This window comes from Lagenorhynchus albirostris, chromosome 10 (genome assembly GCF_949774975.1).
Source record: "Lagenorhynchus albirostris chromosome 10, mLagAlb1.1, whole genome shotgun sequence".
Classification (NCBI taxonomy): domain Eukaryota; kingdom Metazoa; phylum Chordata; class Mammalia; order Artiodactyla; family Delphinidae; genus Lagenorhynchus; species Lagenorhynchus albirostris.
Window position 1 is genome coordinate 86,171,797 of NC_083104.1, and position 144,179 is coordinate 86,315,975.

A 144,179-nucleotide genomic window follows, 5' to 3' on the forward strand; every position below is an offset into this window, starting at 1 on the left:
CAAGCATATCTTTGTTTGTTTCTTTTGGGAAAAAAAAAAAGCAAACCTCTTTTCCTATATCATTTGCAAATAAATTTACTTGAGACAGGGCAGAAACCAGAGCTGACTCTTAGACTTTTGACCCCGCATGAGAGAATAACATAGTATATTTAGTGAAGAAAATGGGTAGGGGAGCAGCAGTGGTAAAATACAGTGCTGACAGCTTGTCTTGATCAAGAATATTCTCCATGTGTGCCTTGCTGAAACGTTTCAAAGCGATTTTTTTCCTCTATTCTGAAAGGTGTTAAGTATCTCAGAGTGCCAGAAACACATCATTCGCAGCCAATTCTAGTGAATTTTCTGCCAATATTGCATTTCTTCCTTCCTGCCTTTAAGGTATGAGGCTAACTGAGAGTTAAGGAAGTTACACATCTCAAGACGGAAAGCTTGTATTTTATTTTTTTTTTAACGTCGTTTATACGCCTTTAACAATTGCAAGAGTTCCCCATATACCTCTGGTTCTCATTGTTCACTTGTGAAGGCAAGCCGCTATAACTTCGGGAAGTGGTTTGATCACAGACATGCCCGACACCCATTTGGTAGACAATCAGAAGTCAGTGTTTGTGTTCTGTAGCCATTACAATTCCCACGGGTGGTTATTTATAGGAGTACAGTGGAAGAATTTCAGGTGTTCTGTGAACAAATTAGGCATGTGAAATTAGCATTCAGAGGGGATAAAGCAACGCAAGAAGAGAGGCTGTATCTCTCTCACTCCACACCTCTTTCCAAAGCCCCAGAGAGTTCTGGGTTTTGAAAGATGAATAGGAGTTAATTACATTGAGAGGATGGAGTGGGGAAAAGTATAGAGAGGAAGCTAGAGAAGGCAGAATAAGACACAGAAAGGCTCTGAAGCTCCCAGAACAAAGTAAACCTATGTCCTATGTGCAGCAACTTTGCCTAAGGGGAAGGAAAATTATACTATCCATGTTCCCTGTTACAACTGATTACCTTGCTTGACCTGCCTCTTCCTTCCAACTGTGTTTCTTCAACAGTTTTTTGTTTTTGCTTTTGTGTGTGTTTGTTTTAGGAAACGCGTCATGCTATGGCAAATAACACCCATCATGGTCTGCCCAGGTACAACCCTTCAGCCTCATTTGCTATCACCGCGTGTACTCCTCGCTCTCGGAATACTAAGTTACTTATAGCCACTTCCTCCCAACTCCCACACAGGTACACACCATGCTGCTCTGTATGCTCATTCCTTTGCTCATGCTGTCCCCTTGCTGCATCAGCCTCTCTGTCTGGAAAATGCCCTGTTGATTTTTCAAGTTCTCCCCAGAGACCAAGTGCTCAGAGTAGTCTTTGGCAAACCTCAGAGTCTCAGACGTAATCTTTCCTGTTCATTGTGATTTTTACATATGCTTCTATTATTACAAATGCTTGTGAATATTGTGATTATAAATGTTTCCGTATCTTTTCTTGCACATGAGTGTGCCCTTCTGTATGTCAGGGGACCATGTTTGTTCACATGTTTACCTCTAGAGCCCAACATAGTCCTTGGTACAATAAAAATGTGGAACATTTTACCGTCTTAACTTATATTAAGTAGATCTTCAGTGGGATAGATTTTAACTCTTGGGATCATATTTTTATGAAGATTTGGCTTCAACAGATTGTCACTGCACTTAGGATAAAGGGCCAAAGTCTCACTATCGTACAAAGGTCTGCCTGATGGGGACCTTCCTTCTGCTCCGTGGTCCTCACTGTGCTTGTTCTTCATCCGTCTCCTTGGTCTATTAACTTCTATTCTTCCTTTAAAACTCATTAAATCACCACTTCCTCATTGATGCTTCCCCGCCATCCTCAAACAAGCCTATAACTTCTGGTAAATACTTGCAAACACCCAGTAATTTTCCATAAACTATCCTATATAGCTCTTATCATACTTATAATTTAACATTTATTTGCATAATTATTTCATACGTTTATGTTTTCCTGACTATGGTCCATGAAGGTAAAAACTATGTTTTTCTTTCGTTTAAAAAATTATATTTTTTTAGAGCCTAGAACAATGCCTGGTACATAGTAGACACTCAATAAATATTTGTTGAATAAACATGATTGTTCTCATTTCCACATTTAAGTATCTTAAATAGTAAGTCAAGATGTATCCCTTTTTTTCCTCTTTTGGGAAAATAATCTTCTACCCAGTAGAAACTTCAGATATTAGTCAACTCAAAGGCAAGAGAATGAATCAAATGGTCTATCCAATTGTATTATTTATTATTTTATCTGATTATTTTAAATGGGTTGTGGAGGCATATAATATGCAAATAAAAATGGCAGATGATAGAGATACAAAGGGTCAGGAAGGCCTGACTCCCATCTTCATGTTACCACAGTTTTATGAGGAGGCAGAAAACATACTGATTTAATCACAATGCGATGAGGATTAATATGTGGATCGTAAAAGATGTAACAGGGATACAGAGGAAGGGGCAACTCAGGGCACACCAGGCTTAATGGATTAATCTCATCACACTTCTTGTTCCGCTTATAGTGGTCACCAAAAGCAGCTCAGGACTGTAGATCACCCCTCATCCCCTGAAATCTAATCTTAGCCTTTTCTGACCACTTCTATCATTTCCCAAACTGTAAACTCAAGTCACTGAGCTTCTGGAACCCTAAGTCAATCATGAGTAAAAATCCCATGTATCTTTCACCTCTTCTCTGAATATTCATTCCGTCTTCTTGCTCTAACTGATACCTGCCTCTTTACAAAGCTTCTTTCCCTACAACCTTTTCAAAGCTTCTCATGGTTTGTGTCCCATGTCACTCATACCTGTGGGGTCTGCTGTGGGACAGGTGTCTTCCTTGCTGCTTGTTGCCACTTTCAGACCATTTTCATTCTCTCTTCTATGCAGTCACTCATCTTGGACTCTCCTGCCATCAGACAATACCCACCATTCCCCTACTTTGCAGACATATACTCCCTCTCAAGTTACTATACTTCAATTCTTGAAAAGTTGAGCTCCTTTCTCATTATCTTTATGTCCCACGTCTTGCCATCATACTTGGTGGGTTAAATATCCACAAAGGTGACTCTTTTAGGCTGGCCTTTCATTCTTTGACTTCCAGATATCTGTCCTTCACCCACTCCCATCCATGCAGTCTCATGATCTTGCCTTGATTTTATCATGAATAATTGCAACTCCTTGTAATCTCAACCATGAACATCCCACTCAGTACACATGTGGTGACAAACTGGTGACGAAGAAAGGAACAGGACTCTGTGTTCCCGTAAGAAGGGTCCTAGACCTCTATGACCTGTCAGGGAGGTTCACCCCAAGAACAGTCCGTTTGAGCTGAAGGCTAAAGAATGTGTACATGTTTATTAAGTAGAGAAGGAAAAAAATCTATGTAGGGAAGTAAGGGAGAGGGGTTGCAGAGGGAACTCCCCAAGTAGAAGGAAGACTATGTGTCAAAGCCCTGGGGGTAAGAGAAAGCATATCTAAAGAGCAGCAAATAAAACAACAATAAACAAAGAGTCGTGCAGTGTGCAGAGCTGAGACGCAAAGCCCTTGAGGGAAGGACTTTCACATCTAAGTTGCTCCTGGCAATGAATGCCTAATATTCCATTACTACCATCTTTTCTATCGGTATCAGGACCTCTGGCCTATTCCTGGATATAGCGACCATGAACTTGACCCAAGTCTCTGCTAGCTTATACAGTCATAAGATGCCCCTTTCCTCAAATAAAACATTTTTAAGTTAGTATATTATGGATCACCCTCAACAGCTCTGTGCTGGGGTCACTTTCAACCTTGGGGATAGCCACCGTAAGTTCTCACAAATGATCTTACCTGCTCATCTTACCTGATATCTTACCTTGGATATCAGGGCAGACAAACGATGGGTGGTGGGATGCTTCTGGCTCTACTCTCCCACTGTCCAGTGGAGATTGGGCTTTGGAGAGCGGCAGACAGATGCCAACAGGGAGCACTGTGTGGCAGCACAGGGCACAGCCATGCCCCGGCAAGCACTAGTATGTCTGAGCATCCTCTCCCATGTGTGTGCAGCACCATGAGTGCCAGCGTGGGTTTATGCAGAAGCAGCTTCTCCCCTTCCCTTCCAGGACTTGGTTGGGAGGCTCAGAATCCCCACGCCACACCAGTCAGTCTATGTCTACAAGGCGGATGGCGCGCGCTCTCGTGCAGTAGACGCGGGGAACACCCGTTTGTTGTGGCCTGGACTTGACTCTGGTCTCTGTCTTCATTCTCTGCTTTCTGTACTGAAGCTCCCTTCGTTTTGGCTCTTTGATAACTGCTGCCTTGATTTCGTGTCTGTTAGCTCTTTAATTCACTTTCGATCACTCTCCTTCCAACTCTAGACGTTTTTAACACCACCACCCGGCTAACTGACCCAAACCACAGTCTTTTGATCAGTCCTTCTCTTTGGGTGCCTGGCACACTAGGCTGAGTCATCTGTTTGACCAGAGAACCGATCAAGCAAATACATATTCATTTTTATGCCAATGTGAATAGCTTTGATTTTATCCTTCTTTGAAGCTGATGGTTAATATGATGTTCGAAGACATTTAGTTTGGTGTATAAGAAGTACTGTGACACTGTATTTTGATCAGTGTTCTTCAAACTCTTTTTTACTTCCTAGATATACATGTATGCAGTACACGAGTAAATTCCCAATGCCAGTTGCTGAAAATCATAAACTGCATTTTATGATTCCTTGAAAATGAAAAATGCATGGGTGTGTGAATGCTAACCCATACTTCATCATTTTCAACAGTAAAGCTTTTGCTGCAGAAGTTTTTCCTAGGCATATCGGTTGAGTTTTAACTTTCTATTCAAGAATATTGATTTAACAGAGGGGCAGAGAGTTTGGCATCTTTTGTCAGCTCTTTCCACTTGAAGACTGATCACTTATGGGCAGTGATCCCCCTGAGCCCAGCATGTCTGGACTTATTTATATAAGCGAACCCACTGTCAGAGGGTTGCAGCAGTAAATACAGTCTATTGTTTTGTTAATACAATTACTCTTGCCATCTCTACACAATCAAATTGAGCAGCAAGTTTAGATAATAACTGAAGTTTAAGAATATATCATTAAAAAGAATATATATATATGTGTATAACTGAATCACTTTGCTGTACGCATGAAGCTAACACAACATTGTAAATCAACTATACTTCAATAAAAAAAAGAAGAAAAAAAGGATCTATCCTTACAAAGGACTTTTACCTAAATTATATACGATAGTATCATTGATCAACTTCATCTAAATGTTTGTCAAGCTGTACTTCACCTATTCTGATTTAAACTAAATGTGCTTTTAACAATATTTACCAGTCAGAGGTTCTAAAAAGAAAATTGACAGTCAGCATGAGAAAATGATTGTACTAAGATGTAAATCATACTATTTGATAATTTATGTTGTTTTGGTTTTCAGAATAGAAATAATTTTAATGAAATATTCATAAAGATTTCCCAGTTGATTCTTTGGGAAATGATTTGTTTCCAGAGTATTTTTTTTCTAGAGTTAAACCTATATACAATAAAGATTCAGGAAAACAAACTAATATAATACACAATATGGAAAGGGACAAGTGTCTTAAAAATCCATTTGAATGGCTGAGTGATTCTGATAAGGCATACAAAGGGCTGCCGAATTTTTTTCTGTGTTCAGATTAAAAACAAGTTGGGAATGAACAGTGGCTCACCATTTACCATGAAGTGTATCAAAACAATAAGAAACTCAGACAAGTAATGAAACATAATACTGCTTAATGTCACTTTCAGAAAAAAGATAAGCCACATTGGGAATTTTGCTCCTTGCTTGTGTATATCATGTTATATCACACAGTAAGAAATCTGCTGTGAATGCAATAACAGAGAAAGGCCACTTAAACCTATCTATTGTTGTAGGCATGTAACAAATGAACCTTTATTGTATCCTCCCTTCAAGCTGGTCCGGGAATAACAGTATATAGGAAGAGTGTGTCGATACTGATGGCACGTCATTTTTCTCCACTCAGAGTGGTAGGAGGGAAAATCTATTTCATAAATGTCTTTTAACAATATAGTAATTTTATATCATAAGCCTCTTAGGCCAGATTGTCCTAGCGTGACACAAATAGGAATTAGTTGGCAAGTATCCTGTGAATTTTGATTTCACAAAAAGCTGATCTGGATGAATCAAGACCAAAAGTGAATTTGCCCTAAGAGAACTGAAGTCTAGGTACATTTATGAAGAGACTTATCTTCTCATTCTTTTGCTTCAGGCCAGGCTGTCCTTTGTGGAAGGAAGACGGCTTTCAGCATGGCTGGGACTGGTTATCTGTGTGGCCTTCGGTGAGTCATTTACTTCTTTGAGACTCAGTTTCCTCATGAATGAGGAAATAACTATCTTAAAAGATTGTTTTGAAGCTCAGACATAACTTGTGATATTAATTTATGTTAATATACTAAAGGCACAAAATATTTAGATCTAGTAGCAAGTAAACATGAGAGAGATGAAACAGATATAGATGATAGATGAATACATAAAGGAATAGAATCCAGAGGCTGTAGCATTTTTGTTACTGAAATTTTAAATATTTGATACAGTTTGGAGTTTCAACCACAACTTACATACACGACTCAAGTGTATGATTTTATTAATATACACACGTACAGTTTTCTGCTTCAGATTACCTACTTTTTCAACCCAGGTTTGCACATGTGAGATATCCTTCCTGGAAAGCACACCTATACTTCAGGAAAGATAAGAGGTGTTAAAGGCAGCCCTCCCTATGTGTCAATGAAAGGATAATTTTTAGCTAGTCATAACTCTGTTCGAAACCTGAGGATTAACGGGCAAAGCTGTCCAGTGCGAGGTATGGCTTACAGTTTGCAGGCATTTGTGCAGTTAACTCCTCAAGATATTTTTTTTTTTCTTACGACTTTATATTGATAGGGACTGGCTGAATGTCAGTAAGTTATGTGGCATCTACTGAGGCTGTGTAAACAGCCAAATTATCCATATTCATTATTTACACTTTAAACACCTTGAAAACTGACATTTGCATCGGTGTTTTTTCTCTGTCTTCCTTTCCCTTTATTTCTTTAACCTTCCTTGCTCCCCAATATCTCAAAAACTAAAACATGGTAATGCTGTCCCTTATTACTTCTCCAAGGGACATCCAGTCAACACATTTGAGCAGCAGGAACTCAGCCCAAATTCATTCAGTACGTGGAATTTACCAACCAATGTGACCTTTGAAACCTGAAACCAAGTTACTGCCATACTCAACACAATCAAATGGTTTCTTGAGCAAGAGTTGACTGTATTTGCATCTCACCACTGCATGTTCAGTCCAGTGGAAGGGCATAACTCCAAGGTCTTGCCCTTTGAGATTGTACAGGCCCATGCACATGGACCAGACCTTACTTAGGTAATAAACGTCTAACATGCTAAAGACGTGGGACTTCCCAACACAAAATGGTGAGTGCAGTGGACAAAACCAAAGTCCACACAGGGTTTCTTTAACTATACCCTGAATTTACTGCAAGGGAGGAAAGTAATGAGTAATTTGCAATGAAAAAAAGGACATCCAGAATTTATCTTGGCCCATCACTAATTTTTACTACTGTTCAATACATCTTTTCTGAAAACAACGTGGGTTTTTGTTTAGCTGGTGGGGGATACATTAGGAAATGCAAGCCCTCCCTCTCAAGAAACATAGGATGCTTCTGAGTACAGACTTTACTCTGGAGCTTATGCAGATGCTAAATCTTAAATAACTACTTTAAGGCACTTTTATTTTATCAATCTGTCTTAGATTTAAATGCCAAGACATTTTCATTCTATGTTAACAAAAACGAAATGAAATTATATGAACACAAGTTTGCTATGTTTTTCTATGCTCCTGATAGCCTATGCCCCCAAATATTTTCCACATGAAAGAAACACTGGCATCCTTCTTTCCCTGAGAACATGCCATTGGATGAATTTGTGGAATTACTGAAAGTGTACTGTTCACCAAATTTTACTGTTTGTTCTAGAATTTAAACTTTACAAATAGAAATGTAAATCTTGTACAAAAATTACCATCCAGGATACAGATATGTGACTTTTGCCTCAACTCTGTAATTGCCCCTATTTCTTAGACTGTACATCAATATCACTTTAAACATTAGTTTTTGGATGTCCTTCATAAAGAGCATCACACATTTAAAATATGATCTGCATCTTACGTACACACTGAATATAGGTCAATAACGAGTTAAGGAGAATAGGAGAAATGTACACTATGTAGTACCTGTAAATAGTTTTAGAAATGTCAACTCCTCTGGAGGTCATAAAAGAGAATAACGTAGTCTAAGCCATTGGGCATAACTATATCTTTCTTTGGATATGGAGGGAAAAAAGCCCTGATCATGAATCTATTTGATTTTATAGAACACTCAAAAATTGTCTTGACTGCTATAGAATTTTCAAAGGAAACTGACAATGGGTCTGCATTTGGATTTAAGAATGCTGGGATAGGTACTATCCTAGAATGCTAAAGAATGGTACCATCTAGGATGTTCTGACGTGGACTATAGATAGATTACTTACTACTCAGTATGACATTCTATCTTACTTGTTAAAGCCAGGTTTAATAAATTACTCATAGAACCATCCATGCTTTAATATTTGGTTAAACCCTCTCTGTTTAGAGAATCAGGAACATAAAGTTTGCTAAGCAATTTAATGAATGGCCCTCAATCATAGAAGGTCCAAATGTCACATCATCTCATGTGACTTGACATGTCAGTCAACTGAAATGCAACTGGGAAGGCATTAAAGCTTTTTCAAAGATACTTAAGAGCATTTTAATCTGTGTGGTAGTCTGGATGGGACTCCTGGGGGATCACCAGTGAAACAAACAAGAAAACCACAATGTAAAAGTGGATCAGCTATTTTTATCTCCACCAGAAATATTTCTTTATAGTGCTCTTTCCATGAATCAAGTTACTGATCATTCGCTCACACAAAGATGACCACTGGTAGTGCTGCCTAGCACAGTAATTGAACACAGATGTTCACTTTTCCTTTCCTCTTGGTTTGTGTGTGTGTGTGTGTGGCTCCATAATTAATTCTGTGAGACTCTTGACCTTTTGCTTCATGTATAAAAAAATTCACAACACATTTAATAGGATAGAAGTTTTTCACTTTTACAGCAGTGTTACTTGTTTGGAGTCTCCCATACCCTCCTTGCCCACAGTATCATCTTTCTTTCCAATGCATTTTAAAGTCAGTAAATAAAAGGGAACTCAATGTTCACAAAAGGGTCATTTTCAGGACGTATATAAATTTCCTCTTTCACTTCGGGTATGTCATTTAGCAAGTGACTTGAGATTGGAGGATCCAGCTAAAATGCAACTCAGCTGTCCTAGTTTTGACACAAAGAAAGTACTGCAAAAGGGAAATCTATCTTATCTAAAGTTGAGGAGGCAAAGAAAAGTCTCTAATTTATAAATAATGGAATTCAATTCTCTGTGTGTGTATGCACCATTTTGACTCTGTAGTAGGTAGAAGAATGCACTTTCCCCCCCTACAAAAGATGCTTATGTCCTATTCCCCAGAATCTACAGAAGACTTTTAAGGTTTCAAGTAGAATTAAGATTTCCAATCACTGACCTTGAGATGGGAGATAATCCTACATTATCCAGGTGGGCCCAAGATAATGACAAGAGTACTTAACAGTGGAAGAGAGAGGCAGAAGAAGAGGTCAGAGTAATATGATGTGAGAAGAACCCAGCCCATCATTACTGGCATTGAAGGGGGCCAGAAGCCAAGGACTATGGGCAGCCTCCAGAAGGTAGAAGAAGCCAGGAAATGGATTCTTCTCTAGAACCTCCAGAAGGGAATGCAGCCTTGACGATACCTCGATTTTAACCCCATGAGACTGATTTCAGACTTCTGACTTCCAGAACTATAAGATAATAAATTCATATTGCTTTAAGCCACTAAGGTTGTGATCCCTCACAGCAGCAGTAGGAAAATAATACAGATTTCCAGTCATTCCATACTGTCACGTTTTTGTATAATTGTATCGTACTTTATTGGAACAGGGGGTCTCAAACACATTGTGGAGTGATATTGGGGTAACAGTGGACAGAGAGGAAACAAAATCCTAAGTTAGCCCAGAAAATTTTCACGTCATTAAAGAACTGTCTCCCTAAACTCTAATTCAAACAAATATACACACCCCAATGTTCATTGCAGCCAAGACATGGAAGCAACCTAAACATCCATTGACAGAAGAATGGATAAAGAAGGTGTGTGTGTGTGTGTGTGTGTGTGTGTGTGTGTGTGTGTGTGTGTATAATGGAATATTACTCAGCCATTAAAAAAAGAATGAAATAATGACATTTGCAGCAACATGGATGGACCTAGAGATTATCTAAGTGAAGTAAGCCAGACAAAGACAAATAACATTTGATATGGCTTATATGTGTAATCTGAAAGAAAAGATGACATATATCAATTCACAGTACTATATATATAAAATAGGTAATCAACAAGGACCTACTGTACAGCACCAGAAACTATATGCAATATTTTATAATAACCTATAAGGGAAAAGAATCTAGAAAAGAATGTGTATACATATATATATATATATATATATAAAACTGAATCACTGTGCTGTACATCTGAAACTAACACAACACTGTAAATCAACTATACTTCAAATAAATAAATGTTTTTTAAAAAAGAAGAGACACAAGTGAGATCTCTTGCTCTCTGTTGCCCATGTGAGGATACAGCAAGAAGGCGGCTGTCTATAAACCAAGAAGAAGGCCCTCACCAGAACGTTCCATGCGGTTCCCTGATCACAAACTTCCCAGTCTCCAAAACTGTAGAAATAAATTTCTGTTGTTTAAGCCAAAAAAAAAAAAAAAAAAAAAGAACTGCCTCCTTGAAATTTTTCTACTTCTATGCCCTTTGCAATGTTAGCTATTGCAACAGATTGGTATCATATAAAATATGATCTAACTTTAGTACAATCTAAAAAAAAAATTGAGTCTCATTTCAAAGGTCTTATTTTAATGTGATTTTCTTTTTGCAAAATAATGTACTTCAATATCCCATCTAACTAAAATAGGATTAAAAGCCATCCCAAACTCTTTGTTACAAATCCATCTACTGAATGTGCGTGTGTGTGTGTATCATACAAATCTGCATTTATATGCCATAAGTCATTTTCCTGTTAACTCTCTCACACATAAATTTCTTTCCATTTTTATTTTAACCAATTTCTGAAACAGTAGAGATCACTCTGTTTCTATTTTCAAGTTAAACGACTTTGTACTGGATTCTGCATATGATTTACTGCTTTTAGTTTAAATATGTGAAGTCATAAGAGAGATGGTTTAGCCTCAAGATTTTGCATTTTAAGTCAATGATAATCTAAATTCTAGGAACGGAAGGGAATTCAGAATTCACTACCTTTATGTAGACATCTACATTGATGTTCTAGACTGATAGTGTCTTTTTTTCCCTTTTGCCTTTTCCAATTCTTCTGGGAAGACATTTTCATAGCACATTAAAATAACATGAAATTATGTTTCAAATACATTACACTGTATTTTGTTATGTCTAACCTAAGTCTGTCCCTCCTGATTCTTTTCAAATTCGCTTCCTATTCTGGTCTTAATAGTAATATGTCACCTCTCTACATCTTCTGAATCATCTTCCTTTACATACTTGAAATTTTTTTTGGTAATCACCATCCTCCAACAATAGTTTTGCCCTCTTCAGGCTTAACAGAGGTTAAAATGCTTTCCTGAAAGATAAGGGAAAAAAATCAACAATTAATCACATTCATTTTTCTACCTTGGTTGTACTCCATAGGTCAATCTTGGAACCAAAACAAGGTACTATGCATTAATTCAATTGTGATCATTAATGAATTGAATGATATTAAGACATTCCAGTTAATGTCAAATTTCTTACATATCACTATATTAAACACTCATTGTCAAATTTCTTATAATGACACCACGTTAAATTTATCTTAATTCATGGCCTCCAAAGCCTGGTGTTTTAATCACAATTAAAATCAGAGTTTATTTCTACCCCCAAATGCTGTAGTTTATTTGCCTTCTATTAAAGAAGTAGTATCGTTATAGTCCAAAGACTACTAGACAGGGAAGAAGGAAACAAATTCTACACAAGACCCTTATCTTAGCTGGGCCTTAGTTTCTTCTGTAAAATTTAAAAATTTGAACTACACAGATTTATTGTCCCATGTTCCTCCAGCTCCTACCCCTTAGATATTTTTAGCTTAATTGATGTGCATTCATGGGACTCATAGAACAAAAATATCCCATGGCTTGCTGTGAAGTGCTACTTGATTTTTTTCTCACACAGGAAATTCCTCTTGTCAGTTAAAACTAATGAAATTAGTGAACGAATCCAAAAATCAATTGTTCTCTAAGCTATCATCTTCTAATGATTTGACAGAATTTTCCAATATGTTTTTAGGGGTGGTAGTTGAGGTAGCAAGCCCCTAATTTCCAAAGCTATTGTTTGGGTAACTTAGAGATTTTATTTTTTTTTAATTTTTGTCTTATATTGGAGTATAGTTGTACAACAATGTTGTGTTAGTTTCAGGTGTACAGCAAAGTGATTCAGTTATACATATATGTGTATCTATTCTTTTTCACAGTAAACTCTGCTCAATACTCTATAATAAACTAAATGGGAAAATAATTTGAGAGAGATAGATTTTAGATGTGTTAGTTCTTATATGGGGATATTTATCTGAAGTTCCAGAAGTTGCTCAAGAAGATATGGAATGCATATGTACAAATGTCCTAATTGCCAAATTATCTATACTTACGAAAAAAAAATGGAAATCAACCTACTGTCAGATAAAGTGAAATACTAGGCAGGTACTCCTTAAAATAATTTTCAGCAACTCTTAGGAATCAAAAAATATATTTAAGATACAATCTTAAAATGAACTAAAGTAAGATGGAAGTATCATTTTAACTGCGAATTTATAAACATATTAAATACATTTGCTGAATATGTAAAAAAAAAATCTAATGATTAAAGGGAAAAAATAATACTTTTCTAATTGCAAATTTGTCTTTACTCATGCTATATATTTGAAATTATTGTAGTTTATATCCTGGAGATACCTAAACAAATTTCTGAAGAACTATAATGAGAATATATTGCATAATATGAAAATAAGAAATCTCAGAAAATGTAGCTAAGCATACACAGCTTCTTCCTCTTCAGAATGCCCTCTTAGCTGTATTTTCTAAGTTTGGGGTTAATGAATATGTCATGAAATAATTTAAGTTCTATCCCTTTAATGTTTTTGATTATAATTTTTTCTTCCTTTTATATTCCTTTTATGTATATTTTGCAGTCTTTAGAGATGGGGATAGAATGGTAGTTTTCAAACAGTAGCTAATACAGTCTCCCAGTTATAACCCAGAACACAATTCCCTTCAAGGAAAGTTGTCTCTCTTGGCAACTGCACTCTCTTTCAAAGAGAAAACCCTGAAGGCTGAATAGGTGTAATTGAAGAGGAATGAAATGTTTTTAACTATTAAAATTTATTTCTGGCTTACAAGATTTAATTAAATGTTTTTGCACCTCTTCAATAATTTGTTCCCAACGTTCAGGTTGTCAGCATTTATTCTACTAGCAATTGGCAGCCCAACTGTCCCAAGGTGGGCAAACTGAAAACTTGTATATTCTTCTAGGTATTGGAGAATCGAAATATAAAGAGAACACACACACACACCTTCCTTTGACCAATGGTGGCTGTATATCCTTTGTTCTCTTCTAATGCCTGATATATTAAGAGCTTCTTTTTTTGGGTGTGTTCTCAAATGCATTTGTCACAGAAAATTGGCCAATAAAATATATTAACATCCCTGTGATGAAGCAGCTACTGACAAATTCAGAAGACTTTCTTCCAGGAAATATAGTTGAGTAATTGAAAGATGTGATAATCTTTTCTCACTCCCAGTTTGCATGAAAATTGTTCCAGGAAAGATGGGTTCAGGTGCAATCATGCCTGTCAGAGTCTTCCCATGGGAAGTGCGGATTCTTAGTGACATTCTGATACGTGGGGGGACATGGAGATGGATCGCAGTCAGACCTTGAACTTCAAATTAGTGGACAATGGCTCTGTGGAGATACCAACTAATTTTCTCCCTACAGGAACATTGTGCAGGCTGACAGGCCAAAAGCATCCATTATTTTTAATTGGAGAGAAAAATGACACAGTTAGAGTGACATACCACATATCCACGGCGTAACTTTGTGATGGAGAGGAAACGTGCTAGCTAAGTGGACTTTCGTTTTGTATTCAGTTCCTTTTCACACCAGTGGGAAGAGGTGAGGGGAGAAATGTGTAAATGTCAGACAGTAAGTGAGAAGGAGACTGCTGTTTCTCCGCGGAGGTAATTAGGTGGACCTTTCTCAACTCTGGACCAGGGAGTGAAGGAAGGTGCCTTCCAGGTAACAGTGCCCTTTGTTCTGTTTTCAAGAGTTACAGACCAATGTATGTTCTCAAAAAAGGAACTTCCCCCTCTGTGATTAAATATTTATCACAGCAAGAAGCTAGTAGTCAGACCAAGAACTTCCAATTAGCCACTACAGAGGGTTATAAGTGACTACAGAACAAGTATCAATATTGTAAAAGGGAGGAGCAGGTCAGAGCAGTGAGGCCGCAACTCTTTATTTCTCTCCATAAACCCATTACAGAGGATATTGTTTGTTGGTAAACATCAACACTCACTAATCTTCTGAACTATTAACAAGCTTTTGGTGGTGTGTGTCAATTAAAATATAACATGTATAAACTCTCTTGGTTTCCAGGTGGTCTTATGAGTAAAGTGCAAAAAAAAAAAAAAAGAAGAAAGCCTTCTAAGATGATGAGACCCATCAATTTCCATGCTACAATATTTAGAGTTGTTCCTCACTAAGGAAGAAGTTGGCTTAATTTCCAGGCAAAGATAAGCTCCTTGAAGGTAGGTGTTATACTTTTTTATGGATTCCAGCAAGTACTCAGTGCCTAGATGACTGAGTCAAAGAAAAGGCAATATTCATTTTCATGAAAACACCATCTTTACATTCTTCAAGGATACAAAAATAATAACAGGACAAAATGACCAGATAGTGCCCAGGAAAGAAAAGTACCGCAGAACCCCCCCCCCCCCCAGAAAATAACAGAGTTAGAGTACAACTGCATTTACATGATGGAAAGTCACATTTTAAGGGAGAAATCCAGATATTTCACACCCCACCTGTCAAAAGTTTTAGAATTTAATTTTACAGTATAATTGCTTGGTACATGTAAGTAGGTCTATCTAGCATAAGTCACAGTGTATCGTTATCCGTAAACATGAGAATAATATACCCTACCTGACAGAGATAGTCTAAATAATAAAGATTATATGTGGTCACACTAGTACTGTGTCTGAAACATAGGCATTCAGTGAAGGTTCGTTTACTCTCCATTCTCCTTCCCATAGCACAGATCTTCTTGCTTGGATGTTTCATTTTACAAAACTATTTTTCTATAAAAATGAGTTACATTAATGATCTATTGATACTAGCCTGCCCGCTAATTGCCAAAAATCTGCCATGTCATCTTACACTGATTTGATAACTCAGCAAGTATTTTCTCAATTTTCTGGACTTTTCTATATAAAAGTCACATGTTAATAATAAAGTGATGATAATATCTAATTCATCTAGGTTCAGGCCCCAGTTCCAAATAATGGCTGACACTAGAATTGTGTTCTTCATTCTATTTCCCCATGTTGTAGTTCAGGGTTAATTTTTGTTAAGTCTTGGGAAACAGTGATACGTCACACAGAAAAAACATGAAGTCTTAAAGGAAGTTTATTCTATTTATTTTCATTTTAGTATGCTTCTCACAAGTTAGATGGTAACTCCTGCCTATGTTGTCAAACTATGCCCCCACATGAAAAATTTCAACTTGGAACTATTATGTCTATCTGGTTATTTGTGTTAAAATAATCAAGTGTTATTTTATATACGTTACTAATGTGTAACTATCAGAATATATTAAATATATGTATTAAACATATTGCTAATTAACGCTAATCTATGCCAGTCAGTTATTATTCTTAGCTGCTGGTGTTGTGTCTAAGGAATAGCCATTCCCTCAAGGTGAAGTCCCTGCACCAAGGGCAAAGTCTTCTCCAAAGTACAGACCAGTTTATATGACTCTTCTGTACCTGTTTACTAATAAATGTTACTACATTTGGTAAAATTTATAATAAGAGCTCCTTCCTTTAATAAGGCACTGCCCCTCCTTTTAACTCTGGAGTTTACCAACATCTACCAAAAACATCAGATAAAATAAATTGATAATTGACTTAGGTTAGTGTACAACAGAGACGAAGATATATTTCCTACTTCAACATTTTTTCCTGTTTATTTTGTGTAAAGAGCAGCACACATATTACAGGGATGAGAGGATAAGTTAGCATTTTTCCTGTTTAAATGGCAACACAATGGTTAACACAGTTCCAACAAGCACCCCTGTTAATGTGCAGTTGGCAGTTTTGTTCATCAGCCAGTAAGTCAGTGAGTCAAGGAGGGGGCAGTGGAGCTTAACTGCCGCATTTGGTAAACAATTGGAGGAACAGTACATGTATTGTAGAATCTGAAATGTCTCTTGTTACCAGTCCTGTGTTCATGTGATTCTTGCCCTCCGCGCATGGAACTTCACCTTGAACAGTAGATGAGGCTGAAGATGAGATGCCTTTCAAGAAAGAATGTACAATTTAAATATAAAAAGTCTTGAAGTCACAATGCATTCCACTTAACTAACAAGTCACTATTGATCCCCCCCCCAAATTTATATACATAGTGTTTCATGGAGTGTATGAATTGAAACTGAACTGGACATATTTATCATTACGAAATGCTGCAGGTTGGAATAAAGCTCTAATATTTCACCCGTTTCCTGGTTATTTGAAAATGTGAAGGATTTGTATGAGTTACAAGATGATCACTTAGGAACGAACCACAGTGACTGTCAGAAGATCATTTATACGGCCCCCCTCTCCTTCTGTTACTGCACTTGTCTGTTCTTTAGGGTAGCATTGCTTGAATTTAGGGACATCGTCAAAGTTATATGAACAAAAGAATAGCTGGAAGACCCTGATAGAATGTAAAATGTGGAATTTGTTGTGTGTGTATGTTCTCTGAGTGGGTGGCCCCATAATAAGCCATGCAAGACCTGTGTTAAGCCGGCTCCCAGAGATCAATGCCATGACTGCAGTCATCCATCATCTCTAACTCAGGCAGGATGCAATCAATGGTAATCCATCTCTTTCCCATTGGATAATTGATTTTTTTAAAAATTTGTGGGATTGATCTTTTTTCATTTTAAGACACTGTCATTGCATAATACAGTAATTTTAAGGATTGAGGGGAAAAGGGTTTACTTGTTTCTAATGGCACTAGGTTTAATCATACTCTTATTCATGATTAGCCCTGGGAAAAATTATGAAGCTTGCATCTTGGGTATTTTCCTGTGTTCCCATTTTGGCTACTTCTCCCTCTTATGAAACCATGCATAACCCCCTTTAGATGCTTACTAAGTGTTCCATTTGTATCAATTAATTCACATTAAGTTATTTGCTATTAAAGATGTTCCCAATCCTGGCGACTCTCAATTTCCAGACCTGAAGCCTCTGATTTCTCTTTGCAAACTAATCTAGTCCTCAGCCAAAGACCCAAAGGGTACCTCCACAGAGACTGCCCTGCTCCCCACTTCTCCATTTTCTTTGCTACCATACTCCACAAATTCAATGGCCCTCCACAGTCCTGACCTCAGATTTCTGCCCGCTTAACTTAGGTAGACTTAGCTTAGGTACCTTAGTGAGACTCCTGATTTCTGTGTGGGCCCCATCTTCTTGTGCCATGGTCGAGAAAGTTCCCCAAGACAGAAAGTCCTATATTAGTTAACTGTGTTTTTGAAAAAAGATTTATAGCCATAGTAGCTGCCATGAGGTATAAAACTTTCTGCAAGGACAATGGGCTTTGATTTCCTTTAGCAGGAGGTTTTAAGGGAAAATCTTGTTACCATTTTGGGGATGGAGATATATATATATATATCTCAGATACATATGAATAGATAGATTATATATCTCAGATCTCTATCTATCTATAAATATCTCAGATATCTAAATTGCAATATTCTAAGTAATTAGTAAAGTAAGGATAATGCAAGTATATCGGTTAGGATATCTTAAATTATCTCAAAGGTATCTCCTTCCTTAGCATAAAACAAAAATCCTAATGGTTATATTGATATAATCAAGCTAAACTGTGTTGGCTAGGGATATCAGATTACCCACAAATGATTTGGACAAACCTCTGGGGCTGAAGGGGGGCCCACTTCCTCTGTATGTACTCCCTGAATGAGAAATGACATCCGAAGGAGAGTTGAGGTACTGGACGTTGGCTTGGCAATGATGTTTAGTACAGAGAAGTGTGTACATCTTCACGCTGAAGAACTGTAGGAAGTGTTTTCCTGATCTAGAGATAAAGGAGCAAGCATATTACTGTTAGCTTATGTATTAAAAAAATAAGCATACTGGTACTTAACAGTAATGTCATGTCATTAAATTGAATGCTTGAGTTGACATATGTAAACACTCATTTACTACTACTATGAATCACAGAAGAGAAAGTAATTGTTAATTAAGATGACATTGTTATTTATAGGTGTTACTGAATTCTTGCAAACACGTTTAATGCTTATATTATTATATAGACAATGGCATTTATGCCCTTCTTGTTAGGAAATCCATATTTTTTCTTCTTCAAGAAATTACTGCCCAAAATTGTGAATTCTATTTCTGTTTTAAACCTAGAAGTAGAACACAGATATTAGGTTGCAGAACAAGAGATAGACATAGAGTACTGAGGCAAGATGATAAGACTTGCAACATCAAGAAAAGAGACGTCGAACTTATTCCTAAGGCATGAAGCAAAGCTGGCAGCCAACAAATTACAGACCATTCTAAAGAGAAAACATAACTTTCTGAGAGATGCAAAGGTGACACATAAGTAAACTTTGAACGTACTCATTATCAGAGTTTGATGTAAATAGAGGAAGGATTGTGACCTGGAAAATTACAGGCCCCAAGGATAAGCACAAACTTGGATAAAACAGTCATGGTCTTGGGACCCCACTGTTGTTTGAACAAATGATTTCATTCTCAATGTGCTACTCTGAATTGAATTAATTGAACTGAATTAAAACTGAATTGACTTTGTACAGTTTTCTAAGGTACGTTTGGCACGATCGTTCATAGATATGGACATATGTAAATGTACTCAGTGGCGAAAGTCATCCATAAAGAAGTTATTGAGCACCTATGAGCACACATCTCATGAGTACACTCAGTGGAGCTAATTAGTCCACCCTAGAGGAATACCACCACTGCTAATATCTTACAAATACCTACTAGATTCATTTAGGTTGACAGTCGCCCAGAAGGGTATGGATATTAAGGGTATGGATATTATTTCATAAGACAAATTATTCCAAAGTAATTATATTTTTAACGTTCCATTTCTGCCTTATTCTGAATACATTCAAGTACCTGCAGGATGCTGGAGAGCTGTAAGACACTCTCTAGTATACTGAGGAACAGAGCAAGATGGTGTTGATAGGCTCAGAAGCCATTTTATTAATGCCGGATCTACTCCTCCTCTAGCTTTCAACCCCCCTCTTCCGAAGTATTTGTGGTCTTCCTGTGAGAGTATCATAGTGCCTTTGTTTAGAAAACATTGTGTGTCATTTATTTCAATATTTAGATCTGCTTAGCTCTGCGGAAAATTCTCTAGGCACTCTCTAACTCCCTTCATAAATATTTAACATTAATTTTACCTCTATTCTCAAAAACTCTATGTTAGAATTCAGCAAAACCTAGCCTAAATTCTCCAGCTGCTGCCCTATACAGCTGCTTTTACCTCCATAGTTGTGTGATCATTTGAAATACAATCCTTGGGCTTCTGTTTAATTTAGAAAGCAAAAATAATTTTACTAATTCTCTTATAAGGCTGTTGTACAGTTCAAAGAAGTTAATGCATAGAGAATTCAGAATATTACCAGTCATGTAATAAGCGCTCAACAGGGATTAACAAAGCAGTTATATTATTTATCATCCAAATGGAAATAACTTTGAGATTAAAGGGGTACAGTTCATAACATAGAGGGACAACAGGTAAACTGTAACCACGCAGAGCAAATGTGGATATATGGTCATCCTTTTTATTTGCTATACTTAATCATGTCCTTCAATGTAGCATTTATGATTCAGCACTCCCAATTCAACTTGTTTGAATCTATCTAATACCTATTTTCTTTCCCAGTATGAATGCCCATGAATGGTAGTCCTTCTAACTTGCTTGCCAATAAATAGTCACCTACTACAGTGGGAGACTTCAGACAGGAGGTTTGAAGTAGCCATGGAAGAGATTGGGCATAGTCTGGGCCTCCAAGCCTGGATTTGAACATATTGAAATCCAGAATTTGAATTTATTGAAGGAAAAAAGAATTTGAATATATTGAAGGAAAAAAGAGGGCATTTCTAAGGAAACAATGCCTTGGAGTATGTACTGATAACAGTGCACATTGTATAATTACAGAGTAGACTGATAAAAGTAAGTTCTATGTTAGCAGGGGGATATGTTTTTCCAGGGGGGATATGTTTTTGCAGGTAAGGTGAAGTTTGATTACAAAGGGACTTAGTAATGAAACAGAAAGTTTGGGATTTAGTGCAACAAAGAACATATATTTTAGGTGTTTTGATCTGGAGAACTGCATCATGACTGTGTTCTAGAAAGTTGCAACACTCTGCAAGAAGACAATGATTGAAACAAGAAGTCTGTTTCTTATTAAAAAGGCATTTTGTTACCTCAAATCTGGAATCAAGGGCACTGGAAATTATTCTTCTTTTGTGCATTTTCTCATCATCTACTTTCAATTAGTTTTTGCCCAATTATTTTGGGGTTATCCTTACTGCTTATTTTCACGTGTCCTGTTAACTGATACAGCACAAACTTTGTCCTTAGATTCTCAGCTCTGCACATTCATGTCAGGGAAGAGTGCTAGAAAACAAAGACGTTAATTTTATAAGTTCAGTGTAGCTATTTCTTCAATATTCAATTTAGGGAGAGAATTTTACACGAAAGTACTGTTTGAATATCCATCTGGTAAGTCTTTAGCATTATCTAATTTCTTTCCACTGTGCATGGCGCTGCTGAGACACCTCAGGGACTGTTTGTATAACATCGTTGCTACAGGCCATGGAAAATTCTGTGCACTGCTTTCCATACATGTTTGGTTACAGCTGGTTCTGGTTTGTGTGTTTTGGGGTTTTCCAATGCAATTACTGCCAACTTCATATATACCAATGGATCTGCCTCTTTCTGTTTCAACTAAAGGCTTTTAAACCATAGTTTTAAATGTGAATACACTGACGAAAAAAAAAACAAATGCCCAGATAGACTCAGAAAGACATAGGGAACCTCAGAGTAATGTTTTCCTAAGCAGAAACTACCAATAATAATAATAAGGAAAAGAAAAAAAAAAATTCTTTTCCAAGTTCAGGGTTCTATTAGACTGTTTTTTGAGTATGTGTACTTTCGTCTCAAGTGTTTCATTGGAGGGAATAATTATTTCCCTTTTCTGCGGAAAGAACTCTCCCACCAGGAGCATGATGTATTCTGCTCCGACCTGACAGATCTATCCGGTTCTGACTAGATCAGTATGGGCCTCCGTCTTGCAGTCACTGTGGCTTTCTTTCGATCTCAGTAATTCTCAGATTGACTCCCCATAAGTGCAGTGGGGAAGAACCAGTTATCCCACACGGCCACTGGCTTGTGATTACGTATACAATTATTACGAGAGGTGTGCAGCATAGTATACAATTATTACGAGAGGTGTGCAGCATAACCCCAGGGATGGCACTGAAAGAAGTGGCTTTTTTCATCATTATAGTCTTAATGGAATCAGATAGGACTCCATCAACTGGCTTTTGAAATGAAGGTTTATATCACTTTATGGAAAAGATGTGCAAAATGCATGGGCACTGACAGAGAAAGTCTATGCTTTCCATGTATGCTAGCATGATATTCCATACATGACTCTATTCTTCCCTAGGTTGAAGAGACTGCTGACAGCAAGTGCAATGCTACTCAAATGTATTGGCCCTTTCAATGCTTTAGAAAGAACACCTGCAGGCATAATGACAGATTTGTGCTTGGGACACATTCTGTACTGTTTTTCTTACATGCATGCATGTAGCACAAGCAAATGCTAAACAGTGACACATTACCAATCCAGTTAGTATGCCAATGATACTGTCTCTCTCTAGCAGGCATTAAACCTGTTCACCTCCAGATTTCCAAATAAATATACCAACTGACTATAAAAATGGAAAGAAAAAAAACTTTGAAAAGAAAAAAGAGAAATCCAAATGCCAAGAAATTTAAAACATTTCTGCGGGATCCACTTTGTTCAAGACAGTGTTGAACTGAGAAGTGGGCTGTGGCTCTTCTTATGGGAAAAATCTGTGTAGCAGGGAAGCGAGAGGAGGAAAACTCAGGAGAAGGAGAATGCTACTGATATTTTTGAACAATGATTTTTGAAGGCTTGAAGTGTAAGCGCGTGTGTGTGTGTGAGAGAGAGAAAGAGAGAGCAATGTCAGGAGAAGCTGTGTCCTGGGGACACAAGGAGGCGACTGTTCTGAGGAAGAATATCTGGGTCCCATCAGGGACTCTGGAAACTAATTCTGGTTCTAGATACATCAGGCCTGGAGGCTACGGAGGCACTTATCGCATGTTTACACCTGCCATGGCTCTTTATTCCAGGCAAACATAATGATTTTAGCAGGGCTGGCTGTGGATGAAGGAGGCCATGCCAGGGTAAGAAAGAAAAGAAAAAAAAGACATGGCGCCAGTCCAGAGAAGAAACGTTTCCGCACAAGAAATAAAAATTGACAGCATGTGCTTTTCATTAGGCTCTCCCTTCCTCCCTTCCTCCCTTCCTCCCTGGCTCTCCACTTGCTGGATCACTGACCAGGTACAGGAAATACTGTGTTAATTCTAAACCTCACACTTCTCACATCATTTGGGACTGATTTAGGTTTTATGTAAAACCTAGCTCAAACCTTCCTAACAAAACAAAATAATTATTTTTGAAGTTGACTAAATACCTAATTCTGTGCATCTAAAAGCTTCTGAAGTTAACAAATATTAAGCTACTTGGAATCAGCTGATAATTTTTTTAAAAGTTACATTTCACTTACATACAAAAAATAAATTCCATACGTGTTAAGACATTAAATACAGAAAAAAACAATAAAACAGCAGGGGAAAATGGAGATTGATACTTAATTTGGGGGAGGAAAAAATCCTTTGTAATATGAAAGTGAAAGGGTAGACCAATTGGCAAATATTGGTAGATAATAACTACATAATTGTAAATATCATAAATCATCTCAATATCTTTCTCCAAACTAGGAAATATTTGCTCGTATCTGAAGAAAAAAATAATCGATCCCTTCAATATATAAAGAACTGGTCCAAGGTGAAAAACAGGAAATGCATGAGAAGAAATACTAATGGCCTCTAAACACACACACACACACACATTCTCCTAACATGTAATTAAAGAAACAAACTAGAAGTAAAAAGTATATCATTTCTTAAAGTGGCAAAGATATTTCCTAAATTTCAGTAGGGTTGGGCAGAGTGGTAAAGGAACACTTCTGATGGGTACCATTGGTATTATTCTATGGAAAACAATTTGATCCTATCATGGAGGTCATTACAAATGTGTACATTTACTCAGGTATGAGCACAAAATTTTTTGTAGCAGGACTTCACCAAGGCATTGTTTATATATAGAAAATTTATACCAGATGCTGATGGTCAGAGATTTTCTATTAAACATTGGTCAGAAATCCATATGGAATATTTAATTATTAAGATCATTTCTTAACACAGGTTTTGATGGAATAAAATCATGCTCAAATTCTGAAATTAAAAAATCAGAATAAAAACATAATTTTACACCAATTTTTTAAAAGAAGAAAAATATGAAAAATAAAATTGCACAAACCTTGCAGGGAAATAGAATAGTACTGTGTGTTAGTAATGATGACATTATAGATTACTCCTTTGATGTTAGACATACTTATTGGTTTATCCCTTCCTTATTTACATACACACTTGGGTTTTTTGTCACTCAGAGTCTTTGGCACCATGATGTCCAGTGCACCAATGTGTCCAGGAGCCACAGGTGGTCACTGAGCATTGTAACGGTGACTAGTCAGAAGGAGATGTGCTGTGACTTAAAAATATATGCCAATTCCAAAGACAAAGCATAAAAAATGCAAAGTATCTCTTTCATAAAAGTAAATATTGACAATATTAAAATAACATTTTTCTTTACATGGCAGGTTAAATAAAATATATGATTACAATGAACTTCATCCACTTCTTATTTCTTCTTTCCATCTAGCCAGCTGAAAATGTACAGTGACTGGTGTGGCTTGCATTATAATTCTAGTTGACAGCACTGTTAGAGAATTTGATGATGTTTTCTGCTCACCTGCCACCTCTATCCTATACCATCTCCAACATGTTGGCATTCAAAGTAGCTTTCGCCTAAGGGCAGGCTCTGCAGCTAAGTAGATAGACACAGGGTGTTGGACAGGCAAGGGTTTTAAAATTACTTTTGAGAAGTTGTCCCCCCCCCACCTCAGTATTAGGAAACGTCATTTCATGGAGTTGCTCAAGTAGAAAATCCTGGAACAGAAGCATCACTCTGAATTTACCTCCACAGCGATTCATGACTTTATGAATTTTTACTTTTTAATATCTAACTTGTCTGATGCTGGGCAAGTCATATGCCTCTGGAACTCAGAGTTTTGGGGTTTTTTTTTCCTATCTCTAAAAAGAATTTTAAAAACTCTTCATTTGTAAAACAAAACAATGAAATTCACATAGTTGCTGTGAAAACTAAATGAGCAAATGAATGTGGATGCTTAAAAAAAGAGTGATTAGCATACAGTTAAAAAAATTATCTTGTGCTACCTCTTAAATTAAATTAAATATACTGATATACGTTGGGAACAGACTGAACATATTAAATAAACTGATCAAAAATTAAGAGTAGGGCTTCCCTGGTGGCACAGTAGTTGAGAGTCCACCTGCCAATGCAGGGGACGCGGGTTTGTGCCCCGGTCTGGGAAGATTCCACATGCTGCAGAGCGGCTGGGCCCGTGAGCCATGGCCGCTGAGCCTGCGTGTCCGGAGCCCGTGCTCTGCAATGGGAGAGACCACTATAGTTGAGAGGCCCACGTAACGAGAAAAAAAAAAAAAAGTTGAGTATATTTGTGGTATCAGAGAGATAGCCTAAGAGACTTTAACAGTTGCAGGCCAAGGAATTGGACTGCCTGGTTCCGAAACCAACTCTGGATCTTAACAACTTTCATCTTGAGCAAGGTATGTGAAGTCTATGTTTCCTCTTCTGTGCGATGGGGTAATGCAACTCACAGGGGAGGTGGAAAAATGAAAACAATAAATGCACTTCAAATACTTAGGACAGTTCCTTGGACAGTTACATAGTTTAACAATTGTTAACTATTATCACCATGATGGGGAAAGTTGCCAACAAATTCCGATACCTTCAGATAAAACAAACAAAAAAATCACAAAATATTTGCAAATATCATATACTCTGTGCCAAAAGTAAAATTCTTCTTGGGGATTAATGATCCTCATAGTGTTTCTGAAGGCAGGAAGTCAGTAGCCTAGAGCAGTATTTCTCATGGGTTACATTGTGCAGATAAATGCTCGGGGACCTTGTTAGAATGCAGACTCTGATTCAGTAAGTCTGGGTGGAGTCTGATTGAGATTCTGCATATTTAAATCAGCTCCCATGTGATGCTGAGGCTGCCTGTTTTCCCACTGCATTCAGAGTACCAGGGGCTAAAGCAATATTATCTGCTTTGACAGCAAGAGTAATTGAGGTGCAAGATCACAGAACCAATATCAACATAAGTGTATGAAAAAACAATCCTTTTTGTTTTTTACATAGACTATGAGCATAGGCATAGATTAGTTTCTTTCTCCTTTAATTGAATTCATCTCATTAAGTTTGACAGGGGTCAGGCAACATCCCCTTTATAGAGATTATGATTCTGAGCACAGACAATTTATGACAATTGCTCTGCGTTTCGTGACAAATATAAAGAATAAACAGGCCTTTCAAAATGTCCTAACACAATATTTTGAATGGTTCCTTCTGTATTGAGGTTTTAATAGATACTAGTTATTTGGTTAAGAAAATTCCTTTTTTTTTAAATACATCTTTATTGGAGTATAATTTCTTCACAATACTGTGAGCTTCTGTTGCACAGCAAAGCGAATCAGCCATATGCATACACGTCTCCATATCCCCTCCCTCTTGAGCCTCCCTCCCATCCTCCTCATTCCATCCCTTTAGGTGATCGCAAAACACTGAGCCCATCTCCTAAGCTGCTGCTTCCCATCAGCCAACTATTTTACATTCAGTAGTGTATACAGGTCGATGCTACTCTCATTTCGCTCCAGCTTCCCCCTTTCACCCCATGTCCTCAAGTCCATTTTCTATGTCTACCTCTTTATTCCTGCCCTGCAACTAGGTTCATCAGTACCATTTTTTTTTTTAGATTCCATATATATGTGTTAGTATACAGTATTTGTCTTTCTCTGACTTACTTCACTCTGTATGACACACTCTAGGTCCATCCACCTCACTACAAATAACTCAATTTCGTTTCTTTTTATGGCTGAGTAATATTCCATTGTATATATGTGCCACATCTTCTTTATCCATTCATCTGTCAATGGACATTTAGGTTGGTTGATGTCCTGGCTATTGTAAATAGAGCTGCAGTGAACACTGTGGTGTTAGTGTGCAAGTAATTCAAATTAAAAATAAGTATTAGATAATATCAGAGGCTCTTTAAGCATCTCCTTTAATCTTTTAATATGGAGAGTATAGATTTTTCTAATGCTTAGCCTCCCTAGAATTCTTTGGAAAAACTCAACTTGTTCACAACACACATACTGCTGAATTCACCTTGCCAGTATTTTGTGTGACCGACAAAGTACTTTTTTAGTTTTGATATCAAGGTTATAAAGACCTTATAAAATTATTTGGAGGTATTTTTCTCTCTCTGGATGAATCTGTACAGGATTACTCTACTGACTGTCATCTTTCTTGTCCTTTTCCCTTCATAGGAATTTCTTCAGTGTCCTAGAATACTCCGAAGTTCACAGACTTTTGTTAAATTCTCTACTTTCAGAAAATTTGCATTCCTAATAAATTTCAGTTACTAGTATGTGTCAGGTACAGTGAAACTTCATACCAAGGGTTGGCATGATCTCATGTCAGTGAACACATATGAATGAACTTTTAGATGAATATACATTTTGTAAAGTAGTAAATTATAATCATAGAGTTTTATTTCTCATTATTGCATTGATTTTAATACCTGCATGATTGATCTCTGCCCTTGTGGATGTTACATGTCAGATCGCTTAAATATACCAGAGAAACCCTCACAGACACAGAATTGTCATATCTCAAAAGGAAAAGGGGAGATAGCGGAGGGGAAGATGGCAGAAGAGTAAGACGCGATCACCGTCCTCCCCACAGATACACAAGAAATACATCTACACGTGGAACAACTCCTACAGAACTACTGAATGCTTGCAGAACACCTCAGACCTCCCAAAAGAGCCGTGTGGATGAAAGGCTCTTGGTGCTCCAGCCAGGAGTCAGTGCTGTGCCTCTGAGGTGGGAGAGCCAACTTCAGGACACTGGTCCACAAGAGACCTCCCAGCTCCACATAATATCAAATGGCGAAAGTCTCCCAGAGATCTCCATCTCAACACCAGCACCCAGCTTCACTCAACGACCAGCAAGCTACAGTGCTGGACATCCTATGCCAAACAACTAGCAAGACAGGAACACAACCCCACCCATTAGCAGAGAGGCTGCCTAAAGTCATAACAAGTCCACAGACAACCCAAAACACACCACCAGATATGGACCTGCCCACCAGAAAGACAAGATCCAGCCTCATCCACCAGAACACAGGCACTAGTCCCCTCCACCAGGAAGCCTACACAACCCACTGAACCAACCTTAGCCACTGGGGACAGACATCAAAAACAATGGGAACTACGAACCTGCAGCCTGCAAAAAGGAAACCCCAAACACAGTAAGATAAGCAAAATGAGAAGACAGAAAAACACACAGCAGATGAAGGAGCAAGATAAAAACCCACCAGACCTAATAAATGAAGAGGAAATAGGTAGTCTACCTAAAAAAGATTTCAGAATAATGACAGTAAAGATGATCCAAAATCTTGGAAATAGAATACACAAAATGCAAGAAACATTTAACAAGGTCCTAGAAGAACTAAAGATGAAACAAACAATGATGAACAACACAATAAATGAAATTAAAAGTACTCTAGATGGGATCAATAGCAGAATAACTGAGGCAGAAGAACGGATAAGTGACCTGGAGGATAAAATAGTGGAAATAACTACTGCAGAGCAGAATAAAGAAAAAAGAATGAAAAGAACTGAGGACAGTCTCAGAGACCTCTGGGACAACATTAAACGCACCAACATTTGAATTTTAGGGGTTCCAGAAGAAGAAGAGAAAAAGAAAGGGACTGAGAAAATATTTGAAGAGGTTATAGTTGAAAACTTCCCTAATATGGGAAAGGAAATAGTTAATCAAGTCCAGGAAGCACAGAGAGTCCCATATAGGATAAATCCAAGGAGAAACACGCCAAGACACATATTAAACTATCAAAAATTAAATACAAAGAAAGCATATTAAAAGCAGCAAGGGAAAAACAACAAATAACACACAAGGGAATCCCCATAAGGTTAACAGCTGATCTCTCAGCAGAAACTCTGCAAGCCAGAAGGGAGTGGCACGACATATTTAAAGTGATGAAGGAGAAAAACCTGCAACCAAGATTACTCTACCCAGCAAGGATCTCATTCAGATTTGATGGAGAAATTAAAACCTTTACAGACAAGCAAAAGCTGAGAGAGTTCAGCACCACCAAACCAGCTTTACAACAAATGCTAAAGGAACTTCTCTAGGCAAGAAACACAAGAGAAGGAAAAGACCTACAATAACGAACCCAAAACAATTAAGAAAATGGGAATAGGAACATACGTATCGATAATTACCTTAAATGTAAATGGACTAAATGCTCCCACCAAAAGACGCAGATGGCTGAATGGATACAAAAACAAGACCCATATATTTGCTGTCTACAAGAGACCCACTTCAGACCTAGAGACACATACAGACTGAAAGTGAGGGGATGGAAAAAGATATTCCATGCAAATGGAAACCAAAAGAAAGCTGGAGTAGCAATTCTCATATCAGACAAAATAGACTTTAAAATAAAGACTATCAGAAGAGACAAAGAAGGACACTACATAATGATCAAGGGATCGATCCAAGAAGAAGATAGAACAATTGTAAATATGTATGCACCCAACATAGGTGCATCTCAATACATAAGGCAAATACTAACAGCCATAAAAGGGGAAATCGACAGTAACACATACATAGTAGGGGACTCTAACACCCCACTTTCACCAATGGACAGATCATCCAAAATGAAAATAAATAAGGAAACACAAGCTTTAAATGATATTTTAAACAAGATGGACTTAATTGATATTTATAGGCCACTCCATCCAAAAACAACAGAATACACATTTTTCTCAAGTGCTCATGGAACATTCGCCAGGAGAGATCATATCTTGGGTCACAAATCAAGTCTTGGTAAATTTAAGAAAATTTAAATTGTATCAAGTATCTTTTCCGACCATATGCCATGAGACTAGATATCAATTACAGGAAAAGATCTGTAAAATATACAAACACATGGAGGCTAAACAATACACTACTTAATAATGAAGTGATCACTGAAGAAATCAAAGAGGAAATCAAAAAATACCTAGAAACAAATGACAATGGAGACACGAAGACCCAAAACCTATGGGATGCAGCAAAAGCAGTTCTAAGAGGGAAGTTTACAGCAATACAATCCTAACTCAAGAAACAAGAAAAATCTCAAATAAATGATCTAACTTTACACCTAAAGGAACTAGAGAAAGAAGAACAAACAAAACTCAAAGTAAGCAGAAGGAAATAAATAATAAAGATCAGAGCAGAAATAAATGAAACAGAAGCAAAGAAAACAATAGCAAAGATCAATAAAACTAAAAGCTGGTTCTTTGAGAAGATAAATTGATAAACCATTAGCCAGACTCATCAAGAAAAAAAGGGAGAAGACTCAAATCAATAGAATTAGAAATGAAAAAGGAGAAGTAACAACTGACACTGCAGAAATACAAAAGATCATGAGAGATTACTACAAGCAACTCTATGCCAATAAAATGGACAATCTGGAAGAAATGGACAAATTCTTAGAAATGCACAACCTGCCAAGACTGAATCAGGAAGAAATAGAAAAGAAAATATAAACAAACCAATCACAAGCACTGAAATTGAAACTGTGATTAAAAATCTTCCAACAAACAAAAGCCCAGGACCAGATGGCTTCACAGGCGAATTCTATCAAACATTTAGAGAAGAGTTAACACCTATCCTTCTCAAGCTCTTCCAAAATATAGCAGAGGGAGGAACACTCCCAAACTCATTCTACGAGGCCACCATCCCATTGATACCAAAACCAGACAAGGATGTCACAAAGAAATAAAACTAGATGCAAAAATCCTCAACAAAATACTAGCAAACAGAATCCAACAGCACATTAAATGGATCACACACCATGATCAAGTGGGGTTTATCCCAGGAATGCAAGGATTCTTCAATATACGCAAATCTATCAATGTGATAAACCATATTAACAAACTGAAGGAGAAAAACCACATGATCATCTCAATAGATGCAGAGAAAGCTTTCGACAAAATTCAACACCCATTTATGATAAAAACCCTGCAGAAAGTAGGCACAGAGGGAACTTTCCTCAACATAATAAAGGCCATATATGACAAACCCACAGCCAACATCATCCTCAGTAGTGAAAAACTGAATCCATTTCCACTAAGATCAGGAACAAGACAAGGTTGCCCACTCTCACCACTCTTATTCAATATAGTTTTGGAAGTTTTAGCCACAGCAATCAGAGAAGAAAAGGAAATAAAAGGAATCCAAATCGGAAAAGAAGAAGTAAAGCTGTCACTGTTTGCAGATGACATGATACTATACATAGAGAATGCTAAAGATGCTACCAGAAAACTACTAGAGCTAATCAATGAATTTGGTAAAGTGGCAGGATACAAAATTAATGCCCAGAAATCTCTGGCATTCGTATACACTAATGATGAAAAATCTGAAAGTGAAATCAAGAAAACACTCCCATTTACCATTGCAACAAAAAGAATAAAATATCTAGGAATAAACCTACCTAAGGAGACAAAAGACCTGCATGCAGAAAATTATAAGACACTGATGAAAGAAATTAAAGATGATACAAATAGATGGAGAGATATACCATGTTCTTGGACTGGAAGAATCAACATTGGGAAAATGACTCTACTACCGAAAGCCATCTACAGATTCAATGTAATCATTATCCAACTACCACTGGCATTTTTCACAGAACTAGAACAAAAAATTTCACAATTTGTATGGAAACACAAAAGACCCCGAATAGCCAAAGCAATCTTGAGAACGAAAAATGGAGCTGGAGGAATCTGGCTCCCTGACTTCAAACTATACTACAAAGCTACAGTAATCAAGACAGTATGGTACTGGCACAAAAACAGAAAGATCAGTGGAACAGGATAGAAAGCCCAGAGATAAACCCACACACATATGGTCACCTTATCTTTGATAAAGGAGGCAGGAATGTACACTGGAGAAAGGACAGCCTCTTCAATAAGTGATGCTGGGAAAACTGGACAGCTACATGTAAAAAGTATGAGATTAGATCACTCCCTAACACCATACACAAAAATAAGCTCAAAATGGATTAAAGACCTAAATGTAAGGCCAGAAACTATCAAACTCTTAGAGGAAAACGTAGGCAGAACACTCTATGACATAAACCACAGCAAGATCCTTTTTGACCCACCTCCTAGAGAAATGGAAATAAAAACAAAAATAAACAATGAAACTTCAAAGCTTTTGCTGCTTTTGCACAGCAAAGGAAACCATAAACAAGATCAAAGGACAACCCTCAGAATGGGAGTAAATACTTGCAAATGAAGCAACTGACAAAGGATTAATCTCCAAAATTTCCAAGCAGCTCATGCAGCTCAATAACAAAAAAGCAAACAACCCAATCCAAAACTGGGCAGAAGACCTAAATAAACATTTCTCCAAAGAAGATATACAGACTGCCAACAAACACATGAAAGAATGCTCAACATCATTAATCATTAGGGAAATGCAAATCAAAACTACAATGAGATATCATCTCACACCAGTCAGAATGGCCATCATCAAAAAATCTACGAACAATAAATGCTGGAGAGGGTGTGGAGAAAAGGGAACAGTCCTGCACTGCTGGTGGGAATGTGAATTGGTTCAGCCAGTATGGAGAACAGTATGGAGGTTCCTTAAAAAACTACAAACAGAACTACCATATGACCCAGCAATCCCACTACTGGGCATATACCCTGAGAAAACCATAATTCAAAAAGAGTCATGTACCAAAATGTTCACTGCAGCTCTATTTACAATAGCCTGGAGATGGAAACAACCTAAGTGCCCATCATCGGATGAATGGATAAAGAAGATGTGGCACAAATATACAATGGAATATTACTCAGCCATAAAAAGAAACGAAATTGAGCTATCTGTAATGAGGTGGATAGACCTAGAGTCTGTCATACAGAGTGAAGTAAGTCAGAAAGAGTAAGACACATACTGTATGCTAACACATATATATGGAATTTAGGGGAAAAAAAATGTCATGAAGAACCTAGGGGTAAGACAGGAATAAAGACACAGACCTACTGGAGAACGGACTAGAGGATATGGGGAGGGGGAAGGGTGAGCTGTGACAAAGCGAGAGAGGCATGAACATATATACACTACCAAACGTAAGTTAGATAGCTAGCAGGAAGCAGCCGCATAGCACAGGGATATCAGCTCGGTGCTTTGTGACCGCCTGGAGGGGTGGGATAGGGAGGGTGGGAGGGAGGGAGACACAAGAGGGAAGAGATATGGTAATATATGTATAACTGATTCACTTTGTTATAAAGCAGAAACTAACACACCATTGTAAAGCAATTATACCCCAATAAAGATGTTTTTAAAAAAATACTTATTGTGGTGGTGATCATTTATAGTATCTACAAATATCTAATTATGTTGTACACCTGAAAGTATAATGCTCTGTCAATTATACCTCAATAATAAATAAATACTTTAAAAATTAAACAATTCAGAAAAACATACCACTTTCAAAGGAAAATGGTGAAGAATGGCATTGGCCTGGTTGCTGAAAACAATAGAGACGCCTTCAAAAAAAAAAAGATATGGGAAGTCAGCTGCTGAAGGGAGAAATATCCCAGGATTCTCGGCTCCTGGACCTTTTATAACACTTATATTTGCCATTATTTATGAAATTGGCCATGTTCTACAGACTTGATGCTCATTAACAATCTTATTTAATCCTCACAATAACCCTGAAAGAAATGATTGTCATTCTCATCCTACAACCTGAACTTCTGAACAGTAATTTCCTAGGATCAGGTAATGTACGAATGAAGGAGTCAGGTTTCCACCTCAGGTCTGGCTGACACCAAAATTCAGATACATTGCAAGGTGGCATTCTTGCCCTTATAATTTTAGTTTCCAATTCAGTGCAGACAGCAGTTCAGGATTCTCCCAGAAGCCCAGGAATCTCTATCTTGTCCCAGATTCTGGAGAAAAGGATCATAAACTAGAATTTTTCATCAAGTCTCTTAATTCTTCATATCCATCTGCGCAGCCTCACAGTTCATCTTATAATCATTGTTTCTTGATCACTTTAAACCCACAAACAAACAAGTGAATAGATTGCTTAAAATCAGGTCAGTTTGCTCATTCACTAATTCAAGTTCATGTTTGTTCATTTCGCACACATTTCTATCTAACAAATTCTCCATGTTTAAATCCTACAGTCTTCCCTCCTTTATCATACTTAAAATGTTGAAAGCTGAAAAACACATTTCTCTGAAATGAATAACAGCTACATATGAAATGACAAAAGAAGTCGCGTTAGAGAACTAAAATAATTTCAACATGTAAAACTCATTTAGAATATATGCTTGATCAAAATGAAAAAAGGTATTGGTTCTACCAAGAAAAATGGCTTTAAACACCACAAATATTTAACCTGCCTTCTCAGTATTGTGTTTTCTAATTTCAAAAGCCACTGCATTTGTATTCCAGCTAATTTCCATACTATAAATGTCAGTCAACATAGGCAGATTATGCCTAAGAATGATTTAAAAAGAATCTTAAGAGTAAAAGTCATGTCCATATTTTCATTATGCATCTGAGCCTCTGGATTGTAAATATTCCCTCTGAGCTAATATTTTAGAATTCAAGGTCATATACAGAAGATTTTTTTCCTTGCTAATTAGAAAATAGATTACTCCACTTGAAATTGTGTAGGTGGAAATTCTTCCCTGAGGAATTTATCTCTTTCAGATGTGTTTGATCATGTTCAATATTTTTTTAACTATATTATATTTGCTTTTCCCCTCTCACCTACCAAATACGATGCATAGAATGTTTAAGGATTTGACTTATTATTCTGACATTAGTAATAAAGTTATAGTAAAAAGAATGTACTAGAAGTCTTTCACCTGCATACAATTTTGCTTATTAGATTTGCTTGTTATTTCACTTGTCAAATTTCACAACATCTAATGTTCCCTCTGTATATTTATAAAATACTTTACTGCAGATGAGCCTAATCGCTATGTAAATTAGGTAATTATTTGGTGAATATTAACGTTCTTTTCCATACAAAATAATACATATATTTTGAATCTTCTTTCCTTGCTTTTGGGAGGATATAGCAATTAAAATAGTTATTGAACCCTTATTTGCATGCAAATGAGGCAAGCACAGTAGCATATCAGGATGTGCAAAAGTATATTTAATTTTCAATTTCAAACGTATCTCTTATTATTTAGACTACATCGTTGTCAATGCAGTTTTCTTCTGGTATGTTAGAATCATGTATCATAAAAAGCTTTTCTGGTAACTACTTGCTAGCATACATGGGCCTTTAATCTTTCTGGATTCTCCTATGGCAAGACAAAATAAATCTCCTTTAAAAGAGAGGAAAAAATCAACATGTTGCTGAATTATATGAACAATAGATGGCATACAATAGATATTTAATATTATATTGAATGGATGGTTTGAAAGGTAACTTAAAGTAATAATAAAGTAAGTATAAAGTAATTATAAAGAAATATGCTGATGTTTCTCCTACAAAATAATCATAAAAATATTGTTGAACATAGAACTGTATCTGAAAGAAAATAATAGCTATGTTCCTGGGTAAATTGTGAGACCATCAAATAAGCTAAGACTTTTCTGGTAAAAATGAAAACTGATGTTACTGATATGTCTAAAAAATATACATGATATAGAGACAATAAATAACTGTTTAGATTCCAAATGTTATAACTGCATAGGAATGAAGGTAACTCTTGATAGTTAAAGAAAACAGTTATGACAGGAAATAAAAGTAGTACAATAGTAAATGAGTGATGATTTGAGAAATGTTATACCCCAAGGTATAGTGAATATAAATATATTCAAGATGGGTATAATTTTTAGATCTAACTTTCCATAATTAGCTACTAAGGGAAAGTTTCGGGTGTGTCCTTCAGTCTTTAAGGCTGATGGCGTGAACACACCCACACACATTCTGTAGCCGTAAATCAAACATCAAAATCTGGCTATTGAAGTTCATTGTCTGGATTTAGTGCAATATTCTTTAGATTCTTAGACTGAGACAAGAGAGTAAGTGTTAATAAAAAATAAAAATATGTTTCAAACTATAATTTTTTTTGGAAATTGGGTGTGTGTTATGATTAACTCTCAATTGTAATGACAATTACTAAAAAGGATAAGAAATTATTTCCAATAATCAGTCATAGACGTGTCCTCTGTTTTGTGTCAAACTAAACATCTTATTCATTCATTCATTCTTTTACCTCTTACATCATTCTCTGGTCCTCTTCTGTGAATGGAATGCTTTTCTCTGACTTAGCTACTCTGGTCCTCCATATAACCTTATTTCAGCACCCTTTCTTAATTTCTGTGGCCAATCAAAGCCTGATTGATACCCCGCCTGTTCAACTTAAATGTGTCTGTCTTTCCACCAGCTTCTGGAAGGCAGGGTTAAATCCAAGCTCTGACTCTTTTTGCTCACTTTTTTGTAACCAGAGCCTGGCATACAGTCAGTGTTGATTGAATTAACTGCTGAATTTCAGTTTAAATCAATTGAAATCAGTTATGTTTAAGTTTGGTTCAAGAGATTAATAGTTGTGTGATCCTAGCTAAGTCATATAACTACTTAATGTCTGTTTATTGCTTTGCAAATGATTATGAGGGGCAACAAAAATGCACAACTGAGAATAATATGGAGATGTTATTTTAATCCCGCAGTAGTAATGCACAATGTAAAGGTTGTTATGAAAGTTATCAAATGCAACTTACTTATTTTCGGTTGGTCTGTTTGTTACATATTTTCCTTCTTTTTGCTGCAGTGAATTTGAAATAGAGCCAATACTGTGCTTTTAGCTCTGCATAACTGCAGAATGTTCGAAATGGTCGTTAACATCAATGCAACCATACTTATTTCTTTCATGTATATAAGACTGTTTCACAGAAAAGATTCAACAAATTGATACTACTAGTGTGCTGGTACAAACAAAAAGTTTCATCTCCTAGAAGGGATATTCCCAACAGCTCACTCTATAAAACCACAGTTGATGGTCTAATTATTGTGGAAGGACCATGGGCTTGTTAGACAAGTGCAAGGACAGCAGGGGATGCCTTGAAGCAGGATTCCCAAATTGAGAACCTGGAGAAGGACTGGTCTGTGCAAGAAAATAAAGTCTACGAAAGTTGGAGGTAATGAAAATCTTCAAGACTGTTGTTGGGTCTATCCCCAAAACTTCAGTTTTTCAGTTATAAAATATGTTTGGAAAGTTTAGAGACAAGAAAGAAAGAGCTAACCTGGGGCAAACTGAAAGAATAGGGATGAAAAAGGAATGTTCTCTGAAACAACAAATGATAGCAGAAAATACCATATAGGAATGGAAATGATTTGGCCTGAATTGTGTCCCCTTCAAAATCCATATGTTGAAGCCCTAACCCCCAGTGTGACTGCACTTGGAGATAAGACCTTTAATGACATAATTCAGGTTAAATGAGATCATAAGGATGGAGCTCTAATCCAATAGGATTGATATCCTTATAAGAAAAGGAAGAGACAGCAGGACTATGACACACAGATGAAAGGCCATGTGAGGACACAGCAAGAAGGCAGCCGTCTAAAAGCCAGGAAGAGAGGCTTCACCAGAAACCAACCCTGCCAACATCTTGATCTTGAACTTGTATCCTCCAGAACTTTGAGAAAATATATTTCTCTTGTTTAAACCACCCAGTCCCTGGTATTTTGTTATGGCAGCTGAAACAGACTAATATAGAAAAATACAATTTAAATTTTCTAAGTTTAAAAATGAAGAATTCGTGTTTCTGGATAATGCACTAAGAATAACAACTTATTGTCGGGTGAAGGTAAGTAAATGAGGTAATACATTTCAAACCATTTTATATAACAGTAGAAAGAAAGAAAATATTGGCATGCAAGAGGTTTATCAATTTTTTTTCTCAAAATATTGAGCAGAGATTTTTTTGCTGTTTTTCTATAGTCTTCCCTGATCTAACATACAGCTCAGTCTTTTCACAAAGTTTTTAGAGCCCCAGGATGCACTAAGTTGGTAATCAACAGATCTCACGTCCCGTTTAGGCTTATGACAGAGTCAGAGAGATCGCGGTCATATCATTTACCTTCTTGGGTCTCAGTTTCCTCATTTTGAAAGAAGTGGGATTAGATTAACATTACTAACGTGTGAATGAATTTTATATCCACCCGACAACAAAAATAATCTATAATATAGTATATTTGAGGGAGGGTGGGCCATGCAACGTTGAATAGAATTCTCTATTGCAGAACTTCTCAAAGTATTTAAACGCTAATGTAGTTTACAAACCTCTAAGAAGAGGATACAGGATGCAGTATTGCTCAGTGTTCTTTTCTCAGACAACACTGGAAAGTGCTAAGATCTGTCCCAGGTCTCAGATTGTAAGGTCCTTTGACCATGGTTAGGTTCACATAAAAAGCCTCCTCGCGGTTCTTTAGCTGCTCACTCTCTAAGAAAGAGGAAAAATGAAGGATCTTTTAGGAGGCTGACACCCCAGAAAATATATTTTAAGAGGATACAAGTATGCTGTACACCCCAGGGAATGTGTGATTTAAGGAAGAGTTGGTGGAGGATTTGAGATGTAGCCCCTAACTCCAGACGCTACTCTTTCCAATATCAAGAACTTTTCTGTGAGCCACGAGAAACGTCCCTATTTCAATTTATTAATTTTAACATTTCTTCTTTATAAGTATATAATGTGCTATTTCTTTTTATTCTGCTATTGTTGTTCTTTAGCATGGAATAATATATTCAGATAGACAATGAAACGGACTCCAAAATTATTTGGAAGGAAATGCAAGAAACAGTGGGCAAGTGACAGTTTATGAATAGGACTTCATCAGACAGCTGTGGTACAGCCACAGTCCCCAAGCACCATGAACAATGTTCTACTGGAGGAATGATTACTGGCTTGCATCACTATTCTCATCCTGGAGGTATAATGTACAACAGTCAAGTGCTTCCTTAGGATTGATGCTGAGCAATATAATATAGCTCACTTCATTTAATCTACATTAAACGGTGCACAATTTACTAGGTTTTCTTATACTTTCTTTTCTTAGCCTTAGTAGAAATCACCTCAGATGGACTCATTGACCGTCGATCATAAATCAGCCCTTTATTGGTGAAGAGGTGAGGTGGGTTAACAATGGATTTACTTGTAAATTGAGAAGAGATAAATCTTTGCTCCCTCAAGGGTAGCAGTGTATTTATAGGTTGGAAGGCAGTACCACTTTCCAAAAAGCGCTTTATTGGAAGGTAAAGTCTTCAAGACCTTCGTTGTTTATGATCTCTGAAGCTTGTGTATCTGCAGAATTGTGGTAAAATACACTAATAAAGTAAAGTAGGATGTTGCTTTATATTTGCGTGTGTTACCACTTGAAGTACTTGTACAGGTAGAATAGAGGCTCCATAAAATAAACTCATAAGCTGAAACTTAATTCTTTGGGGAAATCTGCCACTTTTATTTACAGGTCTATAAGCCTAGCAGATAAAAATAACTAAGAGAAAATATTGCAAATATACTTCATATCACTCTGCAATCAAAGTCCCTGTATGATCTGTAAGCATTTCCATCCCATAAACTGTCTGGCAATCATTGCTGACTTGAATGAGTGAAATTACCTCTTTGTTGCAATAATCTAAATCTACTTAGAGGATAAGAGAAACATGGGATAGGCTGAGTCTTTAAGCTGGTTTATGATTATATTATGACACACTGAAATGTTCTTTTTGACCACAAAATGACAGAATTATTTTAGAAATTTGCAATATAGAAAGCAAATAAATTTGGGATATCAAATAATGATAGATATTTCAGAGCAATATTAAAGTCCACATTACATTAAAAAAAATAACATGGAGAGTTTCTTCTAACAAGAATCAAGCACTTTATACATTTTGAAAGAACTGACTAAATCAGTTTTGGACATTCTGATCTATTTCCATTACATCTAAGTTAGCTTTTTGGATATCCTAAGGTATTTCTATTCTACCATAATGCATACAAACAAAAACAACTTTGGTAGAATATCAAGAATTTGAATATTAACTGATCATTAAATATGTAATATGTTCTGCACAAATACACTACACTGAGTCATTTATTCACATACTAATGAGATGAGCTGTGATATCAGGTGGAAGATTGACAACATGCTCCATGCTGGCAACTCTCTAGAGGGTCTACTTGACATCTCAAACTTATCATTTAGAGCTGACTTCCTGATGTACATACACTCTTGGTTACCTACTCCACCCACAGACTTCCCATCTCAGCTGATGGCAGTTCCATCTTTCTAGTTGTTCAGGCCAAATACCTTGAAGTTACTCTTGACTTTGCTTTTTCCCTCACACACATATTCGATGTGTGTCAGCAAATTCTGTTTCACTTTTAAAACAGGATCATAATGTGCTGCCCCCTTGGTTCAGCCACTGTCATCTCTTACCTTAACTAGCATGGCTTTCTTCTTGGACTCTTTGCCCTCCTCCCTCACCCACAGATAGAGTAACGCTTTCAACGCAACAGATGAAGTGATCTTTATAAAGCCTAAGTCAGCTCGTGTCTCTCCTCTGCTTAAGTTACCCTGGTGACCCCCCATGTCACTCAGAAGAAGCAGCCAGTGAACTATCACTTCTTTATCCCTCCAACCTCATCACCTACTACTCTTCCCTGATCCCTCTGATCCAGTCACTCTGGTGTTCTTGTTCTAGGTCATGTACTTTCTGGCATTTTGCACTAGGTTTTCCCTTTTCCCTCAAATATCTAAATCCCTCAATCTTTGCTCAACTGTTACCTTCTTAATGTGGTCCATGCTGATAATCATATTTTAATTACTGTTTATCTTCATGCCAGGTTTCTCATTTATTGCTCTTTTAATCTTTGCATAATAATTACCACTTTCAAACATGTTATCCTCATTTATTTATCATTTACTTATTATGTTTACTGTTCATTAGCTTTTTCTTCTTATTAGAACGTAAGCCTCTTGAAGGCTCAGATTTCTTTTCCCCCCTCCGCAGGTTGGAGGAGCTTCACTTAAGTATTTAAAACTGCCCTTTGCATATGGTAGGGGTTCAACATATTCTTATTGAAAGATAAAATGAATACTGAAACTATTTAAATCTAAGAGCTGTGCTCCAAAAACAATTGATTTTTTTTTTGACCACTATCTTGCTATAACCAGGTTCAATCCAAAAAATGCCATATACCTCTAGAAGAAAAGTCAGAAGTTTGGATTTCTGAAGATGTTCACAAACATAGGCTCATAAAAATATTATAAAGGATCAAAAATTGATATAGTCTCATAAAGACAATGAAATCCCCAAAGGTGTACACAGATCCATGTAATGTAAAGGTGCAACCAGAAGAGAGTTCATGTCTTCTGACTCCTGGTTCTTCTGACGATTCCATCACACTGGTGAGGTAGCGTTCACAATGTGGTTGTCCGGATCTGTGTTTCTGGGAGTTTTTGTGCAGGTCTGAACCTCACAAAAAGTTGAGATTAGTTTCTAATCTACACATCTTCCTAGAGCTCGATAATAACAAATAGCATTAAACTCCACCCAAACCTTTTCAAGCCAGAAGTCCAGCTAATCCTGTTTTCTTCTTTTATCCATGTATGCTCTCCCCCCCAACCAGGAAAACATTTAAATGGTAAAAAAGTCCTATTAGTATTTTCTAAATTTTTCTTGATTGCACTCACCAATTCCACTCTCTTTGCTAGTTCTCTAATTCAGAAAAGAGGCATCTCTCTCCTAGCTTTCTGGAAAGAATACACATCCTTTTTTTCTTCCTTCCTGTTACAATAAAGGGGCCCGTGTATTTTTCCAATCCAAGGTGACTTCCTCTGTGGACAATATGGATTCCTCTCTTCCCTTCCTCTCAAGTACATTTTGCTGTGGTATATCCCTTCCTCTCTTTGGTATCCTCTTCCTTTCAACTGATCTTCCCCACTGGCTTTGAAACAGGTGTCAATCCCTTTTTTACTACAAACTAAAATAAAGTCAAATAGCCACCTTTTTCTAAACTACTTCCTTTTCCATTTACTACCGTATCTCCTTTCTGGAAAAAGTTGTTATGCACCATCTGTGTCTTCATTTTATCACTTTTTGCTCTTTTCTCAACCATCTCCAATCAGGCTTTTACCCTCATCACTTCTCCATATGGCTCCTGCTATATCATTACACAATTTATATGTCAAAAATCAAACAGATATTCTCCATTTTTTAACTTACTGGATTTTTCTTTAAAATTTTGTTAAATATTGAATAAAAAATATGTATTAATATGTATGAAAAATATTTAATAGCAATATACCCAACACAGAGTATATGAAAAACAATTCTACCATGATATTTGAGGTCCCCATTGCTTCTCTCCTTAGATGCATTATCAAAAAAAAAATTAAAGCAGATAACCTAATTTTTTTTTTTTATAAAGGCTTACTTTCACTGGTCAATTGTAAGGAATTTCTGATTTCTGGTGATTATGTTTTTCTACTAAGCAATCTTACAGTGTTCTTATTTTTAAGGTACTTGTATCAATAATATATTCATCCTGCTTTTTTTGAATTTAATAATACTTCATGTTGCAAAAGCCTCAAAATATATTTTTTTATTGACTGCTATTATGTGACTAGTATTTAAAAAAATTCATCTAGTTAACTTGCTTCAGCTGAGCTGAATGAACCTGTCCTCAGACTAGATGACAAATAAGCAGCTTCTTAATAAATGAAGGAGGTGCTGCCCTCAGGAAGACAATTCTATTCCTCCTATCTTAAAATACAGTTTTCTCTGATGAGACTAACATTCTAGCTTAATTTCATTTCAAAACCATTAACATTCTATTCTGTCTGTATGTTGCCAAACATCTGGGGTGAAAATTGGGGGAAAAAAAACTCATTCATATTTTCCCCTTGAATCCAGAAAGAAGATTAGCACTTTAAAAATAAAATTGCCAAATAAAATTCACAACATTCAACCATATATTTGGCAGGGTTTGTAGACACTGCTGCCATTGAAACAAATAGCAAGACAATGCACAAAAAATATATGTAATTCCCTGTATTAGTCAGCTTTTACTAGGTTATTCTATAGTAAAAAAATGTTATTTCTGTGGTAATAAAGACCCTGAAAATTCAATGCCGTACAACAACAATAGTTTATTTCTTGACCACAATATATATTCACCATGGGTTAGCTGAGATTCTGCTCCCAAAATTCTTCATTCTGAATACATAAGGCTCGGCCTCTACCAAGTTATGTTGGCTTCACGGAAAAAAGAAAAGAAAAAAGAAGCAGCACACAATTGCTCTTAAGACTTTTGGTAGAAAGTGATATATGTCAGGTTCATTCACATTTCACTGGCCAAAGCCAGTCTGACATCCATGTCTCAGGGAGATATATACTTCTCTCACAAGAAGGGAAAGAACGTAATGGGGAACAATAACAAAATCTGACACACATCACCCAGTGTAGAAGATTATGATTATTACTTCATGGACACAAAAAAATTTGAAGTCAGTTTTTTCCCTGGAGGCTGAATCAAAAAAGTGGGTTCAACTAGCAGTGCTGCTGGTAGTACTTAGCTCATTTTTAGCAAGTAATGTTTGTTTACTCTGTGCTGGGCACAGTGCTAGTGCATTCCATTTAGTATCAGTCCTGGTAGAATGATATTCCTATTTTTTGGTGAGGACACTGAGACTTTAAGACTTAATTTCCAAGTCAGTTGTCTATCATTTATTTTCTGTATTTTCTTAAGAGTCTGAGATTATACCGAGGCAGCCTATTTTTCTTAACCCCTCTGAAACTTAGCAGGTCATAAAGACAAAAAAATAAAGGAATTGAACAAGGTGATTTCTAAGTTATCTTTGGTTCTAAAAATCTATATTGCTGTCACACTGATAGCTTTTCAAATGAATGAATTTGGAATTTACAAGGTAAATATATCTTTGACTAATTATAAAAACACAAGCTATCTCTTCTGAATCTGCTCTGATGCCCAGAAATAAACTCAGTAGGCCCGGTGAGAAAACAGCAGTGATTTACCAAGTCTAGAGCATCTTTCATACATTTCACTCATGGGCACATTTCTAGGCAAAAAAGTGGAACTAAATAAATCTTTACGGAATAGAGTGAGAATATGAATTAATAAATGAATTCATGATGGAATGTATCCCTTTCATGTCCCAGATCTATTTCTTTAATTCAGTAGTTATTGGTAAAATAATCACTGTTTAACAACTTCATTGTTTTTTCTGGTTTTAGGAGTCTTTATTATATTCAGCCTCCTAGGCCAAACTAATACTATTCAACACCAAAATATGTTCAGAGAAGAAATGAATTATCAGATATGGGAGGTTTGCCAAATACATATATAATTACTCTTTCCTTATATCCAAATACATATATACCAATGTGCTATATATTAGTACCATAAAACACCAAAATATATTGAAGGATTAATAGCCATTAATAGCAATATCACCAAAGTAGTTATTCTTTATCATTTTCTAGCAAATAACTGAGCACTAACAGGCTGAGAAATAGGTCTGAAAAAGAGAATCTTTCAGAAAAGTTATGCCCAAATAGCTGTAATTATTGGAAAACCAAGAGTCAGGTGACAGAAATGTATAAAAGTAAATTAAAAGCTTTATCTATAAGGAAGTTCGATATAAAACATATATAAAATTTAAAGAAATATCAATATTTCTTTAATATTTCATATAAATTATATTTTATATAAATGATATATATTTACCTAATTTTTATATTTTATGTATCAAATCTGTATTACCTATATTGTATTATACATAGAAAAATATAAAATATACATAATAGGAAGAAACAAATGGAAAATGTAGTTAAAGAAATTATATTTATTTACAATAGCATCCAAGGATAACAAACATCTAGGAATCTAACAATTGTTTTGAAATGCTTCTACAGGGGCTTCCCTGGTGGCGCAGTGGTTGAGAGTCCACCTGCCGATGCAGGGGACACGGGTTCGTGCCCCGGTCTGGGAGGATCCCACATGCCGCGGAGTGGCTGGGCACATGGGCCATGGCCGCTGAGCCTGCGCGTCCGGAGCCTGTGCTCCGCAACGGGAGAGGCCACAGCAGTGAGAGGCCCAAGTAACGCAAAAAAAAAAAAAAGAAAGAAAGAAAGAAAGAAATGCTTCTACAAATAAAATAAAATATATGAAGATATATAGAGAGATAAATAATATTTAAGAAGAGGACAATATGTTTAATAGTTTGGTCCTTCTGAAAGTCAATGAAATGCAAATCAAGACCAAAATGCAATGCCATTTTATGCCAGGCCAACTGGTAAAAATTAAAAGTGTGACAATACAACCCTCAGTTAACGTAATACTCAACTGTGAAAGCTGAAAGCTTTTCTGAAGAACTGAATAGACATTTTTCCAAAGAAGACATACAGATAGCCAAAAGGCACACGAAAAGATGTTCAGTATCGCTCATCATCAGAGAAATGCAAGTCATAATCACAATGAGATACCGCATCACACCTGTCAGAATGGCTGTCATCAGAAAGTCTACAAATAACTAATGTTGGTGAGGGTGTGGGGAAAAGGGAACCTTCGTACACTGTTGGCACTAAAGTAAATTGGTGCAGCCACTGTGGAAAACAGTATGCAGGTTCCCCAAAAGACTAAAAATAGAACTATAATATGATCCAGCAATTCCACTCATGGCAACATATCCAAAGAAAACAAAAAAAACTAATTCAAAAAGGTACATGCACCCCGATGTTCAAAGCGGCACCATTTACGATAACCAAGATGTGGAAGCAACCTAAGTGTCCATTGACAAATGAATGGACAAAGAAGATGAAAAACAATGAATTTCATCCACTTATATATGCCACTGTGGTACATCTATCATATAGAATACCATTCACTAGTAAAAATGAATGGACTATTGATTGACACACACAACATCCTGGATGAATATCCAAATAATTATTTTGCATTAGAAGAGTCAATCTCAAAAAGTAATGGACAGTTTATGTACATATAATCTTTTTTTAAAAAACATTTTGTTGGAGTGTAATTGCTTTACAATGTTGTGCCAGTTTCTGCTGTATAACAAAGTGAAAAATATGTACACATATATCCCCATATCCCCTCCCTCTTGCATCTCCCTCCCACCTTCCCTATCCCACCCCTCTAGGTGGTCACAAAGCACCAAACTGATCTCCCTGTGCGAAGCTGCTGCTTCCCACTAGCTAGCTATTTTACATTTGGTAGTGTATATATGTCAGTGCTACTCTCTCACTTTGCCCTGCTTACCCTTCCCCCTCCCCGTCTCCTCAAGTCCATTCTCAACATCTGTGTCTTTATTCCTGACCTGTCCCTAGGTTCATCAGAACCTTTTTTTTTTTTTTAGATTCCATATATATGTGTTAGCATATGGTATTTGTTTTTCTATTTCTGACATCACTCTGTATGACAGACTCTACGCCCATCCACCTCACTACAGATAACTCAATTTCATTTCTTTTTATGGTGGAGTAATATTCCATTTTATATATGTGCCACATCTTTATCTATTCATCTGTCGATGGACACTTAGGTGGCTTCCATGTCCTGGCTATTGTAAATAGTGCTGCAATGAGCACTGTGGTACATGTCTCTTTTGGAATTATGGTTTTCTCGGGGTATATGCCCAGTAGTGGGATTGCTGGGTCATATGGTAGTTCTATTTGTAGTTTTTAAGGAAACTCCATACTGTTCTCCATAGTGGCTGTTTCAATTTACATTCCCACCAACAGTGCAACAGGGTTCCCTTTTCCCCATACCCTCTCCAGCATTTATTGTTTGTAGATTTATTCTGACCAGTGTGAGGTAATACCTCATGGTAGTTTTGATTTGCATTTCTCTAATGATTAGTGATGTTGAGCATCCTTTCATGTGTTTGTTGGAAATCTGTATATCTTCTTCGGAGAAATGTCTATTTAGATCTTCTGCCCATTTTTGGATTGGATTGTTTCTTTTTTGATATTGAACTGCATGAGCTGCTTGTATATTTTGGGGATTAATCCTCTGTCAGTTGCTTCATTTGCAAATACTTTCTCCCATCCTGAGGGCTGTCTTTTCGTCTTGTTTATGGTTTCCTTTGCTGTGCAAAAGCTCTTAAGTTTCATTAGGTCCCATTTGTTTATTTTTGTTTTTATTTCCATTTCTCTAGGAAGTGGGTCAAAAAGGATCTTGCTGTGATTTATGTCAAGGAGTGTTCTTCCTATGTTTTCCTCTACGAGTTTTATAGTGTCTGGCCTTACATTTAGGTCTTTAATCCATTCTGAGTTTATTTTTGTGTATGGTGTTAGGAAGTGTTCTGATTTCATTCTATGTACATATAACCTTGAAATGAAAAATATTACAGAAAGAGAAAAGATTAGTGGGTTCCAGTGGTTAAAGAAGAGGCAGATGAGAAATGGCTGTGGCTGTAAAAGGGCAAAATGAGGCTTCCTTGTACTGACGGAAATGTTCTGTATCTTAAGTATGTTAATATCTGTATCTTGGCTGTAATCGTGTGTTATAATTTTACAAAGTGTTACTGTTGAAGGAAATTAGGTAAAGGGTATAGAATATCTCTCTGTTATTTCTTATAAGTGCATGTAAACCTACAACTATCTCAAAAATTTTAATTTAAAACAACTGTATTCAAATTAAATAAAAAGTAAATGGTATAATTATCCAAATTAAAAGGAAGATATTGTTAGCTTAGATAATATAGTGAGACTCAACACATGGTACCTATAAGAAACCCAGTTTAAATATAAAGACAGAAATGAGTTAATGTTTTGTTTTTTTTTTTTGTGGTACGCGGGCCTCTCACTGTTGTGGCCTCTCCCGTTGCGGAGCACAGGCTCCAGACGCACAGGCTCCGGACGCGCAGGCTCAGAGGCCATGGCTCATGGGCCTAGCCGCTCCACGGCATGTGGGATATTCCCAGACTGGGGCACGAACCCGTGTCCCCTGCATCAGCAGGCGGTCTCTCAACCACTGCGCCACCAGGGAAGCCCTGAGTTTATGTTTTAAAATGGAAAAATGTATGTCATCCTAACTCTAATCAAAGAAAGCTGAAGGTGTTACATTAACATCAGACAAAGTAGACTTCAGAAAGAAGAATATTATCAGAAATAAATTCATTTCATAATGATCAAGAAGTCAGTTCATCAAGAAGACATAAAAGTTATCAATGCTTATGTAACTAATAACAGACCTTCAAATATATAAAGCAAAAGCCGATAGAAATGCAAGGAGAAATAGAAAAATCCATAAATACAATAACATTACAATACACTTCTTTCAATAGGTGATTGAGCAAGTTGATAGAAAACCAGTAAGGATGTAGAAACTTGAATGATACTCTCAACCCAATTTACTTAATTATTAACTTTAGAATATTCTACTTGATGATAGAGAAATACACATTATTTTCAAGTGAACAGTGAATATTTATCAAAAAGAACTTATCTTGGACCATAAAACATGTCTTAAAATATCTCACATGATTCGAATTATACAAAGTATTTTCGTTAACCACAGTGGGACCATATTAGAAATCAATAAGAGAAGGAGAGTGAAGTGCTTCCTACATAATTAGAAACTAAACAATACAGTTCTAAATAACTCATATGTCAAAGAAGAAATGAAAAGGGAAAGTAGAAAGTATTTTGAATTCAATGAAAATAAAGATACAATACATCAAAATATGATATGCCACTAAGGCAATGCTTAAGGGAAAATTTTATGGTACAAAACGCCTATACTAGGAAAAAAGAGGTGTCAAAACAATTATTTCAGTTTCCACCTTAAGCAAGTAGAATAGAAGCAAACTGAACCTAAAGTTAGCAGGAGTGATGAAAAATACAGATCAGAACAAAAATCAATAAAAACAAACAAACAAAAACCTCTTGAGAAAATGGATAAACTTCTAGCCAGATTGATAAGGGAAAAAATTAAAAATTACCAATATTAGGAATGAGAAAAGTGCCACTACTAAGATTCTACAGATAATAAAAGAATAATAAGGGAATAGTATGAACAATTTAATGCAAATAAACTTGACAATTTAGAAAAATGGACAAATTTTTGAAAAATGTAAACCATCAAAGCACATTCAAGAAGAAAGAGGTAACCTGAACAGCCCTGTATCTATCAAAGAAATTGGAGATGTAGCTAAACCTTCCCACAGAAAATTCCAGGCCCATATGGACCCAACAGTTGTTTTATCAAATATTTAAAGAAAAATATAACATTAGCAAAACCAGAGATATTACAAGAAAACTACAATTTTTATTTTTAGCAAAATTATTAGCAAGATTTTTGCAAATGGAATCACAGAGAAAGAGGGAGAGAGAGAAAGAGAATAATATACCAATATCAAGTGGAATTTACCCCAGGAATGCAGGGTTGATTTAACATTTGAAAATTAATCAATATAATTCTCATATTAATAGACTCAAAAAGAAAACCCATCTGACTATCTCAATAGAGAAAGGAAAACCATTTCACAAAATCTAACATCCATTTCTGATTAAAAAAAACAAACTCTCAGAAAACTAGGAGTATAAGGAATTTCTTCAACCTGAAAAAGGATATCTAAGAAAAACCCATAGCTAACATCATACTTAATGGAGAAATATTAAATGCCTTCTCCCTAAGATCAAGGAACACTAATAAAAAAATCAGAACTTGAATTTTTAAGAAACACCATTTAAAATAGCAAAAACTATTAAATACTTAGGAATAAGTCTGGAAACAAAGCACATATCTGAAAAGAGGTTAACATCCAAAGTGTATAAAGAATTCATACAACTCAATAGCAAAAAACAAAAAAAAACCCAAAAACCCAAAACAAAAACCAAATAATCTGGTTACAAATAGGCAAAGGACCTGAATAGACATTTTTCCAAAAAAGATATTCAAATGGCCAAGAGACACATGAAAGAGTTTTTCAACATCACTGATCATCAGGGAAATGCAAAACCACAAAGTGATTCCACCTCGCACTTGTTAGAATGACTATTATCAAAAAGATAAGAGATAACAAGTGCTGGTGAGGATGCAGAGAAAGGAGAACTCTTGTACACTGTTGGTAGGGATGTCAGTTGGTGCAGTCACTATGGAAAAAAGTATAGAGGGTCCTCAAAAAATTAATAGTAGAACTACCATATGATCCAATAATTCCACTTCTGGCTATACATCCAAAGAAATAAAGTCACTGTCTTAAAGAGATATCTGCTCCCTCATGTTTACTGCAGCATTATATACAATAGCCAAGTGTCTGTCAATGGATGAATAGATAAAGCAAATATGGTATACACATATAATGAAATATTATCCAGCCATCAAAAGAAGGAAATCCTGCCATTTGTGACAGCATGAATGAATCTTGAGAATATTATGCTAGGTAAAATAAATTAGACAATAAAAGATAAATACTATATGATCTCACACGTGGAATCTAAAAAAACCAAACTTACAGAAACAGAGAACAGATTGATGGCTGCAAGAAGTTGGGTGTGGGGAGTACTGGGTGATGGTGGTCAAAAGATACCAATATCTAGTTATAAGATAAATAAATTCTGGGGATGTAATGCACAGCTTGGTGACTATAGATAACACTGTATTGTGCATTTGAAAGGTGCTAAGAGAGTAGTAGGTCTTAAAGTTCTCATCACAAGAAAAAAATTGTGATTATTTGAGGCAATGGATATTAAGTAAACCTACTATGGTAATCATTTTACAACATATACATATTAAATCATTATTTTGTATACATTAAAGTTATACAATGTTATAGGTCAATTGCATCTAAATAAACCTTGGGGGGGGGAATGTGCAGTTTACTTTATGTCAATTACATCTCAATAAAACTGTGAAAAAAATGAAAGTAAGAAAAGGTAAATATATATTTGGGAGGATGCTTACCCCAGCAGAGAGAGTTAGATGTATGCATTGTGAGAAGACCTTAAGATTAACTGCATTTTATTGGTAAGATCCTAGTTTTTGTGTTAAGTGGTGTGTTCATGGGTGCTTCTTATATTATTAATAATATAATGATTAGAAAATACCAGGACAGAATGATTCAATGATGAAATTACATTTTAAAACAATGGTTGTAATGTTTAATCTGATTCTCTCCATGTCCCCCTAAAAGATAATAATAATAATGATTATTATTATTTCCAGAGTCTATTCAAATGTTGTTAAAACTTCACAGTAAATTAAAGCAAGAAATTAAGTTCCGCATTATCTTGGAGTAGAAGACTATTTTTAATTCTATTTTAAGTTTTGATCTAGAGGGAAATAATAATCCACTCAGTTTCCTCAAGGATATGCTTTTAAGTATTTTGGCAGTTATACTCTGGGATATTTTTGTGTTTAAAAATGGTCAAGTCTGGTACAAGGAGAATGTCACATGAAAAATCACTTTTTAAAATGGGTTGCAGGATGCTGTATCTCACCTATGACCTATGCCATTTCTTTGTGCATTCAGACATGAAACTTAACAATCTAGACTGCAAAGAGTAGCTTTAATGCCCTGACTTTTGGGAAAGGTGGAAAGATATTAGCCTTGTATTGCCTTATTTTTTCTTGTGGTGAAGGGTGGAGTGATGTGTAGATGTGTGATGTTTTTCCGAGGTTTCTGGCAAGTGTCACACCTCTGACCATGATCTCAACTGGGGAGCTTGAGCCAAATATTCCCCCATTGGTTTTTCTCCTCTAATATATGGGCTTGTAGCAGACCTTAAATCATGGTTTGGTAATGTATTTAAAGTTATGACTTTAATAGTCCTGAAATGCTCAGTTTTTGCTAGAAAGATAATGAAATAAACTAATAGCTATGAATTCTTCAAAACAGATGTTGGTGGAGGGCTTTTCTCATTGCACAAATCCAGGCAGAAATTCACCTAGATTACAATCTGGAAGATGGCCCTGGAGTTGTATAACCATTCAGCCTTTAATGGTTAGAGAAAAGCTTAAGATATATCAGAAGTCAGTATGTAACCTTTTATGCTGATTACTAAATTTTACTCTCCAGGAGTAAAATTAATTGGTAGTTATTCAAGAGATCATTACATGAGTTTTCTGATTTTATGAATCTTTATATTTGGCATTTTTAGTAAAATGATTTGGTAAAATTATTTCCTAACAAGTTTTGAACACATAAAAGTAACCTACTGTTCATAATTTTGAAAATACTCAAAATCTTGCACAAGAAATCTTGGAAATAAATTGCCATTTTGTATCTATCAGTGTTGCCACTTCTTTCCACCATTTTTCAAATAACAATTGACAACCTATGTTTCCAAAACAAACAAATAAAACAAAACAAAACAAAACAAAAAAATCCCAGCAGCTGAGAACAGAGCTATGAAATGGGGCACAAGAGGTTTTCAACACTCTCCAAACTTGCCTGCTCTCTCCTTGTACCATGTATATCCATTTATCAGATGGCCTTCTGGGGGGAAGAGTGCCTTGATCTTTACAAAAGTCACAGAAAAATATTAGTGGAGCAGATACAGTCTCCTCTGACACAACTGGCCCTGTGCCATATTTGACATTCCTCTGTATGTCTAATGCCTCATCACATTTTTAATTATTTCATTGGGATAAGCAAGGAAATGCTTACTTCTAGAGGCAGAATTACTATATATAATCAAATTTATAATTTTTATGGCATTAGCTTTATGTTGCCCAATTGCCCATCAGAAAAGTTATACTTCATTGATGGTAAGTGAAAACTCAGTTGTCTTTAACTCTAACCAGCACCAAGCCTTGTCATTTTTGCCACTTCTATTTGATTTCTATAAAATAAAACCCAGAGATGTAGGTTATTAGGTAGCTTGGTCATGTGTCTTCCACTACAACTTTCACGAAAAACTCTCTAATTGACTAGCATTTGAATATGAAGTTCAGTATTATGTATCAAAGTGTAATGGAAATATTTACCCAGAGTGTTCTAACACTAAGCAGAAATTCTGACTCTAGGAGATCAAGAATTCAGCTCCTGGGCTTCCCTGGTGGCGCAGTGGTTGAGAGTCCGCCTGCCGATGCAGGGGACATGGGTTCGTGCCCCGGTCCGGGAAGATACCACGTGCCGCGGAGCGGCTGGGCCCGTGAGCCATGGCCCCTGAGCCTGCGCGTCCGGAGCCTGTGCTCCGCAATGGGAGAGGCCACAACAGTGAGAGGCCCGCGTACCGCAAAAAAAAAAAAAAGAATTCAGCTCCTTTCTTTCTTTGTCAGCTTGAATTCTCTTATTCTGTAACATGATAACTTCTACTTTCCTTAAGAAATAATTTTCAGTATTGACTGATATGGCATAAGTGAATCTGCATTACTTATAGGAAATCTGATAGTATGTGCTCCACCTACTAATCTGATAGCAACACACAGTGCCCCGCAGTGACGGAAACTCATCAGCATATTGCAGAGAAACTGGTGTTAAAATTCAGCAAGTCTAATAAAAATTCATTAGACTAAATAATAAAAATGAAAATAATATTCAGTAAGAAACTAAACCTTAGTCTTTAAACTTCTCAGCAAGATTGATAAGTTAGAATGACACGAGTAGGGAAGAAGCCACAGAAAGAATGACATTAGATTCCCTTTCCACTAGAATTTTCACTTAAAAAATATTCAGTGAAAAATTTATGCACATGTACACAGGCATATCTGCCTGTGTACACACACACATACTTTCTCAAAACTCCAAATACTGTCCGCATAAGTTTTTTATCTTTTGTTTGACAAAACATATATCCATCTTTTTTCAGTGCAGTCCTAAGTCTTGGGTAGCTTATATACTTGATAAGCATTTTAGATAGGGATGGCTTAAATATTTATATATGTCCATACCATTTATTCTCCCATGTATTTAACATAAATCTTATTTTTGAAATTAATTCCTTTTGCTCCAGCTACCCTTTTTTTTTTCCTGTGACGTCTAGTTTTTTCAATGACTAGTTTTACTAATCAATTCTGCAAATTCTATTATCAGTTAAATTGCTAAGTAAGGTGCTATGGATGATTGGCTCAAAAGTATGAGAAATATCACTATGATCAGAAAGTATGGCTCTAATTATATTCTTGACAGTCCAACCTTTATGTAAGAAAGGCTGTACCATATCTTCTATGATACAGGACCTTGCAGTATTTACCAAACAATTTAGGTGGATGGATGAGAAGGAGTTTAATTCAGAAATATCCATAAACAGGCAAATTTTCCCTCTTCATTTCTCATATTTCTAAAGGGTTCATCATTATTAGAATTAAAGCAAGGATACACCTTGCAATTTCTCTGGTTCCTTGGGTATTTATACATGGCTATAGCATTCGTATTGCCCCAGAGGGACTTTGTTTCTCAGCTTCCATTTATTGATAGAAATTTGGGAAAAAGATAACTAGGCAACTACACTCATTTAGAGAATTAGGTAATCGGCCACCAAAGTTCCAATATTCTTGGATTGTTCGCATTTCTTGTGTTTTAAGAAATAATGATCAGTGTTCCATTTCTGGTACAACCAAGAACTCTTCTACAGGATCTAATCCTACTGCAGATAAGAATTACAAACTCTGGGCAATTTTTTAAAATAAATAATGATGCTAAAAGTGAACAACAGCAGACAAATTCCGGAGTAAAATTTTGGAAAAAAGGGGTAGCTCATATGATTTTTATTTCTAAGGCTTTTTGTCAACGTTAGCTGCATACATAGCAGCTAAAATTTTGATAGAAAACCTAGGAATTTTGTGCCTTGAAGAGCCAGAGAACAGAATTTGAGGCAACTAACAGCTATTTAAAAGTGAGAGGGCACAGATGTAGAGAACAAATATATGGACACCAAGTGGGGAAAGTGGCAGGGGGGTGGGTGGTGGTGGGATGAATTGAGAGATTGGGATTGACATATATACACTCATAGGTATAAAACAGATCACTAAGAAGAACTTGCTGTATAAAACTAAATTAAATTAAATTAAAAAAATAAAAGTGAAAGGGATTCAATAAAGTTGAGAACTAGAGAAATAAATCCCTATATTTTGTGTGTAAACTCTGCCTAAATTAGTTTCACTCCTGAACTACACATGCTTCTGATAGCCCTCAGATAAGGATAAAGAGACAAAACTAAACTGAGATTTGAGATACAAAATTTGGAATTGAATTCCTAGAAGTAAATCACCTGCTAAAATAACAAAATTTTAAATGTTTTCAAGTGAATAAAACAGAGTCCTCTGCCTTCACAGCATATCAGTGCTCAAAATGCAATCCAAAATTACTCTGCATATGAAGAACCAAAAAGATTTGACCCATTTTGAATAGAAAAGAATCCTGAGATAATCCATGTTACAATTAGCAGACAAGTATTTTTAATAGCAATTATAAAAATATTCAAGGATATAACTGAAAGTATGCTCACAGTGAAATAGAAGAGAAATAGAAACTGTAAAAGGAAACAGATGGGCATTATTTACATGAAAAATACAATATCTGAAAATTTTAAAAAAGAAACCCAATAATATGGATGAGAGAAAGTCAGTGAACTTGGAGAGAAAAAAAACAGAGAAAAATTGAAAAAAAACAAAGCCTCAAGAGTATGTGGAACTAAATCAAAAGATCTAACATATATGTAATTGGAGTCCCAGCAGAAGACAAGAGAGAGAATTGAGCAGACAACGTATTTGCAGAAATAATATGCATTATTGCGTTCATTTGGTGAAATATATAAATTTAAAGAGGAATGAAGTTTTGCAAACATCAAGCAAGATAATTATGAAGAAAACCATGCCCAAGGCACATCATAGTCAAAACACTAAATGCTAAATATAGACAAAATCTTGAAAGGAGACAAAGAAAAACAACACGTTACCTACAGAGGAATAATAACATGGATTTCTCCTCAGAAAATATACAGGTGAGGAAGCAGTGAACCAACATCTTGAAAGTTATTAAAGAAAAAAATGAATTCTATATGCCAAAAAATTATCCTTTAAGAATAAATGTGAAATGAAACCATTTTTAAATAAAGAAGAAAAATTAAGATAATTTATATCCAGCAGCCCAGCATTACAAGAAATGCTAAAGGAATTCTTCAGAACAGTTTAAAGAAAACATTACTACATTATCCTGTGGGGCTTATATTTTCATGTGTATGTGATATATATGACAACTATAGCATAAAAGATGGCTGCACAATTTCTCCATTTTACATAAAATGGTATAGTAACATTAAGTAGAATGAAAAATAAAGAATGTTTACTGTAATATTTACAGCAACCACTAAAAATAATGTAAAAAGTCAAGCCAAAAAAGCTGATACATTAAAATTAAATTCTAATGATTCTTAAATAATCCAAAAAAATGCAGGAAAGGAAGAACAAAAAAATAGAAGTAACAGAAAACAAATAGCCAAGGATATATATAAATCACAACTATGTCAATAATTACATTAACTATTAATGGACTAAGCACTCTAATTAAAAGTCAATGATTATCAGAATGGATAAAGAAACAAGATTCAACTATCTGTTATCTACACGAGTTTCCCTTTAAATATAAAGACATAGATAAGTTGAAAGCAAATGGATGGGAAAAGGTTATGCCATGCTTACAGTATGCCTAAGAAGGTCAGAGTGGCTATGTTATTATCAGATGATCTAATTTTTAAGAGAAAAGTATTTCTAGAGGTAAACAGGGAAATTCTTATAGATAACAGATAATTGTTCATGTGCTTAATAACAGAACTTCAAAACATATGGAGAAATTAACAGAATTAAAGAGACAATTTCACACTTACCATTAGAGATTTTAACACCATTCTCTCAGGAATTAATAGAACACCTAAACAAAAACAAAAATCAATAGGTTGTTTTAGTAACAGTGTCACCCACCTTGCCCTAACTGGTATTTATAGAACACTGCATCCAACAACTAGAGAAACATATTATTTTCACGAGCACTTAGTATGTTCACCAAGACAGAAATTATGCAAGAAAATAAAGCAAATCCCAATTAATTTAATTAAATCATGCAGAGTATGTTCTCTGGCCACAAGGGGTGTAATTATAAATCAAAAACCATAAAATATCTAGGAGAACCACAAATCTTTTCAAATTAAACAAGACACTTCTAAATAACCCATGGGTCAGAAAAGAAAGCAAAAATTAAATTTAGTAGTATTTCAAACTGAATGATAATGACTAAGCATATCAAAATTTGTGGTATACAGCTTAATCAGTGCTAAAGGAAGTTACAGTTTAAAATGCTTATATTAGAGAGGAAATAATAATCACTCTATATCAGAGATAAAGGAGAACTCCAACAGAATGAGATGAATTTTAAAACTAGTATTTGATTGAAGTAAGAAATCTAGAAAGACCAGATTCCACATGGTGGAAATCAAGACAGCATCTGAACCCTATGGCCAAAATTCAAACAAGGGTATAAAATTGATCCAGGCCTCCTTTACCTGCAGCATACTTGCCACGGTCATAAGAGATATATCTGTATATATCATACTTGCCATGGTCATAAGAGATATATCAGATATATCATAGGATACTAAAAGGATTTTAGTATTCTCTTTATCTTTTTCATTTTTTTCTCCTTTGGAGGTCAGTGTTAGTGACCCTGGGAACTACTGCAAGAAAAGGCTGTAACCAAAGAAACAAAATCTCAAGAAGAATAAATCAGAAACTGCTTTTAGACTTGATTTTTCTGACTTGGAAATCTTATTTCTGTAATATTTATTTGCTCAAGTAATATGTGTTGACAATTTTGTAAATTTTATTACCGGATGGTCTTTTCATAAATGAGTATTTTTTGTATTCCTCATTTGCTTATATTCTAAGAAATTAGCATGTAAAAAAATAAAATGGGGCTAACTGGGAGAGGGTAAAGTGGATCATAGTTAACAGTTCCTTTAACAGTAGGCTTATTTTATATTTGCTCTAAATGTTTTACATGTATTAGTTAATCATTACACACACACACACACACACACACACACACACACACACAGAGAAAGCCTGTAATACTATAAAGTTAGGTAATATAAGCCTCCTAATTTTACACATGAGGAAACTGAGGAAGAGATTTAAAAGTGACTTGCCCAAGAATACATAAATATTAGACAGTACCATTGAAATTTGCTCTCGGACAGTTTAGTTCAGAGACCATATTTTAAACACTATAATATTATATTAAAGGGATGACTGTCCTAAGTTTTGACGTTCTGTGAAGAGCAAGACAGTAACATTCAACTATTGGTCTCAATAAACCGAACCAATAAACCAGATCTCAAATTCCTCTGTTTAGAAAATCTCTGTTTTAAGTCTTGGGATGAGTGACCCCACCCTCTACATTGATTTCTTTCCCACCAAAAAGAATTGAGTTATTTCAGTAAATGGTTATTAAATACCTGAGTGCATAAAATTCTATCATTCTCAAAACAATAATCAGTATATCATTTATCTAGATTTTTCATTTGATTGCTTAACTATTTTGCATTTCTGATTTTGCATTCATACACAGAAGAGTGAACCATGGTAATATAAATATAAAGAGTCTTCTTGTAATGGACTCACAAAAATTTTGTGGGAAAGGAAGCTGAAGATATTAGACACAAATTATGGTTTAAAAATCATTGGTTAATTTATTCTGTTAATCCTATAGTTCTAAATAAAAGTTTCAATATATAAAGCACAATGATAATAATGCAAATGGAAATACAAGAAGCATTTCTAACAGTGACATTGAACAATATGCATTATTGTATTCATGACCAGCATGAATCTTTTTAGTGCTTATTTCATACTGATTCTTACTGTGAACAGAGAAAAGTCTGCCAGAAGCAGATGAAGACAAATTACAGAAGCACATATATTTAAATGCCAAAGCCTACTGCAAAGTTATTTTCCCGAAGTGAAAATCTATAACACCTTCACAATGTATGCAGTTTTAAACTGTCTTTGTTTTAATATGACATAGTGGATTATTTTTACCCATGTGTTTCATTACATCCAATTGCCTTTGATATTCAGATTGCAAGATTTCACTTAGGACTATTTGACCTTATACTCTTTTATGTTCTCAAATATACTTATACATACTGAATCATGGTAAACTATATAATTTGATATTAAAAAATGTTTTTTTCTGTCATAACCCCCTCCAGAATCTTATTAACCATAGCAGACCTTCTTTGCTTTTTTGTATATAATTGTTCATATGCTCTTGAAGCAACTTCTTCTGCTACATAGCATTCAAAAGCATGCGGCCAAGTAAGTGATAGGCAAATATTTTGGAAATTGCTTGTTAAGGTTGGGGGAAGTCCCTGATTAACAAAAGAACTTTCGAAGACATTCCAGTAGCCAAGTTCAATTTCAAGTAAAGTGATTGAAGTGCCCAAAATACCAAAACATTTCTTTGCTGATACTGTCTGTTCTGTCTTAGAGTGGGATTTACCTGCTACTTTTTCTGTTATCAGTATCCAGCCATCTTCCCTCCCATTTCCTCTCTGGGCAGTTTGCTGGCCCAGCTCAATTAAAGGACAAATCCATTGCAGTCTGCAGTGTAGGAATTATAATGAAGTCAGCTGTCAAACTCCTATCTCGCAGCTGCCCCTCTGTGGGTAATCTGATGGCCACTTGTCAGCTGTTTCACCCAGTCAAACACAGACAAAGGGTCTCTGATGGCCTGCTTTATTCTAATCAATCTACACAGAGGCAGATGTTGAAATCCCAGCAGGAAAAGGTGTAATTTGATTTAGCATTCAGAACTGCCTTCTCCTATTGATAGATCCCATCTCTCTGAACTCGATATCCTTTTGCAACTATGGGGCAGCTAATTTTGTGTTTATTTATTTTCCTCATTCTGTCATTAAAAATAATGCTTTAGAATGTTATTTCAGAGTGTAGGACATCGCCCAATGAAACACAACAGAATACCATAAATTAACTGGTCTCTCAAGGTGGAAGGAATCTAAGTGACTTAGGTTTTGAAGGAGATGTCTCTAATTTTCTCAACTTTCTAAAGTGAGCCAGAAGAACCAGTGAGCTATTCATTCACTTTTGCATGGTTCTCTATTCTCTGTCAACCAGAGTTGATATTAGAAATAAAAAATAGACTTTTTTCTTAGAATAATTAGGCAGGAAACATAAAGCAAGGCTGTATTAAGAGAAATAAAAATAATACCAATTATAATCTGATTAATACCAATTATCTGTTTTCCATTCTCCAACCACAAAGATTGTAGTGAAGTTACCTGTTTTCTTAATGAAGGATTTCTTTTTTAAACAGTAACTTAAATCAACATACACACTATTAATTGTACCCAAACTTTAAAAAACATGTGATTTTGATTATGCAATTACTACCTCTGCCACCCTCTGTCTACAGCCATTGTATTTCCTGACTTCTCGAATAAGATACACATATCTAGGAAAATCTAGCTTCACACAAAATGGTTTGTCTTTTTAGTACTGAATATCTACAATTTCCATTTTTTTTTTAAACTTTTTATTTTATATTGGAGTATAGCTGATTAACAATGTTGTGATAGTTTCAGGTGCACAGCAAAGCGACTCAGCCATACACGTGCATGTAACCATTCTTCCCCAGACTCCCTACAATTTCCATTTCTAATGCCTTTCTTAAGGTGGTGAATTCTTCTTAATCTTACTAAAATACTGACTGCATGGAAGTAATTATTTATTAAAGACATGATCATAAAATAGACTGGGGAAGCCAGGCCATTTATCTTAATATCTGCTTTAAAATGGGAATAGGAATATTTGTGATTTCATATTTGTGTTCTTTTATATTGAGAATGAATGCCTTCCCTAACCCAAGCCCTGCTATTAATTTATTAAATCAACTTCACTTCAAGCATTTTGTTTACATTAATTTTTTTTTATTTTTTATTTTTTTGCGGTACGTGGGCCTCTCACTGTTGTGGCCTATCCCGTTGCAGAGCACAAGCTCCGGACGCGCAGGCTCAGCAGCCATGGCTCACGGGCCCAGCCGCTCCACGACATGTGGGATCTTCCCGGATCGGGGCACGAACCGGTGTCCCCTGCATAGGCAGGCGGACTCTCAACCACTGCACCACCAGGGAAGCCCTAGATTAATTTTGACTCAAGTTGTCAAAATGTAAACTTTATTTTTATTAGGTCTTTAAAAGTCAACATACTATTGAAATTCTGATGTACAAAAGGAGTATGTATTTTTCCCATATATCAAGTTGCTGAAAGACATTTTTCAGTGACTTGGTATTAACTGTGCAGTGGTTTTTATAATTGTTTAGAACATCAATATCTAAGAACAGAATAATATTCTAGAATGAAGCTCACCCCCAAGTATTTCAATTGCTGATACTGAAAGAAATACACAGAGATACTGTAAAATTGTAAGAAAATAGGGCCAAATCTTTGGTGACAAAACATTCAATGACATTTAATAAGAAAAATCACAGCTAATACTAGACAAAATGAGCTATTACAGAAAGCAGTGTGATTTACAAATTTGGAATTCAATACTACAGGTCTTCTCATATTAAAATAGTTTCAACTAATGCTTTACTATGTTTGAAGATCAAGATGGTGTGTATGTGTGTGTGTTTACATCAAACTTTAAGAATGACAAAAGTTTGATGTCAAAAGAGAAAATGAGAATGTAAGCATTCTGCCATTCCTGGTAAAATAACTATCTGTCTGGCCCTGAGCACAGTTCTGAGGTTGCTTTGTTCTAAGAGAAGAGTAGGCTGTCATAAAGTAAGAATGAAAACTTATGACTGCCTTTGGGTTTGTGTATGAAAATGGTGGTGGCAGGATGAGGGAAGGGGGTCTGGTCCCATAATTTTTGTGTATTATCCTAACCTTGGGGAAAAAAAGGAGATTCTTTGAGATAACTGCCCCCTGAAACACACAAAATTATATAACGCCTTTGCTTTGGAAAATTTATATATTTAAAAAATATCTAGGCAGCTCAGCTTTCTTCTATGTGCATGGTTCTCAAGGTTTGTTTGGGACTCCTGGGAATTCTCAAGATCCTTTTAGGGTGCCTGTGAGGTCAAGCTATTTTCATAGCAACACTAAAGTGCTATTAGTCCTTGTCACTCTAATTTCCCATGAGTAATAGGAGGAGTTTTCTAGATAGCTAATGAAATGTACACTGTGTATTGTTTTTAAAATTCTTCAGTTTTAATTTCGAATATAGTAAATACCAGTGGATATAACCCAAACAAACAAAAGCTGTTTGGTATTCTCGATAATGTTGAAGAGTACTGCTAGGGACTGAATTGTGTCCCCCCCTCATAATTCATATGTTGCAGCTTAACCCCCAATGTGACTGTATTTGGAGATAAAGCTTTTTAGAGAGTAATTAAGGTTAAGTGAGCTCCTAAGGGTAGGGTCCTAATCTAATGAGAGCTTTCTTTCTACACACACACACACACACACACACACACACACACACACACACACACACACACACACACACACACACACACACACACACACACACACACACACCAAGGAAAGGCCATGTGAGAGCTTTCTTTCTACACACACACACACACACACACACACACACACACACACACACACACACACACACACACACACACACACACACACACACCAAGGAAAGGCCATGTGAGGTCACATGGAGAAAAAGCCCATCTACAAACCAAAAGAAAGCCCTCACCAGAACCTACCCATGCTGCCACCCTGACCTCGGACTTCCAGTCTACAGAAATGTGAGAAAATACATTGCTGTTGTTTAAGCCACCAAGTCTGAGGTATTTTGTTACGACATCCTGAGCAGACTAAGTGTGAAGTGGTCTTGAAACCCAAAATCCTGAGAACTGCTGATCTATATTAATAAAGGTATGATATTGGAGCCCCCTCTAGGCTCAAAGGAGAAAACCCAAATCCATGACTTTCGTTGCAATTATGTCTTTGAACAAAATGGGTAACATGTTGTGCTGACAAGTGTTTTAAAATGCTGGAGTCCTTTTGCCATAACAACGTTATTATGAGAGAAATACTTAATAGTTCCCCACTACTCTAAAATTCTTGACTCTGTATTCAAAGCCCTATGCTTTGGGCCCTCTATCTACTCAGTCAACAGTATTTTCTACTTTCCCTCAGCATTAAACCTCTTCTTTTTAGAAAGTAAATCTCAAATTCCCTTGGGTACACATTGCTCATACTAGTCTCTGTCCTTGTCTCATACAATATTCTCACTGTCTGTGTCAGATCTTATCTTTTCAATTTGAAGAACTTTCTTCACTACCATCCATTATGTGGATAATCACAAGTTTTATTCTGAGGAACTCAGGAGTCACAGCACTAAGCATGGAAAGGAGATATCATCTTCCATATTTCAAGAGGATCATATAGACACTATTTTGGGCAAAAAAGAATCTGAGAAGGTGCATCTTTTTCACCAGTTTACTATGTATCATACATAGCTTTAAAGTACTACTCCTTGAAATCTAAAACATGTTCTCTCAAAAGTACACAGGCACAATTGGGAAAGTTTTTTAAAATATATGCTTTTCCCTTTTGCATATATGTCAATTTTCTCCACAATAAAGCTTACACCATCCCTCTGCTTGCAGTGGTGAGAATAAGGCTATGCAAAGTAAGGTATTCAAATTTGCAGTAAAATAATGAAATTGAATCCCAGAATTCATAAAGGTCAAAAAAAGACTGTCCAAATTGTTTTATTTCCTCTGTGTTATTACACTGTGAGGATAATTTTGTTGCACCGTTGTTACATAACCTAGGTTCTCCCATGATTTCGTTCACAGTATATCACTGGACTTACTTGAGGATTCAGTGAAGAAAGCCTGACCATGGCTTACCATAATGATGAATTTGATACTGGTAAACACTCATTTTAAAAAAGCATTCAGTTAATAAATGCAAAGTTTAGAACAGCTCACTTCACTTCATTTTTTCTAGATTTTAATTCCTTGTCTATTATGTGTTGCAGACATCTCTGAGACAAAGGCCCAAGGTTGAAGTTAAAAGCAAATTTTTACTTTGTCATGATTATGGGGGTGGAAATAGAGGGGATACCAAGAAATTTGTTTTATCTGGATAATAAGGTCTTTCACTAGAGGATGTGACATCACATACACACACACATATACATACACCATTAAAGGTGAATTTTGCTGCTGTTTAAATGGTATCATGCAAATGAATCAACTAAATATATTCATTTCAATTTAATTTATCCAGAAATAAAGTAATCCTGAAAAAATTGAGTAGATCATTTCTCCCATCAGAATGGACACCTACACAAGGTTGGATAAAATAATAACTAACATTTATGATATGCTTTCTAATGCAAGAATCTCAAGAAGTTTTCATCATTTCCCTTATTTAATCCTAACAAGAATCTGATGCTTTACGAGGCTAAGCCCAAGGACTGGGTTCAAATCTCAGCTCTTCTACTTACTGGGCCAGTAATCTTAGACAAGAGTATTTAACTTCTCAATGCCTCAATTTTATTTTCTATAAAGTAGGATAATAATGATAATAACCCTGACTTCATTGTGTAGTTGAGAATATTAAATAAATTACTATATCTAAAGAGCTTAAAGCACTACCTAGCTCACAGTAACCTCGATAAGAACATTAGCTCTTATTTTCTCATTTTACTAATAAGAATTTGAGCCTTGAAGGGGTTAATTAACTTATCAAAGTCTGCAACTGGTAAATAAAAAAATCCTGGAGATCTAATACACAATACAGACAACAAAACTCTTTTATAAACATTAAACTTACTAAGAGACTGGATCCTAATTGTGCCTACCACTAGAAGAAATGATAATTATTGATGCAATAGAGGTGTTAGCTAATGCTATAATGGTAATCAGATTGCAATATAAAAGTATCAAATCAATATGTTGTACACCTTAAACCTGTACAATGTTACATGCCAATGTTACATGCCAATACCTCAATAAAAATACTAAACTCATGTGCTTGAATTGGAATTCAAATCCAGACAGTCTAATTCCACAATTCATGTTTATTCTCTGACACCTCTATTCTAAAGAGCCTTCCCCAGAAGTGAAACAGAAAGAGGGGAAAAGTCAGAAAAGCGCTCTTACTTAAGGAGTCATCAGAAAGAGTCAAAAACAAAATTCAGCCACAGGTGTGTGACATTTCACTCTCTCAAGAATTCAGTGAGTCTAAGCAAGTATTATTCTTCTCATCTCACAGATCATGAAACTGAAACTAAAAATTATTCACAACTTGCTGAATGTCAAATGTTAATGGATAAATCTCACCTAAAACCTGATGGGAAATTCAGGACTATAAATACGTCAATAAACTTTTTTCTGTGAAGGACCAGGAAACAAACATTTTAGAATTCCCAAGCCAGGACAGATAGTCTCTGTTGCAACTACCCAACTCTGAGTTTATAGCACCAAAAACAGCCATACATAATATATAAAATAAATAGGCATGGGTGTATTCCAATAAAGTTCTATTTACAAAAACAGGCAGCATGCAAGATTTGACCTTCAGGTTGCAGTGTGCTGACGTCTTATCTAGAAAATGATTGATGTTAATTCCTTACCAACCGTGACATATAATAAGTCCTCATTCAATACATGTGAATGGACATATTAAGGTTACGTAAAATGTGATGAGAATAGCCTTACTGTATACTTGGTGAATATTTATTGAACACCTACTACGTGACAGGCACTTTTCTAGGTGGTGAGAAAAAAATGGTAAAAAGATGACAAGGTTCCTGTTCTGGTGGAATTCATAATATGAATGCTCCTATTAGATCAATAAGTAAATTAAACACACGCAGGCTAATTACAAAGCAGAATAAATGAGTGCTATGGAGGAAGTAAACATAATGATGTATTAGAGAATAATCGAGTGGGTGGGGGAGTTTTGCAGATGGGGTATTTTGGGTATTGTAGTGAGGGAAATACTCTGTAAGGAGGTCAACTGTGAGCTGAGACAAGAAGACCAAGTACCACAGGAAGAACCTTCTAGGCAACACAGTCCTTGACAGAAAAAACCCTTGGTATGCTCAAGTTACAGAAAGAAAGTCTGTGTGAGTGGAGAGCAGGAAAAGTGGTGAGAGCAATACAAGATACATGGGAAAAGGAATATTCCGAAGTGCCATGTTGGAACTTTGTGTTTTATTCTACGGACATGAGAAGTCATCAAAGAGATTTAAGTCGGAGACCAGTATGTTCTGAATTTTGTTAAAAGCTCACTGTGGTTTTGTAAGAATAATGGCTGGAGGGAAGGTCATGGTCAGATATGGATGACCAATAGTAGGATTTGCAGAAGCTTAGGTGAGACAGGAGGATGGCATGGACTGGAGAATAAGAGTGGACAAACCTGAGACTTATTTAGGAGGTAAATTTCACTCTTTCTAAAGGGATTCAAGGGAAATCTTTTGGATAGAGAAAGTCAGCAAACGGTGGTGTTATTTACTGAAGTGAGGCAGGAAATACTTGGGGAGGTTATAGATGCAAGAGTTTAGTTTGGTAAATGGTAGTTTGTGATGATTATTGGACATCCAAATAGAGTTGCCCAATAAACAGTTGGGAAATTGAGTCTGAAACTCAGGGAAGAGGTCAGAGCTGGAAAGAGAGATTTAGAAGTAAGAAGTCTTTTCAGATAATATTCAAAGCCACGAGGCAGGAGGGAATATAGAATAAAGAGGATCTATTCCAGAGCCCTGGGGACAGTACAACAATTAAGTAATATTTGCGGGGGGGGGGGGGCTCTGGTTCAAAATGGCGATATAGGAGGGTCCTGGGTTCACTCCTTCCACAGATGTACCAAATCTGCAGCTACATTTGCAACAACTTCCTCTGAAAATAAAATCTAAAAACAGTCTGAGCAATTTCTACGCAACAGGCAAACGAGAGAAGGCCCACCTCCAGGATGATAAGAGAGTTGGGGACACGATCTCGCCATAAACCCCATCCCTCCACAGACACTCACAATCCGGAGGAAACTCAAAACCTGCAGCTTCTCCCTAAGGAGTGAAGGGTTTGAACCCCACACTGGGCATCCCAACTTTTAAGACCCGAACCTGAGATACAAACCCTCAAAACATCTAGCTTTGGAAACCAATGAGGCTTGTGTCCACGAGACTATAGCAAACTGAGAAATGACTTGTTTGTGGCTTCACCCATCCCAGGACCCAGCACAGAGGCAGCTGCTCCAGAGGTGTCCAGACTTGGTGTGAATAAGGCTCACGTGCTAATCTTAAACCATCGGCAGAGGGCAGGCATCTAATTTAGCCCATGTCTGGGACCTGCTGGCTGGTGGGCACCATCTTCATGGCCTCCCTCTGCCGTGCTTCAAGGCACCATTATTTCCCAGAGGGGAGCTTTTACAAGTGTCTGGTGCACAGGTTTTCTGAGGCTACCACTCAGGGGACGCCCTTGATGACCTGGCTCTGTAGGCAGGAGTGTGGGGCGGAGGGCTTGCAATCCTGAGGTCCACAAACTGTAACAGTCAGAGAAACAGGTCTTGGCCTACTACCACCTCCAGGGCACTGCACAGAGAGCAGAGTGAAACACACCCCCAGTCTTTCTGTGAAAGAGGCCTCTTTGCATGGCACATGTCTAGGGATCTACAGAAGTGCTCTCAGGGAGCAGAGGCTGGGAGATGCAGCCTCTGAGCTCTCCCCCACTTTGCTCCATTTAGCCAGTATCTCCCAGAAAGGAGCTTACATCCTTGTCCGGCTCCTCAATGTTTGCAGCTACTACCAGGGAATAGCCCCATACTGTCTCGCTCTGGTGGCCAGTGGGCTTTGCACTCATGGGTCCCACAGGACCGTAACCAATGGAGAAAGGGTTCTTAAATGGCTACCCTCCAGGGCCCAGCAAGAAGCGACAGACCCAAGAACTCAGTCTTTCTGTGAAAATAGCCCAGTAGCTTACCAGAGCTGCAGCCTGAGGGGCAGGCTTCTAATTAAACACAAGTTGCAGGGCTGACTGTAGTCCTTTCCAGAGATCTCAGGGCAGGAACTATCTTTGTTCTCTCCCCCAGACACACTCCAGAGCACCAGTATCTCCTGGAGGGGAGCTTTTTCATGCATCCGGTAGCCCAGGTTTTGTGGCCACCACCCAGGGGACACCTCCAGATCATCAGGCTCTGGTGGCCAGCACGGCTCACGCTTGCAGTCCCACAAGACTGTTTATATTTGCATACTTTACGAGTTGCTGCCTGAGGGTCCGGCAGCTTCCAGAGACAACCAGGGCAAGGTTGGACCACCAGGTTCATCTCCTACAGGAGGCCATTCCTCCAAGACTGGGAGACATGCTTATTTTGTCTAATACATAAAATCCAACACAGAGAGTCAAGAAAAATGAGGAACCAGAGGAATATGTTCCAGAAGAAAGATCGAGATAAAGCCTCAGGAAAAAAAAAAAAAAACATAATGAAACAGGAATGAGTAATCTAAGAAATATTTTGAGAAAAGGCATTACCTAAGGAGATGGAGAAGGAGATGCTGGAGAGGTAAGAGGGAAGCCAAGAAAGAATGCTTTCATGAAAGACAAAGACAGAAGTGTGTCATGAAAAAGGAATCAGCCCCTATGGCAAAAGCTGCTGAGAGACCGTGCCCAATAAGCATAATGAAATATATAGTTCAATTACGAACCTTAATGGTCTTTGATATCCTTGAGAAGAACACTGGTATAGTGGCCGTTGGAAAGTATGGGAGAGAGAATGGAAGATAAGGAAGTGAATTCAGAAATTCTCTGTAAATAGGGAATTGGCATTTGAAAGGAGGATGCTACAGTCAAGGTTGGTTTGTTTACTTTATGATGGGAAACACTGGAGCATGTGTGTATGATGATGAGAATGATCCAGTAGAGAAAGGAACATTAATGACACAGATGAGTGGATCCCGGGGCAGAGACTATATAGAAATAATGGTACGACATATAGAATAAGCTACATTTAGAACACAGCATACAAGTTTCTTTTTTTTTTTTAAAGCTATTTTGAAGTTTATATTTCAAAATTTGGGATGAGTGAGAGAAACAGAAGAAAAAAGGTTGATTTGTACAATATTTTAAAATAAATACTATTAAGGTTCAAACCGTGGGCTAATGGAGTTCTAACCGAGAGAGTAACAGCCTTACATGCTTGAATGAGAAAATAAAAATAATTTGTTACTAATGTAACACATACTGCCACATTATATTACCTGCCAAGTAATTTTTCAAGGTACTATAAAATCAATTTGTTTCCTAAGTAAGCTAGACATCATCTTCCTTCACAAACACAAATGGTGTTCATACGTTTATATATTTTTTTATATCATGGCATAGACAAACACAGGTCACATCTATATTTGAATTAGGACAGATCTGTGGAAAATATTCAGAGCCACTTAAATGCTTCATAAGGAGAACATTATGCCAATATAAATTACAATTATGGAGATGATCAATATTTATGTTGCCTCTGCCAATCGCCTGACTACATTCTGTGGCATTCGGGCTTATTTATAAGAATTGCTGTCTGCAGCAGGCTACTGAGTGAATCACAATCATAATATCATGACATTAATGCAGGCTGAGTGATGATCGGTTTTCACTTCAGTGATGATAGAGCTGTGGATGGCCCAGTTTCAACAAGCAGGGGAAACTCATTATCTTTATTTATCAGATGTCGTATGTTGTTGTCACCTTTCTATGTGAAAACTCTGCTTTCCAGGTGAATTGGATAAGAAGACAATTGAAAATTTGACAGGTAAGGTCTTTTTTGTTGTTGCTATTGCTGTTGTTTTATTTCTAACTAACTAGATAAGATACTGTTTGAGTTTTTATTTGTTCAAAAACCTATTTCAACTTGTTTGGTATAAAATCAGACCAGATATATTTTTAATATTGCTGACATCTGCCCTAAGAATGTGAAGGTGAGAAAGATCCAGAACCCAAGGTGGCGCCACCCTGTCGCCCTGGAGATGACACAGAAGTAGGGTCTAAAGAAGAAATCAGGTAGGGACTTGCACTAAGCCTAAATGGATGAAATCAGGCTTTCAGAGCCTCAGGGCAAACCAACCACAACCATATTTACTTGTTAAAGTTATGGAGTTAGGAGTGCTGATCAGGAAATCACTGAGAACATTTTTTCCCTCAGGCTCTTCCCTCACACCTAGGTTGAAAATCCATCTATTGCTGGTAGCTGAAAGGACAGTGTATCCCATGCATACAGACATAATGTAGTGGAGAAAAAGCACAGGATTTAGCATAACACATAGATTTGAAAATCAGCTGCAGCTTTATTAGATGTTTGACATTGTATGTTGGATGTGGTCGCTCAATTTCTTCATGATTAAGAATCTCGGTTTCCTCATAATTAAGATGGGTGTCATCATTATGCATTAGCATAAAGGTATACACCTAAGAGATAATGAGGGTTCAGGTCCCAGACCACCACAATAAAGCAAATATCGTAATAGTCACGCCAATATTTTGGTCTCCCAGGCATATTAAAATTATGCTTACACTGTAGTGTAGTGTACATACCTTAATTAAAAATGCTAACCATCATCTGAGTGCATCATCATTTTTTTGCAAAGGTAATATCAAAGGTCAGTGATCATCATAACAAATATGATAATAATGAAAAAGTTTGACATATGAATATTAGCAACATGTGACACGTGACACGAAGTGAACAAATGCTGCTGGGAAAATGGCACCATTAGACTTGCTTGGCTCAGAGTTACCACAAACCTTCAGTTTGTAAAAAAAAAAAAAACACCTGTCTGTGAAGCCCGATAAAGTGAAGTGCAATAAAACGAGCTATGCCTGTACTTGCTATAACCGTTTAGGTTATAGATACACGCATTCTGCTTTCAAGTTTCAGCCCTGTCACAGACATGCTGCCTCACCTTGGGAGAGTCTCTTGATATCAAGTCTCTGAATTTCAGGCTGTTCAGTGTAAAAAGAGGATGAATATCACCTTGCTCACAGAGCTGCTGTTGTTGCAAAGGGCATAAAGAAAATAATGGATGCAAATTGCTGAGCTTTATATCTTCTAGATACTTAAATTCTCAATAAATGTTCAGCATTCATTTGCCCCCAATTCTACACATTTCTACCAGTCTAGAAGCTACCAATATAACCAGTATTTTTTCAAGCTTCTGAAGTGAACTCAATGAGATACTATAAAGTACTTTGATTAGAATATGAGGGAAGTGGGTATAGCTCCCACATACACAGAATGAGCTGGTACAAACAGTGTATGTGTTTTAAAAATAAATAAAATTTTCATGGCCATCAGCAGATGAATGGATAAAGATATGGTATATACACATACAACGGAATATTACTCAGCCTCATTAAGAATAAAATCTTGCCATTTGCAAGGACATGGGTGGAGGGTATTATATATAGTGAAATAAATCAGACAAAAACAAATACTGGATGTCTTCACTTATTTGTGGGATCTAAAAAACAAAACAAATGAACAAATATAACAAACAGAAACAGACTCACACATACAGAGAAAAACTAGTGATTACCAGAAGGGAGAGGGTCGGGGGGAGGGGCAAAATAGGTGAAGGAGATTATGAGGTACAAACTACCAGGTATAAAATGTAATAAATAAGTTATAAGAACAGTATGGAGGTTCCTTAAAAAACTACAAATAGAACTACCATATGACCCAGCAATCCCACTACTGGGCATATACCCTGAGAAAACCAAAATTCAAGAAGAGTCATGTACCAAAATGTTCATTACAGCTCCATTTACAATAGCCCGGAGATGGAAACAACCTAAGTGCCCATCATCGGATGAATGGATAAAGAAGATGTGGCACATATATACAATGGAATATTACTCAGACATAAAAAGAAACAAAATTGAGTTATTTGTTGTGAGGTGGATGGACCTAGAGTCTGTCATACAGAGTGAGGTAAGTCAGAAAGAAAAAGACAAATACCGTATGCTAACACATATATATGGAATTTAGGAAAAAAAAATGTCATGAAGAACCTAGGGGTAATACAGGAATAAAGACACAGACCTACTAGAGAACGAACTTGAGGTTACGGGGAGGGGGAAGGGTGAGCTGTGACAGGGCGAGAGAGAGTCATGGACATATACACACTAACAAACGTAGTAAGGTAGATAGCTAGTGGGAAGCAGCCGCATGGCACAGGGATATCAGCTCGGTGCTTTGTGACAGCCTGGAGGGGTGGGATGGCGAAGGTGGGAGGGAGGGAGACGCAAGAGGGAAGCCATATGGGAACATATGTATATGTATAACTGATTCACTTTGTTATAAAGCAGAAACTAACACACCATTGTAAAGCAATTATACCCCAATAAAGATGTTAAAAAAAAATAAGTTATAAGGATGTGATGTACAGCACAGGGACTATGTCAATATTTTATAATAACTTTGGGGTATAATCTGTAAAAATATCAAATTACTATATTGTACACTTTTAAAATGAATATTGTAAGCTAACTATACTTCAATAAAAAATAATAAATACAGTTTTAAAAGGAATAAATTATATTTTTCTTACTTTTTAAATAATACATATTCGCTGTTGAAAAGCTTTGTTTTATCCATTTGGGTTTTGTTGTTTTGCATTATCTCTACTAATTTTCTGAGCTTAGCATTTTTATTCCCCCATTATTGAGTTTTTTCCCAACATTTGCCATTACAGTAACTATTATTGAGCCTAAATTTCTATATATATATAGATAGATTATACATATACATCTATATATATACACCTGTTAAGGATGAATTCCTACAATGGACATATTAGATCAAATATATAAATACTTTGAACATCATCAATCTGCCTTTTAGAGAAATGCCAGTATTGCTCCCCTACTAACCTCAGTGTATCTTTCAAGTTCAGACACAGACCTCCAGGGTCAGCTGTAGTCTAAATGTCCAGAACAAAGGGGAGAAAAAGTGGAATAGATGTATGTTAAATCACCTTTCCCTTTACTATCAGTTCAGATTAATTTTAGCCATATTTTGTATACATAGATAAGGGTTTTCTTCCATGTGATCCTGTTCACTTAAGTTTTGCTTGTCCGTTAGGGGATCATTGTTTCAGAAGAGTTTTTAGAAGTGTTGGTGAGAGATACTATCACATCTCTGCACCAGCCATAACTACTCCAACTTAAGGTCTTAATCAAGAGTCTCTGGGAAGCCTTCCCTAGATAGTGGGCCAGTTGCCCCTCCTCAGTGCTCTCATGGAACCCTGGTTTACCCTACCATTTATACTGTTCTACAATGGTTTTCAGGGTTGGATTTTTCTATCAGTAGGTAAGCTTTGAGAAAGCAGACACTATGCCTTTCTTGTTCACTGTTTTATCTCCAGGGTCTGTAGAATGACTGTAGAATGAAGGACAGAATAAATGAGTATCTGCATTCATGCAGAATGAATACTTGAGATTATATTTAAACACTTTTCGTGTTTGGAAATGTGGAACTGCAGATGTTAATAACTTGAAAGTCATACAGATAGTTAAGTGGTGATAGTCATTTGACAAGAGTGAATATATAATTACTTTTCATTGGAAAAATAAAATTATTTGACATATAATTTCGATTCAACTTTGAGAGGAAAGAAGTCCCTTTCTATAAAAAAAGAAAAAATAAATAAAATCTAGTTATATCTGATGCTTTCTTCAGCTATCTGGTTCATACTTCCTAAAATCTTCTTGGAAAAATATTAAATACCTGAATGCTGCTAGCTTCAACTTAGGTTCCTTAAAGAAATACCAAAATTTGTATTCTTTACATCAATTCCTACATCTCTATTATTAATTATTATGGAGTGCAACCTAAATGCCCATCGACAGATGAATGGATAAAGATGGGGTACATATATACAATGGAATATTACGCAGCCATATAAAGGAATGAAATGGATCATTTGTAGAGATGTGGATGGGCCTAGAGACTGTCATACAGAGTGAAGTAACTCAGAAAGAGAAGAACAAATATCATATATTAACGCATATATGTGGAACCCAGAAAAATGGTACAGATGAACCAGTTTGCAGGGCAGAAATAGAGACACAGATGTAGAGAACAAACATATGAACACCAAGGGGGAAAAGTGGGTGGGTTGGTGTGGGGGGGGGATGGGATGAAGTTGGAATTGACATGTATACACTAATATGTACAAAATAGATAACTAATAAGAACTTGCTGTATAAAAAATACATAAAATAAAATTTTTAAAAATTGTTATGGAAGACTCAAATCAGTAGAATTAGAAATGAAAAAGGAGAGGTAACAACTGACACTGCAGAAATAAAAGAGATCATGAGAGATTACTACAAGCAACTCTATGCCAATAAAATGGACAACCTGGAAGAAATGGACAAATTCTTAGAAATGCACAACCTGCCAAGACTGAATCAGGAAGAAATAGAAAATATGAACAGACCAATCACAAGCACTGAAATTGAAACCGTGATTAAAAATCTTCCAACAAACAAAAGCCCAGGACCAGATGGCTTCACAGGCGAATTCTATCAAACATTTAAAGAAGAGCTAACACCTATCCTTCTCAAGCTCTTCCAAAATATAGCAGAGGGAGGAACACTCCCAAACTCCTTCTACGAGGCCACCATCACCTTGATACCAAAACCAGACAAGGATGTCACAAAGAAAGAAAACTACAGGCCAATATCACTGATGACCATAGATGCAAAAATCCTAAACAAAATACTAGCAAACAGAATCCAACAGCACATTAAAAGGATCATACACCATCATCAAGTGGGGTTTATTCCAGGAATGCAAGGATTCTTCAATATACGCAAATCTATCAATGTGATAAACCATATTAACAAATTGAAGGAGAAAAAACACATGATCATCTCAATAGATGCAGAGAAAGCTTTTGACAAAATTCAACACCCATTTATGATAAAAACCCTGCAGAAAGTAGGCATAGAGGGAACTTTCCTCAACATAATAAAGGCCATATATGACAAGCCCACAGCCAACATCATCCTCAGTGGTGAAAAACTGAAAGCATTTCCACTAAGATCAGGAACAAGACAAGGTTGCCCACTCTCACCACTCTTATTTAACATAGTTTTGGAAGTTTTAGCCACAGCAATCAGAGAAGAAAAGGAAATAAAAGGAATCCAAATCGGAAAAGAAGAAGTAAAGCTGTCACTGTTTGCAGATGACATGATCCTATACATAGAGAATCCTAAAGATGATACCAGAAAACTACTAGAGCTAATCAATGCATTTGGTAAAGTGGCAGGATACAAAATTAATGCACAGAAATCTCTGGCATTCCTATATACTAACGATGAAAAATCTGAAAGTGAAATCAAGAAAACACTCCCATTTACCACTGCAACAAAAAGAATAAAATATCTAGGAATAAACCTACCTAAGGAGACAAAAGACCTGTATGCAGAAAATTATAAGACACTGATGAAAGAAATTAAAGATGATACAAATAGATGGAGAGAGATACCATGTTCTTGGATTGGAAGAATCAACATTGTGAAAATGACTCTACTACCCAAAGCAATCTATAGATTCAATGCAATCCCTATCAAACTACCACTGGCATTTTTCACAGAACTAGAACAAAAAAGTTTGCAATTTGTATGGAAACACAAAAGACTCCGAATAGCCAAAGCAATCTTGAGAACGAAAAAAGGAACTGGAGGAATCAGGCTCCCTGACTTCAGACTATACTACAAAGCTACAGTTATCAAGACGGTATGGTACTGGCACAAAAACAGAAAGATAGATCAATGGAACAGGATAGAAAGCTCAGAGATAAACCCATGCACATATGGTCACCTTATCTTTGATAAAGGTGGCAGGAATGTACAGTGGAGACAGGACAGCCTCTTCAATAAGTGGTGTTGGGAAAACTGGACAGGTACATGTAAAAGTATGAGATTAGATCACTCCCTAACACCATACACAAAAATAAGCTCAAAATGGATTAAAGACCTAAATGTAAGGCCAGAAACTATCAAACTCTTAGAGGAAAACATAGGCAGAACACTCTATTACATAAATCACAGCAAGATCCTTTCTGACCCACCTCCTAGAGTAATGGAAATAAAACAAATGGGACCTAATGAAACTTCAAAGCTTTTGCACAGCAAAGGAAACCATAAACAAGACCAAAAGACAACCCTCAGAATGGGAGAAAATATTTGCAAATGAAGCAACCGACAAAGGATTAATCTCCAAAATTTACAAGCAGCTCATGCAGCTCAATAACAAAAAAACAAACAACCCAATCCAAAAATGGGCAGAAGACCTAAATAGACATTTCTCCAAAGAAGATATACAGACTGCCAACAAACACATGAAAGAATGCTCAACATCATTAATCATTAGAGAAATGCAAATCAAAACTACAATGAGATATCATCTCACACCAATCTGAATGGCCATCATCAAAAAATCTAGAAACAATAAATGGTAGAGCGGGTGTGGAGAAAAGGGAACCCTCTTGCACTGCTGGTGGGAATGTGAATTGGTTCAGCCACTATGGAGAACAGTATGGAGGTTCCTTAAAAAACTAAAAATAGAACTACCATATGACCCAGCAATCCCACTACTGGGCATACACCCTGAGAAAACCAAAATTCAAAGAGAGTCATGTACCAAAATGTTCATTGCGGCTCTATTTACAATAGCCCGGAGATGGAAACAACCTAAGTGCCCATCATCGGATGAACGGATAAAGAAGATGTGGCACATATATACAATGGAATATTAGCCATAAAAAGAAACGAAATTGAGCTATTTGTAATGAGATGGATAGACCTAGAGTCTGTCATACAGAGTGAAGTAAGTGAGAAAGAAAAAGACAAATACCGTATGCTAACACATATATATGGAATTTAAGAAAAAAAATGTCATGAAGAACCTAGGGGTAAGGCAGGAATAAAGTCGCAGACCTCCTAGAGAACGGATTTGAGGTTATGGGGAGGGGGAAGGGTGATTTGTGATAGGGCGAGAGAGAGTCATGGACATATACACACTAACGTAGTAAGGTAGATAGCTAGTGGGAAGCAGCCGAATGGCACAGGGATATTGGCTCGGTGCTTTGTGACAGCCTGGAGGGGTGGGATAGGGAGGGTGGGAGGGAGGGAGACGCAAGAGGGAAGACATATGGGAACATATGTTTATGTATGACTGATTCACTTTGTTATAACGCAGAAACTAACACACCATTGTAAAGCAATTATACCCCAATAAAGATGTTAAAAAAAAAATTGTTATGGAAGAGCCTGACTTCTCTAAATGGTTTGTATTTGTATGTATCATGGACTTTTATTTTTGTTTAGTTTGGTGATTTCAAAAAGGGAAATAATGATTTTTTTTTTGAATTTTATGTTATTTATTTCTTTATACAGCAAGTTCTTATTAGTCAATCATTTTATACACGTAAGTGTATACATGTCAATCCCAATCTCCCAAATCATCACACCACCACCACCCCCCGCCACTTCCCCCCTTGGCGTCCATACGTTTGTTCTCTACATCTGTGTCTCAATTACTGCCCTGCAAACCAGTTCATCTGTACCATTTTTCTAGGTTCCACATATATGTGTTAATATACAACATTTGTTTTTCTTTTTCTGACTTACTTCGCTCTGTGTGACAGTCTCTAGATCCATCCACGTCTCTACAAATAACCCAATTTCGTTCCTTTATATGGCTGAGTAATATTCCATTGTATGTATGTACCACATTTTCTTTTTTTTTTTACCACATCTTCTTTATCCATTTATCTGTCGATGGGCATTTAGGTTGCTTCCATGACCTGGCTATTGTAAATACTGCTGCAATGAACATTGGGGTGCATGTGTCTTTCTGAATTATGGTTTTCTCTGGGTATATGCCCAGGAGTGGGATTGCTATGTCATATGGTAATTCTATTTTTAGTTTTTTAAGGACCTCCATACTGTTCTCCAGAGTGGCTGTATCAATTTACATTCTCACCAACAGTGCAAGAGGGTTTCCTTTTCTCCACACCCTCTCCAGCATTTCTTGTTTGTACATTTTCTGATGATGCCCATTCTAACTGGTGTGAGGTGATACCTCATTGTAGTTTTGATTTGCATTTCTCTAATGATTAGTGATGTTGAGCAGACTTTCTTGTGCTTCTTGGCCATCTGTATGCCTTCTTTGGAGAAATGTCTATTAAGGTCTTCTGCCACTTTTGGATTGGGTTGTTTGTTTTTTTTTCATACTGAGCTGCATGAGCTGTTTATATATTTTGGAGAGTAACCCTTTCTCCATTAATATATTTGCAAATATTTTCTCCCATTCTGAGGGCTGTCTTTTCACCTTGTTTATGGTTTCCTTTGCTGTGCAAAAGCTTTGAAGTTTCATTAGGTCCCATTTGTTTATTTTTGTTTTTATTTCCATTACTCTAGGAGGTGGATCAAAAAAGATCTTGCTGTGATTTATGTCAAAGAGTGTTCTTCCTATGTTTTCCTCTAAGAGTTTTATAGTGTCCAGTCTTACATTTAGGTCTCTAATCCATTTTGAGTTTATTTTTGTGTATGGTGTTAGGGAGTGTTCTTTCATTCTTTTACATGTAGCTGTCCAGTTTTCCAGGCACCACTTATTGAAGAGACTGTCTTTTCTCCACTGTATATCCTTGCCTCCTTTGTCATAGATTAGTTGACCATGGGTGCATGCGTTTCTCTCTGGGCTTTCTATCTTGTTCCATTGATCTATATTTCTGTTTTTGTGCCAGTACCATATTGTCTTGATTACTGTAGCTTTGTAGTATAGTCTGAAGTCAGGGAGTATGATTCCTCCAGCTCCATTTTTTTCCCTCAAGACTGCTTTGGCTATTCAGGGTCTTTTGTGTCTCCATACAAATTTTAAGATTGTTTTTTCTAGTTCTGTAAAAAATGCCACTGGTAATTTGATAGGGATTGCATTGAATCTGTAGATTGCTTTGGGTAGTATAGTCATTTTCACAATATTGATTCTTCCAATCCAAGAACATGGTATATCTCTCCATTTGTTGATATCATCTTTAATTTCTTTCATCAGTGTCTTATAGTTTTCTGCATACAGGTCTTTTGTCCCCCTAGGTAGGTTTATTCCTAGGTATTTTATTCTTTTTGTTGCAGTGGTAAATGGGAGTGTTTCCTTAATTTCCCTTTCTGATTTTTCATCATTAGTGTATAGGAATGCAAGAGATTTCTGTGCATTAATTTTGTATCCTGCAACTTTACCAAATTCATTGATTAACTCTAGTAGTTTTCTGGTGGCATCTTTAGGATTCTCTACGGATAGTATCGTGTCATCTGCAAACAGTGACAGTTTTACTTCTTCTTTTCCAATTTGTATTCCTTTTATTTCTTTTTCTTCTCTAATTGCCATGGCTAGGACTTCCAAAACTATGCTGAATAATAGTGGTGAGAGCGGACGTCCTTGTCTTGTTCCTGATCTTAGAGGAAATGCTCTCAGGTTTTCCACCATTGAGGATGATGTTTGCTGTGGGTTTGTCATATATGGCTTTATTATGTTGAGGTAGGTTCCCTCTATGCCCACTTTCTGGAGAGTTTTTATCATAAATGGGTGCTAAATTTTGTCAAAAACGTTTTCTGCATCTATTGAGATGATCATATAGTTTTTATTCTTCAATTTGTTAATATGGTGTATCACATTGATTGATTTGCATATACTGAAGAATTCTTGCATCCCGGGGATAAATCCCACTTGATCGTGGTGTATGATCCTTTTAATGTGTTGTTGGATTCTGTTTGCTAGTATTTTGTTGATATTCTTAAAGTGACTCAGAAATCATGATTTTCTAAGCTCTCTATAATTACTTTATACATTTAAAGTTTATTTTCTTCTGAGAATGACTGGAAAAATAAAAACAAACTAAAGCTATAAAAGAGACTCCAGATTCAATCTGTACTTTGATTCTTTAAAAGAGCAAGAAGGGAAATGTTTCTAAGCTCAAGGACTGTGAGTTTGTTAAAAGAAATTGTTTTGTTGGTTGAGCAATTAAAGTAAATACAGACACTCTTAACGAAAAGATGTAAAACTGATAAATATCTGACAAAACAAAAAAGCTAAGCAAAATAAACTTCTGTGTTTAGCAAAGCACTGAGTGGAACTGGCTTACTCTTGTAGTTATTGTAGAAGATTGGACATTGACATTTCACAGCATGGAAGAACAATGAGGAAATTACTGAACTCAGGTTTGATTTGCCCTTGTAGTCTAACCTGAGATTCTTTGCCGTGGTTGGGCCAGATAATGCTGAAAACTTTTGACTCAATACCTCTTATTAGAAATCCAAATATAACTGTGAAACGAACTTCCTTATTTTCAAGGTCATTAGTGGAGTCGGATTGCTTCCTTTCACCTCATAATGTTAACAACAGTCAATAAGAAGTGTGAAAAGTATTCAATGATTAAAACTGCCAAAAGTTTACTGCTAAATTTATGATCATTCCAAGGCTCTCCTTTGTAGATGATGAAGTTATTGTAAGGATAACATGGATAATTTAGGAAAAGTTAAAATATGAGTATTTAGAAAAAGAACATGATAAGTGAAAACTTTTTCTGTGATTATAATGGTGAATTTTAAAAATCCACATTGCCTTTTTCACCTTTTTATTTCAGCCGTGATGGCAGTAGGGAAAACCAAGACCCAGGTAACCCAAGACAGTTCCAGTCAAACATAAAATAGAGCAGGATCAAGAACAGAGACAGCCACAAAGGAAGAGAGATTCTGAAAACAGGAAAAACAGTGTAGAAATGGAATTCAAGATTTAATTTACAGGTCAACAGGAGGCTTGATCTGTACTTTAGATTCTCTAAAATATTGAATCAACTACTTTAACGGGGGGGGGGGCGGGGAGGGATGCATTTGTTATGTACTTTTTAATTACACAAACAACCCATAGTGACAAAAAAACTAGAACATACAGATAAGCATAAATCAGAAAACTGGTATCACCTGTTTCACATTTTGCAGTATAGACTTCTTTTATATAAAATGTATTTGAATATTTTTGCACAAAAGTGAGATAGTACTCTGGATATTGTTTTTTAACTTTCTTTTCCTTGTAATTAAAATACTTCTTTCTCTACTTCTTTCTGAGTCAGTACATGTACTTCTATAATAATATTCCTAACAGCTTTATAGAATTAAATTATGCTTTCATGTTGTCATTTAAATTCAATTATTTACTGTTGTTTCTAATGTTTTGCTGCTACAAACAAAGCTGTGATGAAGATTTGTGTACTTGGGGTCTGTACAATCCTATTTTAGGAAAAAATTCTTCCATGTAGAATTGTTAGGTAAAAAGTTCTAATTTTTTTTTTTTTTTTTTTTACTGCTTTTGATACTGTATTCCAAGTTGTTTTGCAGAAAGGTGGAGGTAATCTACACTCCTGCAAAAACATGTATTAGCACAGTTATCTTCACTCCCATCTCCAAAACCTAAGCACACTGGGCATGCAGCATTTTTTTAATTTCCAATTTGATATACGTGTGATCTTTCAGGGATTTAACCTGCAATGTTTGACTTCTAGTGAATTTGAACATGTAAATATTTTTTAAATACACATTCATAACATATTCATTTGTATGCTACCTCCTCCTAAGACTGGTGATCAGCCCAGTCATATTGTTATCATGGTAATAACTGAGGTACAAGAAAGCAAGAAAAACACTCAAGACTTCCTGAGGTCTAGGCTGAGCATTAGCAAACCATCAAGTCTGTGTCATTCTATTTGGGAGGGCATGTCACATGCCTAAAATCAAAGCCTACTCACAAAGGGAGGTCATCAAGACATTTCTGGGCAGAAGACACGTACTGGGAGAGAAGAATTAGAGCTAACAATCTCATCTACCTCATTAATTGTACTGGTTATGTGTTTCATGGAGTTCGGTGCTCTTATCACTATCCTTTTGAACAGATCCCGCACATAAATTGGAGGTAGGAAATCCACATATCACCAGGGGCCAAAAGTGGCAGAAGCTATGAAGCACTTTGGAAGCAGTAGTGCCCACAGTCAGCTGAAATGTCAGGTCTGTCTAAGGGCAAATTGAACTTAATTTTTTTTTTGAATGTTATTTATTTAAATTTATAATAGCTTAAATATATTCTTTTTTTAAAAAACATCTTTATTGGAGTATAATTACTTTACAATGGTGTGTTAGTTTCTGCTTTATAACAAAGTGAATCAGCTATACGTATACATATACCCCCATATCTCCTCCACAAACCCTATGCTGCCCAAATTAAACATCTCTGTGGGTGGATTTGATTTGGTCCCTAGTTTGAGACCCTGATCAAACTAAATACCTTATTTTACTATACCCAAATATGCCTACAGTGGTGTTTCTTGGCAGACACAACGGTAGAATTCACTTTTTACCCAAAATTCAGTGACTTTTCTTAAGTACTTTATTAAAATGTAGCAAAATTTACTGTATGCCTTTTGCAAATACAGTGAAAATTGAGACTAATACAAGAGTCATCACCTCTTGGATTCCAATATATTTTAACATGTTCTTTGATAAGAATCCAGCACACAATGTAATTTTTTTAAAAAATCACTGAAACTTGTAGTGTCTCCTCTTAGCGACTTGGAAGCAAGTATAAGTAAAACTCCCCATCTGGGATCAGATTAGATTCAAGGGGCAAGTGGTGCTGATTCCCATCAAAGATCCCCATAGACCTTTCATTCTTCTCTCAATCTCCCTAGGGCTTATGTGTGGAGAGTTTCCTTTTCTCCTTATTTGTTTGCTGCCATTATTTTTTGGCCCACATTTGTGACTTTCCAGCTGACTCTCATCCCTGGGATATATTGTAGAACAGTTAGGATTTTTCAGTCCAGCCAATTGGATGAAATCTCAGCTTTCATCTACTTAATGCTCTCCTAGGACCTTTCCAAAACAGGAGGGGATCTAAAGCTTATTTTTAACTTTTGCTAGTTCATTAAACACCAGGAAAAGAAAAAGTCAAGATAAAACCAAATATATAAACCAAAAAATGTATAGAATTATAGGGATAAGTTAAAAAATATTCTGTCAGTTATCCATAGGTCTTGCTGACAAGCTTGATAAAGACATGGGAAACAAGACTATAAACAACCTTAACTCTTTTTGTTTATTGTCTTCTTTCTTAACAACTTTATTAAGATACAACTTACGTACCATAAAATTCAACTATTTCATCAAGGAAGAAATGATAGAAAAATTTAAATACTTGGACATTGTTATACAGTTTGAAATGGCAAAGGTTAGAAATCACCTACCTACCTGTCAATAAGGGACTGGTTGTCTAATTATGGAATATAAAACAAAATGTGATACTAGAAACAGCTCTCTATGTAAGTAATGTTCTAATTATAAATCTGGTGGCAGGTTTTTAGGTAGATTTAAAGGTATTAACTTAATTCCTTGGAAAGAAATGGAATCCAAAACTGTTAACTTGATCTGCGTGACCATGCTTTATAGTTTAAATGACTTTTATCTAACTGAAGAGAGATTATACTTTACAGATTTTTCTGGCAAATTTTAAACAGAGATTTCCAAACTAAGAAATAAAAATAATTTTGACAACTGATTTAATACAGAATTGCAATTAAAACATTTTTTTGATTACTCAAAGATGAGAGCTAAATAATATCTCTATGTAGAACTATATAACTAACTGGAATACTTATCCTACTGTATTAGCCATCAAGGTAACTATCATATAAAAGACCTTTCATGCTTATTGAATAAATCATAAGAACTCATTAGAATTAGGTTATTAGAACACTAAAATCCTGACAGCATGATCCACAGATACAAAAGCACTTCAAGTCAGTTGTTTTTTTTTAAGAGAGGATTTACATTTTATAACAGTGAAGAGCTTCCTCTGCTTATATGTGGAGATTTATTGGCATATATAAGCAATCCCAGTACCCCTGGCTTAAAACAGGATTTACATATACAGAGACCTTGTGTCCCATATCTCTGTCTCACTTTGGGATCACTGTAGGACTGTGTATGATTTCACAGTAATTATGAAAAGTGAGCATAAATATTCAATGCTGCATTCTTTATACATATGTGTGTGTGTGTGTGTGTGTGTGTGTGTGTGTATATATATATATATTTTATCTCAGAGAAGGCAGAAATTCCTAAAAAACATTCTTATGTTTAATTAGCTTCTAAATTACTTTATGTTCCATACTCTTTTGGACTGCAAGCCTACTGACCCAGAAACTATTAGGAAAAGTGTACAGTTATCACTGGGGGTGAAATAATATGCTCTGAGTGTGTCTAATTTGTCAATGGCTGGCTTTCTTTCATACCTATCAACATGTACAACCATCATGCAAACCAAACAGCTGCTCACTACTTACTTACTTATCGCTTTTGCCCCTTTAAGAGCAGATTGTGAAATCTAGCAAAATTTAAGGTATCAATTCAGTTTAGTAGAACATTTATGTAACTGTAGAATATCTGTGTAAGTATCAGTACTGTTTAAGGTTATTTTAAACAAGAGTAAGACACAGAATAGACTTCTAATACAATGGCTTTATAAATGTAGCAGCAGAAAGAGAGTCTACACCACCACACAATATAATCTTGATTATGCTATATTCAAGCAAAGCAGATTTCCTTAATCACCTGCCATTTCAGGGAAGCCAGAAGGAGCAGGGTAGCTTTTGAAAGCTGACAAAACCATGAGGTCCAAAGACTGGACAGTGAAAAACAGACAGCATTTGATTGGTCTGTTTTCATCAAATAATGATGTATTGATGAAGGTTATCAAAGATAACTACATAGCTGAAAGAAGAGTGCTGTGGTTTGAAGCCACTTATTTGAAAAGATTAAGACACCACAATATATATTAGGAGACTTATAGCCATTGAACTTCATGGAAATAATCTATAAATGGAAAATTGTGGCTTGCTATGAATATGTTAATGCAAAAAGAATGATAGCACATAAAACCAGAAGCAGGAGAGTCAACATTGCAGCCTGGAAATAGTGACTAAGAATTTATCCAAATTTCTCCATGTGGCAGTGAGTCGAATATTACATCTCAGTGAGTTAATAGGTGTTTTCTATCTTGGGGTATGGCCATTTCTAGTATTTCATGCATTCCCACTGGCTATAATGTGTTAACTCAGATATGTATTTTTTTCTTTCTTTCCTTTCCTCCTTTTTTTGTTTGCCTTTTTTTTTTTTCCTTTTTGGAAGGTAAATTGATTTACTTCTTAGGCACCACTTTCTCCTTCCCCAAATTTGTACACACAATTAAAAAGAAAGAATTTGTTAGTTAGAAGGTGACTGTCTACATAAAATGTGACTATCAATCATAAATTCCTATATGTGTATTAGCCATGCTGTGCTAAGATTTTGCATGTTTAAAAAATCTAAGAATTGACCCCTCTATATGAATATACCAGATCCCTACCCCTCCAATATTGCCTAGCCTAAGAATCCATTCAGAAGTCAAATAAGGATTTTTTAAAAAGCATAATACATGCAGTGCCTGATTATATTCTTCAGGATAGATGAAAGAATAAATATGCTATTTTATAAGCTCCTTGAGGAACAATACCATGTCTAATATCCCTTTAAGAGCAGACTGTGATATTTAGAAAGTTTAAGGTTATCAGTTCAATTAAGTGGATCATCTATGTAACTGGGGAACATTTAGCACTGTTTAACGCACTATCTAACCCCTGTTAAACATTAGCACTGTTTATCGGTTAAAAAACATTCTAGTTCACAGCTGCATTTTACATACCCAGTATAGTGTCAGACATTAAGTAGGCTCATGATAAATATCAATAAATTTATCAATCATTAATTTGTTTCTGACAACAGAAAATGATAATATGCTAAAATTAATTGGGATTATGTTTTAAAATACTAGATATTTAAATTTTCCCTTAAATGATATACCTTTGCTTATGTCAGACAAGTATAAAGTAAAATATGTGTGAGTGAAAAAAGAAAGAGATGGAAAGACAAAGTAAATATTGATGATGTGCTAAATATACATGAGGTTCATGAAATAATATGCATGAAGTCTTAAATCAGAACCCATTGGTGATACTCATACTGACCTTAAGTGTCCTCTTTTTGAGACACCCAAGTAAAAAGCCATGGCAGCTCAGCAGGTCATTGGCAAACTACAGCTATGGGCTATGACTAGATGTATCTGCTCGTGAGGTCTGTCTCTGATAGGTCAAGTTTTTGTGTTGGCCCCCCAAATAATAACCATTTCTTTTTTGTGGTGAGAATATTTAAGCAACTTTCAACATCTTAGCTACTTTAAAGCATATAATGTAGATTCGCTATCTATAATGGCAATGCTGTGCATTAGATCTTTATAACTTATTCATCTTCTAACTGGAAGTTTGTACTCTGACACACATCTCCCCATTTCCCCCATCTCCCAGGCCCTGGTAACCACCATTCTAACTCCCTGCTTCTACAAGTTTGGCTTTTTTAGATTCCACATATAAGTGCTATCATGTAATATTTCACTTTCTTTGTCTGACTTTCACTTAGCATAATGACCTTATACATAGAAAATCCTAAAGACTCAACCAAAAACTCTTAAAACTAGTAAAGTAATTCAGTAAAATTGCAGGATAGAAAAGTCAACATATAGAAATCAGCTGTGTTTCTCTATTTGAATAACAAAATATCTGAAAAGGAAATAAAGAAAACAGGCCATTCACATTAGCATCAAAAACAACAAAGTTCTCGAGAATACATTTAACCAAGTTGGTAAAGGATCTCAAGAATACATTTAACCAAGTAGATAAAGGATAGATTCTATACCATCCCTATCAAAATTCTAGCGGCATTTTTAACAAAAATAGAAAAGAAAATCTTAAAATTTGTGTGAAATCACAAAAAACCCCAAATAGTTAAAGCAATTTCGAGAAAGAAGCAAAAAGCTGGAAACATTATACTTTTTGATTCCAAAGCTCTAGCAATCAAAACAGTATGGTACTGACATAAAAAAACAGACATATAGACCAATGGAACAGAACCGAGAGCCCAGAAATAAATCCCCACGTATACAGTCAACTAATATTTGACAAAGGAACCAAGAATACTCAATAGGTAAAGGATAGTCTCTTCAATAAACAGTGTTAGAAAACTGAATAACCACATGAAGAAAAATGAAATTGGACCCCTATCTTATACCACTCACAAAAATTAACTTGAAATGGATTAAAGACTTAAGTGTAACATCTGAAACTACAAAACTCCTAGAAGAAACATAGAGAAAATGTTCACTAAAGAATATGCCATAGATGGGCTTAAGAAGAAAAGGGTATATGACACATCAATCTGTGTGGTCATGTGTGAGCTGACATGGTAAATTCGAACCCAGGTGAGTCCTAGACACTCCCAGTGCCGGAATCAGTAGATCATAAAGAGGACCAGGGAAAGAAGGCTGAAAGAAAGCCTTCGAGGTACTTAGAACTTTCAGCTAAGGAGGTTGCTGAGACATACACACTCCCTGGCAATACCAGCTTCACAGATTATAGGGTGACCACAGCTGAACTCAAAAAGCCAAGGATGTCTCAGAAGAGCCAAAGGAGACTACTCTTAACACAGCAGGTGGAGCTAGAGAGCAAAGAAAACTCTTCAGTTGTCCAAAATGGTGGTAGCAGGTTGCAAAGCAGAAGGGATACCCCACAGTTGAGGAAGAAAAGGACTCATCTTTGGAACAACACAGGCAGCTCTCCATAATTTCAGTGAGGCCTAAACCCTAAGCCAAGCCTACTCTTAAAACATTTGAATCCAGTGTTGAACCAAATTAAACTGGCATTTTAATAAAGCCCAGACCTCAACAACCAAGTGTATTGACTCAGTTTCTACTCTAGCAAACTGACAGAGAAGTGGTGTGTTCTTTCTGGAGATAGATATTATTTACCATATCTTTATAAAAACATTCAGCAAATAATTAAAATCAAAAACAAATAAGAAAGAAATAAAAAATCAAAAGATACACAAGAAAAGAAATTGTCAATGGGAAGAGCATAAGGAAAGGCATAGCTCTTAGAACTATCAGACTTTTAAATTGACTGTTAAAGTGGAAAATGAACAATAGTATAAAGGGATGATAATTAGCAAAGACATGGAAACTATGAAAAAGAATCCAAAGAAATGAAAAGTGAAGTATGAGAAATAAAAAATTCAGTTTATTAGTTTAAGAGAAGACTGTACATGGCAAAGGATAGGGAAACATGAAGAAAGATAAAAAGGAAATACCCAGCCTGAAACAAAAAGAGAAAAAGATTTAAGAAGATGAAGATGAAGAAGAAGGAGAAGAAGAGTAACCAAGTTCTGGAAAAATATCAGTTTTTCATATGCATAGTTGGAGTCCCAGAAGGAAACAGCAAGAAGAAGGGGCCAGAAATAGTTAAAGAGATAATGACTGAGAACATTCCAAATATTAAGCCATATATCAAGAAGTTCAGTAAACACCATAGGAGATAAAAGAATCAGATCAAATTGCTGAAAACCAAATATAAAAAAAAAAAATCTTAAAAGCAGCCAAAGTAAAAGATTCAAGACAGAGAAACAACAATATGAATGCTTGCTGACTACTCCAGGAAAAAATGGAGGTCAGAAAGACAACTGATTAACATTTTTAAAGTACTGAAAGTGGGAAAAAAAAAAAAAATCTTAGAGATTTATATTGATCAAAAATATTGTTCTGGGCTTCCCTGGTGGCACAGTGGTTGAGAGTCCGCCTGCCGATGCGGGGGACACGGGTTCGTGCCCCGGTCCGGGAAGATCCCACATGCCGCGGAGCGGCTGGGCCCGTGAGCCATGGCCGCTGAGCCTGTGCGTCCGGAGCCTGTGCTCCGCAAAGGGAGAGGCCACAACAGTGAGAGGCCCCCGTACCGCAAAAAAAAAAAAAAAAAAAAAAAAAAAAAATCTTTAATGACAGTGAAATAAATGCTTTCTTAAGCAGCCAAAGCTGAGAAAATGATGTCCAACAGACCTATATGACGATTTATGACAAAAGCAGCTCTTTGGGCTGGAGGAAAATTAATACAGGGGGGACCCTAGCCCTTCAGGAATAAATGGTGGACACCAGAAAGGATAAATATCTGATAAAACAGAAGTGGTCTGTTTTCACTACACATGTTAAATACCATTGTGTATGTGAGTAGAAATATAATTTCTTTAAAAGACTATTGACTATTTATGGTAAAAATCATCATAATGTACTGCGTGTGGTTTTTAGCATATGCGCATGTACTCCTTACATATTTGTGATATTCCCGAATGATTTAAGACCTTATGTGTATAATCACGTAGCCAAATTTCACATTCATGCAATAAATTTTGATGTTGCTTTCTGCTAGGTGATGAGCAGTGTGCATCTTGTAGAAACAGTAATACATCAGCAGTGGACACATATTCCTCTACGTGACACCAGTGTCCTTCAACAAAGTGATCCTCCACCAGAAAACACCAAAAAATTCCCTTTGCATTAAATTAGGTGTTTCCCAACAAAAATGGACATAGCCTCTAAGTTGTTGCTTCTAGCTTCTTATCCTTGCTCGAGATTTCATTTACTTGACATATTCTAGAGCTTTTATAGATCCAGGGACAAATGAAAGATCATTCAATGATTCCACTTGTCACTTGGGAGACTGTGACATGAATTCACCTTTGAAAAGGCCAGAGGCCTTAGGCCCACCTTTATTATGTGCTCCATAGATCTACACTTTGGTTTTGACTTGGAAATCATCTTTGTGAAATCCTGGTCTGGGGTTTAATGTCTAGAAGAGAAAGTAACCACTAACCCCCCCGCCCCTTTTTTAGTTTATTAAAAATAATATTTATTTCTGACTGATGCTAGCAAGTGCAAATTGCTCAAGTAAAATATAATTCCTCTATATAAGGAAAAGAACAGATAAGATTACCCTAAAACAAAAGTCAGTCCAAAAAAAAAATCGTATAAAATTAGATTAACTACTGAAGTAAATGCTACCAAAACAAAAATTAGATAATAGGTGTTTTGAAAGTATGTTGTAGATAAAACTAAAATGCTTCCTAAATCGTGGGATGGGCCAAGGTTGCCTCCTTGAATGGATCATGTCAACATAAAATGTAGCTAATAAAAAACAATATAAAGGACATTATACATAATGAGTACATGTTTATGATAGAGGAAAACAGTGTCTGATGAGGAGGATAGAAAAAGAGGATTGTGTACACAGAATTTCTCAGTATCCTTTCAAAACTGTCCCGAGATGCTGTTCAGAGATTTTAGCCTCAGTGATATGTTTGCTTATTTAGATTGAAACACAGTTGAAGACACTAACTTGACAAATAATGTTAGCTTCATCCAGATAGTCTCTTAAAAATACTCAAAATTTATGCACATTTTGGGCTCTTCAAATAACCAGAAATTATTATTCCATCACATTTAGTTCCCAGGATAAAATTTTAAAATTCTGGTTTATATGATCCAGTCTGGAATTAAATGTGATTAGTTCATATGAATTTCTTTCCAAAATCCTATGATATATTGGCAAAATAATGTTCCTAAATCTATAAAATTAAAGAAGAAGTCCTACATTTGCATTGACTCTGCCAAGAAGCCTGTAAGGTGAACTTGAAACGAACTCTGCGTGTGTGTGTGGCAGGTGTGTGGGGTGTATGAGTGTGTATCTGCCTCTCTGTGTCTTTCCCTGTCTCATTTTCCCAATCTGCCAAATACCCGACTGGTAATTACAGTGGTGATGATGAAGTTGTAATGAATCACAATTGAGCGTATAACTTTGAATAGACAGACTACTTCATTTTGTGTAACAACAATCTCTACTTTTAGAAGAATGTACTTAAAGGGCTATAGTAAACCTAATGTCTTGTTTTGGATGTAACTGATGAGAGGACCAGTCAAATGTTACAATCAGTTTGAAAGAGAATCCAATGGACCACAATTATAAAGATCTAACAGGAATGCTGAAATGAACTTACAAATAGATACAAAGGTTTTTCTGTAAGGAGGAGGGAAATCAATTGTCCCTGCTCTGGACAGAATTCATTTGCAAATGGAAAGTAATTATTTGCATTGCTAAGAGTTATCTGCAGCTTAGAGAGGTGGAAAACAGTTCAAACACAGTGAAAAGTGCAAACCCCTCAACACATAGTTTTCTGCTGAAGATACCCAGTAATCATTTTGATCCATTTCAGAGTTCCTCACATTTTTTTCTGATACTCTCAAAGATCAATCATCTCCTTAACTTCTCCATATTGGTTATATAAGATGATAATAGACATCAGTGGAGACAAGAACAGGGAAAACATACAAAGAGGGAAGATGAAGCCTGATGAGACCATCAGTGTTGGTGGAATGAGTGAAGGGAGTGGGCAAAAGAAGCCTTCTAAGTTCCAATCAGTATATTTCTCTTTCCCAATCCATATATCCATCTTTCTCTCTCCGTACCAGTAACTCAGTATAGCTCTCACAAAACAAAGATAAATGAATAGGGAAAATTCGTAGAGACTAAAAAAGGCTATAATTCTGCTTTTCCAAAATGACTGCAGTTCAGGAAATGGCATCAAGACAGGAAAAAAAAAGACTAATTAGGTAATTAAACAACATGGCAAATAATTTTGAAGCATAAAAACAGTAGGATATCTCACCAATCACAGAATGCCAACACATGCCTAATGCAGTTTTCCAGACTGACAATGAAACAGATTCTTTCTGGCAGCGATTCTTCATGTCAAGATGGCGCAATGACACTGGAGGAAAAAGAACCCTGACATATTTCTCAAGCCCCTTTCTTCCTCTCCCTACATTCCCAGACTAAGCAATTCCTAGGTATTTTTCTTTCTTTTTTTTTGTAGCCTGATTAATCGGAATAAGGGAAGAGGAGGGACATAATACGCACAAGTATTAATAAATATCTTAGATGTCAACCCCAGGCCACTTACATATCTGGTAATAATGTGACGAAATTACCTAAGTGGAACTTTCAATCCCTAAGATTTTGAATTTTCCACATTCTCTCTCACGAGGTAAGGTCAGACACTGAAATGTACACTATTCTGAAAATTAGAAGACTGTTTTCTAATCCAGACTGTGCCACAAAGCCACATGGCATGGCTGACCCTGTTTCTTATTCTTTAAAATAAGCCAGTTGGATTTTATTATTTATAAAGTCTCTTCCATCTTTCAAATCTAGTTATAGAAGGACATTCTATTTCACATTGTCCTGAGAATGTCACCAAAGTTTTTTTTAAGTGAATATATCAAGGATAAGTCTAAGAAAAATAAATTATAAGCAATATGAAGAAATAGCTTATTTGAGAATTCTAGAAATAAATAGAAGTTGCTTTTTCTAATTGAATGCATCTAAATTCATGGAATATTATATTTGTGTGTATGTATGTTTGTATTGTGTGTTTATGAGGTGGATTTTATTTGATCAATTTAGCCTCTTTGTATGATATAGTTTCAATGAATGTATGTTTCAATTTTATGTATTACAAACATAAAATTATATCATTACTATTGAGATGGCAGAAATCTCCAGTGCCATAATCAGTGAGGGCATATTTAAAACAAAGCAGTAAACGCTGCCATCAGTACAATAAAAGCAGTATCAAATGAGTTTGAAGACTATAAGATTAACATAATTTGCATAAAATGTGAACGTGTGAATTATTCCTATATAGATACCATACTCAGCAGCCAAAAACAAAAAGTATTTATTACCAAAATATATCTTCTCATAATCTGTGGCACTCTATATTAACAGAAGGGTTAGATTAGACTAAACTAGCCAGAAATACAAGGTACTTTAATATTAGTTCTCAATGAAAAAATTTCTCAAAAGGGTAGACGTATTTTCTGATAATCCTCTTCTATCACTAAATTGTTTTATGCTGCCCTTTTTTTTTTTTTTTTTGGTACGCGGTCCTCTCACTGTTGTGCCCTCTCCCGTTGCGGAGCACAGGCTCCGGACGCGCAGGCTCAGGGGCCATGGCTCACGGGCCCAGCCGCTCCGCGGCATGTGGGATCCTCCCGGACCGGGGCACGAACCCGTGTCCCCTGCATCGGCAGGCGGACTCTCAACCACTGCGCCACCAGGGAAGCCCTATGCTGCTTTTTAAAACTTTTTTATTTTGAAATGATTACAGACTCACAGGAGTTGCAAAAATTTCACAGAGAAGCCCCTCGTGCCCATCACCCAGCTTCCCCCAATGATGACATAGAAAACTAAAATGCATAATCAATTCAGGAAATTGATTGGCACAGCAAAATTAACTGGTCTCCAGCAGTTACTCAGATTGTACCCGTTTTTGCATGCCCTCAAATTTTGTGTATCTTTTTGCATTAATTTTTACTTTCAGACATGGTCCACCAACTTTTCCTTTTACTCTGTGCTAATCTGAAATCCTAATGGTTAAAAATTTATTTTCATTTCCACACTGTGAATAATCAGTGTGCTTTATGGACTTAAAATGAACACCTAGGCATAGAGTCAGCTATCTGGGAAGGAATGGCTAATATTTAGCTTACCAAAGTAGATTCCTGAGATATTATAACTATCTGTGCTATATCTGGTGAGGGACTCAAGCGTTAAATTAAATCCCATTTCACATTAGAGACCATTAAGATATTCATTGATTTAGGGGATGTTTATTGAACAGCTTATTCTGAGGAAACACAATAGACAATATAAGGCATGAAAATATGCATAAAAGCGGTTCCCCAGCCATCCAGGAACTTGTATTATGTGGCAGGGAAACATGATTGTGGGGGGGAAAAAACCCAGCAGAGATTGAGAAATAGCCCAGGTGAGAGAGAGGTATGAAGGAATGGCCTTATGTTTGCAGAGAGTTTGACAATCTTCCCCAGCCAAGACCAAGAAGTTTGGAATTATAAATCTAGCTTAATATCTCGACCCAAGTACTCTCTGGTCATCCACTCTTGACTTGCAATCCCATCTACATTAATTTTATTATAGCGATTTAAAAACCTACTCCAACGTTTAGTTTTATTGGTTAGTGTTCCCTTCAAGAACACTAAAGATCAGAACAAGGATAAATGCTGCAATGAAACTTTTTTGTTGTTTTCTTCTTTGGTTGGTTGGTTCATTTCTCCCAAAATGCACACAGCCATGCAACAGCAGAGCTGATACTTCATGGGGAGCACTAACTTTGCATCTACCTTTGTGTACCCCAAGTTCCAACCTTTAGTTGGTATGACTGAATATGCTCCCAAATTTAAAGCCAGCAGAAACAATAAGCACAGGCTCTACAGAAACAAAGGAAAATTCACATTTTTCTTAAACTACTAGCTGCTGCTTAAAGTTTTACTTGGCTCAAAGAGCTTGCTTACACTAAAGAATATAGTAGTGACTATTCTGCACAGTATCATTATTAACTTAGTTTTAACCAGAAGTGTAACTAATGGCACATCTAAGAAGAAAGGAATGAGTTAAATTCCAGCTTAGCATAGTAGATAAATGTTTGGGCTCTGGAATCAGATCTCCTGGCTTAAAATCTTGGTTCTTTAAAAGGTCCTAGGCAAGTTACGTAACCTCACTGAGCCTCAGTAAAAATGGGAGAAATAGTAATGCATATTTTATGGTAGGCTTGGTGCCCTAATGAGTAAATCTCAACTGTCAGTGGCTTAACCAATTAAAACAGTGTATCTTGTTCCCTGTACGGTCTAATGAATATCCCCAGCTGGAAGGCTCTTCTGCAAATGGGCTCCTTTTATTTTGTGGTGTTATCTTCTTTAGTATGTAGAGCCCAAAGATGCCACCCTGTGCATTTGCATGTGTGCACATGCACATGTGTATGTTGAGGAAAGGGGAGGGAGCATCACCATTTCGGCCAGCCAGAAATAGAAAAGAGCATGGAGGACTGTGCATGGAAGGTGTACATGGTTCTAGACCGGAAATAGCACATTTCACAGCTGTTCACGTTACATTGGTCTAAAGTCAGCCACAAAGCCATAAGTAACTACAAGATAGAGTACAAAATGTAGTCAGAAAACAAGAAATCAGGCTCTGGTGAATATCTAGTAGCTCTGCCAGAATTCTGTACCTCAAGTGTTCTTGCGACATTTAACGTAGAGTAAAACTTGTAAAATCCGTGGAACTTTGCCTTGCAATGCAATAATTATGAACCAGTTTTTGCATTAATACTACTTTTTCATTATCTCTAGTGTTAACGTTCACAATTAATTCTAAAACATGAGGCTTCTACGAACAAGCTGGCCAATCAGTTACTACTCAGGAGAACAAGAAGCCTGCATCCTTGGAAATTCAATTATCAAGGTATTCATTCAGTGGCTTAGCTCTTAGTGTTTTAGGGAGAGCTATACACCCAGATCAATTCAAAGAAGATACCACATATTTAAATATTTATACGAAAAAATAGCCAGAGTAATGTGAACCTTTCAACTCAACAGAATGGAGTCTCCATTGCTCTTGTTATCTCTGCTCTCAGATCCTAAATTATTTCCCTTAATTGATAGCACGTAAATTAGATATGATATGTCATTCATTGGCATTTCATCAGAACTGCTTTGTGATTTGGGGGATATCTTTATTGCCTCTTCAATGTTTTATTAATTTTTATAAAGTTATTTGAGGCTTTGTTTTTCTGTCATATCTCTATTTTGAGTCTAGCATTTTGAGGGCAGCAACTATCTAGTTTTTCACATCTATGAGAAGAGACACTAGGTTTTGGTAGGTGCCTAGTATCTCTGGGAGAATTTTGAGGGCAGGATTTTATTTTATTTTTATTCTATTCTATTCTATTTTATATCTAACACATTGCATTAAATGTTGCAGGTGCCTTCTAAGTGCTTGCTTATTTGATTCTTTGTAGCCCTGCTGCATCATGGTCAAGGACAGACTTCTAGTCTGACTACCATATGGTAACCTGTGGAACACTGGGCAAGTTACCTACATTTTCTAAGGCTCAATGTCTTCCACTATGAGTGGAGGAAATAGTGGTACCTACCTGTGAATTTGAGGGTAAGTATAAAGTGAGATAAAAACTGAGCAGGTGGTAACTGCTCTTAATATTACTTCTTCTTCTCTCCTTCTTCTCCTTATTATTATTATTATTATTATTATTATTTTAGTAGTAGTAGTAGTAAATGGCTGAGGGTTCTTGGAAAAAGTAGGATGATGAATAAAAACAGACAGGAGGAAAAGAGTTGACACCAGAATTAAATATCTCAAGAATACCTGAATCACCAGAGCTGATAAAATAAGTCCAGCAGCAGATAAGGCAAACCATCACTTTTTATCTTTCCAGAATCCTTTCACTTCCAAGATGCTAGATCACTGTTAAAGCACACTGGAAAACTGTTAGTGGGCAGGCTAACAACCAGATTTTAGAAGAGTTAGGATGATTAATTACCCTTCCCCTAGAGAGAGATACAGAGCACAGAGGGAAGAAGCACTTCTTTTCTTAACCTGGTTTTAAATAAGCCCATGGAAAAAACGGGCAACACCTCTATTTGTGCTATTGTTTTGGTAGAGGTGATGATTATTTATCAGTATTATCTCAGGATGTGAAATAGATCTTATATAAGTAACCTGACTGAATCACACAGTCCTTTGACATCCTAACTTGTTCTTGTTGACAACCTGCAGGGTGAGTGGCCATTAGAAGTCTGAGTATTACTGAATTAGTAAAAAGCATTAAAACCAGCAGAAGAGTCCTTAGCCCACTTGGGATAGCTGAGAAGATGAGTGAAGTTTTCACTCTAAGCGTCAAGACTCCTTAAACTTCAACATTAAAGGCAGCCCTGAAAGGAATAATGCTTTCCTTCCTCCTGCTTCCCTCAAACTATTTTCCCCCATGGCATAATTTTTGACCTTGTAAAATTCGGCAAAAGCGCTGTGAGCAAGGCTATAGCTTGTTCTGGAGTAGAAGTAAAGAGATGTGAAAGCTGGTCATGGTCTGTTTGACAGGGCAGGTCTAGGATGGGGGGCTGTTCCTTTTCATAACTTGTTTCTTAGGCATCTTCTGAGGCTCACTTTTCACACTGACTTGAAAATCCACAAAGAAGCTTTTTTTGACTAATTTATGTTAAAAAAAAATTAAGACACAAATATGTTGAATAAAAGGTAAAGAAGAAAAACATGAGAACAGTGTTGCTTCCTTATGTATTTGGACCTTCCTGAATGTCATGCTTCTCTTGAAATACCAAAGCCTAGTTTCTACCTCATTCCTACAGCCCAGGTATAGGTTCTCTATAAGCTTACCTTAGGAATCAGAGGCCTGCTTTTTTGTTATAATTGCTTATAGAGCATGAGAGGAGATGAGCAATATTTGCCCCTGTTGGCCTCATGAACAGAGAAAGGGAACTGGCTCCCACCGAGCCTAATCACGCAGGTTTAAAGGGTTTGGCTCAGGCGGTGCCAAGGTGAAGGAGGGACAGGCCAGTTAAATGCTGGCCATTTTCCATTGTCTTCAGGGGAATGGTCCCAGTGCCAGTCTCTGCAAAGGCTGGAAGACCCTGAGACAGATCTGCCCTGAAATCCAGCCAAAAAGAAAGCAAGATATGGTATCTATCCCTTTCTGAATCTGTTTTATATCTGTGTTTCAGCCATCCCGGTACGCCTGGCTAATAATGCCCCCATTTGTATATCACCTGTATCTGTCCCTGTTTCTCCAGCGCCCATCCAAATAGCCTCAGGGCATTCCGAAAGCACCAGATCCTGCTAAGACGTAAATAATTAATATCTCTTCACAGATTTCCATTTTAATTGATTTTCTTTACTGAAAAAATGCCCAAGGAGTGGTAAACAAAATGGGGAGGTTAAAGGACATCACATGGGGTGGCTCTGGGGACGCTGCTGAACAAAGGACCCTTCTCAGTAATACCAATACTTCTGTACCTTTTTCATCCCAGCAAGCAGATAATGAAAACCCACATATTCACTAAGAGAAAAAAAGAAAAAAGAAAAGAAACAAGTTCTTATCTCTTCCTCAAGTGGAATTTTCCCTACAGGAAATGTCTGATTGTCTGATCTCATGGATGACATTTAAATAGGTGACACTTTGAGAATCCAAGGACAGCAACTATAATCAAGTCCAAACCCTACAAATTACAGAGAAGAAAACTGAGACCCTAGGAGGCAAGACCCAAAGTCAAGGGCAGTGAAAGAACTATAAATAAGCTCCGGATCACCAGACTCACAGATGCACGTTCTTCCCATCACACCATGCTTCCGTACAGGCTGGATTTCATTCTGTAAGAGGCAGAGGATCACCGTTGGAAAAACCAAGGTGTGAAATCCAGGTCAGCCATTGTGCAAGCTGCTTCATCTTGAAAGCCTCGCTTCCTTAAAAGAAGTTCAGAGACCAGCAGTACTACTAGCATCACCTGAGGGCTTGTTAGAGCTCTAGGATTCAGGCGCTCACCGCAAACCAACCTACTGGGAAACCTCATTTTAGCCAGACCCCCAGGAGATTGGCATGCACAACAAAGTTTGAAAAATATGACTTAAAATCAGTGATTCTCATTAGAATCACCTGGGAACTTTTTTTTTTTAATACTGATTCCTGGGCTTCACCCCAGAGGTTCTCAGTGATGATGCTTGGGCATCAGCTATAACTCATTTTACAGGGTTATCAGGTGAATTCAATTATATAACTAGTATGGAGGCATCCACGTGCACTAGCTACCAGCCCTTCCCACCCATAGGTTCTGTTAAAGATTACAAGGGCCAACGTTTACAAAGCACTTGATATATACCCAGCATAAACTATGTGCTCAAAAAGTGTTATTTCTTTTTTCTTTTTCTCCTCCTCTTCCCCTTCTTTTCTTTCTCCTTCTTTATAGCATCATGTATAAGTTAGAGCAAGCATTCCACCTTGGAAATGTCAAAAATTTTGCTACTTGTTTACTCAGTCATTTTTTTGAATAAATAAAATTTAATGAGTTCATGGGATGTTCCTGGCGCTGTTCTATGCACTGGCCAAACAACCAAAAACCCTCATACACCATAAGCTCTATGAAAACAGAAACTTTGTTACTTTGTTTCTGTTTCCACTACACACCCAGCCCTGTGTTGCTCAGTCCAATGCCTGCTTTATTACAGGAAGCAGAACAAATAAATGTTGAAATACATATCCCAGAAAAGCAGTAAGTACTGCAGTCAACTATTTGGGGAGAGGGGGGGACAAAATCTTTTTCTTTGAATATCTACAATAAAGGAAGGGTTAAATGATTTCTTCTTAGTTCAATTTTTTAAATTTTGAAAATCTATTATGTTCCTCTTGAAATCAATGATAGATGACATTGTCAAATTATCATCTCCCCCCCACCCCCCCCAAAAAACAGTATTCAGAGTATTTAAGTAAGAAATCATAACTGGAGTCTAAGCAGTCTCTGGTCAGACACACTACTGATTGAATCGTCCCCCATCTCTAGCCTGTGGATGAGAAGAACAGAACAGTAAAGATACAGGAAGGACTGCTTCAGGGAGATTACAATCAAGGATTTATATTTTAATATCTCCACACTTTGTCTGATCAGAAGACTATTATTCATTGTTTCTAACTGCTCCATTTCTGGATCTGTTCGTAAATACACATCACAGGAACATTTTCCAAAGCTCTGTCACAGGATTATCTCCATTTTTTGTGCTTTTCCATGTAAAAGCCCCCAAAGGAATTGTCAGCAACTCAAAATAATGATTATGTAAATGAAAAAAAAAATCCTGCTTTTAAACCAAAGAAGGGCAAAGCTATTTAGAGCAAGAACCTCCGCCGCGCACCAGGCAGGGCTTAGCAGCCCTCCTTTCCTCCCCGCTCCTCTCTCTTCTAAAATCCAGGGGACATTCTCTCCAGGGCACACCCACTGCACCCTGTAGTAGATTAAGGGCCAACTGCCAATCAGTACATTCACCCTTTATCATAAAATTCAAACTCTTCTCCATTTTCTGGCACTTGTGTCAGGCCACTGAACGTTTGTTTCATCTTTTGTGGCTGAATACACATTTTGGTTGGAAGACAAAAAAGCCCTCCAGATAGTACAATAAACACACACACACACACACACACACACACACACACAGGCAGAAAAAAAATTTTCTATCTCCATTGAGCTTAACAATCAGCAGGGCCCAAATTACCTCTTATTAACATTTATTTTACAAAAGAGGCAGGGTATAATTTGGTGATAGATTCAGATTTGGAGAGGAGCTATAATCAGCCTCCTGAAGGGCTCTGCCTGAAGTACACGGTTGCTATTTTTTGTAATTATATTTCTCTGCCCTCCCCCCACCCCCTCCCCAGTCTGGAGAGTCTTTCACTCCCATCTCCGGTGCTTGGATTTCTCCCTCCCCCACAATCCCCTTCTTTCTCTCCTCAGCAGCCCCCCTTCTCTTTCCCTTTCTCTCTTTAGGCCTTTTGGAATAATGCAGGCTCTTTCCATAGCCCAGGCAGGCTTGAAGATTAGGAAGCCTGTTTGTGGAGATGGGGGCTGGCTGAATGGGAGCAAGAGGCCCCACTCCCCTGGCAAACAAGGCCCTGGGAACCAGTCCAACTGTGGAGAGCATGTGCTGGGGGGGCTGAATAGGCAAGCAGCAGGCTGGCCCATATGTCAGCCTGTGCCACAAAGACGCCCCTGCATATCTAGCGTGGCAAGCAGGGTTCCCGAAGACAACTGATGTGGCACGCTTTACCACAATCAAGCACTGACCCCCGACCTCTCCCCTCGGTCTGCGGCAGATGCCACGCTCCAATTCAATAGACCTTGAGTGTTCCCTTTTTCACTTCTGAAAAGAATCCAAGGCCTGAATAAGCCTGGCATGGACTAATTGCAACCACTGTGTGATGGTGACGGTCCTAATCAAAGAGGACGAGTCTACCTTTTCTCCCACTTTTAATGGACACGCTGGCCAGAGCTCCCTGTCTTAGGCAGAATGCAAAAGAAACGTACCGATTTTACTTTTCTTCTTTTCCTCTGCTGCCTGCAGCTCAATGGGGCTGGGAGAAAGGGACAGAGAAGCAGGTAGCTGCTCTTCTGTTGCTTATTGCCTGATGTTTGGGAGTTCATTCTAGTGGGAGAAGGCCCGCCAGTGGCTGAAGATCAGAATGGTCTTCATGAATTTGTTCATCCTTCCCTGGTACTTTATGGGAGAGATACTAATACAGCAAAAGAGTCACGGGGCTTCCAGAATCACAAAATCTCAAATCTTGACTCCATCTAGTCCATTCTGTTATTTAATCCAATTTATCTAAATTTCCACATCTGCACTCTTTTTTGACCCTGGTAAGAGAAACCCCGAATTTGTTTCTGTTAAGGATATTCACAAAATTGCTTAGATCAATTTATAAATGAGAGCCCTTTGTAGGAAGAAAATATTTGTTATTCTACTTGAAGCTTTTAAGGTTTGAGAGACCAATGAAAGAAAGGAAGCCTTTGGCCATATCTTCTCCTACTGGTAAGGGGCTGTGGGAGAATATGGAGGTCAATTAAGCATAGATGACATTTAAACATTTCTCTGTTCCCCACAATTCTTTACCCAGAAATCGGCGCAAATCCTCTAAGTATGCAGAAGCAGGAAACAGGTTAACTCAAATGAGTTGGTTTGACCTTGGTGACCTGTTGGTTACACACCTGAATACTTTCTCAGTTTTGATTCCACACGTTTTTCTCTAGTAATAAATGAGAAACTACTGCATGATGTAATGCAGCTTTTCTTAAAGCCGCATGCTCAGACTACTTGTGTCATGATCACCTAGAAAATCCATTAAAAACACAGATTGTTTGACTTCATGGTGAGACAGGAGGGAAGGGGGCAGGTCACAACCTTTAAAAGAATGACACAGGGCTTCCCTGGTGGCGCAGTGGTTTTGAGTCCGCCTGCCGGTGCAAGGGAAGCGGGTTCGTGCCCCGGTCCGGGAAGATCCCACCACATGCCGCGGAGCGGCTGGGCCCGTGAGCCATGGCCGCTGAGCCTGCGCGTGTGGAGCCTGTGCTCCGCAGCGGGAGAGGCCACAACAGTGAGAGGCCCGCGTACCGAAAAAAAAAAAAAAAAAAAGAATGACACAGCCATTAAGCATACAACAAAAATGGGTTAGAACCAGTTAGGCCCAAGATGTCAGAAAATTTGACTTCCAGTAGACCTTGAGCCTTATTATACACTCATTGTAATACATTAGCTAAATGACACACCCACCAAAGCCATGAAAGTTCCAAGGCTGACTATAAAAGGCCAAAAAGTGCGCGTTGGCTTAATTCCTGGAAATCCCCACCCCTTCCCCTACATAGTTCATATGAAATTACCCGGCCCATAACAGCTAACCACCCCCCGCAGCCGGGGGTGGCGTGGCGCTGAACCGCCTCCGTCCTACGGGGTGTGTATCCCTCTAAATAAACTCGCTTTCACCGTTGGGTGCTCTTGAATTCCTTCCTGAGTGAAGCCAAGGACTCTCGCTAGGTAACCCGTCCCAGGGACTCACCCAACACCTGGGGTGTGACGGTTCTCTCGCTCCTCCTTTTAATGCAACTCTGGGACTCTCGGCTTGAGCCCATGTCTGCCTTTTCACCACATTCCCTAGATGACTTTTGTGCACACAAACGTGAAGTAAAAATCAGAATAGAGGCTGGGACCCACCTTCCTCTGATGAAACAGCCGACATCCAGCTCAGCAAAACTGCGTAAGGACGTTTCCCGGAAAGTATCCACTTAAATGGCAGGAGCTTGAGCTTTCGTTTCTTCTCGTAGTGACTCAGCACATTGTAGCCAATCAGCCACGGCCATAATCCGCTGACCCTAACCAATGAGAATTAAGCTCTTTGAATGTCCCCTTTTAGGCTTGTAAACTTTACTGTTACCTTTCTGAGATGAGCTCCTTACCGCTCTGTTTTGAAGGCGTCTGTTTGCAAGCACGTTGATTCTTACTCTATAAAATATTCATATCAGATAAGATCTCTGAATTTTCAGTTGGCACTAATATCTGAGAATTGATGTCGGAGAAAAAGATAAGAAGGTCAGCTAGTCTCTTGGTTCTAGGTATATTTGAAGCTAAACTAGCTCAGTCATCATGGTTGAGTCATTCTCTGTACTTCAGTTTCTTCATCCATAATGAGGGTATTGGATCAAGATTTCCCCTGCCCAATCTAGCTTTGAAACACGTTGTTTCTCTTAATCTGATTTTCTATGAGTTCCTCCTGGATCTGCCTGTCTTCCTAGCTCCCTTTCAGTCATATAATTTAGATGCTGTGCAAGATCGCTAAGAAGGTACTAGAGCTACAGGCTGTATGATTTCGGGCACAGTTGCTGTGTGATTTTCTTTCTGGGCTAGTCAGTAAAATTGAGTGGAAATGATTAAAGCTTAACTATCAAGAGAAGACAGATTGTTGTTAAACAATATTTGAATAAAATCAGAGCACCAGGAAGTAGTGCTTGTATTAACTCAACTTGAAGAAACTGAAGATGAAGAACATTTTTCTAAAAGGTATGGGAGTCCAGGTATAAAAGTGGGCAGGGAATTGTTGTCACCTCAGGTCCATCTGAGTTTTCCTAAATCCTTGCCCAGTATAGGTGCCTGACTCTTGGGCATTAAACCTTGAAAAGTACTGGGGCTCTACCCTCAAGGAATTTCTCTGCTGATGTCATTTCAACCGAGGCTGGTGGGAGATTACTACTATCTGTATGCATGTTCACTGTAGGATTACATAGCCCCCTTGCACTGACGTTCATTTTTCTTGAGCACAGAATTCTCCCTTAAAAAATATGAAAATCTGTTTCACTGCATTTATATTGGAAAATATTTGCAAGTAAGTTATTAATTAGTTTAGGGACTTGCAAGGTCGAAGATCAGTAAGATTGTCTCCAACTAATGTTAAGCATCTAGTATATATAAGACCCCTAACATACAGAAAAGCATTTCTAGAAAAATGATGCATAAGTGAGGTAAAAGAAGAACATAAAAAAATATATTTATTTTAGAAGGCAAAAGTGATTTTTTTTTCTATAAGTCTTCAGAAAGAAATAATATATATGTTTGTTTTTTGTCTTGTGACAAGAGGCATAAAACTAGAAAGAAAGATAGATACATCAATAGATAGATAATTTCAGACTGAAGAGAAGATTTGAGTGTAACCATTAAGCACAGGGTTCTTAGTCAATAAAAATTTGGTCAGTAAGCACTTAACTAGACAGTTCTGGCCTGTAGAAAATAGTTCTAAAACTATTTTCCATTCCTGACTTTCCAGCTTTACTAAACAATTCTGGTATTTGGATGATATAAAGAGACCCAAATCACCCAGACCTAAGTGTATACACATGGATGGAGGTGGTCATGTGCTAGTTATTAAAATGATCCTGGGCAAAGCTAATTTTGCTGGACTGAGTGACTGAGATAAAACGAAGTCCCGCCCTCACTTTGTCGAGAGAAGTTAGGGATGGGATTTCAGGCTGGCAGAGCTCCAGATGGAAGGAATCACTGTATGGTGTCCGTGATTGCTACAGGGTTCTTGTCCTGGGGTAAACAATAGCTTAATGCCGATAAAGCAAGAGGAGATTGTCCTTGATAAGCCAGCTGCTCCAGGCTCAGCTTACTGGGGTCAGGCGCACAGTATCTCTTTCATACAACCTCTCAGTTTGGAGACAAATTCAGATGCTGGCGCTATTCCCTCGTTTACAAATCTAGGATCCTGTCCATGCTGTGTTTCATTTCTCATGAGTGTTTCAGCAGAAAATGCACCTGAGTATAAACCTAAAGCCCTTGCAACATCTGGAAAACCTTGGAGTAACCCACTACCACTTGAGAGATGGAAAATATCCCTACCCGCACCCCCTTTATCTTCCCTCTTTAGAATCTTTAAAGGGCAAGCCCCACACCCCTACCCCATGAATGTGGAGATAAACTGCTGCTTAGATAATTCACTGTCAAAAATACTGAGCACACTTTAGTGGGATGGCAGTCGTAATGGTCTTTTCAAGTGCTGCAGCACGAAAGCTGAGCCTATCAAGACTTTTTGGCAGGCTTTTCGTTTAACTTGTCATGTTATATATTGCAGAAGTGCAATTCGGGATCAGTATAAATCAGCTTAGAGGACTCAGGGAAGCTGTGGGAAAGAGTTGCATCAGCAACACTTGGGCTAAACAGGAGGTGGCAGCATTTTAACATCATCAGGCACATGCACGTCCAGCACACACACACTTGCCATGATCCTTGGGTTCTTCTCTACATTCCTGATGGGTAGTTTACCGCTTCATGCTTATTGCATCAAGGAAGCAGAACAAAGTGAGGTTTCTTTGGAGTGATTGCACTGGACACTTAGAGGCTCAATTGGCAAAACTTACAGCAAATAGGAAACCATGGCACTGGGCTGAAAACATGTATAGTAGTGTCAGAAAGTTGCCTATTTTTCATTCTTAGTGAAAACCCCAGTGTTAAAGGTAAATAATATATCAAATTAAGCCTAGAAAGGGATAGACAGTTTCCATTTTCTGTTTCCAAGAGAACTTTATGGAACTAACTTATAACAATGGGAAAACCCTGAGAATAAGAAAATTGTGGTCCAGTATGGATTCCACTGTGAACCCTTAGGTTATAAGGAAAGTCAAAGAGCTTATGTTTAATGTCTGACTCCCTAGGTTAACTCCTAGCTCCACTACTAGCTAGCTTATGACCTAGGGCAAATCTCCAAGCCTCAGTTTCTTCATTTTTAAACTGGGGTAATAAATGCACCTCTGTGATAGGTTGTGATGATTTGTGAGATCATATATGTAATCCCAGTGCGTGGTTCATACCAGGTGTTCAATAAATGTTATCTTTATGATTATTACTATTACTATTTTTACATTATTATTCTCAAAAATGTTGCATACATTATCTAATTTTATTTTTACAGTGATTCAACTCCTTCTTTTAGGTAACCTTACAGCACAGTAAGGAGAGAGCCAGAAAAGAAATTAATTGCATTTTAATCTCAGTCATAATTTGCTACGAATAAAGACAATGTCGGTTTGTTATGGGCACACAGAGCTCTTCTGCCTTATGGGTAGTAAAAGAAATGTTGGAATACAGGACTCCTGTGAAACCCAAAGGATGACAAAAATCAACTCAAAGGATGAGCCCTTCACAAGAGAAACCCTGCTTAATTTTATACAAAGCCAGGCAGTTGACTATATTTTCTAGTCAACTGTATCCCCCATCCATTAGCTCCTTATCTGAGAGAATGCTTCCCCTGAAATTAATCTGACCTAAATTTGTCATACATGTTCTCTAGTGAACGTAATTATCAATACACTATTTAAAAGAATGACCTTCCAGGGAGAACAAACCAACATTGGCCAAAAAGGCTCAAGTAACACTGCCTGCTAAGAAGTGAGGTGTTTTACTTACGACTTTTGTTTTTGGTAAAATGTCTGAAGTCTCATAATTGTCTCATAGTAACAACTGCCACCATTTAGGCTATTTTTTTTGCATAGTACATGTAAGATTACACCACACATGAGAAACCAAGCTTCATGTATGACCTCAGCTATCATGAAGATCATCGTGACTATTTCATCTCATCCCCCAGATGTCTTTTAATTGCCACATCTAAAGCAATGCTATAGCTGTATGTTACAGATTTGAATCTGTTCTTTTGTTCTAATGGCAATATCTGCTAGAGTTCCACTAATTCAGATGTGAAAAAAAAATCTGTCCTTCTAAGGTTGTCGAAATAGAAGGTAGTAACAGAATGGGTTTGTGAGAAAAACTCTTTCTCAACAACGCAGCTATTTATGATAAACATCTGAGCTGCCTCTCTTCCTCTCTTTGTAGTAGACCCTTGGCATTTAAGAAATACCTGCCCCAAGAGTTTTGCACATCCGAAAATTTAGAACTATATTTATGGCATGATTCCGCAAGTACTATCATGAATCAGTGATGACTAACGTGACAGAGACACTCACTGTTTACTGAATATCCATATGCTTCCTCCACATTTTTCAACCACCTTGAAGTTAGGATGATGTGAATACATTATCTGGCCGACGGGCCGTAATTGGAACTCATGTGTGTCTCTAATGGGCGGGATAATTTAAGAACTACATTGAAATTCTCCTTTCTCTTTCACTGTCGTAGAGAAAAAGATCACAGAACCTGCAGGAGGGAAATAGCCTGGATCCCTGAGTCACTGAAAATAGCTTCCCTACGGAGCCACTAACTAACCCCACATAAGCATTGTGTGCATGATCAATAAACTTTTGTGTTTGTTCCTACTTCAAAGCTAGCGTATCCTGACGTATAACTAGCATATAATCCTAGCGTATAACTACCAAGAAAATAGAAAATAGAAAAATAAAAAGCCTAATCTCAACAACATTTCATAGTAAACAGCACAAGTTCATAATCTTGTTTCTGAGATCACACCTCTACATCTACTGATGTCATTTCAGCAAAACTCCTGGGATGCCCAGGGCTCTATCAGATCTGACTGATACATGGAGAAAACCTGGACAGTAAATCTCAACTCTATGCATGTTTTTCAAGCTAGATAATTTAAACTGACTTTCTATTACACTTCTCTCAACGTCATTAAGAATCACCAATATAGGTTAACTGGAGGAATATTACTTTAAATTGAGAATAGAGATAACCCTGAGAAGTGGGTCATTGATGGTCAACCAAGTTTATTCACTCCTAAATGAACTTCTTCCATCAGCCTTGTAATGCACACATATTCAAAAGATGTGGTCTGAATCTTTGTGACTTTACCTTTACACCCTACCCAGTGCCTGTTTTTGCTTGGCTTGAAAATATCTCAACTTTCTTATAATTCTAACTCAGGTATAATCTAATGTTATGTATCAGATGCATGGGATTATCTGTTCTCTAATTTCTTCCATCCTATCAGTCAGGGTCCAATCAGGAAACAGAAACCACGCTTGTCGTCAATATAAGAATTGTTAACTGGGTGTAAAGTTGTTTAATAGAGAATTCAAAAGGTAAGAAAAGAATACTAGGTATAACAGAGGTCGTATTTCAGGAAGTAGCCTCCATCCCTAGGGCTAGGGAACAGAAGGAAGAGGCTGGAATTATTACAACACAGAAGCTACGAGAAGACCAATGGGGTGGAATCACTTCCTCGGAGGAGGGGGAGGCACTGCTGATTTGAGCCAGTGTCCCTGAGCTTAGAGGAAGGGCCAGAGGACTGGGACCCAGACTTTCTCCCCTCTGAGGAGGGGGCACTGGCTGGCTCATGCTGCTCGGAGGTGAGGGTGGGGGCTATGAGGCTGCTTCTACAAGAGTCGTAAAAACTCTTGCGGATTCAGTTGCTATTACCGTCAGGAACTGCTGCTGCTGGAGTGAAGCAGCCTTGCTGGGCTGAGGCAGGGACAAGAAACAGGTGAAAACAAAGCAGAGCACCAGCAGGAAACAAACATGATGGGCAAGTGCCTTCTCCCAACTTGTTATGTGGACACCTCCTGTTGCCTCCTCCCGACAAAGCCTATAGGGAGCTAGATAGCCAAGCAGAAATGATTTTAGAATCCCATTTCCATTATGAAAAGATAGAAAGGTAGGACTTCCCTGGTGGCGCAGTGGTTGAGAGTCCACCTGCCGATACAGGGGACACGGGTTTGTGCCCCGGTACGGGAAGATCCCACGTGCCGTGGAGCGACTGGGCCCGTGAGCCATGGCCGCTGAGCCTGCGCGTCCGGAGCCTGTGCTCCGCAAAGGGAGAGGCCACAGCAGTGAGATGCCTGCGTACCGCAAAAAAAAAAAAAAAAAAAAAAAAAAAAAGATAGGTAGATTTGGTGCTGTGAAACAATAACTAGAATTTGACAGATATTTTCCTGTAGAATTTATTTCCTAATTTACTTTGGAAATAATTGTCTCTCAGCAATTAAAAAAAAAATTGATTCTGACAATTATTTTTCCTTCCTCACATATAGACTAGCCGTATTAAAAAAATTCTAAATTCTATGCTTTGATTCAATTTTCTTTTTACAATAGAAATAGTACCAGTATTAGAAATAATAAATCCTAGCCTAAGAATAAGAAAACCTGGGTCCTAATCGTCTACTCATTATGTGATCACTGGAAAATTATGTAACGTGTCTGAGAGTTAATTACCTCATGAGGATATTATTAAATTATAAAAATATAACGTGACATAATTATTTATCTTCTGTACTGTGACAGTCATGAGAATATACCTAGTAGACCACAACGACAGTTGTAGACACACAACGGCAGATGCTCTGCTCTGAAATCCATCACAGCATTTGCACTGAGGCCATACTGCCCATGGGTTGCTACAGACTGAAGATTGTGCCTAAGTTATAACACTAAGGTTGGCCTGTTTCTGGGAGATAAGGGACTTCTATGACAGCCTGCTTGATCTCAAGGACTCTCCAGCAACCTGATTGAATTTTCCTTAGACTAGATGGTAATCTAGGATGCTTCCACTCAACCTCCCTTTTCTCTCTCCTTCACTGGTGATTAAACTTGCATGGTGGCCTGATGTCTCTTCCAAGTTTACTAGCTTCCTCTCCATTTTCTCTCATAGGCTTTTCCCCTAATGCAACCCTTGAATGTCTAATCCCATCTTGACATTTGCTTTGCAACCTTGTTTGTGTTTCTTAACTTGTGATCCATAAACTGTGTGGACCAGAAGCACCTGGAGTACATGGTTGAAATGCATTTCTCCAGATCTCACATGAGAGTCCCTCAGTCAGAATTTTCTGAGGTTGGGGAAAGCTTTCTGTATTTTTAAGTAGTTCCCAAGGTTTTCATTATTAATGTTAAATTTTTAACTATACTGCCATACCAACATCTCTTTCAACACTGTAATGATTACACATCCTTCTTTTCTTGCTTGTATGATTTCTGACAAGAATTCCACTGTAATTCCTATCCTTGTTCCTGTAGAGATAGGGTATTTTCTTTTCCTCTCCCTTACTTTTTTTTTTTTTTTGTCTTTGGTTTTCTGCAGTTATTTTTTTTTTTTTTTGTGGTACGCGGGCCTCTCACTGTTGTGGCCTCTCCTGTTGCGGAGCACAGGCTCCGGATGCGCAGGCTCAGCGACCATGGCTCACGGGCCCAGCCACTCCGTGGCATGTGGGATCTTCCCGGACCGGGGCACGAACCCATGTCCGCTGCATCGGCAGGCGGACTCTCAGCCACTGCGCCACCAGGGAAGCCCTGCAATTTGAATATGATTTGCTTAGACATGAGGGATTTCATCACTGCTCTTCGGGATTTATCCTGCTTATTGTTTCCTAAGCTTCCTGAATATGTGTTTTGATGATAGTCAATAATTTTGGAAAGTCCTTGGCCATTTCTTCTGCTTTACCCTTTCTTTCTTCTCCTTCTGTTGTTGCCATTATGTCTATGTTACACCTTTTGAAATTGTCCCACAGTTCTTAGACATTCTGTTTTTTGCTTTTTTAATTTTTTTTTTCTCTGAATTTCTGACTAGGAAGTTTCTATTGACCTGTCATCAAGTACAGTGATTCTTTCTTTAGCTATGTCTAGACAACTGATGAACACATCAAAGACACTCTTCATTTCAATCACAGTGTTTTTGACTTCTAGCATTTCCTTTTCAATCTTTCTTAGAACTTTCATCTCTCTGCTTCCATTACCTATCTTTTCTTTCATATTGACTACTTTTTCCATTAAACCTTTAACCTGTTTATCATACCTGTTTCAAAATCCTGGCCTGATAATTCCAAAATCTCTGTCATACCTAAGTATGTTGACTGCTGTATCTCTTTATATTGTGTTTCTTTCTTGCCATTTGGAATGTCATAATTTCATGTCAAAAGCTAGACATGTTACATCAAGTAATAGGAACTGAAATAAATAGGCCTTTAGTTTGAGGATTTTCGTTAATCAGACAATGAATTGTGCTGTGTTTAATGTTTGCTGTAGATGCCAGAGGCTTTAAATTCCTTTAGTGTCCTTGTTTTTTTGTCTTCCCTCTTTATTTCAGGCTTCCATAAGTGCTGCTTCTCAGAGAGAGCCAGTGTTTTACAGTTCTTTCAGTGGAATCCATTTTATTAAGCTGGGATTGTGTTAGTGTGGCGGGAAAGTGAGGAGGGGGTATATTCTATAATCTTGGATTAAATCTGTGAATTTTCATGGGCCTGTGTCTCAGGGCCATGTCCTTCACAAACATTTATATCCCTCTGCCTCCTACTCACTATCCTGGCTGCAACACTGTCAGTTGATTTTCTGAACAGTTGGTTCTGGTTTTTGTTTTCCCCTTAGTTGAGACAAGAAGGCTGGAAGGAGGCTGATGTGGAAGAAATTTTCTTCCTCCTGCTGAGATAAAGCTGTGGCAAAATCCTTTCTCCTGAAGAATGGGCTTTTGTTACAGAGAAGGCTCCAGGTGTACTGTACAATGTTGACTCATCCCCTTCCCCCGCCAGAGCTACAGGGGATGTGCCCTGTATCTTCCTAGAAATAAAGCCCATGCAAATGTGGACCACCCCCGAAGACTGCAGCCCTCCAGGAGTTCAAACTCTAACTCAACATTCAGCAGTTCATCCAAATTACCATGTAAGTGTTCCTACCAGTTTATGGCTCCAGCAGCTTCTGCTCCAGGTAAGAAAACCTCAACTGTACCTCTGGACGTACTTCCCTCTCTTCCTAGATATTAAGATAGTGGTTCTCAAATGGGTTTAAGAAAAATCATTGATTTTCACTTTGTTTAGCTTCTTCTTGTTGTGAGGTTGAGAATGATGATTTCTAGGATCTTAACATGCTGGAGGTGAAACCAAAGGTCATAGCCAACATCTCTGATTTCAAAAATCAACAAATATGGATTCAGTAGCTACAAAAAAATTACCATAGGTGGTAGAGTAATGAACTAAGGACCATATCTCTGTCATCAACTTCACAGGAAATATGAGACACCCACCACCTTCAGATAGCTAAGATTATCCTATATCCTGAGGTCCAAATTGTTCTTTTCCCACCAGCTCTCTGGTCTCATGACCTTGGAATATATGACATTACAACTCACATTAAGGCAAACCTATGAGGGCAAGAGATCTACTTAGTTTGAAACTCTAGAAAAGTTTCAGGTCTGGGCTGCTTCTTTATCTGAAGTGTAGCTTCTTGTAAAACTTCCCGCAACACTCTGTGTTAATTCTTAGTGTAGCGTTTATTACATATACACTTCTGTCTTACCACTAACCGGTAAGTGCCTTGAGGAAAGGAACTCATTTTATTTAGATATGTATCTCCAGAATATGGAAAATTCTGTAAAATAGAGGAAGCCCAATAAGTATTTAATAAATAAATAAATCCAAGGATATTATTATGAGGAAGTTTCTATTTGTAAATTACTAAGCATGCTTTGACCACATCTCCTTGACAGAGAGCCTTTCTAATGAAAATACAGACATAAGATAATTACAGGCAAGAATAATTTTCAACTTCAATATTAATTTAAAATTTGTAGGGTATGAAATAATGGTAATCAGCACCTCCATGCTAACTAAGCATTTCCATATAAGTTAAGGAATCTGCTTACCATCTTCTTCAAGACCTTGATTGTCAACAATTTTTAATTGTTACTTTTCTTGGTACTCATATATTTTTTTTTTTTTTGCAGTATGTGGGCCTCTCACTGTTGTGGCCTCTCCCGTTGCGGAGCACAGGCTCCGGACGCGCAGGCTCAGCGGCCATGGCTCACGGGCCCAGCCGCTCTGTGGCATGTGGGATCTTCCCGGACCGGGGCACGAACCCGTGTCCCCTGCATCGGCAGGCGGACTCTCAACCACTGCGCCACCAGGGAAGCCCTTGGTACTCATATTTTGATCATGCAAATCTTATGTATTTTTCATTTAATTATGTTCTGTCATTGGTAATTGATTAAGCATAGACTAATAACAATCCTCTTTTAGTTGCTGGTGATAAAACAAGAAAAAAATATATGGTCTCTTGCTTTTAACTAACCTTAATATTGGCAGTACAGGAAGGCTAGAAAAAGGAGAGATAAGATGGAAAAGGTGTTGCAGGAAAAGTTTCATAGAAGAGGTGATGTGAGTTGACATTTTGAAAAATGTGAATGTTATTGAAACAAAATGTACATACAGAAAAGTGCACAAATAATACATGCACCGCTCAGTGAATATGTATAGAAAATGGAAACCAGCATAACAGACATACAGAGCAAAAAAAGCAAAATGGAACTATAACCTCAAAACCCTGCCTGTTCTTTTCAATCACTACACTCCTAAAATTTACGATTATCCTGATTTCTGTTACCATAGATTAGTGTTTTCTATTTTGAAATTTATAAAAAAGAAATCATAGACTTTTTTTTAAGGTAAGTCCGGCAGTTATAAGATAAAAAGAGTGGGAAATTCCAATCACAGATACTAGCCTGAAAGGAGATATAAGTGTCAGAAATCTGTTTCATCCAATGGTTGCATCACAATTCTGTGCCTACTCTGGGTCTCTCCTTATATTTGGAAGGCTGAGGTACTTATTCTTAGCTAGCTCTCTGCTCCGTCCACTCTCTCTTCTGTTTTGGAGACTTCTCTCTAGAACTGAAGTAAAAATCTTTCCCTCCCCTTCCTCTGGTTGTTTTCTATATACATTGTATTTATTCTATAACAACATCAGCATTTTTCATCTTGAATTGTAACTTCCTATAGGGCAGGGCTGCAGTTATTTAAACTGATGTTTTTTTTGGCTGTACCCTGCAGCTTGGGGGATCTTAGTTCCCCAACCAGGGATCAAACCTGGGCCCTTGGCAGTGAAAGCGTGGAGTTCTAACCACTGGACCACCAGGGAATTCCCCCCAACTTTTTTTTTTTTAATTTAAACTGATTTAAAGAATTTAGTAAATTACAGGCCCACGAGGGTACTTTAATATTAATAATATATTTTCAATCACATGATAACTTCATATAAAAAAGTATAAATGGTGAACTAAGGATACAGCAAAAATCTCAGTGTGATGTGTGTGTCCTTGTATCTGATGAGAGTCACAGTTACAGAACATTTAAAAGTTATTTTCATGAAATTGAACTACTATCTTACATTATACACAAAAATTAACTCAAAATGAATGCTGAACTTTAAGACCTGAAACCATAAAACTCCTAGAAGAAAACATAGACAGTAAGCTCCTTCACATAGGTCTTGGCAGTGATTTTTTAATTACACCAAAACCAAAGGCAACAAAAGCAAAAACAAACAAGTGAAACTATGTAAAACTGAAAAGCTTCTGCACAGCAAAGGAAACCATCAGTAAAATGAAAAGGCAATCTACTGCATGGGAAATATATTTGTAAGTCATATATCTGATCGGGGTTAACATCCAAAATATATACTCATACAACTCAATAGCGAAACAAATAAACAAACAAACAAATTTAACTAAAAAATGGGCAGAAGTTCTGAATAGATATTTTTCCAAAGAAAATATACAGATGGCCAACAGGTACATGAAAAGATGCTTAGCATCACTAATCATCAGGGAAATGCAAATCAAAACCACAGTGAGATATAGCCTCACACCTTAGAATGATTATTATCAAAAAGACAAGACAATTGTTAGTGAGGATGTGAAGAAAAGGGAACCCTTGTGCACTGTTTGTGGGGATGTAAATGGTGGAGCCATTACAGAAAACAGTATGGAGTTTCCTCAAAAAAATAAAAATTGAACAACTACATGATCTAGCAATTCCACTTTGGGGTATTTATCCAAAGAAAAGGAAATCACTATTTTGAAAATACATCTGCACCCCATGTTCATTCAATGTGCAATAGCCAAGACATGGAATTATGGAAACAACCTAAGAGTCAATCAATCAGTGTATGAATGGATAAAGAAATGTTATATATATTCGTAAAATTATAAAATGGAAATTATTCAGTCATAAAAAATAACAAAATCTTGTCGTTTGCAACAACATGGATGGACCTTGAGGGCATTGTGCTAAGTGAAATTCTCAGACAGAGAAAGACAAATATAGTATGATCTCATTTATATGTGGAATCTAAAACAGAAAAACAAATTTTTAAAAAAACCAAGCTCATTGATACAGAGAACAGATTGGTGGTTGTCAGAGGCTGGGGGTTGGGGGTTGGGAGAAGTGGGTTAAGGGGGTCAAAAGGTATAAATTTCCAATTATAAGATGAATAAGTCATGGGGATGTAATGTACATCATGGTGACTATAGTTAATAATACTGTATTGCATATTTGAACATTACTAGGAGAGTTCACCTTAAAAGTTCTCATCCTCACAGGAAAAAATTTTTCGTAACTATGTAAAAAAAAATTACTAGAAGATAAAATTCCGTCAACTGAAAAGTGAACCAAAATAAATTACTTTGAAAAGGAAAAAAAAATTCCTAGAACTGTATAATAAGCATCTATTTTTCTAAGGACATAACTTTTATCCTGCGGGCCTCTCACTGTTGTGGCCTCTCCCGTTGCGGAGCACAGGCTCCGGACGCGCAGGCTCAGCGGCCATGGCTCACGTGCCCAGCCGCTCCGCGGCATGTGGGATCTTCCCGGACCGGGGCATGAACCCATGTACCCTGCATCGGCAGGCGGACTCTCAACCACTGCGCCACCAGGGAAGCCCTATCCTTTCATCTTTGCTTCAGTTATATTTATGGTGCTTACATTTTTACGCAGGGCTCCATTTTTCCTTTTCTGTGATACACTTTCCCATAATATTTACTAGTTTAAGTGAATACCAGAAGCAATGGACCATCATATACTTCAGACTCTGCAAGGCCCTTAAATTAGTCAGAAATCCTTTCCCTCTCTCTTCCTAAAGGAATTAGGTGATTTCTATGCATTTTCTGACCACTGATCTTGGCTGTGCAAAAATGCCTATTAAAAGGTCCATATTGTGTTATAGTATATTTAATTTAGCCGAGGAAATAGAGATCATGCTTATCCTATTTTAAAAGGCCTAGCTCAATGAAAGGGTTGGGTTCTTGTTTATTATTACTTCCTATCTCAGCTTCTAAGTCTGATTCCAGCACTGTGATGTGTTACAGTACTGTGGTGGTGATTTCATTATCTGCATGCTAAAGAGCTACTTGGGGGTGACAATAAATATTTTCATGAATAGTGATCATCATAATAATTAATATTTATTGAGTACATGCATGGCCCTGGCTCCATTCTAACTGCCTTATGAATTCATTTAACATTCACAGCAACCCTATGAAGTGGGTATTACTGTCATCCTCATTTTATACATAAAGAACCTGAAGTACAGCAATGCTGACAGGCCAGGTTTTAAGTGGTAGAACTGGAACTCAAACTCAGGCAGTCTGACTCTCAAGCCTGTGTTGTCTACATCGAGGTCGTGATCAATGTGTAGGATTGGACACTGTCAGCTAGAAACCATATTTAATTTTTGAAAAATCAAATTTATCTTGAAGTAAATACTACCTATAATTTCTTCTTGAGCTGCTATCATGTACCCCTACTACGCCAACAGAAGAGAGGTTCCCTGGTATCTGAGAACAAAGCAACAAGGCCAGTGCCCCAGTGCTAAACTTTGATGTAAAAAAAAAAAAAAAAAAATTATTGCTGTGATCATACCAAGAAGCAGAGAATGACATAGGAGCACAAATCAATAAAGGGCAGCTGAATAGAAGAGGCAGCTGTTTGGTCAGGCTTTGAAATGTTGGAAGGATTGAAATAGGCAAAGGAGAAAGGGAGGGAGCATTTCAAAAAGATAAACACTGATGAACAACAGTGTGGTGAGGATAATAATACCCAAAGGGTCCCCACAGCCTTGGCACTGAGCAGGAAGGGGAAATAAAGATGAATATGTACGAGACAACCAGTAAAATGCAAGACGAAACATCAAAAGCGTCAATCCCTTATTGTAAAAGTGTCAAGTTTTCTTTTGTATAGATAGGAAATTATAACATGTTTAGAGCTTGAGAAGAATATATCTAGCTAGCACTGCTCATAGCCCTTCATGAGTCAAGGGTCACCCCTAAGAACCCTAGAAGATGTTCTCAAAACCATATAGATATCTGTTTCTAAGGGTTTTTTTCCCAATATTTTTTTTTCAAATTTTGTGGCCCCTGACTTTTCTATGTTGCATATTGAACTTTATAAATCTATTTAGAATTCATTTATAATGAAGGTACCCTAAAGCCCTAAATTTTACAACTTGCAGATTGTGGAATAACCAGGCTTTTTTTTTCCCTTTATGCTTTTTTTCCCCCTCCTCCCTCATTGGCTGACACTAGCGATGACAAGATTTTCTTCAATAGGAACTTTTTTTTTGGTGGAGTTAAGTAGGGGGCTAGGGACTAGAGAGATGATGAGAGGTGCAAAGCCTTCAAATAGCTGAAAAGACCACTGCTTGTAGGGCTTCCTCAAATGAAAGCATGCCTGTCTTCATTAGCTATTCCAGCTTCTAAGAAGATTGGCAGCAGGGCGAAGAAAGATTGCCTATGGAGGGGTATTGATGACCTGCTTAGCCCAGCAGATAGAAGGAGGGATGCCTGTGGTGTAGTTACACCTGCAATGTGGAGATAAAGCTAGACCTAGGACAGGTTTCAGACAACAACCTAATTGGAAAGGACTAGACAAGTCTGCTTACCTGGTATTTAAATCCTTGACGTGTCTAGGGAAAAAAAAAATTCTCAGAAAAGAAATCTGTAATATACTGTTTATAGTAATAATATTAATATATGATTATTCAACCTACAGCTTCCTGATAGAACAGAAAGAAGCTCCAACATGAATTTCAAATATCCCTTCTTCACAAAGAAAAAAAATTGACATCATTCAATCTGGGTGAAAATCTCCCTTCTCTTTTCCTCCTTTCTTTTCATCTAATATTAATATTGTCTCAACCCAATGCCCCAAGACCTCCTTATCATGGTCATTTAAGTTTAAAAGATGAAATGGATTTTTTTTAAACTTTTTTAAAGATTGAGATACAGTTGATGTACAATATTATATGTTACAGGTGTACAACATAGTGATTCACAATTTTTAAAGGATATACTCCATTTATAATTATTATAAAATATTGGTTATATTCCTGTGTTGTCCAATAGATCCTTGTAGCTTATTTATTATTATTTATTATATTATTTATGTAGCTTTTAAGCAAAATAAAGAGGATTAAACCTGATCACTCTCCAGGTCCATCTAACTCTCATCAACCTAAGATTTTAACCTTTTCTAAAATTTTCTCTACTACTGACGGAAACAGATTTGGCTGATTTAGCTGTACTTCTGGGGGAAGCCAGCAGGGATCTTGCAAGGGGTTCACCAAGGTCTGACTACTGAGTTGATAGACAGCGCTCAGTAAATTTCATGTTAAATATCAAGACTTCTCAAATGTTACTCGTAATTTCTTTATTCACATTATAATAAACAGACTCAGCACTCCAAAAAAAATTACTCCCTCAAAAACACTCAGGATTATGTATGCTGTTTATAATAATTCTTTTTGTTGTTGTTGTTTTGTCAGAAAAAAATAAAGCAATTGGACTGCTAGTTTTTAATGATCTGGAGAGACACAGAGTTCAGGACTGTATTTGGCAACTCCTGGATAAGAATCATTAAATATTTAACAAGCACTTAAGATATAGCAAAAAGTAGAATTAAACAAGTCTGACTATAACGATCAGAAGACCATGAAAAATATGAACAGAGAAGTGACTGAAGAAAAACACAACCTTTGCCCTAGTTGGAAACCACCGCATAATTTAAAAGTGGGCATTGGAGACATAAACACTTTTTCAGTAAAGACTAAAGGCAGCTGCAAAAATAATCACACTCTTTATAAGCCAGAATTCAAAGAAGATGTCAGTTTCTGTTGTCTTTGCCAGGGGAAGAGCACATCCACCCTCTCATCAGGCCAGCGCAGCCCAGCCCACTTCACAGACTGGGGCTGGTGGGGGCTGGAGGAGGGAGGAGGCTCTGGGCAGCTGCAGACTAGATGGAAGAAAACACAGCACGTTCGACATCCTCATTCAGAAATGTAATCCAGTTCACACTGAAAAAGTTTCCTATGGTCAGTCCTCATCTATATTCCTGTCAAATTACAAACTCAACTATTCACTCTGTCCTTTAAGCTACTTGTGGCAGTAGAAACTTATTCTGGGTGCTTTTCACTCAGTCTGTGTTTTTCATGAACTTTTAATAAGTAGAACTAAGTAAACTTGGTTTCTTTGTGTTGATGTTTATTAAAAAAGAAATGGAAAGCAACAGGCTTATCTGACTGATAGGAAGTCACAGCTGAAGACACTAGAAATTGTAAGAGTTTAAGAAAGCAGATCAGAAATGAAATGAAGACGGCAAGGGCGTCATCACACAGAAGCTCTTATTTCTCATGCGTCTGTGGGTTATTTGAAGGAGTTCTGTTAATCTCAGCTGGATCACTAAATTGTCTATGCAGCGGCCAGTAGCTGCCTGGTCTGGGTTGGTGCCTCTGGGCAACTCTTCTTCAAGCCACAGGTCTCTAAATTGGCAAGGTCATTCTGCTCCTTTGTTATTCATCTTCCTTGGGCAAGTGGGCTGCCTAGAGTATGTTCTTCAGATAGTGATTGGAAGAGGTAAAATAGGGCAGGTACAACTAAACAATAAACATTTGAAGTCCCTACTTGGGTTATGACTGCTTACATTCTATTAGCCAAAACAATGTATTGGATTGGCCAAAAGTTTGTTCGGGTTTTTCTGTAGGATGTTATGGAATGGGGCTTCCCTGGTGGCGCAGTGGTTGAGAGTCCGCCTGCCGATGCAGGGGACACGGGTTCGTGCCCCGGTCTGGGAGGATCCCACATGCCGCGGAGCGGCTGTGCCCGTGAGCCATGGCCGCTGAGCCTGCGCGTCCGGAGCCTGTTGCTCCGCAACGGGAGAGGCCACAATAGTGAGAGGCCCACGTACCAAAAAAAAAAAAAAAAAGATGTTGTGGAATGGCTGAACCCAAAGGCAAGGAGCAGGGAAGTATATCCCTTCATCAAAGTGAAGGGAAGGAAGGGCATGAATAATTTTGAACAGTAATTTAACCTAACCCAGCTATAATTATCACATACATCTTTAAAGTGAATTCCTGTTTTTTTGTGGGGTTTTTTTGGTCTCATTCTGCCTTACAAAAGGAACTTTGGAACCATAGAGCGCCTACGATTGAATCTTGCCCGTAGTCTAATAAGATTTGGAATTTTGAAGCTGGAAGAGATAAATACACTTTTATTAATCACATGTATTTGCTGTAGTTTGATTGATCTGTTTGTCATAGAAGAAGAAAACGTGCTTTGACATTATCACTAGACCAGCAGTCATGATTCATTTATTATCATTGTTAGTTGCTACCAAATATTAAACTAATTTGCATTTTGGGGAGAGAAGGAGAGATTTATATGAAGTACCAATAATATTTTTTTCCCTTAGATAACTCTGACATTCAGGGCTTCCCTGGTGGCGCAGTGGTTGAGAGTCCGCCTGCTGATGCAGGGGATGCGGGTTCCTGCCCTGGTCCGGGAAGATCCCACATGCCGCAGAGCGGCTAGGCCCATGAGCCATCGCTGCTGAGCCTGTGCGTCCGGAGCCTGTGCTCCGCAATGGGAGAGGCCACAACAGTGAGAGGCCCGCGTACCACAAAAAAAAAAAAAAAAAAAAAAAAAAATCTGACATTCATTTCAGTTCCTTTTAAAATAAGAATACCTTTCACATATTGCAGTGTGTTACCTTCCATGTCATAAAAGCAATGTGAGATGGTTTTAGAGTTGCAAGAATCAAAGTCTTTAAACTCCAATTTGCATACTTGAAAAATCAGTAGAGTATACCAAGAGAAGGGAATTCAGCAACCTTTAAAAGAAGTATGGGATGAAATAAATGATCGCAACTCCTATGAAGGAAAGGGGAGTATTTTCCTTAATTAAGCCAAATTCAGGCTTCCAGAGGAATGAGTCTATCTGCACTCAGAATAGCTTATACTATAATTATTTTTATGCTAAAAGAATTAGTTCATCTCCTGATTTTTGACAAAATTTTCACAGTTGCAGTCATTGTAATGAATTAAATAATGTGTAATGATATACTATTTTAGATATCCTACTAATAAGGAAACATTTGGCCAATTTCAGCCAATATATAACTAAATCCATTCAGCAATCCACCAGACAGGATTTTATGGAAGTATCTCATCTGAACTCGTATCAATACTTATTCATAAGATGCATGTGAAATGTCAAAGGATAATGCCAGGTACGAATTCTTTAAATAAAGATGATACTATTCCTAAAGGAATTTTCTAGCCCATCACTCCTCCCTTTTTTATGCAATGGATCCAAAATGTAGTTTCTAATATCTGTGATAATATAATTCAGTTCCAAGTAAGTCATAATTTAACATTATTTATAATTGACTTTATATGCTTTTATTTATATAAAATTTATAAATAATCATTTTCAAAAAAATAAATATATTAATATATAACAGGTTTTGGTTTTGCTTTGGTCTTTCTGTTTTAGAAACTTTGGGAGAAGAGTGATTATGTTATTGACAATGAGATACCAAAACAAATTGGGACATCTGGAAAAAAATGGCAGCCTTCTAAATGTTAGAAGCATGCATATTTTTATAAGACCTATTGGATTTTAATGATATCACTGTAGATTCAAATCATAGAAACAGCCACCATACATAGAGCTGAGAGGTTACAATTCATAAAATTAGAGTAATTCCCTAGTTGACTTTTTCTACTGTCTTTTCCCTTTAATTTTGTAAAACATGTTTGTTTTTACAAATCACCTCTGACTTTTTTGTTTCCTTCACCTGAATCATGATTATTATTGATGCCAGCAGGATTACAAGGATGTGATGTGTATACCTAGTCAAACTCATTTCTGACCTTTAACTTATGTATATTTGGGGGTCCCTTTCTAATTAAAAGTATTCAGTTGATTTTTTTAATGGATCCTCCTGGATTATACTGACATGAATAGTTTTTGTGTTAAAAACTGGTAATTACAGGGCAGTTTTTCTGTATACATACATCTTTAAAGTCTACTGCTCTTGAGGTGGGCCAAATCCCACAGGATTCTGAAGATTTCAGTCCCTAAGCTCCTGGAGCTCAACGATGCATGCTTTACCTGAAGAAGAAAACCCAAGCAGATTCCTCCTCAGTCTGCTTTGTACATGTGATAAAAGAACACTGAAACGAAATAACTTTTAGAGGGTATGTTGGTGAATGGAGAGAGAAGGCAACTGACAAAGGGGAAGAAAGAAACAAAGTGGAGACACTAAAATAATTATATATCTGTCAATTCCTTTTTTCTCCTGTTAAACACTCACCTATTTTTTTTCCCCTGTGAAAAGTTCATTTAAAGCTCTCTCCCTCCAGATATATGAAAAAACTCACAATGCATTCAATAGTATAATACAAATCCAGAATGTTTTCAAATTTCCCTCTTTTGTGGGTTTTGAGATTGACAGCTCTATAATTAGGGATAACAAAGAAGAAGGGAATTAATAAGATTCTAATACAGGGCCCCAGTCAGAAATCTGGAGTGGGGAATAAAGGGAAAAAGGAAATCAAGAAGTGTAAATCATATAATCTTATTGTAGACTGGAAAGCTAGGTATTCAGATTTTATACAACTACTTATTTGTTTAGACTTTATACAACTAGTTAGATGTTCAAATTTTATACAAAAGCTAGTAGGTCATAGGAATATTAAAACTGATTCTCAGACTCCAATGTATATTTATTGATTTGAAATAAAATTTTGGTTAAATATTCTACCAAATACTTGGTACATTAAGATGTCTCCGTTGCTAAATAGTCTCCTGGACACCAGCTAAACTAAAATATAGCTCTCATCATCAGAACAAAAGGCTTGGGGACTGTAACACAAGCATCCTGCTCTATTTTGGGAGGGAGGTATTGACCATTTTTCTTTTAAACAAAAATTACTGGCTTTCCTTCCGGGGAGCTCTTGTTCTTCAGGGCATGCTCTTTCATTCTTAACTTGTTGTTTGTTTGGTTAAATCAAACCATTTGATGTTCTACAGGATATAAAAAGTCATGTAGAATATGTTTATGTCTTCTAAGTTTTTACAGTATCTGCCATAGTTGTGTTGTATTGTATTGTGTTGTATTTACATCTACTTGTTTTATTTACTTATTTACACCCTCTTCTCTTAGATGTCTCTGCTTTAGAATAATAGATTTCCAGATTTAATCTTCTATTCAGCAAGTAAACCAGTGGTGATAATAGCACTAAAAATTATTTAGATGTTTATTTAGTCATTGAGAAATCATTTGTCAAATTGTAAATTGTGTGGGGCATCTCTTCAGCAAATAACTTTGAGGAAGCAAATGCAAAACTAAAATGAATAGTCATCAGGAAACTTGGGTTTTAGTTATCAACTCTGACACTTTTTACACATTCTTACCAATTCATGTCAAATATCTGTTGACAATTAAAATCTCAATCATTAAGATACTAAAAATTTAGTGGGGAAAATTAGCAGCCAAGAACCTAGTAATATGACATAAGCTCCAATAACTCTAAGGGATGTGTATATAGGCAATGGGCCATGGAGAAGACAGATATGAAAACCATTACTAACTCTATCTAGAATGATTAGGAAAAGTATCAGAGAGGAAATACCTTTAGCCCAGAATTCTGTAAGACAGAAATTCCTCAGCTGATTAAAATTAAAAGGGGTACTGCCTTCATGCAGAGGCATCAGCCTGGTCAAGGGCAAGATGGACATGGAAGTACAAGGTAAGAGGTCAGAGGGGCTGATACCTAGGGTCTAAATATTGCAGAGGAAGGTATCCCAAAAGATACGGTGCTATCAGCGAAGATGACACTGGGAAAGCCTTGCCTAATGGGAAAGGCTTCAACATGGAGGCCAGTGGTTTTCAAACATTAGTGTCATAAATGTGTGCTTAGAGCTATATATAGCTTCAGGATTTAGGAAAGATATTTTTATTTTGCTTTGTGTTATCATTATTTTTTTAAATCCTTGTTTCTTCGTTCTGTATTTATAGCTTTTATGGTAGGCTACCCCCTCAAATTTTTAAGAAGTAGTAAACACTAAAACATTAATGAACCATTAATGCACGGTTCCCTTCTAAGAAGCTTCAGTAGCACCTCTGCTATTTTCTCTGGCTTCATAAGGTTATGAGAGAAAAGTACTTACTTGTTTTCTTGCTGATAGCTATACAGGAGCTCTGGCTAAGGAGTAAATCAATTAAGTTGCATTGGCAATCGGTAAATTAAAATAAGAGTTAGGATTGGATTATTGACTTGTTAAGGATCTGTGACCTAGTCTTCATTAAAGAATAATAAATTAAGCATCTAAGTGTTCAGTTCACATAGATTGTTCAAATGAAACAAGTTTCCTGTCCAACTCAGTACATAAAACCATAAGAGGTCAAAATTTTCACCACTAGTCTTTTAGTTATTGTAAGTCAAGCTAAGTGTATTTATTGCTAATAGCATGTATTTTTTAAAGTAGAATTTTTTTCCTGCCTCAATTACTTCTATTGTTTTTTTATTGAATTCCTTTCTTTGTATCAATTTCTCATTTGCAGGCTGCACCATTCTAAACCTTATTTAATTTACTTTTCAAATTACCTCCTGTACTTTTTTCTTTTCCTCTTCTTTTAACTCTGGGTAGTTCTTTCTGCCCCCTTTATCTTCTGTGTGTATGGTTTTTGTTTTGTTTTGTGTTTGGATGTTTGGTCTTCTGAGAATTTTTAACTTCTTTTTTTCAGTCTATGCCTGAATAATTCTTTTCTTCGTAGCACATTAAAAACAATTCATTTACCTCTTTGATCTCTTGCTGCTTTCTGTCATCTTCAACATTCAAACTGGCCCTCCCTGATTTTCATTTAAAATATTTTTGTGTTTATTGCTTATCATTCTTTAGTCCCTCATTTTCTCTCTAATTTAGCAACACATTGACTTAAATGATTTATTTTATTATCCTGACTCTAACTATGAGTATTTAGAAAATGTATAAGCTGAGTTTTAGAGGTAGCTTTATTACCACACTTTCAAGTCAAGAACCTCTAAGAGTTAGCTATGTGGTCATTGCTTTTCTCCCTCATCAACAGATCATGAGTTTATATTAAAGCTACTTTGAGGAGACGCAATCAAGAGTTTATATTAAAGCTACTTTGAGGAGACGCAATCAATACTAATCCCAATAAATATGATGTGAATTACCAGAATTTAATAGAAACCAATTGTGATTTTGAATGGCTCAGGGATATTTGCTCGCTACTTGATAAGGTTACATAATGGAAAATAATGTAGCTAAGACATTTTATTATTTCCCTTAGCTGAGTACACAAAATTACCTTGAATCAGTCCGTCTCAGAAATCAATTTCCCATAAATACAGATGGAAGACCAACACTGCATTCAGACTATAAATTTGTACACAGAAATGAGGATCTTCTAAGGTTCTATCGATCAATCAATTAAAGTGAAGGTGAACATTTCAAAATTTTTTGAAATGAAAGAGAATTTGTTGAAAAAGAGGGAATTTGACACATGGTTAGAATCTTTGTCAAGGGGCCTAAAAGCTAAAGTTTATAAGCAGATAGATTATTGCTACCTATAGCCATAAAGTACTTCATGGAATAAAATCCTACTGCATCCCAGTGAATAATATATTTTTACCTAAAAACATTGTACACATTTCTCTGATACCCCAACTCCTAAAATATCTGACATTTTTATTTAAAAGGTTGAATTAATCTTCATCATATCCTAAGAAGTGAGTAGAGAGAGTATCATCATCCCCATTTTGAAGTCTGAGAAAAAGTACAGCTAATGATTATTCAAATTATTTTGAGTGTATATAGATTTTCCTTACATTAATTCAAGACTGTCAACAAGCCCATTTTCAACATTGGATTTCAGAAATGTCATTTTCTTACAGACATAAAGCTGCTTGGGCAAAATACTTTGCAAATCATAAAACTCTACTTGATTTCTCTCTTTGCAGAGCTGTTAAAAATAATAATCTATTCCAATAAATGTTAAAGATAAGGCCAGGAAATACAACTAAATAAAAATAGTTGTAAAAGTGATATACCTGGTAATCACAACCGTAATCCCCCTGTTGCTGAAATATCATTCCTAGCTCTTAATTCAGTTATATGTATTACTATATGATTCATAAAACCCCCTCAAGCTTTTATAGATCTTTTAACACACACATCCTTTGAATAGTAATAGGAATGGTTAATTTCTTTTTTAATGTTTGTTTTTTGAGATCAGATTTTATAATATGCTATAATAGACCCATATTTAGGGTCTAACATCAGACATGTAATATTTATCATTGTTTTCCATTTACTTTATGATCTTTCTCCCTTGGGATGTTTTACTTACCAATATAGAAGCAAAGTTTTCAGACAAATCATAAGGAGCTTGTTTAGTTCTTTCTATTACTTTTCCCTTGCTCCTAAGTTGTTACTGCTATATAATCAGTGGTGATTCTTTGTATGATATAACATGATTAAATATCTTAGGTTTTCCTAAGAGCTGAAAAACTTTGGAATCAGAACATTACCAAAAAACAAACTAACAAAAAAACCAACCAACCAAACAAACCCACAAACAAAAAACCAGAAACCAAAAAACAAGCTACCCATTTGCTCTTTCATCAAAAGTTGTACGTGTTTTAGTCAAGTACAGAAAGTAAATTGATACTTTTCTAGTAAACATACAGAGACCTAACACCAAAATTAGTTAAGAAGTGAAATAATCAAACAACAAAAAGAAATACAATCAAATAAACAATAAAAACATTTCATTATCGAGGAACCCATTTCATAATCTTAAGACAAAGCTAAAGATTCAGCTTGACTGTGTATTTCTCAACTTCGATTTTATCCATTGCTCATTCATGTAACTGATTCTGAAATCATAAGTTCAAGTACCCAGATCCACAAAACTGCTTCCAAGGAGTTACATAGACTCAAATTACTCCCATGTATACCTTGTTTTAGTTTCTTTTTTCTCAAAAAAATTACACTCTTCTGATTTTGTAGCCTATTCCTGCCTATGGTTACCATCTCTCCATCAGGATTTTTCATTACTTTCTTCCCTTTCCTTCTGAGTGAATGGATCACTATGATAGAAAAATCAGACTATTAAAATATAGGTTATATACAGTTAAATAATTTAATATATCTTTTATAAGTTAACTATAAATACAGCCTTTACATCTCCTACTGATATTCAAGTTTATCCACAAGTTGATAAACTGTACAGTTTTCATTGTGTGCTGTGTGAAGGGTGGCAGAATGCACCACCCCCAAATATGCCACTTTGACATAAGGATTGTTTTCAGCAAAAGGCACTTGAAAAATAGCAAAAGCAAGAAGACTGTTCTGACCTCCCCTTTGTTTTCCTGAAAGCAGGAGATAAAACTCACATGTGAAAGGTGCCCTCCCTGGACCAGGAGGGAAGAAACACTCTTAATACCAGAGATGGGAGTCAGTCAAGGTAGAGAGAAATCTGCACAAACAGATCTTGTCCAAATAAGTTTCATCTTCCATTGGTTTCCCCATGTATTCTACTTTTCCACAATATTCTTTCCTTATTCAACCGAATATGAAAGCATTTAGATCTGGCATTTCTCAGCTCCGTGATTTCTGTTTAGTACTTTTAAAATTTTCTGAAATGCTCACTTTTTCATGCATTGTTCTCCTGACCTTGGTGATCATCACTTTGAACTCTTCAGCAAGTTAATCACTTATCTTCTTTTCATTAAGATCCACTTGTGGAGTTTTACCTTGCTCTTTGGTTTGGAACATAACCCTCTGTTTCTTCATTTTCCTTTACTCTCTGCGTTGGTTTCTGCATGTTGGATAAAACAGCCATACATCCCAGTCTTGACAGAGTGGTCTCATATAGATGACAAATCTTATCATTGAGCTCATCCCAACCTCTTGGTTGTCTCTCAAACCTTTGTGCTTATCTAAGCCTCCTTCTTTGTTCTTAGTATCTCCAAGTATATGAGGGTGTGCCATGTTTCAGTGACCCAAAGGGGAGGATCTCAGCACCTAGGTGCAGACTGATTAGACACTGGACACTCAGGCAGCATTTTTAAGGTTTGCAGTCATCCTCTTTCAGAGAAAGACTTGGAGATGGCTGTTTCTGTCTGCTTTCTGCACTGAATCATGTTTTGGCGTGGGTTTTTTTCTCATTCATCTTATCCGGAGTCTCTCAGGTAGTTCCTGACTTTCTTTCAGAGGAAATTGATCCTTGTGTAGCTATACATTCAGTTTGTCTGTGGGAGGATTATTAGTCCAGGTGACTCCTGTGTCACTATCTTGGACCAGAAATCATATGAACAAATTTAGATGATTCAACTTTTAAAATAGGGAGATTATTATGGATTATTTAGATAGGCCCAATATAATCACAAGGATTTGTATGGGTGGGGTGATGGGTAAGAAGATCATCCACTAGGAGAAGTCAACCTCCTAGTGAGCTGTAGCAGGCTAGGTAGCTCCTGTCTATGGAGGGTGATTCTCAGAAAGTACAGCTGAGTGTTAGTAGCCAACACTCAACGTGGCTGGAGAAGGGTGTACCCACACAGTAATGGGGCTGTCTAAGAGAGTCCAAAATCCTTAGGGTAGTTCATTAAGAGGGGCAAGCTGGGACTCTTGGGCTGGAGATGAACCTTCTATCCACCGATGGAATAAGTTTTGACAAACTAATGTACAGAACTGTGCCTATAATTAATAATACTGTACTGTATTTATATTTGAAATTTACTAAGAGAGTAGATGTTAGGTGTTATCACCAAAAAAAAAAGTGGTAACTATTTTTAATTTTTAAAATTTATTTCAATTAACTTGATTGTGGTAATCATTTTACAATGTATATATATATATCAAATCATCACATTGTATACTTTAAATACATACAGTTTTATTTGTTATTTATATCTGAATAAAACTGGGAAAAATACAAATGAATTAAATTAACTGAGGAATACCATAAAAAAACTTCATATTTTAGTAAATATGTGTAACTTGATTTCAACACAAAGGAGACGACTGGTATTTTTTTGCCTTTTCTGTGAAATGCAAACAACATTAATGTGGGAAAGAAAACCCAATCAAGCAAAAAGTAATCATTTGCAGATGGTTCTCATAAAAATAGAATCTTTTTTTAAGTGCAAGTAAACTTCAGTTTTGATATTGATTACAAACTGAAACATCATATAGTGAATATTAGCTGATACTGTGCATTATAAAAATAATAATTTTGTAGCCTTGGTGGGTCATTTATCTCAGCTTTCACCCTAGGTGACTAAGGTTAATGGTAAAATCTAACCTTTTCCTTTTCAGTGTTGTTGTGATCAAACAGGGTAATTCATAAAGATTATGTAACTCTATACAACTATGTTCTTGATGTTGTTAATATCATCATCATCATCCACGTAGGAAGTTAAATACTAATTATTTCTAGTATTTGGAAAGGAATTATATTGACCTTTTGAACAGATATCAAGACAGGTGGCAATAAATAATCTGGTTCACCAGATTGGGCAGTTCCTAATGTGAAAGTTTTCCAGAGACAATGCAGAATTTAAAACCTAGGTGCTCAGCAATACAATTTTGATTTAAGATGCTTAATTGTTTTACTCTATTAAACCTTTACAGTCTTCCTTATTTCTATCTTTATCACCCGTCTCCTAAGCTCATGTATTATTTTTGTTGTTGTTGTTGGTTTTTGCTCTTGTTTTTGTTTTTTGACAACTCTAGAAGACAGTCAAGGATGAAGGGCATAATTCTTATTACACTCCCACCTTTGCACGCGACACTTTCAACATTTCCAAATCCCAAGTCAGAGGTGAACCAGAGATTCATTCAGGTAGCATAGATCTGTCAACTTCTTAAAAGTAGGTGCAAGGGCTTCCCTGGTGGCGCAGTGGTTGAGAGTCCGCCTGCCGAAGCAGGGGACACGGGTTCGTGCCCCGGTCCGGGAAGATCCCACATGCCGCGGAGCGGCTAGGCCTATGAGCCATGGCCGCTGGGCCTGCGCGTCCGGAGCCTGTGCTCCGCAGCGGGAGAGGCCACAACGGTGAGAGACCCAAGTACCGCAAAAAAAAAAAAAAAAAAAAAAAAAAAAAAAGTAGGTGCAATAAGTCAAGCACCATTTAGATTAAGTTATGGAGAATCTTGGAGATTTTAAACTATTTGGTAATAGATTTGAATTAAACCAACCTACTTTTCATAGTGCGTGCCTTTCTAAAGGGAGTGGATTTCAGAAGTACCATATTTATTCTTTTTCAGCAAAATTCTAAATTAACCATCTAGGAAAAAGATGCCTTATTAATCCATAGTTACAGATTATTATTACCTTAGTTGCTATTGTGGTTCAATCTTCAAAAGGAAATACTACATGACTATATTTAATGTTAACCTTGGCACATGATAAAATTGTGACTCTGGAAGCTTTTGGATAACTGTTCCTTCTTAATAGACATGCATAAATTTTTTTAAAACATCATTGACCTAATGAAAGAGTTGGTTCCCCCAAACAACTTCCAAATTGAATACCTAGTTTGGATTTAGTATCCCTTTTTCCCCTAAAATAATGAATTCGGTTATAGTTTTCCTCCACAATGAAAATTTTTACTAATAGTTGAGCATTGATCTTCATGATCTAAGACCTAACAAGAGCAGTCTTGCCCAAGGTCTGCAAATATATGCAAAACTGTTTTTGTTTCATAAATAATTATGCTGCTATATACCTTCCATTGTATTTTATTTCATTTGTAGCTTATAGATTTTTTAATTATGAGTGATATAAAATCACATTCCTGGAAGAGGAACTTTCCTGTCTCTTGCTAAGCCTTGTATATTCCCATATTTCCCTGAGTGCTATATTACTTGCTTGGTACTGGTTTTGAGTGATATGATAATAATAGAGTGTTATTCCTGATTGTAATTCATTTTGCTTGCATATCAATCTTGCTGTATTTGAATGTATACAAGGAATACTAATCACTGTACTGTATGTCTTTAATCTGTCATAAAGAAGCATCTTTATTTGCATATGCATGATTTTCAATAATATTTGCATAAAGAGAAAGTCAGACACTTTGATTATGAGTAATCTTTTCACAATTTATAAGGTTTTATACATAGGAGTGATTTTTCCCCCTTAATTATTATTATTATTTTTTTGCCAAGTTGAGTTTTTCTCTCATTTTTATGCCCATTTTGGAGGGTGTATTGATAATAGCTACTATTCGAGAAGGCAAAAGAGTGAGAGAAACTCAATCAAAATTTGCCAGTCTATGGATTAATAAACTTTTAATTTAGGAATACACTCCAAACAATCCAGAGAGGTAAAAACTGAATTATTTACCCCTTTAACTCTAGTATTTTTCTCCTCTCCATTCTTAGATCATAAAAAGTAAATGATCAAAGATCTAATGTTTAACATATAGTACACAAAATTTTTCAAATCTTGTTTAACGAAGAGCTGGAACAAAGTTTTTAAAAAGAAGCTACAAAACAAGTTGCTTGTTTAGAAAAATTTTGATTGAGCAATGAGCCTTGGTATCCTGTCCCTCCTTTCTTCAATTCTCTAACAATTAATCTGAAATGTGTGTAAATCTGCGATCACTTCCTCTCTGTAATGAATGTTGTGAAACTTCTGTGTTCTAAGGCTTGAAACAGGCTACACCACATAACTGTGGCTGAGTTCTATTACAGTTTTCAACTGTAGTCATCAAGCTCTACCACAGTGACATTTTTTGAATATCATACTGCTGGAAATCCACCTGCTACTTTTTAAATTTTTCTCCTGATCACCCTAAGTTTCTGCAGATCAATATCCCAGCTGTCTTTTCATCTATTACTCTATCCCATAAAGTTCTATAATCATTAACACTCTGCTTTCTCCATTTTGGTGACTATTTTTGTATCAGTTTTTCTTCATAGTTAACGACTTTGTTTAAATATATTACATACTGATTTTCAGTTTAAGAGGATATAGGCTATAAGAAGATATAGAAGAACTGAGGGAACTAAATGGGTAACCCAGCCTCCTAACACATATAACCTGTGGAGTTTGATATATATATATATATATATATATATATATATATATATATATATTTGTGATACGCGGGCCTCTCACTGTTGTGGCCTCTCCTGTTGCGGAGCACAGGATCCGGACGCGCAGGCTCAGTGGCCATGGCTCACGGGCCCAGCCGCTCCACGGCACGTGGGATCTTCCCGGACCAGGGCACGAACCTGTGTCCCCTGCATCGGCAGGCGGACTCTCAACCACTGCGCCACCAGGGAAGCCCTGCTATGTTTTATTTTCCAAAATAATTTGGATTCACCTCCATCCCACCATTTTGTCATCTGCCATACATGTGTAGGCACATTTCAGACTTCTGGAAGTGTTGGAGGTTCAACCACACTATTTTATGTTGCAAGAAACCATCATCACAGCAGCGCTGCTCTGAAGTACCATAGCTACTATTTATGTGTGAAATGTTTTGCATTATCTTACAAGACTGAGAAAATAAATTTAATACAGTGATATCCCCATTCTGCACATGAACAAACTAAGAATTAAGAAGGTTAAATAGCTTGCCCAAGGTAAGACACCTGGTAAGCCAGGACCTGTAGCAAACCAACCACATTCCAAATCTCATCCCCTTTACAGTTTTCCATTTTCTTAGCTAAGGTGCCATTCAAGCCTGCCTTAAATGGAATAGAATGATAATAATAACATGCACATATTTTCTTATTTGATCCTGTTAACGCTGTTATTAGTCTCTTTTTACATATTTGTGTTTAGAAAGTTAAATGAATGGACCAAGGCCACAAAGTTGGTTCATGGTAGAGTATAGACCAGAATCCAGGTTCTCTGAACAGAAATCCAGAGTGCTTCCCATAGTTATCCTGTGACTTATCACTGTTTCAATGCCCTACATTTGACCTGGCACACCTTTTCAAAGCATGATTATCATAAGATGCATTACTGTCACAAAGAATTTGTCACAGTCAGATGTGAGAAAAAAGAATTGAGTTTGTTAGTCTGAATTTCAGGACAATTATTCTTCCAAAATATATTTTAGGGCTTCCCTGGTGGCGCAGTGGTTGAGGGTCCGCCTGCCGATGCAGGGGACACAGGTTCGTGCCCCGGTCCGGGAAGATCCCACATGCCGCGGAGCGGCTGGGCCCGTGAGCCATGGCCGCTGAGCCTGCGCGTCCGGAGCCTGTGCTCTGCAATGGGAGAGGCCACAACAGTGCGAGGCCCACGTACCGCAAAAAAAAAAAAATATATATATATATATACATATATATATATTTTTTAAATGACAAAAAACTCAATTCTAGGGAATATATGCTGCTATTTAGTTAGATACATTTTGAAATTCTTAGATTTTCCAAGCTTTACTTCTTCTTAAGTCATACATAAGATGCTCATAAAATTTATTGTTCAGAACATTTTTGAAAGTAAAAAGAGACACTATTAATAATGTTGCCAGGACAAACTGGGATACATTCACCCTAATTGTAAGGGACACTGAAAATATTCTTCTTTGTTTGTATGTTTCCTAGAAATAATTATCTGCCTTTAGGTCCCTATGTGCCTGTCTGTAAAGACTGATCATATTATTTGGGATTGGTTCTGTTATACTTTCTGCATTTCATTTTTTTCTTTGAGATGAAATTGTGTAATTCCAACAGGACTGAATAGAATAGAGTAGGATAATTTGGGAGGGATGGGAAGCAAATTGACCTGAATTTTGAACCAATATATTTTTAAATATTTTATATTTGTATCAAAGGGTTTGGCTTGAAATTAATTTAACTGCTATATGTTGTGGTTTAAAGGAATGGAAAATATCTGTGATTCTCCTATATGGTACTTACTTGAAAAATCACATTGAAATAACCTATAATTACACACACATCTTCCTTCCATTCAGCATAGAAAAATATGTTGGAAATAAAAAAAAAAAACACTCCCTGGAATATCAAGTCCACTGGATTCTTTCTCTCTCTCATAAACACTGGGAAGTGTGCAAGAATAAAAAAAAAATCTGATTAAAAAACAAATAATTTTACTAAACATATCACGTATGCTGAAGTGTTATATGATGTCAGATGTTCTTAATGGGAAGGATTAATATACTTTTTAAATTCTATTTCCAAGGGAGAAAACACACACACAACTAAGCAAAACTGCATAAAAATCTCTTCACCCATGCCCTACGCATCTGTCAAGATAGCCTATCAATGCAGTGAATTCATGCTTTCAATAAATATATTTTGAGCACCTGCTGTGCGCCAGAAGTACAAGCTTACGTTGCAAAGCTGACACTACAGACATTGTGTTAGAATCAACCAAAACGTAAACACCAAATTGTGGACACTGCTATCTCAGTGAGATAATAGAGAATAAAGAAGTGGCATTGACTTAAACCATGTGATCGGGATAAGGGAACAGAGTATAAAAATTCAGAGGGAGGGGTCAGATGTCAGTATGAATAGAGGTCTTAATCCAGAAAGAGCTTGGAGACCAGTACGACAATCACATTTTTCATCACAAGTGTAGTGTCTCGATATAAAGATGCCAAAACTTTTGTTTGTTTTCATCTATAAGACTTTTTTTTTTTTTTACAATATCCCAGGCAAGTTTCAGTTATGCAAGACGAACAAGTTCTAGGGATATTCTGTGTAACATGGTGCATACCGCTAACAATTCACTTAAAAATTTGTTAAGGGAGTAGATCTCATGTTTACTTTTTTTGTTTGTTTGTTTGTTTGCATTGGGTCTTCATTATTGCACAGGCTTTCTCTAGTTGTGGCGAGCGGGGGCTACTCTTCGTTGCGGTGCCCAGGTTTCTCATTGTGGTGGCTTCTCTTGTTGCGGACACAGGCTCTAGGCACGTAGCCTTAAGTAGTTGTGGTGCATGGGCTCAGTAGTTGTGGGTCGTGGGCTCTGGAGTGCAGGCTCAGTAGTTGTGGCACACGGGCTTAGCTGCTCCGCAGCATGTGGGATCTTCCCGGACCAGGGATCGAACCTGTGTCCCCTGCATTGGCAGGCGGACTCCCAACCACTGCACCACCAGGGAAATCCCTCATGTTTAGTATTTTTAACATGCGTGCATGTGCATGCACACACACACACACACACACACACACACACTCACTCACACATACATACAGTGGGGTGGGGGGAAACCTTTGGGTGTGCTGGATATTTTTATCACTTTGATTGTTGTTACAGTTTCACAGATGAATGCATATCTCCAAACTCATCAAATTGTGTATGCTAAATATGTCCAGACTTTTTTTTCTATATCAATTACACCTAAATAAAGCTGTTAAAAAACCCTACGAGATTGGAAAAGAGAATCTGAAACGTATGATGTCTAGAAATACAGCACTCTGCCAACTCTTGCTCCTAAACAACTGTAACACCTTTATACTCTTTGTGTGTGATGTTGCACTGAACCTGTAAAGTTTCAACACTGGACAGAGGATTTTAGCTGTAATTCTCAGGAAAGGAAAAGGCCTGGGGGAGGGGTATAAAATGGCAAGGCATCATTCCCTTTTATTTTGATTGTCTTTACCTCCTGACTGATTCAGCGCATATGAATTTGGAGAATATGTTTGCAGAGATTTTAGATGTTTCTATGGAATGCAAAATACTGTTAGAATTCACAGTTTTCCTTACCTGTTCCACTTAGGAAATTCACTGTGTAGAGTTCTTAAATGAAGACATCAAATTGGTGGTAGGGGGATATATATGTGTGTGTGTGTGTGTGTGTGTGTGTGTGTGTGTGTGTGTGTGTGTGTGTGTGTGTGTGTGTGTGTGTGTGTGTGTGTGTGTGTGTATACACACACACACACATACATATATATAATATATAGATATACATATATACAGATAGATAGATTCACACATTAATGTCATCTGATAGTTACTTTTACTCGAAGCTAAATAATTTGAGACTATAATTTTATTTTTTTAATCAGTCATTACTTTATTAAAAAATACATCAGGAGTCTCTGGGAGCAGGTTTAAGTTGCCTGTTATGACTATTAAGTTGCCATAATAGTCTGTTATGACTATTTAGAGCACCGAGGGTGGGTTCCCCAAATTCTATGATAAGGAGGGTAAATGGGACAAAGGGTGAATATGCTCAAGATGCCTCAAAGGACTGAATTATGTCCCCCGAAATTCATATACTGAATCCCTAAGCCCCATGGTATTCGGAGTCAGGGCCTCTGGGAGGTAATTAGGGTTAGAGAGTTTATGAGGGTAGAGGCCTGGTGCAGTGGGATTAGTGCTTCTATGAGAAGAGACGCCAGACAGCTTGCTTGCTCTTTTTGTGCACTTGAACCCGGAAAAAGCCATATGAGTACATAGCCAGGAAGCATCCATCTGCCAGCCCGGGAAAGGACTCTCACCCAAAACCGACCATGCTGGCATCTTGATCTTGAACTTCTAGCCTCCACAACTGCAGGAAATGCATTTCTATTGTTTAAGCAACCCATCTACAGTATTTTGTTAGGCAACCTTAGTGGATATCATGGCTCTCAAGGTTCACATCCCCAAGCTGCCTGAGCAGGTGGCAGAACGTGTGCTTCTTCAGGCAAACTTAGTTAAATGTCACCTGGGATAGTTGCTAAAATGCAGATGCCTGGGCCTAACTAGCTTCATTCAATCAGCATCCCTGGAGATGCAGTCTCAGAGCTTACACCATATCATCTGCTGCTGTGCCTGGAAAGCCTGATGATAAGCAACGCAAGGGCAGGGATAAACTGGTTTGCTCAGTGCTGTGCAGCCAGCCCCTAGCAAGAGGCAGGTTACATGCCAGGTGCTTCATAAGCATGTGTTAAATCTGGAGCACTTTTAAATTCTATAGGTTATGACAAGAAGGTGAAAGGCGATTGTGAATGCGAAAGACTCCAGGGATCCATTTAAACCACCAAAGAGGATTTGGAGTTGGGGGATAAGCCAGTGAATTATCAAAGACAAATCATTTTATGAGTGTTAGACTACTCTCTTAGTGATGTGGGTGGGAATATAAGAGGCATCCATGTTTGGGTTTATTTTCAATGCCCATGCTGCAAACAGGTTGCTTTCCACAAAGCTCTCTGACTAGATACAGTAGAGAATACATCTGCATATACTAGATATTTGTTATCAGTACATGCAGTGAGTGTTTTTATTGCCCCACTTGCCACAGTTAGTGCAGTGGGACAAGCACTGTACTGAGAATAAAAATTCTAGAATTCTATCCCAACTCTGCCAGGCTCAAGGTACAAGCTCAAGGGCAAATCCATTAAAATTCTCTTGAGCTGTTCTGGGGCTGGACCTGTTCTCGATGATCCTTACATGCTGTAAAATTCAACGACTATAATTTCATCATCAGGGAGCTTTTTTCCCCCAAGCACTGATTGTTTAGCCTGGAAACTTTCAGAAGATTTCAAATGTCACTCTGAGTTAAAACAGATCAAGGACCTCCCACCTGCCATGTAGGGTCTTCTAGATTTTTGAAGAGAAATAAGTATTTATATTAAGCATGTTTAGATCACAATACATTTTTTAATTTGTTTGGTTTTTGGTTTCATTTTGCATACACATAATGGGGCTACACAAGTGGCAGAAGAAGGCAATAGTTACCTGGAGGTAATTAGGTGTGTTCCAGATAAAGGCTCTGTCACACTAATGTAAATTCCAGGGTGCCGCACACTGATTCACTCTGGTACAATGAACTAGATTCAACTGCATGTGAAATATATTGATTCAAACATTGAAAGAAATATATTTTATTCAGTTTACTAGGAAGGGATGTTTTTATTTTTGTTCAGTTTTATGGTGGAAGAGGATAGATGTTGATGGAGGATACCATCTAGTCTGAAGCCATTAGGGCATGTTTGTGGGACATACAAATGAAATGAAATGCAAATATGTACAGACCCTAGGTTTGTAGGCACAAAGCCAGATCTGTATACTGCTTTCTGCTGTGGAATGGAAAAGGATAAGATTAACATCAGGCCTTTTCTATCTCAACTGCTTTCAACAACTCTTTTTTTAATGTATGTGGATTTTTTTCTGTATGTATTTTTTTAATTGAAGTATAGTTTACTTACAATACTACATTAGACTCAGGTGGACCGCGTAGTGATTCAATATTTTTTTATAGGCTATATACTCCATTTAAAGTAGTTATAAAGTATTGACTATATTCCCTGTGCTGTACATTACATCCTCATATCTTATTTATTTTATACCTAGTAGTCTGTACTTCTTAAACCATCCCACCACTTTTGCCTCTGGGAAAACCAGTAAATATTCTCTAAACTAGCTCTATTGTTTCACCGCCATGCCTTTCCCACTTCTGTTTATCCTCTGAGCCCAAAGTTTTGAAGTAAAATAATGAATATTTGTTTCCAGGAGCAAAGAAGGGATGGACGGAATCACGGACCAAGCATGGGCTGCTGTAAGGTGATGCGTGGAGGCCAGGGCTTTTTCGTGCAATTGTCTCTTCTATGAGAATTTCCTGCCTGTTGAAGCGGCAAGAAACAGAATACAGGGGCCTCTGGTATTCTCAGAATGCCTCCAAGCAGATTGGGAGAAAATGTCATTTCCAGATAACTTTCAGCAAGAAACAGTAGTAAGATTAATTTTGTTTGGAGAAAATTGAACAGAATAAAAACTCATCTGTTTACTTCAGAGATACGTTGCCATTTGGTTAAAGCCATTACTAAATGGAATACTTTGCATATGAACAGGAAATCTGTAGCCTCTCTATTCCTGAGGAAAGGTGCTTACACACAGAGTATTTTATGGGTGGTGATGGATTACTACATGTAAACACGGAGCGCTTGTAAGCAAAGAGCTTTCAAAGCAATACTGGCCAGCATCTCCAGGAGCCTACCTGGCCAGCCCCTTGGCACTTCCCCTTCTAGGGCAGGGGTCCAGTTCATCCTTTCTCCATTGGCTCCCTTGATGTCTCAGTTTTTCCATCCCTAGTCCCTCAGCCCCAGACATGCACACAATCTCACACACACACACACACACACCCCTTACCTGAATTTCAAATAGAAACCTCCCATTAAAATTCATGTACCTTTAAAACAGGGACTTCTTGAGGCCATTCTAAGTCACTGATCTCTGAAGAGACTGTTCAGGTTTTGGATATGCTGTGCAGAAACTGTCTTTTCTTTGTTCTTTGCATTATTGCATTGCCAATTAATACCTTATAATATTTCTGATACAATTTTGGAACTGTATTATTTTGAATCACAATTATCAAGCTATGATTCATATATAATAAAACTCACCAATTTTGAGAGTGCAATTAAATGAGTTTGGACAATTGCATACAACCAAGTAGTCAGCACCAGAATAATGATATGGAGTACTTCTATCACCCCAAAAGGTATCCTGTGCCCCTTTGGAGTCAATCTGCTACTCCCACCCTCAGCCACTTGCAAACACATCTACTTTCTGTCACTGTAGTTTTACATTTTCCAGAAATTTATTCAATAGAATTGTTGACTGTGTAATTACTTATGTCTGGCTTCTTTCTCTTAGCATAATGCCTTCAACATGCATCCACTTGGTTGCATAGCGTCAGTAGCTTGTGTCTTTCTATTGCTGAGCAGTATCCCATTATTTGTACATACGATAGTTTATTTGTCCATTCACCAGTTGATGGCCAAGTTGTTTCCACTATTGTTTCCAATAGTTGTTTGGCTATTATGAATAAAGCTGCTATGAAAATGAGATCGCAAATCTTTATGTAAATAAATATTTCATTTCTCTTGGGTAAATATCTACGAGTGGGATTGTTGGGTCCTACTCTAAGTGTGTGTATAACTTTATAAGAAACTACCAAAGTGTTTTCCAAAGTAATTTATACATTTTGTATTTCTACCAGCAATATACAATGATTCGAATTGCTCTATATAATTCTTGATGTAGTCAGGCTTTTCAATTTTATTTACTGTAATAGGTCTGCAGTGGTATCTCATTGTGGTTTTAATTTGCATTTTCCTAACGGCTAGTGAAGCTGCACATCTTTTCACGTGCTCACTGGCCATTCTGTATCTTTTTTGGGAAAATGTCTATTCAAATCTTCGTCTCATTTTGAAATTTTTTTTCTTATTATTGATTTGTAAGTGTTCTTTCTATATTTTGGAAATGAGTCCTTTATCTGATATATGTTTTGCCAATATTTTCTCCCAGCCTGTGGCTTGTCTTTTTATATTCTTAATAGTTTTAAGTTCAGTAAATTCAATGTATCAATTTCTCTCTTTTATGGTTAATGTTCTATCTAATTAATATAACGCTAAGTTTGTGAACATTTTTCTCCTAAGTTAATGTTTGTAAGTTTTATAGTCTGGGCTCTTACATTTAAATGATCCAGTTAGAAGTAATGAGTATATATGTATAATGTAAGGTTTGGGCTTTTGTTTTGTTCTTTTCTTTATTTTTTTTTTTCCATTAGGTTGTCCAATTATTTTAGCATCATGTGTTGGAAAGACTATATGCTCCCGATTAAACTATTTTAGCATTTTGTTGAATACCGATTACTACATATGTGTGTGTCTCTCTCTAAACTCTCTGTTCTGTTCCATTAATCTATATGTCTATACTCAAACTGACACCACACTCTCATGATGATTGTGTCATTATAATCAGTCTTGCAATCAGGCAAGTCTTCCAAATATGTTCTTATTCAAAAGTCCTTTAATTTTTTTCATAAATTTTAGAATCAGCTTGTCAATTTCTACAAAAAAAAAAGGCAGCCAGCATTTTGACTGGAATTGCACTGAATCTAAAGATCAGTTTATAGAATTTATATTGCATCAATATTTAGCATTTTGATTCATAAATATGGCATCTCTCTAAATTTATTTGTCTTGATTTTTATCAGCATTATTTCTTAGGTTCTAGTTACAGATCTTGTACTTATTTAAAAAATATACCCCCAAATATTTCACTTTTTTTACATTATTACAAATAACTTGGATTTTTGTCTCAATTTCCAATGGTTCACTTGCAATATATACAAATACAATTGATTTTTTGTGTATTCATCTTGTATCCTGAGACCTCACTAAACTCACATATTATTTCTTGAATCTTTTTTTTGTAGATTCCCTAGGATTTTTACACAGGCAGTCATATCATTGGTAAATATTTTGTTCTCCTTCCCTTTAACTCTACCTTTTTTTCTTTCCTTCTTGCACTGTCTAGGATGTTAAGCATAATGTTAAGTAGAAGTGGTGAGAGTTGACATCTATGCCTTTTTCCTGATGTTGAGGGAAAAGCATGCACTTTTTCACCATTTAGTATTATGTTAACTTTAAGGTTGAAGAAGTTCTGTTTTATTCTTAGTTTAGTGAGAGTTTTTACCATGAACAGGAGTCAATTTTGTCAAATGTTTTTACTTTATCTTTTCTTTTTGTGTTTGTTAATACGATGAATTACATTGATTTAAAAAAAATATTGGAGTATAGTTGATTTACGATGTTGTGTTAGTTTCAGGTGTATATCAAAGTGAATCAGTTATGCATATACATATATCCACTCTTTAAAAAAAATTTTTTTTCCCCTATAGGCCATTACAGAGTATTTAGCAGAGTCTCCTGCTCTATCCAGCAGGTTCTTATTAGTTATCTATTTTATATATAGTAGTGTGTATATGTCAATCCCAATCTCCCAGTTTATCCCTCCCCCACCCATCCCCTGGTAACCATAAGTTTGTGTTCTACATCCGTGACTCTACTTCTGTTTTGTAAATAACTTCATCTGTATCCCTTTTTTTTAGATTAGGTCCATCCATGTTGTTACAGATGGCATTATTTTGTTCTTTTTTATGGCTGAGTAATATTCTGTTGTATATATGTACCACATCTCCTTTATCCATTCCTCTGTTGATGGACATTTATGTTGCTTCCATGTCCTGGCTATTGTAAATAGTGCTGCAATGAACATTGGGGTGCATGTATCTTTTCGAATTATGGTTTTCTCTGAGTACATGCCCAGGAGTGGGATTGCTGGGTCATATGGTAGAATTACATTGATTTTTAAAAATTAAACTAACTCTATATCTCTTGGATAAATTACACTAGCACATGATAAACTATTCTGTTTCCACATGGTCTAACTCAATTTGCCTAATACTATAAAGGACATTTACATCTATGTTCATTAGTGATAATGGGCTTGTAATTTTCTTTTCTTGTTGTGTCTTTCTGGTCTTTGAATCATCAATATGCAGGTCTTATTAAATTTTGGAATTGGACATGGTTTTCTCCTTATTTATTTTTCTGGAAAATTTCATGTAGAAATTGTATTATTTCCTCTTTAAATTTAGAAGGTATTACCACTGATGTCATCTAAGCTGGGAAGTTATAACATTATATGGTTAATTATAACATTTATATGGAAAAGTAAAACATTTGGAATAGCCAGAGAAATCTTGAAGAATATTATTGAAGGACTTATGCTATATGATTTCAAGACTTGCTATAAAGCTAGTTATCAAGAGTGTATGGTGTTGATGTAGTGTAGACAAAATAACCAATAAAACGGAAGATATTTCAATATTAGGACCTGGCATATATGTCAAGTGACTTTTTTATGAAGGTACTAACTCAATTCAATTAAAAATATATAGTTATAAAAATTGCTCTTTAACAACTAGATTAAAATGATTCACTAAATAAATGAATCTGGCCTCTTTATGATGCAATACACAAAATTAATTTGGGGTGATTAGAAATGTGATAGCTAAAACTATAAAATGTCTAGAAGAAAACAGAGAATACCCTAATGACCTTGTAGTAAGCAAAGATTTCTTAGAGAGAACACAAAAATAACTGAGCATAAAATAAAACATTGAAAGTTAGACTTAATAAAAAAGTTTAAAAATAACATCTGTTCATCAAAAGACAGCATTAAAAAGTACAAAAGGCTGGTCATAAAATGAGACAACATACTTGAGATACTTATGTTTGATGAAGAACATGTACCCAGAATATACAAGAACACCAATAAATCAATAAAAATACAAACAACCTCTCTTCCCTTATAAATATAGGCAAAAGGCAGTCACTTGGTAAAAGAAGGCATATGAATGGCCAATAAGCATATGAAAAGGTGTTCAATATCATTAATTATCGGGGAATTAAAACCAGGATATAATACAACTTCACATCCACTAGAAGAGCTAGATGTAAAAAGACAAACATGATAAGTGCCTGGAACAATGGGAAATATCATAGGTTTCTAGTGGAATGGGAAGATGGTACAACCAGTTTGGAAAACTCTTTGTCAGTTTCTTATAAAGTTAAACAAAACCAACGATTTCATTTCTAAGTATTTTCCCAGGAGAAATGAAAACATATCCCTCAGAAGACTTATACAAGACTTTTTTTCATAGCAGCTTTATTCATAATGTCAAAAACTGGAAACACACTAGATATTCATCAACAGGAGAATAATAAGCAAATTATGGGATATTTACCATGGAGTACTACACTGCAGTAATAAAAAGTCAACTACTGGCGCACACATTACGACATGGATAGATCTCAAAATCATTACGTTAATTGAAAGAAGCCAGAAAAAATGAGTATATACTATACAAGTCCATTCTGCTGCCAGTTCATAAACAAACAAAACTATGACAATATGACGACAGAAATCAAGGTGACAGTTACCTGTGGGAGTGGAACTATGATGGGAAACTGGGGAACTTTCTCTGGTGTTAGAAGCATTCTATGCCTTGATGAAGGTGGGACAAGGTACGTAGATTTATTAAAACTTATCAAGTTGTACACTTAAGATTGGTATATTTCACTTTGTGTGAAGTTTACCTCAAAACAACAAAAAAAGAGAGATTTATAAGCAAAATGAAGTGCATTTTTTGTTTCTGGTTTTTTTTTTTGGAAGAGAAGGATTTGAGGGAGCAAGTGAGGAGAAGGAAGGTGACTGGAGAGGGAA

At 36.8% G+C, this 144,179-nt stretch overlaps 1 long non-coding RNA gene across 1 annotated transcript; it reads right to left on the reverse strand.

The window, feature by feature from the left end:
• Positions 1 to 24,606: 24,606 nt before the first annotated feature.
• Positions 24,607 to 102,955, reverse strand: LOC132528219 (uncharacterized). Its single transcript, XR_009543133.1, has 3 exons — positions 102,826 to 102,955; positions 56,954 to 56,997; positions 24,607 to 24,743 (listed from the first exon to the last, which is right to left on the reverse strand). It is a non-coding gene; the product is annotated as an uncharacterized LOC132528219 (long non-coding RNA).
• Positions 102,956 to 144,179: the final 41,224 nt, after the last annotated feature.